The following is a 122,253-nucleotide window of genomic DNA, read 5'->3' on the forward strand; positions in this document are numbered from 1 at the left end:
TTTTTTATGCCAGTACCTGTGCTGTGTTTGTTCTTGGTATTAGTAAGGAACCATTGGGACAGGATGGTGTATCCTGTTTGGGGAAAGAACTGCAGCTAGAAGCCCAATCCTTAAAGCCAAAGTGGTGGTATTGCTGAAAGGCCACCTGTGCAAGGCAGGGCATTCCCAGCAATTGTGCAAGGCTGCAAAAAGAGTGGAAGTGTGAGCAATACACAAGTGAAGAGAGGCAAAACCAGTTTATATAATATTTTTAACTTACTATTATTAAAACATTTTGCACATAGAAATAATCTTTCTTCTCCCATAATAATTAGACTTGGATGGATAACAATTCTTGGATTAGGCTAAGATTTCAATTATGCTAATAGATTTTTGCCTTTAAACATACATAGGTTTCCTCTTTGCCCCTACAAGATTTTCATTGTAGGGGCAGTGACATTAGTTTCTGAAGGATAAGCCACAGAGTTCCAGGGCAGTAAGACCAGTCAGGACACCAGGAAAAAAAAGGCCTTAATTTCTATATGGTTATAATTGTTTTTTAGAGCAGTTTGGAAACCACTTAAAAGTGGGAATTATCCATTTGGTAGTGGAATCGTAGGAATGTGACAGAGATAATTAATACACTGTTCATTGTATGATGACAAAATATATAGAGTAATTTCATATGATAGGATCTTGACTTTCACTGCTAGCTCTGCTGTACAGTAGCTGTATGATGCAGAATTCACAGGGAATGAAACAAGTATCACTGCCAAGAAGCAAGGAGCTTTGCCTAGGGCATTAGAATTTTTGGTGGCTGCTGAAATGTACTTTTCAACTCTGAATGTCTGGCCAGGAGCTAAACCAGCCCTGTAGGTGCTCTGTGTGTTCAGAGACTTTCAGCCTCCACACAGGACTATAGGGCTGGCTCAGTCAGCTCGTGATTATTTCTCAGGTAGCGTATTCTGCTTCCACACTGAGAGTTTTCGTGCCAATTGCTTCAGCACAGCCCATCTTTTTTTCTTTGCACATTAAGCAGAATCCTAAATCATGCTGAGATGGTAGATAAATGAGAATAATTCTAATTATCTCTGGGGTTTCAAAGTGGAAAATTAAATTGCAGTGGTAAATATTTGACTTCATCACTTGCCTCTGGACCCTTTCACCCACTCTGTTTTAAAGATTAACCTATGCTTCATATTTTCACTTCTCTCATTTAATGATGTTCTCAGTATCTTTAACTCAAAGAAAACCTTTGGCAAGCATAAATGGATCTCTCTGCTGGCTTAATTAGTTCAGCATATTAGCCAACAATTAATTCTAACTCCATCATTATTATTTTAAAGAATCTTCCTTCTTGGATGTCACTGAAATGGACTGGAAACAAATGACTGTTCCATTACAGTGTCTCTCAACTGAATAATAACATAAATAGCCTTCCTCTTTCACTCAAGGATCTGAAAATATTTTCCAAATGTTGATGCAGAAAACTTAAAATCCCTCACTGATGAGGGGATTACTGTTATCTTCAGATAAAGAAACTGAGGCATAGTGAGGGTAATTACTAGGATTATTTTGTTAGATTCATGTCATCCAGAAAATGGATATATTCTTTGGACAACAAAAAATTATTGTGAATTGTAGCTGTAGTGGAATTTAAAAACCAGTCACATACAATTGGATAAATCTGTGTGAAATTACTAATTTCCACATCATAAAATTAATTTAACCAGAAATAATTTCAAGTTACTATATATTTGTAGGCATGAGAAATCCTGTGAATGTCTTGAATATAGAACATTTTTCAAGGCAGCAATATAACTTAAAAATACATTGAAACAGTATTTGAAAACTGAAATATTCTAAAATCCATTCAGACCTTTCACTGTTAAGCTCCCTGTTCAAATTCAATTTGAGCTCCAGCATGTTCTTGATAATACAATTTTTAATTACAGGACCAGAAACTGGTTTTTTTCCTCAGCATTTTTCCTTCCTTCCGTTCACATAACAGAAAATACTCAAATAATTAAAAAACCCCAAACACCTGGTTTTACTATTCTTTACTTTCTCATAGGTCTTTCTAGTCCCTCACCCAAGGGAATGCACTGAAGATAAAATGTCATTCTTTTCAGAATCTTTCAATTTCTCCCCACAGTGTGCTCTCCCTCTAGCTCTCTTTTTCTCTCTCTCTCTCTCTCTCTCTCTTTCTCCTTGCCCCATCCCATGATTTATCAGATAGGGAAGCACTGTTCATTCCTTCCACAGATGTACAACGGAGAAATACTTCACTTAAAATTTGAAAAGAATTGGTACCCATGCCAGGGGTTCAAAGCTGTCAATAGCTGTCAATAGTAGCTCTTTGGCATTGGTGTATGGGGCAGATCATAGAGAAGAACTTCCCACAGCAGGAAGGTCCTCCCTTACAAAGTGAAATCCTCCTTCCTCCTCTTCCTTTTTAATTTTGGAGACAGGGACACAGACAAGTATTCTATGCAAATCTAATTCAGCGTGGTGCTGACACAAATCAATTCTGGTTTCACATATTGAACTCTCCATTCTGGTTTCACTTATTTAGTCTCCATTTACTGGTAAGGACAAAAACCCCACCCAACTACTGCAATACATAACCAAGAAATAACTTGCTTTGCAATTGCTTTTATACTTTTTTTCTGTGTGATTACTGGAGACATTCAGATATGAACTTCCCTCCATACAAGCAGATTTTAACTAAAGAGTTTAATTGTATGCTAAAAGAAAAAATGTTTTCTCCAATGTTTCCTCTGAAACCTGCATTGAATACTTTATCTTGTATTTATGAGAATAAAATCTGCTGCTGTGGATACAGTGAGGTCAATATTTTAATGTTATTTCACTGTGCTGTGTTAAAGGATAATATTTTTCTTTAAAACAAAAATCTTAGAAAATATGTATTATAGGAAAGTAAGTATAGTAATGTATTTTAAATGAATAGGTAAAGGCTTTTATTTAATATTTCTGTTTCAAGTACAGGAAATATAACAAGGTCCAGACAGGCAGCACTGAAAAAAACACCTTGTCTGTAATGGAACTTCACTTCCATTTTCACCTGATGCCTATAGCATGTTTTACAAATATTAATTAAGGTGCATAAAAGTCCTACGACAATCCTCAAGGTGACCCCAAACAAAAAAAGATAGGTTTTTAGTTTGTACAAAGCACAACAAAAGACAGAATACCTTGTTTGTTTGTTTTTTAAAAGCTGCAATTTCCTACTTGTTCCTTGTAAAAGAAAAACGAGTGATGTCAATTTTTATCTTCCTGCTTTTTGAACAACTGCAGAATAATAAATTCTTTTAATGAAAGAATAATGCTAAGAAGTTTCTCCTCCAAACTGGCTGTTAGGCAGTCAAATTAAATAATCATACTAACTCAGTTTTAAAATTGTCTTGCAAAAATAACTGCCCTATCAATTAATTTTTCCCTTCTTTTCATCATTGTATCATTATCCTTCTAATTTTCCTACTACCTACAGCATTCCAGAAAAGTGTACACAAAATAAAAAACAGCACAACTTTTAAACAGCTACACATAACACAAATACATCCAGTCTTCTTTCTTTTATAGGAGCAAAGCGAAATAGGAAAGAACTTTATTCCCTTTCTTCTTGCACTCATCACATTTAGGATACACATTATTCAGAATCTTACCCCTCTCTCCCTCTTCCTCCCTAAAAGAAACTCAACCAGTTAACATTTTTCTGAAAAGCACAAGCCAAGGTAAATCTGCAATTTCCAAATAGCTCAAAAAAGTTTATTGTTTTATCACTAGGCTACAGTACAGGGAAGTGAGTGAAAGGGACTGGCATTTTTCACAGGAAATGAGCCTAGGAATGGTTACATTAATGCTGAATTTTCCTGGAAATACAAAACCATAACTACTCATGGGACAAGTCTCATAGGATTCCTGCCCAAACGTCCTGGGGTTTTTTGCTGTTTGTTGCAAACAAATCATTCCAAGTAACAAAGGAATGCCTGGCTTTGAGATGTGAGCAAAACCAAAGGGCCATGACCCCTCTCTGGTCTGCTAATTCTTGTTCGTGTCAAACTTCTAAACTTGTTCGTGTCAACTTCTCCATCTCAGTCACTGGGGCATTTCAGATGCTCCGCCCATTGAGATGGAGAATATGCTTGAGCATATTGGCTCAGGTGGTTGTTGTTAGGACTCATTTGTATTTCTTGAGTACTTTAAAATAATATTTACAGCAAGATTCAGAAAGGTTCCCTTAGCTTTTTAGAATTATATAAAAAATATTCAATATTGTACCATTTTATTCTTTGTACTGCCTTTTGGCGGGGGGGAGTTGTTTATTTGTTGGGGGGGTTTGTTTGTTTTTTTTTAAAATGCTTTGAAATTATGAAGACATCTGAGTGATCACTTGCACCCTCAACAACCTGAAATGCTAGTTTCCAAACAGATGAATAAGAGAACAAACTCATTGATCATTTTAGCCCCTCCAAAAATTCTCAACTTAAGAAAAAATACTAACTTTTGATAACTGCAAAAAACAATTTAAAAATTGCTGATAAGAATACAACTTCAAGGGAAAAAGGAATATCTATTATCAGGAACTAGAAGACTACAAACCTATTCAGCTTTTCTAAACAATAAGAAATTATTGAATAGCTAGAGAATCCTCTTATAAAGAAACTACTTTAAAAATATTAAATTCCTAAAAAAATATTTTCATGTTAAAAACTACTAATGCCTAAATAATTGGAAATAACCTAAAAGTGAAAATTATAAAACATAACAGGAGCCAAATCCTGGTGTAATTAATGAAGTTGTTATATTAACACTAGAACTTAAGTCTAAGTCTGTAGCATTCAGATAGTAACTGATGAAGTTATTGCAAAACAGCATTTAGCGAAGCAGAGAAATCATCCAATTGAAAAGACTTCCATCGCGTATTATACATCCATTGGCAAGATCAAACATATCTTTCAAACTTGTTATTGATTGCAAAGTAACATCAAATGGGATCTGAAAAAAAAAATAAATACTAAATTAATAACTTTATTAAGCTTAGAGGTACCAAGGTACCAGAAAGCACATATATACCAATATATATATATATACACACACATGTATATACCAATATACATACACATCTATACCAATAGTTTCATATAAAGTCAGATTTCTGAAATTCAACCAATGAGTAAGTTAGAAATATTTATTGCCTGGGTATAAATTTGTGGTTAATGACATTTCTTGCAGGAAACTAGTAAAACAGGATTCAAGGGAGGAAACTTTTATGAACAGTCTTGCTCACAAAGTTTATCATGACCATCTGTAGGTAAAATGAAGAGCAGCAAGTATGGTTAGTAATTTGGAAGGCTTTTCCTAAGATGAGCAAATGAAGGAATTGAGCTAACAGCAAAAGGTGAAATAGAGGGCAATCATAAACTGGTTTGAGTGTCCATTGAACACGGAGAACTATTTAACTGATTTAGGTATCAACAAAAAACAATTGAAGACAGAGATGACTTGAATAAGTTACATAGGGAGGTTAATTTTTAATGAAATTATTTTATTTATAAATTTACTTCCAATGTTTAAGACTGGAGCTTCCAAACACTATATCTCTCTCAAGGACATAGCTACTCATTAAACAGCATTAAAAACAAGTAGGCTGATAATTTTTTATTCTTAAAACATGAAGAGCCGAATCATTTTAAATGAATAATTCAATGAAAACGCACTTGTTCCATTTGTAAATATAATTCAGGGCTGAATCAAAAGCACTGTAAGACACAGAGAGAGAAAAAACAATCAAAGAAGAGAAAGTGGCAACACGACAGAAGAGTGACAGCTCATACAATGAGAAAACAAAGACTACAAATTAGAACTGACTTTGCCCAATTAATTCACCAGAAGATGAGCAACAGAAAAGTGTTTGGTGGGGGAAAATGGTGAAAAACTACATATAAGAAATGTATCTGCTGCCTTCTCCTCCATTCCAAAACAAAGGGAATGTACTATTCTGTGGTGTACATAGTCCCTCCCAGAGCTTTCTGTCTCTGGGTGAGACAGGGTAATGCACACATACAGCTTATATGAAAGTTTGGAAACGCTACTGTGAAACATGCTATACATTGGGAAGTGCTAAGCACCCTACAAGTTCTGTTGGCTTCAGAGAAGAACAAAGATACTCAGCATCTTGAAGGATTAGGCTTCAGCTGCTCAACCAAAACTACCATATCTCAAAGCATCTTAGTTTGAAGTTTCTATCTGAAACTTCATGATGAAAAGTACTGTGATGTTCCACCTGGTTGTGGAATTTAGAGAGAATAAAAGCAGTGCAGTAAACATCATATTTTTAATAGAAGAACACCACTAAATCTGCTCCCTCGCTTCCATCGCAGATCCACAAATAGAAGCAGGCAAAGTGAAAGGAATTCACAAGAATTTAAACAGTTCCAGAAATTTTCCATGATTCTGTGGAAGTTTGTCTGTATCTTTCCCTAGGAATCTATCAAATATTGCTACCATGGAAGATACTTCAGTGGGACTCTGAGAAGTACAGCTTTGCAGAAGGGATGTGGGTGTATTCTGATGCATTGATTAAGCCAGATTGTGTGATATGAAGGCCTGGGAGTCATTTGAGAGAGAACTTCAGGATGGATAACGAGGGGTGGCAGGAATGGTGCAATGTGTACCAAAGGGCAGTGTGCACTCTCAGGTACTGGGCTGCAGGATGCACAGGACAGATTCTCTCTGCTATAACAGGCACTAGCCCAATGTTCTCAGATAAAAGTCACATTCTGTTCTGGTAGGAAGAGCTCTCTGACTGGAAGGGTACAGTGGATGCCTTTTCCATTATCATTCCATTGTGAACAATTACTGGCAAGATGTTTGAGGATCAGTTGAGGGAGTGATAATTGGAGTGGACTCCAGAATCTCCTGTGGAGTCCCTTGAGCCCTGGGAGCTGTGGTCCTTCCCTGATGTCCCCAAGGTGGCTGAGAACACTGAACAGCACTACTCCCCACCCTGGGCCAGTTCCCACAGTCTCCTCTGGGATACTGACTGCACTGGGCAACAACAGCACGAATAAGATGCTTTGTCCCATCAGCAGGGACAAAAAAATTGCATGCTATCTCTCAAAACATGTCATGGGCAAGACAGAGAAAGCTAAAGAAAATGGAATAATCAAACCTGAATAACTGCAAAAATGCAAGAATGGAAAGAAATTGCATTTGGTGATTCCATCATGGAAATTCACTGGAGTCTGTGTAAACAACAACCAGAGAGTGGTGAATAATCTGTTTAACCACTGTGAGCAAAAATCCCCTTTTAATACATTTTTGCGTGTATGAAAAGTTGATTCTAATGAACAGTGAAGATATTCACAGTTTGTAATCATGCACATTTGTATTTTATTTTTAAAGATGATAAAATAAAACCAAAACAAAATAAGGAAAAAAATGGGAAGATGCTTAGTGGTATAATCCTTGTTTCAGTTTAATTGAACAATTGTTTTATTTTAGAAAACAGATTTTTACTCTAAATGAGAACAACATACCTCAGTTAATGGAGGGGACAGGGCTGGATCAACAGAAAGCAGTGCTTTGACTTCAGATAAACACCTTTTAGCAATTTCCTAATGGTATAAAACAAGAAGAAATTTGTACTATCTGTGTACTACAAACATATGCTGTACTATCAGTCTCCTCTGATAAGCTAACAGATGGCTCAGCCTTACAAAATTTTTCAGAATATTCAAGTTTTAGGTTATTCTAATTGAATTCACAGCAAAGTAAACCTTAGCTGATGAATATAAATTTTCTGCAACACAAACAGTAGTGTTTCCTGTACAAACACAATGCCCAAATCTTGCCGTTTCTACTGAGGCAAAATTGCTCCTGGTTCAGGTTTTAAATCCAGTGACTGAGCATACTTTTGCTATGTGTTTACTGAAGATATGATAAACAAACACCCTGACAGATGATATTTATACATGTATAATGCATGGCATGTTAATCTTATTAGTATTCTAAACATTTTTTACCAATTACTGACATATATTAATGAAATTTTGAGCAAACACCTTCAGGTAATCAGAAACACCCACTAAAGGACAGCTCTGTCTACCCTCCTGAGCACAGTGATTGGCCAAAATACCATTTGTTCTCCAAGCTGGTCAAAATACAGCCTCGTAATAATGGCACAGTGCACAATTGTCACTGTTTCACAGCATCCATCAGGCAAAATGACAGCCTCTACATCATTAATCATTTCACATAATAGATATAAAGAGAATCCTGTCACATGATAAATGTCTCCCACTTTGAAAATAAACGTCTATTTTGCCTTGGCATTTATCAAGCAGCACTTATGCTGTGGCAACATTCTATTCCAATGACATTATCTCAAACAGAGCACATGGAAAATTCTGAAATTACCTTTTGTGTGTGTGTATGTGGGGAGAGTATTGCTTGTGGACCATATTCAGCCTTGCTAATAAAAAGAAAAGAGGATGGCACAGAGAAAATGAAAATAAACTCCATGCCAATTTTAGTCATCTCTCAATAACATTATTGAAGGTTCTTATTTCAGAAACCACCACTGCCCATTTTACATTGACAATGTGTAACTGATGTTTAAAAAGCACTTTTGGGTTGATCACCATGCTAATTTAGCACATTGCCAAGGATTTTCATATGTAGATTACTATAAATTAGGTATAAGTTTCCAAATAGTTTCCAAAAAGTACCTGAAGAGGTAGCCTTTATTTTCAAGTAAAAGGTTGAAAATACCTGGGTTTTTTTCTAAAGCGACAAGTAATATATAAGAAAAAGTTAAATATTAAATAAAGAGTGAAAGTATTTCAACTTTTCTTTAAAGAGGCATGGGAAGCTTAATGCCTGCCTTTATGTCTTCCTTCCAAGTTGCCCATCATTTATTTCCCCAAAACAGGCATCTTAAATCATATAAGAGCCAAGCTGCTCTCACTTACTTCTATTTTACCATCGAGATGCACTTTTGCATCACTTTTCTTTGGTTTAGATGGAGGAATTACTTTCAAAGTTTCATTTTGCTCAGGTAAACTTGTACGTCCTGCAGTTGAAAAGCTCTTAGCAGCTTGCATCGATAATTCAATTTGCTCCTTCAGATCAGACAATTTCTCCCTTAAAGAAATAATTCTAAAAGAAGACAAAGTTTTTCATTATGACTGCTATAAAACAACAATATTTGTTGTTTCCAGGTTATAATTAGGCTGATCTAGCTTTTATTACATAATGATTAGGTTCTACATTTTCTTTCATTGTAAGACTGATCTCATAATTTTACAAAAATAAGTTTTCCATTTAATGAAGTGGAGATATAGAATGCATTACCTTTTTACATTAAAAACAGAAGTATAATTTAGGAATGTCTCTGCAAGAAATGGCTTTTTCATCCAACCAGGGTGGCAGAGGCTGCCCATTCTTTCTTCCCTTCCACCCACTAAGCAGTCCCAAAAATTTTAAGACTAGATGAATGACAAGAAAGAAAGAACGAAAAATGCCATAGGATGTGAAATTAAGGGCAGAGTCCAGTGCTACAACTGAGAAAAATTCTTGTTTCTTAGAGTTGTAATATGGTATGGAGAAAGTTGTTGATTCAATGAGAGAATGGCAATAACTGCCGGGAGTGGTTTTTAGATCTGCTACATTGCTATGCCAGTGTAATATAATTAGCATATGTTACTTGGTTCTTTAAGAATCAAAACTAAAATGCTAATGAATGCATTGAAAAAGCAGCTGTTTGGATGAGTTTAACACATGTATGATATCTTACAGTTTTTACAGTGAAAAATATTTGAAAAGCAAAAATGAATGCTTGTAAAGATTTACAGCTCTTTGATATTTTGTACTTTATTTTCTCTCATCCTAAATGGCTGACTGATCTTTAATACAGCATGAAATAACTGGACAGAGTCAGTGATTATTTACCTAGCCAATGGAATCCAAAAGTGGCCTGAAAACATAGACACTGAACTGATGTCACTAATCCTGATAGGACTTGTATTATAAGCATAAAGCAACAAAACCTGTAAGAGAGAAGGGATTGGTAAACTGTAATGCAAGTAGACCTGAGCTATTTCAGTGATACAAGAGTACAATAAATATCAAATACAGTGTACTGATTAAGCCTTAGATAATTGACCTTCAAAAAAGAGAGGAGTATGACTTCATATGAATTTGTACTACACTCAGTTTTTATAGGTTTTAGATTAATTTAATTAATTTAATTTGATATTATTACTCTGGGTTTGAAAATTAGGTGTACCACATGATGTCAGTATCAAAATCCAGCATTGTCCTGATCCTGGTCAATCATATGCATGGCTGTCATCATGCTAGGTTTAAATCCATGAAGTGTGCATAACTCACCAATCTAAAAAAGCCATACCATTATAAGAAAATTAAGCAGAATGTTCTCATCTTTCACTGCAAGTATTTACTAGTGTAATTGAAAATATGCTTCCTAATGGTAGCTGAATATTTTGACTGTAAGGAAAATGTCAAAAATATGGCATTCATACATTATTTGGTTTTAAGAGTTGTCTCTCATCTTCTACTGATCTGTATGGTCATGCTAAAGTAATCTGCAAAACCACATTAAAAGGTACATTATTTACATTAACTCCCGGGGTTTCTATCCGTTTCCTAATAAAGATAAACGGGTCTAATAGAAATTTAGAAACAGATCTGCTATGCCAGAAAGTTTAAGATGATGGATTTTTATTGCTGTAGCAGAAATTTTACCTACACGTTGTTCCCTTGTGTAAAGATAAAACAAGTTCCATGTCATAGTTTCTCACAGTCCTGCAACCCTCTCATCTCTTTCATCTTTAGTCTGATCTTTTAGGAAAATGAGGCTTACAAAAACCCATTTTCCTTGTATATGTGGATCTTTGCTTTTCCAAGAGTCTCCCACCAAACTATTATTCGAATGTATCTACCCAAATTTAGAGTGGAGGTCTTAAAGACATCAGGGATTTACAACAGGCATGAATACAGCATAGCCTGGAAGCTCTATATGGGGAAAAAAGTTGGTTTTTTGGCCTGCCAACAAAAAACTGTCAGGGAATTCTGTTTTTTTAAAGAGCAGGTTTGCAGCAGAGTAAATAAATTCTTCCTATCACCATAATTCTGTTAAAAAGCTGGAAATCATAACACAAATATTCATTGGAAATTAGACTTAGTTTGCTCCACTACCTAAGGAACTGCTTTGCTCTAGTTATACCTTAGTTTTCATGTCATTTGATTCCTTTGCCATAGGAGGAATGTACCACTGAATGTTGATTTCCCTATCTGGAGCAACTGTTGCCCTACTCTCTGTCTTCTCATATTCTGGAATGGCAGAAACCGTAGAAGCTGGTCTCGCCTGTGAAACTAATGATATAGTTTCAGAAATATCAATAGACATCTGAAAAACAAAATAAATGTTAATTTTTTAGTAAATAATAATATTTAATAATATTTAAATTACATCATTTAAATAAATTAAAGTTTAAACTATATTTTCTGTATTTTTCTGAAACAGGAAAAATCTGTTATAATCTAGTGTCTACTGGAATTGGTATGACTTTCATTTCAGCATAAATATATGTTTATTTAGGTAAATAGGTAGTTTTTAAAGGTGTCCTTTTTACTAAGTTAAGACTTTTCAATGCTTATGTAATGACACCTTTCTAAAGCTAATACAAAGGATCTGTGGGCTGACTTAGAGATACCCACGATCATAATGATTGCTGCCTTTGACTTAAAATCATTATGGCATTATGAGTTTGGCTCAAATCTATTCTTTGGCACACTGATAATACAACATTTAGTGATGAAAAAGTAATTTGCCAAGTATAAATATTGATAATTAAAACAGGATTCTCAATGTTAGAATAATGCTTTATTTATGTTTACCTATCTGTTTTCTCAGCTTTGCAACTAACAAAGGGTGACACCTGCTGAAATTTCAACCATTTAATTTGTGAGGATTTGTTGTATTTTATAACATACAGATGGAACATTAGCAGGGCATTCATCAAATAGCTACTGTTGGCTGTCATTCACCAGGGAATTAATGCAGGAACACTGTCAGCCATCATTCATGTATGAATAAAACCTTTTCTTAAAATTGTGAAATATTTGATTTAAAGGCTGAACACACCATCTCTATTTTTTAAAGTATTACACAGATCTGCAAAGAACACTGGCCAAACAGTTGCTTTTTCAGGGAACATGGAGGCTATTTGAAATAGGCCTAATGTCTCCATCATTGGTTCCAAAATGTGGACACTGAAAACAGCTTCCTGGGAAGTTAGTCCTTCTCAAATTTTGAATGTTCATTGCTGAAAAAATGGAGAATTTAACTTATTTTCTCTACAAAAAAGTCAGCGTATGACAACTACAGGGCAGTAAATCCAAGTGAGCAAAAGATGGATTTTTTCACAACGATCTGATTTATGCCATTAAGCCAGTTACCATCCCACATGAAGCTTTAGTAGAAGTGAAGGTAACAATGAACCCAGGGGTGTGGAAGTCATAAATCTGAGCACATGGATTTGCCTTCAGCGGCCATAACCCATGGGAAGCCGTGAGCTGTGCATGGAGGACCCACTCACTACAGCCCTCTTCTAATTCAGTAATGAATCACTGTCCTGCTAGCATGGACTGTGAAAAAAATTAGGAGAAAACATATATATGGACATGAGAAGAACTTAATTTATTCTGTGCCCCTGAACTCAAGCTCTTAAAATTCCAGTTTATGCTATATATTTCTTTTTAAAATGTTTGTTATGGGTTTGGTTTTTTTCACTGAACTGAATCCTTTGGGTTTCTGTTCATATTGAATATTTTTGAAGAAGAACGTTACAACTGCTGTTGTCAAACTGGTCAGTTGCTGAATAACATATGAAAATATTTGTCTATTCAACTTTCTCAAAAGCCTGAAAACAAACTGTCTTTGTCAAGTATTTCCAGACCTACTTACTATCATGGAGCAGAACAAAAAAAAAAAAAAAAAAGGCATGAAAAATGTAACAGGGCCCAGAATTTTAAATATAGACCTAATGTAATTTGGATTCTTTGGTCAGCAGACCAGAAAAAGCCTTCAAGGGTCAAAAATAGGTTACAGAGGTAGATATAAGTCAAACAACTTCGTACATAAAACTCATTCTTTCAAAAAGTATGTCTATTTCTACTGTTAAAACTCAAAGTAATAAATTACAGTTACATTTTTAAATAACATCTATAACCTTCTGGATAGTTAAAGCTTCTAAAAATGTTGTGATAAAAATCAATGAATCTTAGAATTAAAAAAAGTAAGAGCTTTGTGCTTGTTAGCTGTCTACAACAGTGAAGTTAACACATGATTATGCAGCTTGCACCCGTCATGAACATGACAGTGAGCTCTGAAGCTTATTATTCTAGAATACTGTAATACTAATTATGTCAAAAAAAGAGCAGACAGAGTAAAATAATTTTTGATATATGATGGCTGTTATAAATGTCACATACTGTATATTTACAATTTATTCAGTGGCACAGTCAGGTCTTTGTTGGGAAATGAGTAATGATATGCTGTCCAACACTGCAGAAAGTTCACCAACTCTAGACAAGCTACCCTCACAGAAGTATTTTTATTCATTTTCATAACATACCGACTTCTCCCTCCTTAAGGCTCCCCTGTCTCCATTTAATACTGAATATAATAACTAAAAATAAGCCACAAAGACCAATCTTTCATTTTAAATTTTAGTATTAGGATAATTATTAATATAAGACATGTGATTGAGAAACTTTGAAGACAATTATATTTACAGTGGGTTTTAAAACACAATTTCATTCAATGTTCAAAACATGTGCCATGGTCAATGTAGAATCCAGAATTCTAATTCAAGATTTATCTGAGTAATGTATTCTGAGCTGCCTACATTTGAAAGCTCAAATAGGCTGCTCACGAGCCAGCGATAAAAAAAGGTTTATTTTCCAGCCACCTAATAATCAGTGAAAAAATTGGCATACAAGACCTTAAAAAGCTTTTTATAAAATATAATGTACATATTTTTTGAACGTCATGTTTTTATTATAGACTAAATTAACAATATAGAGACTGGTACATACATATTACAAAATTAACATCAAGATATTTTTGGCATGAAAGATGAAGATCTGCAAGGTTTAAAATCTCAGTCCTTAGTGAGTAACAGCCAACTTTATTAACTAATAAAAACACCTTTTTAAATATTATTCTGCTTAATCTTCTAGGGTTTAAATACACTGGCTATGGGATGAAGATTATTTTTGCAGAAATGAATAATTATTTTAACTACATAATTCACTGCGTTCACAGGATTTTGGTTTTGTGCTGATCCTGTGCATATAATTTCATTCTTCTGTAGTGCTCCCAGAAAAATTACCATTGGAATTACCAAGAATCTGAATGAAATACCAGTATAATATTTTTGAAACATTAGAAAGAATATAAGTACCTCTGAAGAATCACTTGAATTACTGAGTGGTATTTCTACATCATGTAGTTCTGCTGGAAAATTCTCAGGACAACACACTGAATATTCCAACAAATACTTTTCAAGGAAGTAATGCATTTTTGCTATGCGTAGAACAATTCCTGTGTCAGAAATCAAACCAAGGTGTCCATCTCTTCCAGAAAGTGATCCAGTTCCTGGGTATGAGCAGTTTTTAAAAGAGATGTTTAAAATTACATCATTATTTGCCATTAAAATGTCAAGTTACTACATATACACTATATTCATAAATTTTGGAAGCATCATAAAATATGTAAATAGATTATCATATAAATGCATTTCCAACAATTATACTGATTGCCCTTAAATACTACTAGCTTATGCTATTTTCACCAGTGATCAGACAGTGAAACAAACTCTCTCCAGACATTATAAAGTAGCATCAAATGGGAGGTATAATTTTGAGGTGTAGGTACCTAAATTCAAAGTGTAAGTGCCAGTATGTTCACTAGATGTCTAAGCACCCACTAGAATAAACACTTATTTATTCAACACAGCCAAAATCAGCTTTGAGAGTTCTTAAGACCCCAGTTTACACAGCTAGGGGCTGATCAGCTGAGTTTCCCCCTAGGCTCCCCAACAACAGGTAACTGTAGGTAACTAGAGCTGAGATTTACATGCACCTTTTGACACTTAATTGTAGATACATTCCTTCCAGTTCAGTGCTGAGCCAGAATACTTTCATTTGATGCTGCAGGTAGAAAACCCAGCCCTCTCTGGAATTGTTATTTTCAGAGTTGCTAGGTTTCTCTCTAAATAACACCTACACATACAATATAGTTTTGTTCTCACCTGTTGGGTCATCAATTGTATATCCATAAGATGGCCATCACATGTAGAGGCACAGTATTAAGGCCTTGCAATGAATGGATTCTTACTCTATTTGAAAGGTCCTATCCATTACCATGTTCTATTTGCAGTGAAATAACCCAAGCTTGCAAATCACATCTGGGGTTTCAGTCAAAACACATTTAATAGGGCATAGCCTTCTCATTTACCCTACACTCAGGTCTCCAAAACAGAACTTCAAATTGAACCGATTTATTTATTATGTGACTTAAGACTGATTTTTCTAAAACTAAAAATAAACATAGATTATGAATTTTTTAGAAATGCTTCAGATGTAGTAATAACAATTAAGTTTTGAGGGAGGCCTTCCTTGTATTGTGGAGGCTCATGAATAACTATGAAGAAAGGTTGTAATATCTTCACGTGCAGCATGTGTAAACTGACATAAATCTGGATTTCCATGAAGACTTTTTGCATTTATATAATTTAAAGGAACTAAAAATTAGGCTACTTCAGATTACAGCCTTTAACTCTGACACTGTTTGCCCTCAAGAACAGTCTCTCATCTATAGCAGTTATCTGGAAGGAAATAAAAATGCCTACCAGATAGGTTTGTGTTATACATTCTCTTCAAAAGATTGAGGTAGCGAATCATGAGAATCCATGTTATCGTATCTTTCTTCTGGCTAGCCTTGGTTACAGGACTTTCTGTTCCTTCACTTCCACTCTGATAGTCTTCTGTGATTTCTTTGTTTTCAGCAGAAGATACTTCGGGAGTTTCAGAGACAACATTGTATCCATCTGCAATCCCATAAGAGTTCCAGAACACACATCAAGTGGTTAGAATTCAAAAGCTACTTCTGCATTGTGTTGGAACTAACTAATCTGTAACTAAAAGTATAACTTGTGAAACTGCTTATATTTTTCATACAAGAAAAATTATTTTTACTCTTTTTTTAATATGAGCTGAAATAGTAAATAGCCTTAAAATTAGTTGAAAATTGCTTCTCAGATCAAAGGCAGGAACCTTACTAATCCTTGCAAGGAATTCAAAAGGAGTAGAGAGCAAGGTGCATTCTCTCTCTCTGAATTTGAATATGAAACCATTATTCCTACACATTGTTCAATAGAAGATATTTACTAAATGGAAATAACACAAGGAGTCACCAATCATAACTGCAGCACCTGAACTTCCCAGTTTTGTTGACCCTAACTCAGAATAGATAAGCACTCTGAAGTATTGATTGTTAGTTTTAATCCTAAATCCATTTTAGATATTAAGCACATTTTCACTGAAATATACTCTTAACTGTGAAATAAAACAAAAGATAATATTTTCTTTTGCACTGCCTAAAAGTTGTACTTATGCAGAAAGAGGAACAAATTATCAGTACAGATATCACTGCATCACTGTTTACATTCAATACTGGTTTTCACTGTATTAGTACATGGCTCTTTCAAAAGCACAATTCTTGAGCTCTGTTTCTCACTCCAAATCGAGCAAACATTGTTACAGTGATTCCTAACAGTAAACTTTCAGACAATAATCACGAGCGCTCCTACAAAATTTGAATGTCTCCATTATTCCTGACATTTCACTGTCAATGCCAAAATGACCATATTTTCCTATGGATGAAAACTTAAATATGTTTTTACCAAGAGTTTTACAGAAAATATTTAGTGTTCTATGCTGAGAATTTACAATTCAATTTATTTGTTTGTATTTTTGCCTACTATTGCTTTTCTACTTTTTCTATTCTTCTTTGTATTGGCTAGCAGAACTATCAGGAGAAACACATGTTGCATTTGCTAAAAGAAAAAAAAAATTATCTGTAATTATAAGCAAATGGAGCTAGTACAAAACAATCAGATGGAAAGTCTTAGCACACAACATTTGTTTTCATAAACTAATCAAAACACATATGTTTAAACACTGTACAGTATACAGACATGGCTCAGCTTTCCAGCACCTATCAAAAAGAGCAATTCAGTCTTTGTCATTCACTTGGCAAAATTGAAATTAAGTCACTGAACCAAAATCACTATCAATGGTTTCCTGTTTAAAAATAAACATGAATAATTTGTCTTAGTGTTTATATAACATCTAGCACTCATTATCTCAGAATTCCTAGTTTCACTGCTCAGGGGTTTTTTTAGATCAAAAACTTCCATTTCATCAACTCCTTTAGCTGAAAAATAAAAGCAGACTTTAGAAATAAACCAAAGTTCTACCAAGCTATTGGAAGCATATCTAAATAATAATCCATAGGATTGGAAAGACAGTGAAAGTTTTCTACTGACTTTGACTTTTAGAAGACATGGGCAGAAAACTTTGCAAGAGTTTGTGTTTGTCAGTTTTGGTGGGTTTTGTTGTTTGTGGTTTTGTTTTTATTTCGTTGGTTGGGTTGAGGTTTTTGGGGAATGACGCAGGGAGAGAAGCTATTCAAGACCAACATCTCCTTGCAAAATCAAGAGTAAAACTGAAACTCTCCAAGGGAATGCTAATATACCTAGAGAGAAACATCAGTTATATGTCAATGTTTGGGAAAAAAAAAAAAACAAACAGTGATGACTGATAAGAAGGCCAATATCTACTTTATATGTCTAAGGAAGTCCTGTAACAAAGGACCATCCAAAATTATGGCAGTATGTGCACTCTGTCTGTCTGAACCACAGTATGCAAAAAATGAATTTTTCCTAATATACTGAACACATGCACAGGCTGCTATTTAAAGGCTCATGAAGACTCTACTTAATATTATGTATTGCTATGCATGATGAGACTTTTGCTTTTACTTTGCAAAGGTGATATATAATTTTTCATAAATTAAAACAAGATATTAAATGTATTACTAGATTACATGGCTTATATAGCTTAATATTTATTTAATTTTCTGATATTACAAGGTATAAAGGAATACCAGATATGAAATCTCTGTAGGAAGAAAAAAGATCCATAGTAGCAAATTCTGGGATTTTTTGTTGTACTTCATCCTTCATATTCTCGTCTTTAACACTCTTCGTTCCAATTAACAGCTGAGAAGCAAGCATAGCTTCACTGACCTAAAAATAACATTTATTTTATTCAGGACTCATTCACTACAAAATTTATGTAGATTTTAATATCTTAGAGTAGCAAGATGAGAACAAAAATTAATTATTCAACATACTATATTTTTAAAAGTTAAAAAAATATTCTTTCTGACATAAGGTACACATTATATCAAAATTAATCATTACTGCTGAAAGCTTAATTACTACATACTGATTTCAAACCAGATATCCTCATCTGGATGCCATTGGTGTTTGTCCACATGTCAAATACATGTGCACACATATCAAGTCATGTGCCATTTTATTTGCACTGAGCCAAAGTTAAGGTAAGCAGAGTCATATCTGCCCAAGAGAGATTAAATGCATTATTCAGTGGCCATTTTAATTTTATTAAACAAGACCTATGCCAGAAATTTCAGGAAACCTTAACACTCTTGTTTGCATTGCCTTATTTGCTCATGTAAGTAGAATGAGATGAAATGTAAAAAAAAAAAAAAAAAAAAAAAAAAAAAATATTACCTCTTCAGAATACTGCACCAACCTGTGAAGCTGCTCTTATTGCAATCCAGGCTTGTGCTTTGTATGCTTCTGATTTCATAGCGTCCTCAGAACCCCGATCTTCAGAATAGGTCTAAAAATTATATGCCAATTCATAATCAGGATTCTAAATATATTACAGTAAAATATATTCTAAACACAGAAGACAGTCCTCCAACTTATAAAGTAATTGTTTTATTTCCAAGTTGTAAAAATTGGCATTGAATGTAAATCCATGCATTAAATGCTAAAAACAACAGCAAAAAAATCTAGAGCATACTTATTGGTTGCTTCTGGGAAAAGTTTTCTCAGAGCAGCTAATACTATTGTCACTACTGTATACAGTGTTGCTATCATATTCCCCTTTTTTGAATCTTAATTACCTCTTTTCTCTAATGCTACACATTTTGCTTTCCATCTATGGCTCATAGGAACTTTCATGTTATGAAAGACACTTGTATTTCTCATGCTGTCATTCATATTTGTATAGAAAAATTGAAATTTTATATAGTTATAGCATAGGTTTGAATGTTAAGTACATTTTCCAAGGTGCAAATTAATTTGTACATAATGGAAAATGAAAACACTGTCGGTTCAGTGTCTTCCTATTTTATATAGAAAACTATTTTATATATTATTCAACACAATAAATGTGAGAGATAACATCAAACAAGATCAAATTCTATTATATGGTTTCTTTGTGTGATTTTTCTAGGAGGACTTTTAGTTTCAGTATGATATATAAGTCGCTGCGAATAATAATATGGCAAGGTGCACAAAACATATTTCCCGTTTTGAAGAGGCCCCTGTCCAAAAGACAGAAAACATACACTGTATTTGGAAGTCACCGAATTCTCTGTGTCTGATTCATCCAAATTAGTTTCAGCAAAACGGAAATAGGATAGTGCTATTTCAAGGTACGACCGTCTTACTAACCTGTAAGAAACAGCACACAGAATAATCAGCTTAACTATCAAAGTAAGCATTACAGTGATAAAATCTGTCTCCTGCATAAGACTAGCTAGATACCTCACCAAATAAAGCATTCATCCATCTACTTTAAGTGCAACTTGTTTCAGAAATTTAGGAATTCAGAAGTCCATGGGTACCTGTTTTAAAGTGAGTCTAAAACATCTCTATGGTGTGCTTAACAAATAACACCTTCATTTAACAGTACATCAAATATAGTTTTTATTATTTGAAACAAATATTCCATAAATAAATTGCAAATGTTTAGTAAGAAAACCCTAATTCTGCAAAGGAAGTGATCTTCCCGTACTGTTTGCTTTCCTTGCTCAAGTTAAGGCATTTATCCATTGCCCTGCTTTCCCTGAAACATACGTAGCTGAATTTGGATACCAATCAAATTGGGTGCTCAGTCAAACTCTCCAAAGGATCAGCAAAAGTACTCACAGTGACCAAACCAGACTTTTGTTTCCTAACTGAGCTCAGATACTAACCTTCTTAGTTTTGAGTTCTGTACAGGAATGTTTCACATCTTCAGACAGTGCTCAGCTATCCCCACCCTCCTCCTATGTCTCCTTATCTTTTCAGTGATTTTTACAGTAGTATTGTAAACTAAGCAAAAATCATAGAATCATAGAATGTTTTTGGTTGGAAGGGGCCTTTAAAGGTCGTCTAGTCCCACTCCCTGCAAGGAGCAGGGACACTTCAACCACCTCAGGTTGCTCAGTGCATCCTTCAACCTTATCTTGAATGCTTTCCGGTACAGGGCATTTATCACCTCTCTGGGCAACCTATTCCAGTAAATCACCATTGTAAAAAAATTTCTTCCCAATATCTAGTCTTAATCTACCCTCTTTTAGTTTAAAACCATTACCCATTGTCCTATCACTACAAGCACTATTAGAGACTTTACTTCCACACTATAAGCCCCCTTAAGTACTGAAAGGCTGCCAAAATGTCTCCCTGGAACCCTTTCTTCCTCAGGCTGAAAATTCCAATTCTCTCAGTGTTTTCTCACAGGAGAGGTTTTCCAGCCTCTCATAATTTTTGTGCGACTCCACTGGACCCACTCCAACAGGTTCAAGTCTCTCCTGTGCCGAAAACTCCAGAACTAGGTGCAGTACTCCAGGAGGGATCTCATCATGTCAGAGCAGAGGGGCAGAATTATTCCCTTCAACCTGCTGAAAATCACTATACCTGGAGAATTTCTCCAACATTCCTATTCCCTATAGGTTTATAGTCTTCTTATGCAGATTCCTCCTGGCTCTGCAGATTTATTCAGATCTCACTTATGAATTAACTTCCCCAAGCACAGCAACAAACTCCTATTCACATAGCTGCTATTCTGGACAGACACATATTGCACAGAGTTGGTTGTTTATATAGTACAATAAATTCTAGCTTTAGTACAATTTGTGTAAAGCAAAATACAAAAGTCAGAGTGCTGCACAGTTAAAGACTGAGCAAACTAGCTGAAAAGATGGCAAATTCTACACTTGGTTGGCAACGATTTAGTCAAATTTCTAGTCTTGCTAACAAAAAAAGGATGTGAGACATCAAGAAACAACTTTAATTAAATAATACCACGGATATCACAGGGTTTGTATAAATGTCAGCAGGATGTTAAGTTCTCTAAAACAAGAAAGCCATGGTCCATTGATGTCACTGTACATTCTTTTAGAAAGATGGTAGCAAATTAAATGAGAGTAGCAAATTAAACTTGCAAAACTTCACCACAGTCTATTTCTGCACCATCTTCCATCATGCTGGCTGCTTGTTGAGGTTTATTACTATGCTACTACTTCTACATTCAGAGTTCTGGTTCATTAACTTAAGTAACAGAATACCCAAACAAGCAAGGTAAATTGCTGCCTTTACACTGTCTCTAACTAGATGTGGCACATTATTCATTTAGACTGGTCAAGAAACAAAAAAACTAAAGTCCAATGCGTCAGAGCTGCTTGACAGAATTTATTGGCTGTCTTGGCTCAGCTCTTCAGGCATCTTCTACGCTGATAACTAATGCCAAAGTCACTGTCCTGATATCTGTTACAAACACATTTCCTACGCTCCTCCTGCCTCTGCTCTTCTGACTATTTCTGGCTGGTAACCTTTTCAAGCTGGATTTCTGTTATCTGGAAGGGGGCAGACCACAGCTCATCCTCTGAAATATGAATAAACCTCCTGTTTAATTGATAGCTCTGTTCTCAGTGTTGACAGATAGGGCACAAATTTGGAAATAGAACAGAAAGCTGTAATTTTTGTGAAGTGTTTAAAAATGCTTTTAAATGTTCTTATCATTTGTTTCAAATAAGAGAATAAATATCCACTAGCTCTTCTCTATTGAAATGAAACTCTCTAAAACATAAAAGATACTCCATAATAGAAGTCCCAGACCAAATCTCAAAAGAATGTTTTAAAATTATATTCATGTATGATTTAAATCCTTTTCAAAGTTATATAGCTAGATTCTTACTCATATTTTTGGTCATGTTGCTGGCTGAGCTTAATAGCTTCAAACAGGGTTTCAACAGCTTGAGTTAACTTACTGCCTGTTTCTCTTGTTTGGCGTTTTACCTTACCTTAGAAAGAAATACAGAAAGTAGATTTTAATGATATTAGTAATTTTTCTTCTGTAAGACCCACCCAATCTTTTTTTACCTCCAGAGAAGTTAAACAACACAATAAATTATCTATTCTCCTTCGGTTAAGCAAGATCTTTTCCAGTATATTTAAAAGGTAATGCACAATGCTTGTATAACAATTCACAGAGTAGCTGAAATAACCAAACTTGGGAATCATAATGACCCTGAACATTTCCTGATCCCAACTAGCAGAGCATTGTGCATGAGGAGTTAATGAGCAGGCAGAGGCCTGTTCTGTGCTGTGCTGCACACACGGTGCCCCTCAGGTCCGTGTTGTGCTGGGCACATCCCACAGGATAAACACAGCCAGCTTGCTGTAACAGAAGAGTCAGTTGGCAGCATCTTCTCAGCACCTCTCTGTAAAAGTGAAGCAAGAGGTTCTTATGTGAACGTACTTTTTGTTTGACAGTAGAAATAATGAATAGCATTGTTTTCTCTCAAGAACAGCTAAAAGACGAAAATGAGTCAACTTTTTCACAGACAGGATTCGCATGCTGTGCTACACTCTGATTGGAAGCACGTTCAACACTGCACAACTTGGAATTCTCAGCCTCTGCAGTAATAGGAGATTATTTATTTACACTGTCACATTTTCCTTTTGTTAACTCCCAAAAATGCATTTTAAGAGATACATTACAAAGTCTTCAATGTTTTTCTGACTGGGATTCTCACAAACCAGCACATAATGCAAAATATAATGTTCTTAATCTTGCTGGCCACATTCTTGGATGCCTGCTAACATGCAGATGAAAGTAGCTCTAATCCAGTTTTGAAGTTAATTGTAGAATAATGCATCCTGAACTCCTGTGGTGTGGTACTAAACACAGGAGAGAGATCTGCATCTAGAGACATTAAGAAATGTCCAAATTTATTCTATTTTTATAGTAAAATGTCTCCATTTTAAGAGACATCATGCGTAACACCTCCTAGAATGGCACTTGGGATGTACAAACAGGGGTTTATTTACCCATCTGAAAAAGAAGTTCAACTTCCAAATCTGTTTTTTTTGCTGCAGCTGCTCTGCAAAGATTCAATGCTGATTCTAAATGGCTGAGAGCATGTAGCCATTGCAAGGGAAGTCTTGCAGCTGTGGAAGCTACTTTTTCAGCTAATTTGTATCCTAAAAAAAAAAAAAAAGAAACAGCTCTTTGTAAATTATTTAGTAGACAACCAATTTATGCAAAATTAAGCTAATTGCTGAGAAGAAATGCTGCTACATATTTACTGTTACAATCCAATTCTCAAAAATTCAAGTGACTGATGGATATAAATACAAAGCTATAAAGTGTTTCAGTATTGTATGATGCCACTGAGGTTTACCTAGGCCACTCAAAAGAAGCCCAAGCTACATCAACCAACCCATTCATAAAATATGAGTGAAAATTTACCAAAATTTAAAAATAATAATGAGTTGTGTTTTGCTTACCAATTTTCATTTTGACTAGGGCTAGCAAGTTAATATGTGGCAGGTAGATATTCTTCAAGGGTAGGACCAGGCAAGTCAATGTACTGTCTTCTCCTTGCCGTTCAATGAGTTCACCACAATCAAAAATCTATGAGAAGAGCATGCTCAGTAAAATCAAGTTACAGACAGCAAATTAAACAGCAGTTTAAGTAAGTCAGGTATTGCAAAACTGAAGTGTCTTGAAAAGAGCACTAGAAAAGGATTCAATATTCCTGAATTCCTTCACTTTAGTGTGTACTTGTCTTGCAGAAGAGTCTTGTGATGCAAGCAAAAAATTTTAATGAACTCTTAATTGAATTTAGTAATTCTAGGCTTTGGTTTTTAAAAGAGAACTCCCTAAAATAATTCTTTTAGAAATAGATCTCACAAGTAACCAAAGCCCTGGAAAGAAACTGTCATTTCTACACAGAAATCTGACATCCAGCAACAGCCGGAAAAGAAAGAGAAATTAGCATGTAGGGAGCCAGTCAAACCTTTCATTCATGGAGATAAGACAATGCGGAGACATTGTAAAGTGTCAAGTCACTTGAAGGTTAGCAAGTCTCACAGTTGGAAGTTTGAGTCTGAAGTGATTCATATGATTCTTTATTACTTGGTTAAATAAATATTTCGGTGGATTAAACTTGCATTTTAGAAAATAGGAGGAAAAAGAGTTTGATCTAAAAACTTTCCTCTATAAACTCTACCAAGTTCAGATAAAAATGCCTATTTTTGGATCCCAAATAGGTAAATGGTTTAGTGGTCTCACAAAGTTCATGTCTTTAAATTTATTTTTTTAATTACATGTTTAAATTTTTACATGGAAATTATTTCTTCATACCAATTGTAACAATCCGTCGGCCTAAAATATCATGCTACATTAAACAGATTGTCCTGATTCAAATTATTCTAAGACACAAAGCTAAGTTCTTGGATGCTTAAGACTTAGGAATTTAATGAGATCTACATTCTCCCTGAGGTGTTGAGTATGAACATGTCCTTCATTGCAAATGGGAAAAGTGAGTGTTCTGCATCTCTTTAAAAGTCAAACTACCTATTTATTTTTTCACATTTGGATGTGTATTTTGCAACTATTCAATATTTTTAAATTCTGTGAAAACACCAGACTTCACATGTGAACATGCTTGATGAGTATGGATAAAGAATTTGGTAAGATGAACGACTTCTTTACACTATTCTAATGTATTTAAAACTGAAGTGATCAGTTACTAGGAGCAGCCCTTCTTAATAACTGATAAAATAACTTCCAGGATAAATAATTAGGGCTGTTGGAGGGATTTGGAAATGCACCGACATGTACTCACTGCTTTAATGGTAAGTTTATGTGCCAAAACAAGCAAGTTAAATGGTTCCACTGGAGAAGAGCAATGTTCTGAGTCCTCTACTAATTGCAGTGGCAGTATGTCTGCCAGCAGAAGCATGCTTTTCACAAAAGTCAAAGAAGCTGGCAGGGAAATACATGCATCCTCTTGGAGTAAACCGATGACATTCTGTTTGGACACAGACAACATAAATCAGAGCAGTTACTATATTCCTGTCTATTTATGAGGACAAAGCACACAAAGAGAAAAAAAATCTATTTTAGAGGCGCTATTTCAAACTTATTTAATGCTGCCATCAGCTGTTCTGACTACACAAAAAATTCATCAAAGAAAAGCAAACAGTTTTTCTTTTGTGTTCAAACCTGCAAAAGAAGTTTAATGCCTGCCACAGGACGTTTTTCTTGCAGGTCAAGAATAGCAGCTTGCACCATCAGTTCAGCCTGAGTCTCAGTATCACCAAAGGCTTCTGCCTCTAATATTGCTTCTTTTATCACACTTCTGCGCTCAGCCACATCATTTCCTAAAAGAAGAGAACATATGAATAGTAAAAACAAATAGAAAATACTTTATTGTGTGTTCTACCATTCTTAAGTATTTCCACACTAAAAAGATACAGAAAATATGACATTATGAATTCCACATTGCACGTGTACCATTTCATCAATTTTGTGTCAAATTTACTTTAAAAAAAAAGAAAAATCACTTAGTTTCTAAACAGCACTAGAAGTAAGTTCATTCAAATGCATGCTTTTTATGCAAGCCACCAAAATAAATATTAAGGTATTTGAGATTTGTTCTACTTATCCAAAAATCTGATTTTAGTTAAAATTGCAAAATAGTAACAGCCTGCAGAGAAATTATCCAGAACTGATTAAGTAAGAATTTGGCAAGAGACTTAAACTGATTTTGGTACTTAAGTGAGCATCAGAATTGTTCATAGAACCAAGGAATGAAAAACATTTTCTTCATAACCAAACTTCAAAAAATGTATTTTGCAATATCTCTCTTAAGGCCTTAAAAAAATAACTTGGAACATTTTTAGGAGCTATGTAGGGATGTTTCTTGTATTGGAGATATAGAAAGCAAAAAATATTTTGATACTTTTGAAACCAGAAGTACTCAGCAACAGCAATTTTTGAAACAACCAGACTTTCTTAATTACACTAGAACATTTGAAACTTTTAGGTACAGTTATCAAAAGATAGTGACTATTAAATGAAAATTAATATAATACTTTCTGTTTTCATATTTTAGGAGAGAATGTGCTCATAAGTATATTTTGCTTTTTGGATTGGATGAATTTAACAGAAATAATTGTTCAGTGATAATACAGCCCCAGACTTAATATTAGTATTTTTTAACTATGAATAAGAATTGTGACTGTATAGGCTCATTGGCCCATTATAATCCCAAAATCTAAAGTAAGAAAGTGTAGTACCTTTCTTTTCACCAATACCATGTATCTGTGCCATGAGTGCAGTCACCAACATTGCTCGACACCTCAGCCACAAATGTACATTCACGTGTCCTTGTGCTGTTACACGGGCAGGGAGTGAAACACCTTCTGTGGTGGAGTCCTATTAAGACCCAAAAGCAAGAAAAATGTTCCTTTCTGAGTAACATACTTTACTACAAATAAGGCAACAGGCCTTGTGAAATTATTACAGATATCTTACAAATGATAGCAACATTCTAAACAGAAATTTATTTGAAGGCTAGATATATATTTTTGATAACAGGAGGCCATTTATTATTTAGATTTTAATATATATAAAATAATTTTTAGCACTGAATAGTAAAACACTTTTTATGCGATACTCCATAAATATATCTATATACTATATTTTTTATGAAGAATAATTCTAAGAGTTTGGATTTTTTTCCACTGAAACAGGAACATTACACAAATTTCTGAGGCACATAAAAGTCTAATTTTAGAGGAGGATCAGTATCAGTTTCTGGTATCACAATAATGACTAGAAACACATTTTTGGTTTTTGATTTCTAGTTTTTTTTATTTCTAGTGTTTAGAAACACAAAAATATTAGTGTAATTTAGTACTACAAGTGTTTGTGAGAATACTCAGCTCAACTCCTTGTTCTATCTTCATATATTCTAAAAACTCTTTCTATTGCTAAAATTCTACACTCCATGTTCTACTATTTTTTTCAGCAAGCAATCACTGGACAATGCATCACCTGCATTTTACTTATACAAAAAATCATCGTGACTGATTTGCATTGATGCGAATGAGGAAAAAAATATCTATAGCTCAGTTACTGGCTACAGGACCATCCCAAAAAAAGAAAGGAGCAAGTGCAGGGAGACAGGAGCCTCTGATATGCAACACAAACAGTGCTGCTTGTCCATGTGAGTCAATTTGACTCACTGTGCACTCAAGAGTGACTGTGTGGTGTGAGACCAACAGGCTTTCCAAAGCAGAGGTCAGAATCCTTGTGCTGGACAACAGAAGTCAGCTGAAATCTTGCTCCATGTCCAAGATTGCTCCACAGCAATGATGTAAAATGATGTAAAATGGTCCATCTGGCTCTTTCCAAGAGAATTCAGTTTCCAATCAGAAAATCTAAAGTACCTATACTGAATAATACAAGATTTTCAACTGATAGCTGTTTTTTTCACTTCCTTTTTGGTTGAGGGGTTTTAAACAAAAGATTTTCAGCGCTGCCATTTGAGAGTAATAGAAATAAAAACTGTAATTCCTAACCTCATATAAATTATAATGCTGAGTACAGACATTGAGCACACCTTAAGCGAGCAGGTATCCAAAGCATGTCAAAGATAATTTTTTCTCCAGGTGACTGATATGTTCTAACACTTTGAAAATCGCTCAACACTTAATACAAAAAAAGATTAGTATACAAAGAAAGCTAATTTAAAACAAATATCCACACATACCAAATGCTCCCTTTCATCCTTTTCCTCTTGAAAATGTGCCACATCCACACAAAAAACTTTGGCATCTTGGAGAAGTCGAATTGCAGAAAAAGCCAAAGCAACACTGTGGTATAGAGCAATATTATTTAAAAATACTAATTATATTTGCCACTTTATGATTTTATTAAAATAGATACTTCATATTTTACTATGCCAGAGCTGTAAATGACCTGCTACCAATTTTTGCTTCAGTAAAACATGATTACATTCAGACTATTTTCTGAATTTGAAGGCACTGCATTATGAAAGTGACAAAAGAGAAATAAGAGAGCAAGTCTCGCCAATAGTAGACATAACCTGAAAATATTTCACTGTTAGGGTGGTCAGCATTGGAATAGGTTGCCCAGGTACATGGTGGAGCCACCATGCCTGGAGGAGTTTAAGAGACTTCTGGATCTGAGTGATACACAATTTAGTGTTTCAGGGGTCACAATGGTGATGCTGGGTTGATGGCTGGACTTGATGAGCTCAATGATTCCATTATTTTTTTCAATAGCACGTAAGCTCAAATATATCATATTCTGTTGGAGTAATCAAAACAGAACTCCATTATAATTTCCAGTTACACACAGAATCATTAAATCATTTTGGCTGGCAAAGACCTCTAAGATTGTCAAGTCCAATTTTTAGATCTAGTCAAATCAGTAGATCAAGACCAACCATAGCATATCTATCTTCAGGAATAAGTTCTTAGAAATTAGAAGATGTAGAAGTACTGAAAATCACAAGATATATTAGGAGAGTTCTATATCATCCACAACGAGGCTTAATACCTTTCTCCTTAAAACTTTTCCAGGCTATGCATTATTCCTCCTGTTAAATCCACATGGTCAAATACTCACTGGATCTTAGTAAACAGCACCAAGGTGATGAGGAAAACCTCATCAGTAAGAAATCACATGACATTGTATCTACTGTACTCCCTGCCCCATATCCTAAATTCTTTTCTGGAGTTCACTCTGAACAGCACCTTTGGAAGATACAGACACCATTAGGACTGGTGCAGCATTTAACCCTATATGTCAAAAAATGATGGGATTAGATCACAAAATATTGTAAGGTTTCTTAAAATATGAGCTACTGGGTTTTTTTCTTTTTTTTGCTGTCTTTATAAGCACTCAGATACTCTCAGATAATGTTCCGCTTTCATTACATGTACAAAAATGTATATCTTCAGCAGCAGACTTTGTGAATACAATTATTTCGTGATATGGAGACATCTGCAAAGCCATCATAGACAGAAGACCTTTTTCATACTAGAAATTGTTGTCCAGAGAACACACTACTCAAAATATTCTGAGAATTGCCAAAATCAATGTCTCTTTGTATTGGTTTCTCCCAATTGCACATTTTCCTCTATGTCTGTAAATCTTTACTTTCCTACATCTTCTCTAAAACATTTTTGAGTTTGGTTTTGGGGGTTGTTTGTTTGGAATCTTTTTATAAATCTCCACGTGCTCTGCCCACAGAAACATTTTTCTAATAATTCTAAGTCACCAGAGAGTCTTCCTAGCTCACTACTTAAAATATTTTTTCAGCAGATTAATTGCTTAAAATGTATAACCAAAGTTCCTATCTATGATAGCTTTTTTTACATAGCCTCTCCTTACATAAAGACTGGCTGTTATGAAGCATATAAAAAATAGAAAAGAATTATTAACACCTTTTTACACTGCCAGAACAATGCAAAGATCTTTTAATGCAAGAGAGATTCAAGGTCTGTGTGAATTTACGGCTTTTGAGATGTTCTAGACTAATGGTTGCAAAGGCAAAGATCTGCGCCAAGAATTCTGAACAAGAGCTATACTTCTAAATTACACACATTAATCTGCCAACATATGTATAACCACAGGATGGATAACCTCCTGTTAAGATAAGAGAGCAGTTAAAGTCTTCCTGTCATTTCTGATTCTGTCCTCCTTGCTGTTTTTGTGATACAGACCTGGATGGATTACACCAATTCAGCACAAATAGACCTCAAAGTAAGAATGAGAACCAAAGCCATTAATATCTTGGTTTTACATTTCAGAATTCAATCCTCATGAATCTCCTTCATCATCCCTTTACCTTAGTTTTATTCCACAAAACGAAAACAGAATAAATCAATATTGAATTTGACGATGCGTTCTCTCTAACAACAGAAAAGGTGAAACAGAATTTGCTTATAAAAGTAATCAGAAAAATTGATAACACAATGATGTACCCCAGTTTCTTTTTTTAAGAGTTCTCCCCTAAACCAAGGAATCAAAGTTAAAATTACAGTAAAATCTGACTTTTCTTAAAACATTGCTTGAGATGCTATGGTTCACATCTTAAATATCTTGGAGAAGGTATAACAGCTATGAGTATATAGGCTATTAACAAATACTAACCTAAATTCCTCAGCACCACTGCCTTAACTGCTCTTGTCAACATTTAGCAATATTGAAAATGAGGCTAGTTTTACCTACATGTTTACGCATAAATTTTCTTGGTAAAATATAGACCACAAGCCCAAAGACTGATATATGCCTTAAGTCACAATTAATTCACTTAAGCAGAGAAGTACACATTTGGGTAATTAAAAAGTTCACATTTATAGGACAGACACCATGTAAGTAGTCTCCTTCAGATCAATGGGATTAGTCCTATGCATAAAGTTATTCTGAAGCATACATTTTTTTGCAAGACAGAAGCTTGTAATGCAGAAGCTTCCCTTGATGAAATTTTTGTGACCCTCTTCTGCTGTCAACAAGAGTGATGTATCTATATATTTCCCTTGACAAAATACACATCCTTTTATCAGCTGAATCAGAAAGTGACAAGATGATCAAAATAGGAAAGTACAGCTGACTATAACAATTTCACCACTAGGTCATTTCGCCAAAGGAGAAAAAAAAGATGAATTTCTGTAATATCATGCAAAGTTTGATTTCTAGGCTGGCAGGCAGGAAACATTCAGCTGTCTGAAGAAATGTTTCATTTATATCTGAGGCAGACATATCACAGCTTCCATGGCAGTGCAATAAAACTGCAAAATAGGTTAAAAAACACCAAACTCTAACTTTATTTTTTCATGGCTTTTTTTCCCCTGATACTGACCACTATCAATATATAAGACCCACTAAACAAAAACCCATCAAAAATTTGAGAGTCACAAAAAGTGATCTCTACAATGCTAGACATCCATTGAAATCTTTGATAGTCTAAAAAAGTTTCTTCAATCTGAGACAAGTTATAAACCAACACAGAAACAAGTCTCTAGGATAAAAACTGCATGCCAAAATGAAGGGTCCTGCATTGAAATGTCTTGCATATACTGGAACCAGTTCAGCTGGGTGAGAATGTCTGAGAGATGACTCTACCAATGCAGGTTTTACCAAACCTGGTATCAAGCTAAGATTACACACATGATACTTCAGATGCTCCTTGATTACCAGTATAGAGACTTTATAAAATTCAGGACACTCAAAAGTATGATGAGGTGACTGTCAGCGACTGGTGGATTTCTCCTTGACAATTTATAGTAAATTAATCTCATTCAAAATCCACTGAAATGGATTAATGTTTCATGTTGAGAAATGTCCACAAATAACCTACAAGTTCTTCCTTTGCATCTTCCCTAATGACATTATTGCTAAATTATTATAGTCCTAATATCTGAATTTTTGGAAACTGCTTTCTTTCAAAATAACATACACAAAACTCAGGGGAAAGGCCACACTGCAGACTATTACTGTTTTCAGTACAGTAGGCTATACAGCACTGTGAAGCTCCTGTCCTGGTTAATTATTTTTACTGCTGTACCATTACAATGCAAAAGCAATTGTGCTATCTAAAAGGCATTGAATTTGAGAGTGTTCAGCTGAGAGAAGGAAGGTGGCTTGTTTTGTCACAGAATAAACAATTTTTTTTAATTGGGTAAAAAATCCCATTGAGACTGATTTATCTATTGGCCTGATGAGCCACCTACCACTTCACTTCAATCTCCACCACTATTTCAACAGTAAAGAAAGGGTTATGGTTTTTTCGTTTTTTCATTTTTTCTTTTTTTTTTTTTATGCTTACTCTGCTATAAGATTTATTGTAGCAATTCTGGTGTTTACTTAGATTAGACCTAACAAATGTTACAAATACTGATTACACTGTACCAAATCTCAATCTAGTCTGGCACATGCTACACCTGAGTATGCTCCACCTTTAGTTAGCAATTTGTGCACTCAAAGATTTTTCCCTCCAATAAAATATTAGATAAAAAGTACTTCACACTCATAACATTATCATGCATTGTTAAACTGACATCCTTCTTACACAAATTAATGTAGAATCACAGGTATGCTAAACAGACAAATCCTCCTAGGTAAAAGACCAAAACAATGTTTGGAATTTAACATCTACAAAGAGTTAATGTACTTCATACTCTATGTCAAAGAGTTAATGTATTTCATACTGTACATCCAATATATTCCAAGAACATTAAAGTTGTAACTTCATTAAATTCTCCAAAAGAAATCAGAATCTCAAAAAAAAAAAAATCACAGAATTTGGGAATTTTAATTTGGAGAAAATACTGGGCAGTCAGGCAGATATATACAGATACATAGAGATAATTCGCCGTGGAGATAATATAACAGTACTTTAGACTCTATGACTAACAACATAATACTGCTGAAATCTACTCTGTTAATGTTTACTTCAATGCTTTTTAACCACTGTAATTTAAAAAATAAAAAATATTTTAAAAATAAAATTTTGATGTTTTAATTTGAAACCAATAAGTACATCAAGAAGAAATTTTCCTTTAGGACAGAAACACGGTATTCTAGAACAAAGTAGAATTCAGTACTTTAATTAGTGCTCCGTTGTACAATTTAAAATCATAAGAATTCACATGATCTAACACATCCAGACTTTACTCAAAACCATGAAGATTACAACTTTTTCTTTGTTTTTATACAACATTTTATCACACAAGCATCTCACAGAGAAATTGTAACTGATTTCTCTGGGCTGACTGAATTTCTGGCCTCATAATTGATCATCTCTTAAAAAAGAAAATAAAGCAGTAATAAATAAACTAAATGCTGGTGTATCTTACATTTGAAAATATACTAATGGAGTTGTTACAGATGACTACCAAGATTTACAATATTGATGTAGTAATAAAGAAATTATTTTTTTAACCACTGGTGGTGAAGGCTGTGCAAGATAAGGTTGTTCACAGTATTATTTACCTGAGAGGTGCTTGATGCCTTTGATGAGAAATAGAAGCAAGCTCAAGTTTGGCCTCAATGAGAGCCTCTAAATCTTCCACAGAATACCGAGATATGTTCCTACCATATTTTTCCTGTATGTCCTGTACAAGACGGCCTAGAGTTTCTTCAGCTTCTATCAATAAAATCCCCTAGAGAAGAACACAGCATTTTATGATTTCAAAAAGTAAAGAAACTAAAATTTTCTTTAGAAATATCTTTTTCTGTGTACCCTGCTATCCCTGCATCCTGAAATAAATCAACTTAAGAACAATATGCCTTTTCTATAAATGGGGGAGGGGTGGGTAATTCTGCTTTTGTCAGGTTTTCAGAATCACTGTGTTTAAATCAGCAACATCTTAACTGTGCCTGTACTACAGCCATGCATGCTTGACTCCATATTTTAAGGCTTAGCAATGCAATTCACTAATATCTAATAGCTATACTTGATGATTTTATACTGTACTTCTCACTACGCTTAGTAATTTAAATAATAAATACAATATTAAAAACATTAAAGATGTCAAAAGAAGTATTACATTCTTTATTAGCTATATTTTGACATTTTTGTGTGCAGTATGTATCCTGAAAGTTCAACTACAATTAACAGTCTTTCTGATCAAAAAATCTGTAGGAAGCTATGAAAAACACACCTAAAAAGAAGTTCATTTTAAATTAAGTCTCAATTGTGAAGCTTTCAGCAGAACTAAAAACTAATTTAAAGGTTTGTATCATCCAATACATTACTTTGATAAAAATTCAGAGCTTGACTTAAAAAAAAAATCACAAAAAAAAGCAAACCATAAAAACTCCTCCAAAAGAATAGAGAAATAAGAAAATAAAAGAAATATATTATGCCTCTTAATTGAGCATTACTCAATTCCAATGAACATTTCTATTTTAGTTATTTTCGAGTTGTCATTTTCAAATTATAATAAAACCTTTAAGTTTCTAGTGTTTGACCTATACCAACTGCCATACAAAATCATCCTCCCTTCTCCAGACACACTTTTGGTATTTGTTTCTCTGCAAAAAGGGCCAAAAGTGGATACTTCCAAAGTGAAAGGCCCCTCCGAATGAAGAATATGTCAGCCCTTTATTTTGGTCTCTTTGTGATGTGAAACTGGCAAGCATAAAGCTTACAATTAAACAAAACAAAATCCAACTTAAAAAAACCTCTTCGAACAAAAAAGCTAATAAGCTGTGATATGTTTTCTTCAAAATGAAGTACCAGAAAGAGCTACATGAAAAATTTGAAATATTTCACATAAAAGAATGGTAGAGAATGGTTTTTTATTAGTATAGCATATTGCCCCATCAAAGAGTCTCTGATGTTCTACAGATGGAACCCTCTGAAAGGAGATTATTTTACCTTGAAATCCCATTGTCTTTACCCTTTATGCTGAAATAGTCCTACTGAGATCTGATTGTGGAAATATTTCCCATCATTTGAAAAATGATGCACCAAAAATGAAAAATAATTACACCAAATTGTCAACACTTCATGTACAGCTAGTAAGGCTGCAGTCAAATTAGAAACAGAAATTTACAGTCTCCTTTTTTATTACCATTCTCTCATCATAATTTCTGTTACAGTGAAGGCATTAACAAGGCTTTTTGGATCAATCTGCATTTTCTTAATCTTTTTCTCCTAAAAATCAAAATTACCTTCAGCATGGCCATATTTAATTTATCTTTACAGCGAACAAGACGCATCACTCTGTCTCTTTGTTCCTGTTGTCTTGAATCCTGATCAGCATCAACTGCCAAATACATTGCAGATAAAATTTCAGAGTACAGATGCAGAACCAAAGCATTTTCAGTAATTTGAAGAACATAGTACTTTTCTCTTTACTTACAACTGGGACTTTCAACATCAAAATAAGTAATAATGGAACAAATTAATAATAATAGTAGTAGAAGAATAATAAAAGAACCTTAACAAGTCTTAACAAGCTTATTTCAATAACTACTGAATTTTTTCAGCAACATTTAAAATTAATATTGTTCATAATATGACATATTAACTCATATGCAGTTAAAAGTGAAAGAAAGAAGCTTGAAACAATATAAATGAACTTTTCCACCATTCTTATAATTACCTTTTACATTTGATGCTGTAGTTTTGCTTGCCTCTGGCAAGTTGTCGTTGTCAACAAAATATAAATATTTTTCAACTTTTTCAGGTATATTATTTATTGTGGCAGAAAGACAAATGATGAGATGCATTTTGGCTAAGGTTAATTTATTCATCATTTGTGGGTTGCACAGTGGCGCCACTGTTAAAGACAGACTGCAATTAAATGTATCTTCCAGTACCTACAAAAAGGTTAACAACTGGGATTATCTGAAATGACACATTTTACATTTTTCTTAAGACATATTCTATTTCTATTAATAATGACACAAATCAACAATTAACATGAATAATATTAGTAATATTCTCATTTATTATGAATGAGTTAGAGTTTTTTCCCAAACTTCACCCCTCAGTAGCACTTGCTACAGCCTCAGAGATTGGTTTTACAGCACAAGGTGCATCTATGAAGTTATAGCTATTATCACTGCAAGTTCTAGTTTTCTGCATTGTAGGTGAGTTGAAAAATCTCAACTCAAAGTCTGCTGTTAAAAAAGGAAAAAAATTATTGTATCACATCATTCTAGCATATTTCATAGACTCTTTTTGTTATTCATTTTAGCATTCTTGTTTTATCATGAGTTTAATAGTCTCACTTTAGATTAATAAATGTAGAAGTTGAAAGTCTACACAGATTTGCAAGATCATGAGTCCAGTAACAGCACCACATATACTGCGAAGTGTTCAAATCAAAAGATAATGCACAACTTCAAAATAAATCAGAAACTAGTGAGATCAAAAGCTGTCAAGATACACTTCTCATTTCCATTCTGTAATAGCAACTGTTGTAGGAGACACACAAGCTTACCGTAAACAAGAGAGAGAAGTGGAGGGAAAAAGGTAGGGATTGTAATTTACCAATTTGCTTTAATGGTATAACTTTTTCACATTCTGCTAACATTTACCCCTACCAGCTCAATGGATCCATAAGAAGGTTAATAAAAGGAAATTATTAAGACTGAAAAACACAAAAGAAGTTAGTGATAACTCGGTGATTTTAAATAAAATCAGAAAATTACTGTTTAGACACTGGTTTATAAAGTCACCATTTTAAATTTTTTTCTCCTAGAAATGGACTTCAACCCCCATCTGAGTTCAGTCTATGAAGCCAACTCTGATGGAGAGAATTTATAACATTAAAAGCCTGACACTCTCAATGTTTAGCAGGATAAGCACCTGACCATATCGCAACAAAGCCTGAATACTTCCATTATTGTGTTTTGCACAGAAAAGCCACAGATTTGTACACACTAGATCTCCTATCTGAAAAACGGTGAAAATAGTAGCTGCCCTTCCCTTGAGAGGTCAGTCATAAAATTGAAAATTTAGGAAATAGTAACCTATTGAGAAGAACATGTCTTCTATTTAGAGGATTTTTTAATAATAACAAGGATATTTTCTCTTTAGACAGAGAAGTAAATATTTTTGTATAGCATAAAATATTTACCTCTTTCAGGTTTTTTTACCTGCAAATTTGTATCAGTCATGAGAGATTTTGAGGTATCAAATTTCTGTGAGGCCTGTAAAATGGAAAAAGCAAAAGTAATGTGCTACAATATGAGTATAAAACCAATGAGTTAATAAAGGTGGGAAGAGAGAAATTTCCCTTCAAATCAGCTCACTAAACTCAATTTGCTCTGCTTCACTGTCTGTAACTCAGGGTAAAGGAAGCAAACATTAAGTTTGTCCAATGCTTGACAACACTTCTGAAAAAAAATTTCCTACTGTTCATGCTGAATTTCACCTGGTGGTCTGTCCAGAAGTCTTTTGTCACATCACCTACCCAAAAGCACCACTCAGATAAGGAAGACCTTGATTACATTCATCCAGGATTTAATCATTAGCTTATTTTGGCAAGGAAAGACTGATTATAGAAGAGGCTTACCCAACAACCTGATCTGCCTGCACAGGTAAGCTCACAGCAAGACAAGAGTCCAGGTCAATTGTTAACAGCTTCCAACCCTTGTAGCACATTAGTGACCAGATAAAGGGAAAATCAATTTGAGAGGGGTGAAGTGAGTTCAAGGCTCATGGCAAAAATAGCCATTATGGCCCAGCATCTCCTGAGGCTGCCCTCACCCTCTCCAGGGCACAAGAACCCATGTCAGCTTTATCCACACTTTCCATGCCTGCATATGAAATCACACATTGTTTTTTTCTACAGTAATATCTGCAGTACTCAGTGTATAAAACACATATTTCAAAATTGATTTTTGCTCCTGCTGTTTAGTGAGAGATTTTAATGTCATTCAAAGCCTACTATTTGATTCATCTATTGAAAGAAATTTAGGATTTCAAGGAACATGCAGATATGGAGTATGTGCAGTTTCATGAAGAAAAATGGATTGTTACAGCTCAATGTCATACTTTTCTGGTGTTTACCTGCACTTGTTCAGTACATCTGTACCCTGCTGGTATTTTCCATGGAATTCTCTCTCCCGAAATAAGCAAAGACAGCTCATGAAAGGCCCCCGTAAAAAATCCTATATCTGTAAGTACTTTAATCTATGAAAAAATGACAAAGCCTCTGATTTGAATGTTATTCATTATTCTTTTTTCTCAAAATAAAATCTGTTTAAAGGTAATTTTCAAATAGATTTGGCTACCAGAATAGTACATTGATGGAGAATGATCTTCAATGGAAAGAAATCTTTTACATATTATAGTGAATAATTTCAAAGATGTGTCTTTAACCTTTAAAAGCAAATTCTTTAAAAACTTCATCTTGAATAAGGGAAAGAACTTGCTTCATCTGGTAAGAGTTTTGACTGCCTGTCCAAGCTCAGCCCCTTAAAAAATCTCTTTCATAGTTTTTACTCATCTTAATCTTGTAGTACTCAGCTACTCTACCTAGCCCATATCAACATTTCCTGAAAATATCTAAAACCAATAGCACTTTGACTCTTAATACTCTTAAAAACTCTTGATAGTTAGATGTTTTTAAAAAAACAAACCCAGAACTCCCAAATTATTTACACAACAACAAAAGGTGAACACTAGTGAAAAGACAAAAATCTGTTCCTAGATTTCATGGAACCTTGTTCTACCATGATAGTAAGAACACATCCAGAAGTGAATATTTGGGGAAAAAAACAGTCATTCATGTTTTGCACTTAAGAAAACATTTCAAAGAAAAGTGGAACAAGATAAAAAATAACAAGTGACAAGTCTGGACCAAAGAAAGAAAAGCTCCTCTTCATTAAAAAGAGAGTAGAAAGAATTTATGGAAGCACTCAACAGCCTATGCAGGAAATTAACAGTAAAACTTTTTAAATAGCTCTGCATGCTACTAAAATAGAGAATATAAATAATAATTGCATTTAGACAGTACCCCTACCAACTGCTAAGAAACACTAAGCAACAGCTGAACTTTAAAGCATTATTTTCATAGTAAAAATATATGAATATTAAATTGACTACATTAAACAAAGAATTGAAAAGTTTACTTGAAATACAATGTGCTTTGAGAAAGTGATTACCTTGAGGATTCTTCCTTCAATACATTTAGCTGGGTCCTTACAAATCTCAGATACAATATACTGGTATAATGTAAACAGAGGTAAAATCTGTAACAAAACAGTAGATTATGCAGCTATAAACATCATACAGGGTACAACCATGGAAATACACATTGCAATTACATATCAAAAGTATATGGTTAATATAAGATTACTGCTTTGACCATTACATGCCATCAATACTTCTCTTATGCTTTCTGAAAGATTAACGTGTTAAAAAGTTCTTCAGGTGACTAAAGCTAACCCCTTGTATGTGATTCACAATGTAGGAAGTGAAGTTTGTCCAAATTATTCTCTCTGTTCAAGGTGGGGTATTTCACATCATTACTGAGTAAACCTACCAGAAATAGGTTGATACAAGGGATTTCTAAAACTATCTGCATTTTGACGTCATATTTTTTCAATGCAATTAACAGAAGAATAGAATTCTGTGAGCTTTTTAAAATAAACACAATGAAGTCGTGCAACTAAGTGAAATTATACCAGCTGTAAAATAAAGTGGATGGTGATGAGACTTATTGATAAATTTATTTACATTCATTTTAAATTTAGGTTTTTTTGTAGGGACAACTAACAAAAAACATTTTAAAACTGAGCTCTATTAAAGTATAGAGACACTGTATATCCTTCCAGGATCTGAAGGGGGCCTACAGGGAAGCTGGAGAGGGACTCTTCATCTGGAACTGTAGTAATATGACAAGAAGTAATGGGTACAAAGTGAAAGAAGGGCAACTTAGGTAAGATATTAGGAGGAAGTTCTCTACTGCAAGGGTGGTGAGACACTGGGGCAGGTTACCTGTGAACTTGTGGATGCCCCAACCATGCAAGTGTTCAAGGCCAGGCTGGATGAGGTGTTGAGCAACCTGGTCTAGTGGGAGGTAATCCTGCTCTCAGCATGGGAGGTTGCAACTATATGGCCTTTAAATGACCCTTCCAAACCTAAACATTCTATGGTTCTATGATCTATTGGTATACAATATTTCAAAAAAAGCAGATTCTTTCCTAACAGATGTATGTGTTTATTGAAAATGAAAGAACTTCCAAAATTTAATTACTGTTCAGCTTTTACATTTTTCTTCACTTTAAAATGTCCCCAGGCTTAGCAAATGCTAACAGCATAGTTAGATTTTTGTCAAATTCAGTTAAAGTTTTCATAATGTAGCTTCATACTTCTGAATTTGGATTACAAATGCTTGAGGCAAATGTTTTAATTGTACCCATACAGTTTCCTATTGATAATTGAAGTAGTTCAACAAAATTAGTCTTTGAAGTTTTATTTTTAATAAAACTTGAATCTTGAAGTATTTTGATTTAAGTGACAAATCAACTTAGCGCCCACCATCCAAAACATTCCCACACAATAAGCATTCAGGGGAAATGAAGCTCTCATTCAGCTAAAACTGCAATTGCTTTGAGCATGATCCATGAACTGGATCTATATTCTGCTGGCAAAAGTGCAGAAAGAATCAAAGATGTGCATGGCCATGCGAAGCAAGCAGTCAAGTTAAGAGCTTCTGTCTCCAGGTAATTGTCTGCTCCTGGATTTTACTGGACCTCCCACAGCCAGGACAGTTACACAAAGCTAAATAACAAAGTGAACTCCAGTAATGCAGAATGGGAAAAAGCAACAATGGCAGTTAGCCTGAAGTTTCAAAAGAAATCAATCCAAAAACTGACTTGCTGACAAAAAAAAGTGTAACACCTTTCTGCCTCCTCCTGTCTAACTCCTCTTCCATCCCTACCTCCTAACCTTTGTTCCTCCTTGCTGCCAGCCCTGCAATCTTTTCGCTTCCTGGCACTGGCTCTGCCACTTGCAGGACCTTGTCATAAGTGGATTCAACTCATCAAAGCTGGAAAAATCTATCTACTTTTTCAGATGGAGAGTTTTCTGTCATGTTTGATCTACAGAGGCATAAAATAATCACCTGACAGGAAATTCTGTTGGCGCATACAGGACCAAATTACAAAAGAGAGAGTATTGCACCTTTTTCAGTAGTAGTAATCAATTCAATCTATTTATTCTAATGTACAGCACCGCATCTTTGAACGAAGCTGGATTAAAGTGGAAATGGTCAGACATTAAATGGAAGAAATAGGATTATGACCAGCATAAGAGGGAAGTTATGAAAACAATAAAAATACAGAGGAATAAGAGAACATGGAAAGGAGAAACTAAAAGGGACTTTTATCTACTGGAAGTTGAAGTACTGAAAGCATTCTGGACATACTGCATCTAAAGTATTTTTCTGTAGAGTGTATTTTAAGTAGCATACAATAGAAAATTTTCTCTAAAATGCCTAAGCTAAACAAACCATGTGTTGCCATCTTCCAGAATAAAAAATTTTGCTGTGTTTTCTAAAACCTGTATGCAGCAAGCTATACCTTGTTCAAGTGCCACAGAACCTAGCCGTAGGGGTATTTTGCTAATGAGGTTATCTCATAAATGCACCCACACAAGAAAGTAAGACTAGGCGTCTTAAAATCATTTCCAGACCATAAAAACAATACTTACTATTAAATTTTGCTTCACAGAATGTAGTTCAAGCATTATGAAATTCAGACTTGCAACTACAGTAGAGATATCAGCTCTGTAGCGATCAGAGAAAAGGTCAATACCAGGAATAAGAATATTTGTTTCATATTGTGCAAAGTCACAGTCAGATGTTGGATGGGGAAGAGAAGCTCTAAACAAGGTCTGAAAGTAATAACAATGAATTAATGAATTATTTGTGAAAAGGTGAGCAGGTATTAGTGAGACACCATAAACTTCAACTCATAAATGACTTCATAAATACAACTCCATCAATGCCTTAATTATTCAGCTATTTCCAGTCACAATATTGAATACATTCCTAGAGAAAATGTTTTATGTGTGAAGTTGATGGAGAAATATAAACTAGCTGGAAATAGTCTAAGGACACTATGCCTCCCATTGTTTATGGGAGAGCTGCTGACTTTAGGGCCGGTTTAAAGCTAGTTCCACCTTTAACTAGGTCAGACAGTGCAGTTTATCAGTTAGTGCAGCTTAAATCATTTAACTTGAAGCTAATAAGAAATTTAATAATTTCTGGGAGAGCTGCTCACTATAACAATAGTTCAAAGCTTGTTTCACTCTAGCTCCACCTTTAACTAGGTCAGCTAGCACAGCCTAAATCATATAACTAAAACGAATATGAAATTCAAGGAAATAATTTAAATGTTCTCTCTTAAAAAGCAAAGAATGCTAACATTGTATCTGATGTTGGATATTCCTTCCCAATTGTGTTTATCTTGGTATAATTAACAATTATATCCTAGAGAAATTTGCATTTACACTCAGATCAGAGATATTAACAAGCCTAAAGCCTACACCAGAGGTGGAATTTAAACAAGGTTATAAAAGCTTTCCAATTCAAGGAACAAATTACGTCTTGAGTTCTTGCAGTGCTGTGACAGTAATTGATTATATTTTTCAAGACAATCACCCTGCAAGCTGCTTCTATCCCAATTAATATCAGACCTACTTCAGTCAAGTCACAATTATTTCTACTGTTACACAACTGGAACAAATGCTTGCTACCATTTCTGTCGAAAGGAGGAACCACCATTGTTCTGCTTTGTAATTGTTCAGCAATTATAGTGCTAGAAGCAAGTAAAATTCTCCTTTACCTTTGTTTCTTCTACTTGTTCTCCCTTTGGTGAACCTAATAAGTTTTCCAATGTGGCCTAGGACAGGTCTCACAGTCACAATCATGACACAAGATATCAGACAGTGACATTGCTTGGTTTTGGAAGAAACCAGATAGCTCCCTGAAGCTGCACTGGGATGAATAATCACCAATCCCGGTAGAGTATAACTGGCAGAATACCTGCAGGTCTTTTTCCTGTGCTACTTTTGAAACTGACATCTTAACTTCCATTTAAAAGCAAACTGAAACATTGTTTTTTTTTTCTCTGTAGGTCCTTTTTCTGAAAGTCTGCAAACTTAATTTTAATGATCTTATATTATTTGTGAGTGAAACAGGATCATTTTTAATGTCCTCTGGTTTTAGAGCAAACTTGTAGAGTTCAGATTTTAGTATTACAAACTAATATTTTTCAGTGCTAAAAATATTCAAAAATTGCTTTTTTCTCAAGAGTCTGTGCTCTTGGTTGAAAATTTAAGACAATCTGTGAAGACTCTACAGATATAAAAGACAGCATTCTGCTGTTGTTGATGCCATCCAGCTCCTCCTGAGCAAAATACTTCAAGAGAAGAAAAATATATTTGACTATCAAATGTTTTAGTCATCTTCCCTTTTCAGTATTTTTTCTCTGGGACACTCCAGCCTCCTATTGAAGTGATAATTTTTAGGCTATAATATAGAAATAATGTTAAAAAACAACGAATAAAACCATTGTATCTAATATGCATAAATTGTCAGCTACCTGCGATCTCCATTTTTCCTTTACAATCAAAACCAAAAGAGAATTATTTTAACATAATTAAATGACAGAGGGTCATTTTAGAAGCAATTTGTTAACTTCATGAATATGAACTGAAATTGCATTCTTACCTTAAAAAGTATTGCAGAAAAATAGCAGTATTTTGTTCTTAATCCTATCTTTGATGTTGTTATATACCTAAAGCACAACAAATAATAAGAAATATTAATGTAGCCATCAATATAAATTATTAAAATCCTTGGGTTTTTAGTCTAATGTGATAATAATACTAACACAATTTAGATGTTTTTCCTACTGAAAACAACTGTCTGTTTTTAAATAGGTGCTCAGCCACACCGTGTAAAGAAGCTTTTGACCAAAGACATACCTAGACAAAGGGAGTTGTCTCGACTATCTTCAAACTTACAGGAGAAACACAGGCAGGCTAAGTGCAAACTCCATCTCATACAAAACTAAAACTATAAAGCAGATTAGGCAACTCACACTTTAAAGTGTATTTCTTTCTAAAAAGGAAGCCTAAGATAACCAACATGTGGAGTTTAACATGGCAGATGTCTAGCTAAATGTAATGATTCCCACACAGTACTTCACCAGAGCCTTAAACCATCCTGGTAGCAGGGTAGTCCTATGATTAACAATCTTAGAAATCTTTACTTCAATATTAGAATCCTTTCATCTCCATTTTATAGCCTATGACTAAGTTGTTGTAGAAAGAGCAACTCAAGAGAAAGATGTTTAACAGCCCAAGTCAGGTCTAAACACAAAAGAACCACCTGAGGGAGAAGCCAGGAGGACAGCTCCCTCCAAATCCTGCCAGGATTTGGAATGGACATATTAGCAGCAAAGGGATAGTATCCAGTGCAGCAAATAGGTGCCACAAACACCTGTAAAGGCTGCTGGGCATTTGGTCTCACCTAAGACTGAACCACAGCTCTGAATTAAAAGAGATGTCCTTTGTAATCAAGTTAAATTCACTCCTTTTCTTTTGGGTGCTAATTCTAAGCGTGGCAATGCCACTTCATTCCGAAATACCCATGCTACTACTTGCAAAGCTACCTTGGCTTATATTTTACAGTGCTATTAATACAACCTGCTGCACAGGTAAGGCAATTTACTCAAAGATGAAACTATGCCCTTTCATGGTTATAGCATTTCTAAGGTCATTTAATGCTGCCTTGGGTATTTCTAGATTTATATTTTGTACAATACATTGAAGAACAGCTCAGAATTACATTCACAGTGTTTTACCAGCAGTGAAGTAGTACTGGATGGAAATATTTATTGATGGTAGATTTTTATACAATAAATAAAATTTCATTTACTTCTAATTCACCAGAAAACTAGTACTTTAGGCAGTAAATCTGACATTAATATTTAATATGTGCACTAACTTGAAAAATGTGATATTTTGATTGAAAATCAATATGACTGAAAATCCTTGTACTTATGACTTTTTGTCATTTTGTTTTCTTTTAATGATCTCTCCATATAACATACAGCTGCATTTATGATCAAAGACAAGCACTCTAGAAAAGGGAAAAAACAATTTTCTCCAAAGAAGCAAATTTCTCCCTGAAAGGAAAAATTACTCTGCTTTTGATGAGTCCTTTTTACAACAACTCATTATTGGTTTTTAATTAATTTGAAGTTGCCTCATCTTGGATGAGCAATTTGTTTAAAATAGGATAGAAATACATATATGGGTATGATACTTACTGAGCTATCTTAGCCACTAGGACTGCTGCATGTAAACATCCCCAAGCTCCAGCCTGAGAAAGAAATTTCTCACTCATATCAGTTGATCTTCCAACTGCAAAGCAGTCTGTAGCATCTTTTGGAAAATATAACTCTTGCCAGGTGTTAAGAGCATCAGCAATGTTGAGTGTTTCATCAAGGGATTGACACCAGTATTTAAAAGCAGCTCTGTAACATCAAAAATACCATCATATTGCTGACATTTTCCCAAGTGGAAGATAAGATCTGCTTCATTTTTTCTTTATTGCCTGAGATTTAACTAATTCTGATTGGGTCAAAAACTGAAACACATTTTCTATAACATTTTCTATAATGATATCTCTATAACCCAAAAGAGATATCATTCCTGGTCAAGAGACTTATTTGGACTCAAATTAAATCATCAAGCCATAGACATTACTTCTTTAAAATAAAAAATGTATCATTAATTTGCTCAACGGCAATTAGGTAGCTAAGAAAAATAAACAATGTATAGGAAAAAGCCCTCTCAAAATACAGCTAATAGTAAGTTAGATGAAAGAACTAATGGACAGCACAAGAACTTATGAGACAGTTGAGACGTATAGGACTGACAAATAAAAAAAAATGAAACTGTGCTCTTTTTTAATCCAGTAACTATGTACCTTTTATTTCCAGCATAAAAGTGAAGATTTCCAAGTTCATGTAGAGCCTGTACCTTGAGGTCTCTCTGGCTGCTCATTTCAAGGATTCCTGTAATTTATTTTTCATCAATTATAAAAAAAAAAAAACATCATATCATTAAAAAGGTTACTGAACCTTGCACAAATTTGGCATGAGTAGACAAGAATTCACATGTAATTCAATGCATGAATATTATATGAACCTGCTTACATAGTCTTTTGTATTTTTGTTTTGTCAGGCCTCTCAAATTTCTTCCTGTTCACAAGATAAACTGGAAAGCAGGTCACTGGCCCTGCTAAACAACTCTGCCTGCGTACAGCACAGAAACACACTCACAGACACATTTTTGGAACCTTTGCTGCAAATAAAACCACTTAGAGCTACTACACTTGACCTGTTTAGCCATACAGCAAAATCAGGAGCTGTGACTGTATGAGTAAAGCCATACCAGAATGTAAGATGGAAACCAAGTAACTAAGTCACATATCGAAATACACAGAATCTAAAGTCTGTTTGCTAGGAAAAAAAAAACTGTCATGGAATTAAAATGAATCTCCTAAACATTATATCAAATTCTGAATTGGGGATTAATCAGCATAACACCACTGAAGTAATGCTTATTCATAAAATGAGATAACCATAACAATTATGAACCAACTAGCGGCTTGTTTAGGATCTAATGCAGATTTCCTCAATTAAGAGGAAGAAGGTTGTACTTTCCTAGAAACCAGCCTTGGGACAGTTACAGCTGTCTGACAGAGGAAAAATACCAATGGAATAAACATACATAAACATAGACAGGCAGAATGTTGTTACTTTTTATCTGCAAGCAGAAATTTATGAAAAAAAATTACCTATTGTTTTTTCATAGGAAGATGTAATTACTGAAAGGTGCGACTTTGGTATTGGTCTACCCTCAACCATACTGGAGAAATTATATTTTTCTTGAGAAAGGTCACACGGTGTCGGTAGAAATATCACTTCATCTACCACGCTAAATTTCAGCTTCCTGCTTGAAGAGATATGACTGCTGATTGCTCTTCCAGTATTTTCTAGATAGCAAAAGTGATTTATACGATCAATTTATTTATATGATAATATCAGTTGTTTATATGATCAGTTTGCTGTATTTCTAGCACCCCAAATATTTCCAAAACATGTTAATCAAACTAATATAAAATTTCTGTGTACCCCATCTCCATTTAGTTTCCTATGCTCTAATTCTGTGTGTCTCCTAATTAAACTTATTGGACATAATTCATTGGTCAGTGTAACCAAAGGGTATGTGCTCTGTTAATGAAAATAAACTTGGGAAGATCTACCAGTCAGTCCTCTGACAGAGGTATAGCTGCAGACAGACAGGTGACACAGCTGCATGGAAAAAAAAAGTATCATTCAACTATTAGACAAATCATGGGAAATAAGGCTTAGAGCTTGCACTTATAGAACTTCAAATTTAACTTCATATTCTATATTTTTTCTAATTGTCAGTACCTAAAACTTGAGTTTAGAAAAATCTGTTCCTTTCAATGTTTGCTATTTTAATTGCATATACACTTTATTAAGGGCAAAACACTTCAATGAAGCACTCACCTTGTGTGTGTGCAAGAAATAATGAAAGTAGTTTCCTGCTGTGTCTCAGTGCTCTGCTTTGATATTTAGATTTTTCTAGAGTTTCTTTAAAACATTTCAGTGTGTCATTCACATCAAGAGGCACAGAAACTAGGGCTTTTGCTTGATTGTGATCTAAAGCTAATTAATAATTACGGAGAAAAAAATTGTAATATGTAAATAAATAATGTTAGTAAATCAGCCTGTAAAACATATTTGAACATTTTCATAATGTCAAAACTAAAGTATATTAAAATATTCCCCTTTTTTTCCTGTTGCTTTATGAATTAAAGCAAATTACTAACCACCAGGAACATTTTTTCTGTTAATAACAGTGCTATTCACACTAACTTAGGAGTATATTGCTGGATATCCAAAAATAACAAAACAAAGCTGGACCAAGACCCCCATGCTGCCTAACAGGCTGTAGGTTATCTGGCACCTCCTTTTCTCTGCTTTCAGACATAGTCTGAATATATTCTGAAAGATCTTGACAACATTACAATACACCCAAAATATCAAGAACACTAATTTGAAGACAAAGCTCAGTTTATAATAAAATACAAATTGTAGGAGAAGTGGAAGACTATGATAAAGAATGGAAACAGAATTTATAAAAACAATTCAGTATGAAACAAAGATAAAACTCTGGGAGAAAAGAGAACACACAATACTAAATTGTGCTCTGACCTGTAGAATTCGTTGGAGGATTGAAAAAGCGTCCAGGAAAAACCCCTTCACTGGCAGAACGAGGAGCAACAGGCAGCTGTAATTTGTACCCTATGTAGTTTCTGCATCTCATCTAAAAAGCAGGATTTGTTTCATAAGAACTGAATAGTATTAAGAAAAACTGACATTTAGTTCTTACAGTTAAATATCTATATATACAGTCACATGACAAAACAAAAGAGGACTAATTAAGAAAGACACCAGTGGCCCATAACTAGTACTTTTGTCAGTAAGAGGTGAAACATTCACACCTAAATATTGCATGTAAGTGTTTCGAAGTTGCTGCACTAAAATTTGTCTCATAAAACTTGTCTCTTGTCTCTTACTTGGTATTTGCCATAATCATTAGCAACTCCTTGATGTTGTGCAAATATTCCACCTTTTTTTCTCCAGATGAAAGCATGCTTGCACAGAACCTGTCACTAAGCATGGTAAAGGACATGTTGCCCGGGAAACACAATGGAATGCTAAATACAGAGGTACAAAATAGCTCTAAGCAAGTAACAACAGCAGCCTAACTCTGGCAAAGAAGCAAACTTCCAGACTTCTATAAAGGACTAATCCGCAAAAGACTTTTTATTTTGCTAATGTAGTTACACCACTTCAGAAGCAGAAGGACCAACAGAACTAGTTCTAGAATTTTCTGAATGGCATTTATTTATGAAATGTAACCATAAACTCCAAATTTCTTACCTGAAATCCTTATTACTATTAGCTAACACTAGTCTTTAATCTGCAAACTGTCTTTCTAAACTATGATTACTTTTCCACAGCTCAGTTACCAGCACTATGAGGGTACCACTATGCTGTGGTGCCCTTCTACAGACAAAGGACCATGTCTGAATGGCTGGGCCAGAGAGAACCAGCAGGAAACAGAGAACACAGAGCTCCTGAGCTGCCCTTGCGAGCCACGGGCGCCTTCAGAGTCCCTGCAGACCCCGGGCATTGCTGTGCTGTGGCAAGGCCATGGCTCCTGAACCCCAAGTCCATGTTCATGGTCAGAAAAAACCTCTTTGGTACTCCAAATCCCACTTCCCCCTCCGCTCCTTCAAGTCCTCTTTTACTTTAGTGATAGAAATATCCTAAAAATATCCACAGTGAGACTGACTTCAGCAAAATTCTTAGAAATAAACTTTATATTAAAAAAAATGTGAAACTAATTTCTAATAACTAACTCAATGAAAAATTTCCAACTGGCACTGTTAAGCGAATAGAATAGATAGAGCCACAGCTTTTAATGAGAGGAACTTGCTGAGCTGCTTCGGGGTTTTTTTGTGCTAATCAAGTTTTTTAAAGTTTTTAATCGGCATTGTCGGAGTTTGTTTTAACTCAATTATATTAACTTTTGGAGCAGTGTTCCAATGCAGAAGCAAAGCAATATCCCAATAAATATTTTAAGGTTAAAAGAGTGGCATCAAGAAATAACATGAAATTAGATTTAGGCTTATAATACGGAATGGGCATGTCGCGCATGGAAAAAATGTCCTCTGGGTCACCTGCTGCTCTTGGAATCATGTCATACAAGCCTTGTCATGCACTTCCATCAATTATGTTCATTAATTTGTTATAATTGACTATTTGGGAACATATCAGAAAGCATATTAAGCTAATCAGTGAAAGTGCTTCTCCACATTTAGCTCACATTAGAGTCAGCGTCCCAAAAAGAAATCTGTGTTTCACCTTTTGTGCATCATCAGACAGATATTTTGTGAAATGAGATTCATGGCTGTCTGAGCCACTGAACTGCTGTATCCTCTCCAGCAGCTGCCTCTGAGCATACACCAGGAGTGGACTCACTTGTTCTGTGAACCTCTCACTGGAAAAAAAACCAAAGTGTAGTAAATAAGCAATATAATGGTATAATAAACTATATAATATTAACTTATTAAGGTTTTTTTAGAGCTAGTATAACTTACTGTGTAAATATGTTAAATCGTACAGCTATGTGCACCAGTGCTTCCCACTTCTTCATGTGATACAACAATTCTATTGTTTTAAGAACCAGATTGCATATCCATCTCAGATCAACCACATTCACATCATCCATGGGAGGCTGGGGGTGAAGAGCAGAACCACCATTCTCATCCGCAATGCCTCCTAAACAACTGGGAATGCAAAACTCTCCTTCGGGATCCACAATCTACAGCCAAGAAACATTATTACACCTGTTATTTTCAAATGTGCTTTTAGGACAAATCAATTACAGAGATCAGAAACTACTGTCATCAAAAAAACTTGTTACAGAGAGTAACTTGAAGATACCAGAATGTAATGCAAGAAAGCGAAAACTCTCTCTAGTGAAAATCTGATAATCAAGAGTTGTCTGAATAGAATAATTTTTACCTTAAGAGACCTGCTTGCTTGTAGGTCAATTATCATATCAATGATCATGTCTGATGCAAAATAAAATGGCAACCAGATGGTGTTGCAAAGAAGATCCCAGGTGATGGAAAATGCACCCATATGGGAATGAGACTGGTTAGCAATCACTTGAAATTCTTGAGTATAGCTCCAAAGATCTCGACAAGCATTTTGAAGCAATGTCCAGTGGCCGCCACGGTGAGCAAGAACCTGTGTATACCATTCAAAATATAACTATACCTTGGAAAGGCAGAAATTAAAAGCTTCATTCTTTTATTGAAAAAACTTAGGCATAAATAATCTTTCAGAATTACAGTCTAGGCATTACAAAACCTTAATTTTTACCTTTTCACAGAAGGACTAATTTATAAGTGAATTTAATTGTAGGTTTTGGTGTGAGAATAAGAAATAAAAATTAATTCACACCACCTATAGGTGTGCTTTTACTTGGGTTTAGAAGGTTTTATGGGAAGAGCAGTTAGTCTGCATTTCCCTTCAACCACTGGTTCTCCTGTTTCTAGTGTGAGATTCACTTAGACCTGTAAAGAGAAAGTTAAATCTGCAAGTATTTGCAGAAAAATTTAACAAACATGAGAAGGAAAGTTACAAAGGTGGATTGAAAAATAGAACAATTACATAAATTACTGAATGTCTGATAGAATATATATTATGATAGGTGATATGGCTGATATTTCATACATTGTACTTGGATATTTTTCAGAAGATGAGAAAACATTACTTTTAAACAATGAATTTTCTTTTGATTTCCTGAGGTCTTTTCATTTAAAAAGTAGTAAGTATTGCAAGACATGCTTAATGCATTAATTACTAATACTTAGTAATTAATACTACTTAGTAATATATAGTTTAATAAGAAACCAACCACATCTTACCACTGCTCTTTTCAAATGCAAGAAGATGCTTGTAAAATGCTTCAGTAAAAGGGCATTTGATGGAACCTGGTCCTGTTTGTTGGTCTTTGTTCGACTTCGAGGAGTTTGACTCTGTTTATTTCTGGTTTTAGAAGATTTACCTGTGGCTGAAAACAAAAAGCTCCCTGTTAAAATTGAGTTGAAGTTCTCACAAAAAAAAAAAAAAAAAAAAAATCAGCTAGGATTTTCCTGTAGCAGCTAAATACGTACATGTTAGGAAATGCCAATGTTAAGATTATCATGTCTGTAAGGTTATGATATTTAAAATACAAGATGCTTTTTCTTAGGAATGAAAGCGAGCCTGAGCAAAATACTAGTGTGTACCAAATAGCTTTCAGTCTCAAATTCAAACTACAATCCTCATTTAAGTTCTAGGAAGAAATCACCACGAAAAGAAATCTCTTGGCAAGCTTGCAAGAATCTTTCTTAAACAGAGTCCTCTTAAAGTAGATACTAGGAAGAAAGGAGGATTTCTGATAAATTCTGTGGTAAGTGTAGAATTTCTTCATTATTTAATTCACTATCAAATATCCCCCAAGGGGAAAGGCAAAGGTTCATGGTAGTGGAATATGGTAATATCTGAACTAGAGGTTTAGGCAGAAGCTAATTCCTATATAATACTTGAACTCTATGACAAACCGCACATTTCACATTATTCTTTTAAGCACAACTGCTGCAAATGCTAGGAGATAGTAAAGAGGACTTTTACCAGGTTTCAGCCAATTTCAGTGTGTCTCAGTCACTGGTAAGCATCAAGGCAAAGGTGTTTCTGTAAAAGTAGTCTGCTACAAAGAGAACCAGTGAGACAGAGAAATTCAAGTGCTAGTTTTTGTCACAGCTCCTTGGAGAAGGCAAAGAGGACAGCTGATTTTACCTAAGGAAGCCCTACATGGAAATAGAGGAGAAATTCGATGTTTACTGCCACGGCAAGAATGCGTCCCTGAAGAGATATTGAAAAGACCAGGCCTGTGATTACTTGTTGAACTTCTGGAGCCTATGAAGACTTTGTGCTGACTTGTACACTACCACTGACATCTGAGGAAATCAAAGTCCTGCATTTCACAATTACCCACAGATAGGAGCCCTTTGGCTCCTGTTGGAACCTCATGGATTAAAAATAGCTATAATAATAATAACTGTTAAATGTGAAAGACAGAGAAGTGAAATAAAAGTGGTAGAAAATAAATTGTTCCTGAGGTAGCTTCTGACAGAGGGAAACACTGGGGAGAAAGCAGTAGAGAAGGAAGATTAAATTCTACTTATAATTTGAAAGATAATAATAAGCTCCAGTCTATAACTTTAAAACTACTTACAGAATGACCCACGGAAATTTTGACCTGCTAGGAAATGTAAAGGAAACTACCAATCAATTACAAACCTCAGAAACTGAAAGAAATTATCAATGCATTCAGAATCATTCGGAATATTATCAATTTAATATGTGTAGGTAGTCTGGTATCTGCAAACCTAAAGCTAGTATCATTATTCTTTTTTAAACTTACAAACTTACTAATAAATTACAGGATAAAGAATAAATATATTACATTTTATCAATTAGTTATTAATAGATTTAAAAATGCTCAGAATTATTAGATATGCCACATGACTTACTATGACTTCTGTTATACTAGGTATGCCAAAAAACATGGATGACAATAGGAGGAAACCTAGAAATGTCTTCTATGTCTTGGCATGACTGACTGTTTTTCCAAAGGTGATGTGGACAACTAATGATGGAGGTCAAGAGAGCCAGAAATCAAGAGAAACAAAAAGTTAAGTTGAAACTGATTTCAGCTGTGCACCAATAAAAATTCTTACAGGTTTGGGTTTCAGTGTCTTCTGACTTTTCAGGGAGAGAAGGAGTTGGTTTTCCTGTGTTATCATCTGCAGCTTCCCTTGCCAATACAGTGCCAGAATTGTTTAATGAGAATATCTCAGGATCCAAAATACTGTAACTGCAAAATGGGAGAAAGAGAAGAAAACACAAAAAAAACCTTCACATATGATATCAAAAAGAATTTTTATGTACATACACAAAATTCAGTGTCTCAGAAGTGATTACTTTCCAGCAGCTTCAGGAATAAGAAATAATGAATGATAGCCAAATTATAAGGAACCAAAAAATAACTTAGTATAGTATATTTCAAAGCTTTCATCTCACCAATGAAGTTAGCAACCAAAACTGTGCCTGATGTCTATAGGATGGAAAGCAAAACTTTTTACATAGTAACAAGTAATTTGTATTTGAAAGCTGAACTGTTCATATGAATATATTGTAATTCAGATCTGTCTGCAGTAACAGCAATAACACAATAATCTCTATTAATAGCAATCACTGATAGTGCAGTAAGAAGTACCTGTCCAGATGCTGTGAACCACTAGTTCCCATATTATATTGCATTTCCAGGTTCTTTTTAAATAGATGGTAGTGTGCAAGGGCCAGATAGATATTCATCTGAGACTTCCAGGGCATCTCTTCAAGACACATTTGACAAAAGCGACTTCGGATTACGTATTTAGTCAGCAGCATCACTAAGGTTTCATGAGCCAATTTCTTCAACTTATCCATGGCTTTGCTAAACCAAAACATATGAAGTAGCAAGAAATTAAACTGTTTTCTTGAAGCTCTAGAAAAAAAGTCCTGGTAAAGATACACAGATACTCTGTTGCATCTCTCCAGATTAATATGCATAAGCATATGACATATTTCTAAATAAAAGACTTTTGCTTTAGTCAAGAAAAGCAACTGTGCTTTCCCTCTTTACTTGCACTTAACACACAGTAAATCCCATTTTATATTTTACCAGCTTCTATAAGATAATTGTCTTAGTACTTTAATGAGTTTAGATCATTTTGAAGTTATTTGTCCCTGAATTGTACAGATTATTGTAGGAAATATGATGTGCTTCAAAGTCAATTCAGGAGGGCCTTCTATTATACTATAAATCTAGATTTTGGTTTTTTTTTATTGCTTTGCTTTGGTAGTTAAGCACATCCAGTATGAAGAGAACATAGCATTTCAAATCTGGATGCCTGCCTTTAATTTCCAGACAAAGTGTTTTAAGGTTTCCCTGAGAGATGAAAAAATTCTGTATTACTTGACAAACATACAATGCTATATTCAAACCAAATCTCATTTTTTAAAAATTAACTGTAAACTGATACCTTTATTAATCTAAATGATTTTTCCGCCTGTTTTTCACCTTTAAAATGTGGGCAGAATAGTATACCACATACAATTTTGATTATATTATGCAGCATTACTGTTACGTTAGACACAAAAGAGTAGCTGATAAAAACCCAAGAGAGGTTAAACATCCTTTCTTCTGCTGAAAGCCATGAAAATCATTTTAAATAAGGTAGGGTTTCTTCTGTCAAGGAGGAATAATAACATTTTTAGATGGTTTAGGTGAATATTTAGAAGATGATATGGAAACATTTTTTAGGTTATTTAAAACACTTCCAGAATCAGTTATATGATTGCTTATGTGCAAATATTTATAGTTTCCTATTTGCTAATTACCATAAGTGACGAAGGACCAAATTATGAGTACTACACATTCTTTTAGGTCAGAAGGTAATGTTATTGGCAAGTTAACCAAATATAAACAAATACTATGCCAAAAGAAGATGTGAATTACTTTTTTTTAATCAAAAAACAGTTCTGGGGAAGCTACAAGACAGATAGTCCAAAAAGACTAGCACAAGGTCCACAAAAATAATTCTGAATCTACTACTACTATTTTTATTTATTTAATAATAAATATTTTTATTAGCTTTGTAACAGATAAACTCCTCAATACAGTTTGAAAAGCCTTATAATACTCGGATTATCACAGCTTTTCCACCTTGATGAATCAACATGCTCAAGCTAACACAACTGAAATACAATCTTTGATTATTAATACAGAAACTTGAAATCATTAAGAGCTATTAAACAGAAATGCAACAGATTTTGTTTCATTGAGTGGAAACAAATTTTATACTAAACTACATCAGAAAAATGAAAGGACTGTGCAGAAACTAGTCTCTTTGCTATAATACAAAAACTAAAATACACACTTAATTGTAATCTAAATTTCAGTCAAAATATTTTTTGTGTATATATAAGCCTGAAAACTGTGTTCATTTACTTTTGTGCTTCTGAAGATTTCATTGTATCTGGATTTTTCATTAAAAACTCTCTGAGAGGTCCTTTCTGAGGCACAGCTTGTTTTGTTGGTTTCTTTGAAGGTGATGCCTTTGCTTTCCCTGAAGGTGAGGTATTTTTTCCCTTTAAAAAAAAAAGTCTTGCGTCAAAATCTTAAATATACTTCAAATAATTATTTATACCTACATTATCAATCACCTGAGGTATACAGCATTTGGCTTACATAGGAACAGAACATTAAAAAAGATTCTGGAAATGGTTGTCAAAATAAAACTGCAAAAGAAGTACTTAAAAATTCTAGAAAATGTCACCATTTTTCTGGAAAGTACATGTCAAAGGCCTGATACAAAGAAGCCAGCCAGGTCCCTGAAGATTTTCTTTCATATACCAGTCTTTTCATCACAGAAATAAAGACAATTCTTTTCCTAATAACAGTAAAGCTTTGCAATGCAAAAATGAAGACAGAAAAACCCTCTTCCTAATCTATCTCAGATGCTAGCAGTATTTCAACATTACTAGAGGATTATGAGGGAGAAAGCTCTTCCTGCAAAATAATACAAATCCATTAAGATTATCAGTATCTTCCAGTAAAAGTAAAAAATTATTTTAAATTAATTCTGAACAATAAGAAATTAGTGCAATTAGAACATCTGCACAAGGAGTTAACCATGAACAATTACTCACAAAAAAAATCTAAGTACATATTGTACAAAAAGGCCTGAGCTGATCTCCTTTTCTGAATGTGATGGTACCCAAGACACTTTCTGTTACCACCATGTTCTTTTAAAGGGAGTCGGGTAAGGCAAGTTATTCTGATTTCAGAATTCCTTATTTTGACTTATCTGAAATTCTCACAAGTGTTGGTCTTTCAGATGAATCCCATGTCAACATTTCTTCCTGGTTTTAGAAGTGCAGAGGTCAGCTGAGGACTAGAGCTTGTATCCCAAATTTTAGGAACTGTGTATATCTCTAGATGAGATTTTTATGAGACAATTTTTGAAAATTTGTTTTGTTCTCATGGTATTGCTACCCAGTAAAAACATATAACTCCTTAAAAATAAAACTCACCTTCTGAACTTCTGCAGCACTTGTGCTTTCTCCCAGAGTGAGAGACTTTGCTTGTGCTGAAATTCCATCAGTACCAAGGAAGCTCTCATTCCTCCTGATGAAAAATATTTTTAAAATCATCATCATAATAATCATCATGTTAAGTTCCTTTCATAGTAAAATATTATCTTTGGGAACATATAGAGCACATCAGGCAATTCCTATTTCATTGGCAGTTTTAAATTCAAAAGACTTTCTTTCCTTCATCCTCTTAAGAAAATAGGAAGTGTTAATTTTCAAGGTTTATTACAGAAATCCGAATTTGTGAGTAACAACTATATTACCTTCCTAATGTCTAGGGAAATAAAAAATTTTCTTTATTACCCAAATTATACTACAGAATTTTGCAAATAATTTCTTCACATCCTACTGTTTTGGTCTCTTGTAACCACAATTCCTTTTCCCTAAAATATAGATCTCATTTTCACTGATTACTTGCCTTCCATATTTTAGAAATACTGATGTGTTTTTTTAAAAATGGGATCTTCTCAGGTAAGTGTCTACAATTTGGCTCCATTTATCTTTTCCCCACAGAATTTTTTTGACGCTATAGCAGGCCCTGATCAGTTTGCTTTTGATTTAATCCATCATAGCTTCCCAAGCTATGCCACCACCCCATAATAACAGCTGTGTAATCCACGTTCATGGAACTTCTGCAGACTAGGAGTCATGGAAACTACTCCTGATGGGTCTTCTAATGGGTACAACTTGGAGTTTCTTTTGTAAATGCGACTCTCATGAGCCTAAGCAGTAGTTTTTCACTACTACTGTAACAGAGATCTACCTTTTCAAGTTATTTTCCACACTCTCTGCCCACTCCAGAACACTCTGAAACTTCTCTTCATTCATGACTTTGTGCAAAAGCTGAACGAAGAACTCAAGGAAACGTGTGTTGCCTTTGAATTTAAGCACTGCAATAAAGTAACAATAACACAGGTGTTTATGCTGTAACAGAATTCTGAAGTCAGCTAGGATTCCAGCAACCTATGCCTCCAAGCACTTATTTATGTCATGTTGCGTACTCATAGTGACACTAAAACCACGGATACTCAATGGCAGTTGCTAAACGCTTCTTGTGACTTGAATCATAAGCTCATTCTATTTAATACACTCCTAGAATTACAAACATTATAGAGACAGCGATTTCTGTGAATTCCCCTTCCAGTGAAATAATTTAATGTGGAAATAGGGTACCTCAATTTTGAAAGAACATTTCATACAAAGAGAATATTTGAAAAATTTGGCACATTTTTTAAATTTACTTGTTTCTAAGGTTATTAGAAAACATACACGATTCAATTTAAAATATTAATATTTTATATACTTGGCATGAACACCCCAAATAATTGGTTGCATTCTATTCTCTATGTGTTTATAGTGAGAACATTTATAAGCTATGTTTCACTTGATTTTGTATATTTGAGAACCAAATGAAGGTAACATTCCCAAGAGCTTATTCCAAGCAAGAATGAGATTGCTTTACTGGCAACTTTCTGAAGTAAAGGAGCCCTCACAGTTAATATAAACAGCAACTACCCTACCTTCTCGATAAGCACGGTCTGATGGCCAACATGAAATTACAGGGTAGAGTAACAACATAGATTCCTTTCCTGTAAGCTGTGCTCCAGGACCTGCATCAATAACCAAATGAAATCCATTATGAAAAGCAGTAAGAATATACAATAAAAACTCCACTTATAACTGACAAAAAAAATCCTTCTCTAGCACAGAGTTTGCTTTTAAATATCTTACTGTCAGGAGAGAGGATGTCTGGAGTTCATCAGAAGCCTAACAAAGAGCCATGAAAATCATATGTGGAGAAGAATGTGCAGAAAGGACAGGACAAAAATATATTTAAGGCTATACAGCAAGAACTGATCCCATGATACTGCTCTGCATATGGATAATGTAAGTAGGTGGTAGTAGTAGTAGTAATGTATATTCTTTTTTCTTAAGCTAAATATTTACAAAAATAGATGTATAGAAATTCAGTTATATTCTATAAATAATATACTTTATATAGAGTACACAGATATGGACAGTATACAGAATATATAGGACAATAACTTGGATTCAAGCTTCTGGCAGTTAAACACAACAGCTGATTAAACATTACCAGCTAACAATGGTACACCAAAGCACCAAAACAATGTTACACATACTGCTTGTTATTTTTCCTTAATAAAGAAAAATAATCTACAAATTTTGTGCTTAGACAAGTCCTGTGGTTGAAAAACATCAATGCAGCAAATCCCTGAAAAAAGCAAGATTAAAAAATGCACTCTGGAACCAGCTATAATAGTGGATCAATAGCTACAACCTCCAGTGAGAGCAGTCAGTTTAGGTCTGTTGAATGTAAATAATGTCCAACTAAGTAGGACAGCCAGCAGGAAAAGCAGACTCTTAAAATAGGACACACTTTCTTAGTACTCTCTGCCATTTGACAAGTTCAAAAATATGTTGCTCCAAATAAGCCTTTTCACAAAGATAAATATGTCCCAAAATTTTTTTTATGGGAAAATATTTGAAATCTCAGAATTTAAATTGTACTCTGTGTGAAATATTTTGGTTTTCTTTTCTTTTGAAAGAAGCAGATTCAGCTCTTTTCCATTTTTCTTGTAGACTATCATTAATGGAATGCTAAGTGTTGATCCAATTATAAGGATTTCCTATTACAAGGCTTTTTCCAAAATGCTTTTAACAGCATGCCCTACAGGTGTGCACATTGCCCTGCACCATTAATACATATTTGTAAGGACAGCTGTAAGCTTTGCATGGCCACACCAAAAGGCTTTTTCTCAGTTTTTATCCTGAAACTATTGACAAATAGGCTATTTCAACAACAGAGCAGACTTTAGTGATCAATTATTTGCCAGCTACTGAAAATGTGGGTTTTTTCTAACTGATCAATCCATTAATTTAACTTTCTATTAATTAATCCATATGATTTTCAATTAATTTACAGAATTCTTTCCTTATGTGACTTCTTCTGCAGGAATGCAAGCATCAATGTGAGCAAAAATGAAGGATTATTGCACAGATTAATGGAATTTTTCCATCACTCCTTATCCTATTTTTCACAATAATACTTTCTCTTCTGAATAAATGCATGCACAGAGGTGATGGATGATAACTAGAACACGAGGGGTGTGGTCTTGCAGCAAAGGCCTGCTGCATACTGGGCTATACTAGAAACAGCACGGCCAGCAGGTCAGGGGACATGACTATTCCCCTCTATTCAGCACTAGAATAGATGTGAGACCACATCGAGGTTACTGTGCCTGGGTTTGGGCACTGTAGTACAAGACACCAACATAGTCAAGTTGAGACAAGGACAGACAAGATGACAATGAGCTATAGAGCATGAAGAGGCTGAGGGAACTGGGAACTGGGTTTCTTCAGTCTTAGGAAGAGAAGGCTAAGAGGAATCTACACTTACCTAACAGGAGAAATACAGAATGTGGAGACAGACTCTCCTCACTGACAGCACAACAGGCAATTGAAACAAATTGGAAATCAGAAAATTCCAAAGACATCTAAAGAAAATCTCTCTAACCATAAGAGTGGTTAACTATCAGAACGAGTTGCCCATAAAAGTTATGAAATCTCTTTCTTCAGAAAGATTCAAAACTTGACTGGATAAGCCTCAGAGCAAGCTGATGTAATTGTACCTGTTTTGAGAAGGGGGTTAGAATAAATACCTTCCAACCTATACTACTCTACCATTCTATCCAGGTACCAATCAGTGCTGTCTCTGAGATTAAGTTCTAACCAAACTTTCTTTATAATCCTTACTTATTAATTCATCTAACTTTGGCAGGAATATTAGCCAGAAAATTATTGTGCTTGATCCAGAATCCAAGATACTTTAAAATATGTTTATTCATTCCTGACTTAAAAGGTAGTTAAATACTAGCATGCATGCAATTCCCTCACAAAAACAACAATTTCTGTTAACTTGCTTCATGGAGAGTTTTCTCCACTAAAATTTCCTGCATTGGTCATTACTACTAACATTGGTGGGGTATTCAGACAAGCTATAAATGGACAGTGGTCTTTGCCACTGCATTTTCTGCTTTAAAAAGATAAAGCAAGCCTAAACAACATGGAATCCAATTTAAACAGGTTGGAAGAACATAAATATTTGCAGAATTGTTCACAAAGAAATATTCCTTTTAAAGAAGAAATGAGTGTTCCAGTGGAAATTACAAAAAAATATGAATACACACATCATCACCAGGTGATCATTACCAAGATCATTATTGCTTTGGTTGAGTCATCATGGAAGATATAAGAAATAAAAGTACTTCTTCAGTAAATGTAGTTTTTTCCAACAAGCAATAGAAAACTCCATAGACAAAGGTAAGATGTGTTTCAACAGTACACCCACCTGGTTCTGTCAGTTTGAGTAGACTTGATTCAAGAGAATTTAGATTTTCTGCTGCTTTTGCCATTGCAGCTAAATGGGATGCCCTTGAGGAACGTCTCTGAAATATTGAATACTTTGTTATGAAAGCTTAGCTTTAACTTAACTAAAACCAGCTTGTCAATAGTGGAATCTAGCTTAGACCACAAGTCTTCTAAATCTATATCTTATAATTTCATCAATATTGTATTATTTTTCTTTTCTGATAAAATAGAAATTATGTTCGTGACTTTTTTGGCACAGCATATTTTGTCAAGCATGGGGACTCCCAATCTCTGGAGGCATTCAAGACTGGGCTGGATGGGGCACTGAGCAAACCAGTCTAGTAGAAGGTGTCCCTGCCCAAGGCTGGGGGGTGGAGCTGGATCATCTTTGAGGTCCCTTCCAATATAAACTATTCTATGATTCTAGAACAAAAAAATTAGTAAATCTAGTCTTCAAAATAATAAAATACAGAATTTAAAGAAAAATTAAAAACTAGAGCAACTACTTTTACTGCTTTGCCAGTGCGTGCTTCTTCAGTTTTCACGTCTGCTGACTGGCCAGGTGAAACTCCTGGTGAGATCAACAATTTTTTCCCATAGTTAATGATACTTGCTGAAAGTTCATACTCTTTCCATGAATGTAGTACCTATAAAAGAATAATCTGTTACACAAGTTTTTGTTTACATGATATGTAATATTTCATTCCTGTCTACTTATAATTGTCAAAATGCATGAATATTATAAATATAAATTTATTACTCAATATGCAAGTTTCTTTTAATAAAAAAACCCAGGACTGTAGACATGTAAAATAATTGGAATTGCAGATGTTATCTATGCATTCTATTCTGCTTAACCTATCCCTCAGAGAATAGAAAGATTTACCCAGAAGTATCTATTGCTGTGATTGACACCCTCCCTGTTCTCAGGCAGTACTGCTATCAAAGAACATAAAGGATAACTAAATGATCCTCATTTGCCTCTCTGGTATCAAGCACACATTTTAAAATCCCAACTGTATTGAAAGGACTGGTGAAATTTATTTTTAAATTGCAAAATTTATAAATTAACAGTGTAGCAAATGTTTTTCAATGGCTTTATCTTCTTTAGATAGAGCTCAAAAGGCCCAAGTGCTTCTACTACTGCAAGCTACCTTCACACTAGGATCTTTGCCTTTGTGATCTTAAGTAAGTGTACAGATTACCTTAGGATAAACACAGTACATGACCTGACTCTAAGTCAAAAGAAAAACATATACCCTGCCTTAATGAGAAGCATTTTCAATTCACTCATTCTCTTTGCTATTCTGTATGCTATCCTGTTGAAATGCTATCTCTAAGGGAAAAAAACCCAGCAATATAAGTGGTAATCAATTAGCTGAGGAATCCAACAAACAAACATCTAATCAAGGTTTCAAGGCTCCTTATAGGCTTTATTGTGTCTGACAGCATTCACCTGGGGCCTGTGCCTGTGGGGCCAGCTGAGAGGAGCTCCCTCTCAGCTCAAGTCTAAGCTTACAGTCCCTGCTGGCTCCTATACGGCAGTAATGTTGGTCTCCAGCCTGGTGCAAGTCATGCCTGGGTGTGACAATACATCCACTAGACTGGGCACCTGGCTCATGGACCAACTTCTGAGCTTGACCTCAGACTGCTCCCATCATGATGGATCAGCCTGCTGGGCTCTATCTGACCCTAGCCACCTCACCAGGCCTTATCCTCACCTCTGGACTGACTTCCCAGCTTCAAATCTGACCTGCCTCATCACCACAAATAATCTGGATGCCTGGCTGAACCTCTATACCAGGTGCTGCTCTGCCAGCCATGGCATTGCCCTTGGCTCCTGGCCTCAAGCCGTGCTGGCCTTGCAGAGCATTTTTTGGGTTATTTGGTACAGATCCGTTCTTGTGAGGTTAGCATGGAGATTCAGCTCCTATAAAGACCAAGCTGAGCAATCACCAGCATGGGGCAATCTCTCAAATCCTTAGCCACAGCTCAGCTTCAGTATGGGCTCTTAGCTGAGGTGCATCTAAAGCTAGAGGAAAGCTGACTTTTTCAGTATCACACATTTATAATAGTGAGTAATTAACTGCAGCATGTCCCTATACATGAGGGAAAAAAATCCATACCATGTTTCTCCTTATCTCACTAAACAGATTGAGAATCTGAATCATGTCATCTACAGATTATATATATTACAGTTGAAAGTCAAGGTGTTTTTACTTTTGTCAGCATGCATGACTAAACAGTATAAAGTCTCTTGTATCTAATTAGCAACTAAAACAGATATATTAATCAGATTAAAACTACAAATACGACTTTTGGAATAAATACTTTTAAACATATATTATATGTATGTCTTACTGAAAATAGTACTAGCTTAAATATAAAATTACACATAATCATATAAAATGTAGATCTAATGACATGGACTAATAGTTTTGACTGTTTTCTGAATAAATACTAAAAAGGCAAAATGTCATTGTAATAAAAATGTACTGATTCAAAGATACTAATAAATGTTTGCATGCCTTTACTATTTAAGATTGCTGGTTCTGTAAGGTATCATTCTGAAGGCCAGCTTACTAAATCTCTTTTTTTTTCCCCAAAAGACAAGAGCTATATCTCAAATTAAGCTGTAAGCACAAAAATTCACACTGTACCTTTGCTGTATGATATGAAGCACAAGCTATCATATGCAGAATACTCTCATAACATTCTTCCTGTCTCCTTTGCAAAGTAGAACTTGGAATTTCTTGGAGGACAGCCAAGCATTTAATGAGAATCTGTAAATACAAGGGTTAAAACAAAAATTGGAGTCTAGAGCATACTTTCAAGCTTGTACCTCTGTACAGCCCACTATATTTCATGGTGAACTATAAAAATACTTTGAAATCTAATGCATAGGATAAAACATTAGTTGTACAAATGCCAATAATTAAATTTCTATTTAATTGAACAGTGTCAAGATTTCAACCAGTCTTTTGGAATAAATTACATGTTCACATAAAATCCCAGATATTAATATACAGATACATGATGGATATTTTTACTGATCTCACTAACATGGAATCCAAGAATGTTTAATTCAGCGAGATAACATAATCCTACTGGAGGACTGTTTGAAAATATATTGAAATGGCAAGGATTTCAAATGAAAAAAAATACTTCCAGTATATTGCAAAAATAAAATACTTCTTTCCCCAATTTTGTCCATCAGAAATGAAAAGAACTTGTGGCTATTTTTTGTGGAAATAATTTTTGTGGCTATAAGTTGTGGAAATTATTTCCAGTGGCTAGCTGTACCTTTAGCAGGACAACAGCGTCTTAAGCAAGAAGCTATCCCTGTATTCAAATAGATGATTTTTTTTTTTTCCTAATCACTCCTGAAAACTTAACAGGGCCCTAAGTGTCCCAGCAGTCCTTCCTTGAGCATCCTCACTTGAGACCTCCCCTCATACCCTCTTTCAAGCTCAGGCACAAGCCTTCAGTCCCTGCTTGAGCTGTGGTACTGCTCCATTGGTCTTCAGTTCCTTCTCCTGCATGGACCTTGGACCTGTGCTGCAGCCTTGTCTCCAGCCTCTGGCTTCAATTCCTGCACCTCCTGACTTTTCCTCCTGGATGGACCCTGGGCCAGCCCAATAACCTCACATTCCCTGGACTGTCTTGGATCCTCTTACCAGCACCCTTCTCTGTCTGCCATGTTCAGATGCTGCTGGTCTGGGCTTCACCTGCAGTGCAGTCACCTCATCCTTTCTCACAGAGCCAATATACTCTTATTGCTGCTACCTAAAAAGGCTACCTAATTACAGGAAAAAGATTTGCATGTTTCTACTGTATGCTTGCTGAATCTAAAAACCACATCTGCTGCTTCATAAAATGTATTCTGTTTCTAAAGAGAAGGTGCCTGCTTCTGGAAAGGAACTCATGCCTGAAAACTAAAGACTGCATTGTCAAAACACTGAATAGCTTTCTTTTCTTTAAGAAGAAAACAAAACTGTATATGAAGCAAACATTCTGAATTAAAAAAAAAAAAAAAAGAAAAAACAACAAACCAACCAACAACCAAACAAAAGAAACCACAGGCAAATGCTGCTTTTCTTTCCTCAAAATTGCCGTCTGCAAATAACATTCAAGTAGAAATTACATTGTAATTTCTGCTACAGTTTAAAATACCAACAATCACCCTATAGAAACAATTGATACTCTGCAGTTACTTCACCATATCTGAGAGCAGAATGTGTGCAGCTTACATGGAACTTAGATGCATTGGGGACAAATAAAATTCTAAAAGGCTTTTCTTTCATCAGCTATTAAGAAGTCACAGCCTAGATATTTAGCTCTCCAACTGTACTGCCTATTATAAGTTTAATTTGAATCACTATAACTGCAGGACCTGACAGCTGCTTTGTCCTAAAATGCTCTCACCTGAACTACTGGCACTGAAAAAATCTTGTGGTAAATAAGTGGGGCGAGGAGACCATAACATTGTACAACAGACTGCAGTGCATAACTTGGATCGTTCAACCAGTTGCTAACTTCAATTGCCACAGTCATTCTTTCACATTCTGCTAATCTAGCTACCTGTAAAAGAAAAACACATTTTGATTTAAATATTCATTCTGTTGTTAAACCATTTGAGAGTGGAAGAAGACAGATGTTACTGCAGTTTAAAAAGCAGGATAAGCAGCAAGTAAGATGAAAGTTTAAGAAGGAATATAAATTCACACCTGTTAGAAGTATATTAAAAAACACATTATTCCTGACACTAAAGGAAACGATTGCTCTTGATCTAATTGTGCCCTCTGAGTTTGCCCATATAATTTATAAATTGAGGCTGATTAATGACCTCAAACTATGTGCAGTGGAAATTTCACATGCTAGCCTCTCAGAATCGGTGCAGGAAGGATAAATCCTTCCCTTCCCTTCAAGTTATCTGTTGCAGTCCTTGCAAGTGAGAGTTTATCTTGTAAAGTCACAGAGTAATCAACTGCTCACATTTTTTACAAGTACTTCAGCAAAGAAATAAATAGAATAGGAATGCAATAAAACAGGAGGCAAATTTGACTATCCAAATAAAAAAGAAAGGGTGTTTTTTGTCATTAACATGCCATTATACTATAAAAAACCACTGAAATAAAATATTACTATATTAAAACCATGAAACCCTGTTAGAAGTCACATCTTAATTTAAAAACGTGTATTACATAGCATAAATGTAGAAAATTTAAAAAATTCAAGGTAGATCTTTAGGGGACAAAAATAACTTTTACTATACTTCTTTCTTATATTATAGTCTACGACCACTGAAGTCAAGAAAAATCCTTCCTCAGTAGGAATCACTGCGCTTTGGTTATGCAATAACTCGTTCAGAAACCATCATTCCAGCAGGATGTAAATAACCAACAGCTTCTGAAATACTTCAGAAAAAAAGGCCATGTAACCCACAGAACATGGATTCTGTAAACAGGATTAGTTGATTGCCACATCTATTTTACAATGATGAAATTAAGCTGATGAAAAAGTAAAATCAAATCCAGTATATTATTTTAAACCACACCTACTTGCTCCTTATAGAATATCTCATTGGAACAGATGGAATCACAGAAGAGTGCTCCTTCCATGACATTAATGTCAGAAACAGCAAATATATTCCTCAAAAAGAGGTGCAAGGCAATAGGAGAAGTCTGAGATACAGCTTCAAAATGTAACCTACAAAATACAAAAGCAAAAGAACAGTAAAAGCATGTTAATTATGATCCAGATCTTGCATGCCTGACACTGTATTATAATAAAATGAAGCCTTTAATTTTAAAATTATGGACAAAATAGATTACACTATAACTTCTTCTAGAAATAAGACCTACATATAAAACTGAAAAATTTGCTTAAAATTTCTAAATTAAAAGCTAAATAAATAAAAATATTACTTCTTTTGAAATTGCTATCCACTTTCTACTAATCTAAAACAACTTTTCCTTATTTGCATAATCTAATCCAGTGAAACTAATTTTGAACTGTCTGAAAGCTTCATATGGTACAGCTTATTTGTTTTCACTGTTGCCTTTTACACATTGCTCTTCTGTATTCTGACAATGACACACACACGGTTGTGAAGTCCATTGCTAAGTATTATTAACAGACTCCTTTTCAACACTTATGTCTTGTATTACAAGTCTCAAAAGAATCTCTTCTCTTTTGCCTGCTTTTCTCTCAAGATATTTTATGGGGGTTTTTTTCCCCTTTCCTGGGGACAGAGGAGCATTTGAACTTGCTGTATTTTTTAAATATTTTTGTTACAGGTAAAAGCCTATGATTTTGAAGTAAAAGAAATAAATTCCTTCTTCTCCTCGATTGTGTTTCCTGAAAGAGACTGAAACTCGAGAAGTAAGATCAAATAGACACATTCACTCACTTGACATTACCAAGATACCACTACCAGGGCTTCTAGCTGGAAAAACAGGTTTCCTTTCCTTCTGGCTCCCTCTGCTGTCCCTTTAGCGAGTCCAATTTCTTACCTACTGCTCAGTAAATCTGAAACTGCCTGATACCGCAGCCGTGAGAATCTTCCATGTTAATTTAAAAAAAAAATAAAATAAAGGGGGAGTGGGGGTTTTGGCCAGAAAATAAAAATTCCCAGAACTGCTTTGCACAGTTGTGCTTAAAACGTTCTGTCTTCACCTGATTTATCTGAAAATAGACTTATTACAATGTTATCTCTAGAGCTGGATGTGTTAAAAAATTACTTATGAAAAAATAGACAAAAAAAAATGCAAACAGCAGCACAATGACTATTCCTGCTTTGTTGCCTGGCCAGGGATAGATTAAAAAAACCCACACAGTCATGAAATAGAATATATACTGATTTTCTGGCAGCATGAATGCAGCCCATAGACTGTAAATCCCAAGTGCTGCTATGGTTATGGCATGCAACATCAAGACCCTTGGTGCATTTGTATGCCTGGTATCACACATGTGGTGGCACTTGAAGGGCAGACACTGAAGTTGATTATTTGTATTCAGCTATATTGGATGTTAGTTCATTATCAAATCATAAATAGCTGACTTACATATAAAACTATTTTTCTTATAATATTTCACATCTATTACTGCATAAAAAATATCTTTTATCTGGGAATAAATTCAGTTTTGATGTATTTCTGAATCTGGATCTATTGAATTTCAGTAAATGTAACCACAAAATTTCTAGCTGGGTGATGAAAAACTTCTATAATTATGGTTAAACATTTGAATTTTTTTATAAAATAATTCATTTTAAATATCTCTAAAGACTTTTAGCATATGCAAAGATTATTGACACACTATGTAGCTATCCCAAAACAGAATTAGCAACAATCTACCTGTTTGGGTTGGTGTTCTTGGCAAATTGTTCACAATTTGTGAGATCTATTGCTCTCTTAATTGGAAAGTCAAGCACCCAGCGCATATGATACATTTTGCATATGAAAATGCATCACACAGAACTAGTACCCACTTTGGAAATGTTTCACAATTATCTTAAGAAAACAGCCATTACAAAGAATTAGGTGTGTAAATGTTAGCAGTGCCTTAAATAACAAAAATCCTCTGCTAATTATAAACCCTTTTTCCAGAACATTTTTCACATCACAAGCCTGAACAAAATTCCACAACTTGAAACTCTTCTAAATAAAATGTGCACATCTATAATAAAAGAAATATAAATAATTAATCATTATTTTAATTTTGTTTTACCAATTACCTTTTTGCAGAAATAGTGAAATTACTACTTGTAGAAATTACAGCTGCATTGGGAGGCTGCGGAGAAGTATCTGAAACAAAGTAATCCCACATTGGTGAAAATGCTGCTCTGGCTAATCTGAAGTTGCCCATCTGATAGGCTACCTACAAAAAAAAACAACAAACAGTGAGTTGATGTGCTCATGGAATAACCAAGCCAGACAAAATTACAGGATCAATAAGGTTTAAAAACTCCCCACAACATTGTAAATTGTAAATTTACAATTTCTCTAAGAATATCCCAACACAGTTGAATAAAACACATGCAGTAATAATTGGATTTTACTATTATTAGTGTGGTTCAGATTCAGCATCAGAGAAAGCAGAGGGGTTCTTTGACTGCTGACCAATGCTCTAACAGTCCTGTGTGGAGAACTTTACAGGTATTGTGCTGCAGTTCTTGAAGGCATATAAATTCATTTAGGTTCACTTTTCTTTTGCTAATACTGCAGAATGCCCTTCTGCTCTGAATAACAGGATGTAAACTAAGCCAAATAAACAGGCATAAATTCACATAGATACATGTTACACTGGAATATTTTGGGAAAGCTTTTAACTGTTCCCCATGATCTATCTATAGGGCTAGAAAATTTCACTTTTCTCTGTGTCACAATCTGTTTTAAATATCCTTTTGTAAGAACACAAAATTGTAATTATCTGCCAACCTTCATGGTCTTTCACAAGATACTACAAAACTAATTTCAATATGAAAATGGTTGGCTTTGATATCTGCTAAGTTCAATAACATTTTTATTTCATAATGACTAACAAGATGATTTCTAGTACTTAGTCTCAACCACAAAAAATGAAAAAACCCCAAATTATTAAAAAAAAAAAAAAGAAAAAAGTTAAATACAGACTGTAAAAGAGAGATGGTTTTACAGAGATAGAAAGGACTATCTGAGTCCTTTCCACTTAACCTGACATTTTTAATAATTTTGAATTAAGAATGAACTTACTTAGCTATACCATTTTTATGTTAAAATTGTGATTTGTGCTTATCAAGCTTTCATCAAGAAGGTCTCAAGCTGGTACCAGATGCAGTTTTAGAACAACCACTGAAAACAAATAATTACAACAAAATGAAAGTAGGTGTCCATTATCGTATTCTAACCCTACCTGAGTTAGATATGCTCGAACAGTAATAGCAGAAAGTGGTGGGTAGGCAAGGATTGGCTTAGTCATTTGCCCAATGGCATCTCCGATAAGTTTTCCATCTGAAGAATATGCTGCCACAGCAAATATGTATTTCTCATTGGCATCTAACCCTTGGACTTCAAAGAGAATTTTCCCATCCGCCAGTATCTACCAATAAAAATATTTTTCTAGTTAGACTCACTGTACATACCAAAAACAAATCTCAAATTCTAAATGTTAATTATTAAACAAACTATTTAATGGTCCTGGATACAACCAAAGTACAATCCAGATTAATAGCAGGTAATGTACTAGATTCTTGTATTAAATTCTTGAAAACAATGAGAAAACAACTCAATGATAAGTGAAAAAAAGGATCAGTTTTCTCTGGAATGCTGATGTGTACACAGAGCACATAACCTAAGACAACAGTTAAGTACCAGGACCTGATGTTTTTCTAAGATACTTGTGTCCATTTGAACATTCACATAGTGATTGTCCATGCTTGCAGTCACTGAGCTGAAACACTCTGTCCCTGAGCTGTGATAAAGACCATACTGTTCTCCTTCATATATGTCACCTTCTTGTATCAGACAGAGGTAGAGATACCTCTGGCTCTTTTCAGCACCACTAACAGCACTTTGGAACCTGTGAAGCAAACAACATACTTTCAAGATCTCCATTTTTCCTTCAAGTAATTGTATACCTGCACTTTAACATCATGGCTCACTCCAAAGAGGATTTTCCACCTCCCTCTCTGTGACCAAGGTGACTTACACAAGGAAGATTTAAAGACTTCAAGGGTCTTGAAACAAGAAACAAGTGCCAGAGATGGAATGATAATATGAGAATTGACATCATCATAACACAGTATCAACACAATGCTCTTTTTCAAACAGTCTGTCCTACATAAGGACACCTCTAAACAACAGAAATCCCTTCAGGACGCTGGGGCTGAATCCTGAACGAGCAAACCAGAAATAAGTGAACAACAGTCTGCAATATCCCTTTATGATAAGTTGATAGATCATTCTATCCTCAGGAACTCTAAACTTTTTTATTGAAGTCAGAAGATAGAGACTTTGTCTGCAGATCAGCATTTTGCAAAAGCATATCCTAAAGCAAACAGAAGTTCCATTGCAGAGGTGTATGGTTAACCTTAGGTCTGTGTTACCCCAGTGCCTGTCAGAGCTAAGATGGTCAGTGGCTTGGATGGACTGCAGCAAATTCACAGAAAAAACAGCTGGCAGCGGGGTGAAAGTCACCTGTCAAACACTTAATTCACCTGATAGGGGATGGAATATTGAAACTAACTTGCTAAACATCACAGGAAGCTTGGTTTTGTGGATTTCATGACAGAGTATCAGGAATAACATCAAAGCCTCTACTGCTAGCACCTACACACACCTACTCTTCTGATGCACTTTCCTTTAAGGAGAGGAGCCAGGGGAACTAAGGGCACAGATTCCCTCTCCATCACCAAACACAAGTCTATCAGTGCTAGTATGGAGCTTGCTTACAAAGCCAGGAAAGCCTGAAACATCAGGCACAAGATGTTGATATCATTCTTCTGTCACAAAGCACAGGGCAATTCTTCTGCCCTGCAAAGAAAAGAACTCTTAATAAAGATTTCCAGATACAAAAATGATCACTGAGGTGATCAATGAGGTGTTAGACTACAGAAGCTGAAGAGGACATGTTGAAGCTTTCTTGCTCCTTTCTTTAATTACAAAATGCACAGTATTTGGATGGTTCATTGTTGTCATAAATGAGGACAATGCAATAGCAGGGATGAGTGAATGAAAACCAGAACTTTCTCAGTCTGTGCAGAAACACCACAATGTAATACAATGGAAAAAAAACCTACCTAAAAATACAAAACCAAATCAATCAACAAAGAAAGAAAAAAATCCAAAAAAGTAAAGGTCAAATTGTAATGAACAAATAATGTAGAAGTACCAAGACAGTCAACATGATCAGTCATAAGTAATTAAAGATGTGTGGGATGATTCACCACACCACATGCTCACAGAATGAAAGGGAAAGAGCATGAACCTAGAAATAGACTGTGTCTGAATGTGAAGCTTATTGAAAAAATCATATTACCATGCTGCCAGCATTAAGTAAGGCAATGTCTTGTTTAGAAGAAATAGCTGATAGAAGTTACACAATTAAGAAGAATGAATTTTTATCTGTTTAGAATTTCTTTTTTTGAGTTCCTGGAAAGAGTAGTGTCTGGAGCACACTCTAAAAATACTTCATATACTTCCTTTTACTTTTACATTTCTTAGATATCACCCAAATAAATAGTTAAAATAAGGTACAGATTTGCTTAAATCTTGAAGCTTTTGAGTAATTTATTTTCTTATTCAAAAAAGATTCCTGGAAGTTTTTTGGTGTAAAGATAGAAGAGTTTGTCAAAGGCTTAACCAGTTATATGACTTTTAAAAATGTGTCAGATAGAAAGATTTAGGGAGTTGGATTTTTTAACAGGAAGAGAGAATTAACTAAACAAGTTTTACCTCTGTCTTACCTGTTCTCCTGAATTCTGAAGTTTATTACTATTTAACCTTACTTTCATATTACTTCCTCCTGCTACACAGCCCAAAATACAGTACCATGAAACCTTTGAAGAAAATGAGAACAAAATTAATTGATGTACAGTATTATTTCCAATTTTTACCTAATGTAGAATGTACAAATTTTGTGAAAACTGTCTCTGCAAAAAAAACTTGGCTTAGTTATAAAAAAGTATAGTCTAACTGCACTTAAAATATCAATTAATTTATTTAGCTGGAAAACTAGATATACTACTAGTGGCAATAAAAACAGATGATTCTCCAGTATCCTAACCCTACCTTGAGTTACCCTCTTCCTCAAAGCTATCCCAAAGCACAGACTCTACAGGTCACAGATTTAAAGTCACCTAGATCCATTATTCATCCTTGATCCATTATTATCTCTGCAATGGTATTCTTCTGAAGTTGGCAATGGGTTCCAATTTAGCAAACTACTTGAGGACAGATCCTTAAAATCAGGCAAAAGAGATGCAGGTATGACATCCCTTCCTTCTGTTGTGTCAGTTGCAGAGCTCAGCTTCCCGTCAGCAACCCTGCTGAGGCTGCACTTGACCTCACTGCCAGTCATCAATGAAGGTACTGAAGAGCATCCATCCCAAGAGTGAGCTCTGAGGGACCTCACTCAGCACCATCCTCTGCCTGGACATGGAGCCATGGACTACAACTCTGCCTGTGTCCATCCAGCCAATTCCTTATCCACTGAATGATTATTCACCCATCAAATCCATGTCTCTTCTGTCTGGAGATCAGCCATGTCATGTGGGACTGTACCAAAGGCCTGACAGAAGTCTAAATGATGACATTTGTTGGTGTTTCCCTATTGACTGCTTTTTCACAAGGTGTTATTGAAATGGAAGAGACTATTTTCAGCAAATGAGCCTTAAGATCTGAAAATCTCACAGGTATTTTGACTCCTAGTACAGGAACTATGTATGTCGAATTAAATCTGAGGCACACATTTATCCTAAGAAACTAATTAAATATTAAGCTTTCAGTTAATAACTTCTACATTAAAAAAAAAAGACCTTTCCTGTCTGCTCAACAACTCTGTGTTAGCTTTAGCAAAAAAATGTCTTCTAGACTATCGTGGCTCAAATTATAAGAATAATAATCACACTTCGCCATCTAGTGGCCCAAGATGCTGCATTCACCCTCCTGTATCAAACAAAATTACTTTGGAACACATACTAAAACAAATGAACTACCAAACTTTTAAGTTTGGGTTTTTTAAAATTTTATTTTAGATTCAGTAAGGACAGAAACGGTAAACTTTTCCCGATTCAAACTGTTTGAAATTTACTGATTAAACTGCAATAAAACTGCAGGTTATGAAAAAACTGTTCACAGAAATATTCTTACCACTATTAGTAAGATTTGAACTTCTACTGGGCATATACACATGATTATTTTGAAGAAGCTTGCAAAATCACTATGAAAATTTCTCATTCAAGAAAACTGCAGCTAGTAAATTCTTCAAACTTCAGCCTGTTTGAATCCCTTCTGGACAAGGGAAGAAGAGAGAATAAGGTGATTTAGAGTAGTCAGAAGGGATTTAGTAAGGGCAAATCAGGGCTGACCACCATGACTGGCCTCTGTGATAAAATTACTTGATTAGCAAAGGAAGGGAGAGAAGTAGATGCCATTTGCTTTTCAAACTAGTGCATGGTAGGAGAAGGAAAAACAAAAGATCTAACTTGAAGCAAGGGAGACTCCAACTGTACATAAGAAAAAGTTTTCTATGGACATGTTGCCCTTTTGGAACACACTTTCCAGAGAAGCTGTCTCCATTCTTGGAAGTTTTGAGAACTGACGGCATAAAGCTCTGAGCAAAGTGTTTTAGTCTCACAGCCAACCTCCTTTGAGCAGAAGGCTGAACAAGAGACCTCTCCTAATATCACCTATTATCTACATAGACCTGTGACATAAAAACATGTTCAACTGAAAGTGGATTATTTCCAGCTGAACTGAGTCATTTCAACACTTCATTAACAGAGATTTTTGCATCACATGATGCAACAGTCTTGTGTCTCTTCAGAGGGTAACTAGGAGTATGTCAACCCCTAAGCAAGAAAATTTGCTTTTGATAAGTGGAATAAGTAAGTATTAGACAACAGAAGCACCAAGGGACATAATGCATGAGATTAAGAAAGTGTCATGCAAATGTGAAGATCAAAACAGTGAGTCACAGAGGAAAACTGACTCACAGAGGGAAAAAAAAAAAGGGATACTTAATTAAGTCAGAATAACATAATCCTCTCAGGAACAAAGAAAAATGTGTTGGTATAGCACTGTTGAAACAACTTTTTCTCTTGTGTATGATTTAGCTATTTCTTATGCAGTCATCATGAAAAACATTACCTGAATATCTGAATCAAATGGGGCTGGTTTAAATGTCATGGAGCAATGTGATCTGGAAAGTAACAGAGGAGGAGGAGGAGTCCTGCTTTTTTTCTTGCTGCTCATAGCTTCTTTGAGACTGCGATACAATGCACTTTGTTCAGCTTCAACTTGCTCAATTAAAGTTAGTGCTTCCTAAGATTGAAATGAAAACCAATGGAAAACTATTAAAATATAACAGACATAATTATATTAAAAACATATTAAAAAATATAAATTTTATACATTGTTTTCAAATTGTCATAGAAAATTTCACTGCTATGTAGAAAACTTGCAATAGCTTTTCCTATTATCCTACATCCTAAATGAGGATGAATGGTACTTTGTGTAAGCTTATATACACAGATTAATTTCATAATTAGAGAATGCTATGAAAGAAGCATATCCAATTTTGGAAGAACCTACAGGAAATAAGTTAGTGATCACATATAATGTTGATAAACAATTATTGCCAGCCAGTGGTTAACTCTAACAAGAAACAAAAAAGATATCAACTCCTATTTAGGAGAGAACTGGAAACCTAATCTGTGGAATTTCTAGAGGAGCTGTAGAAGCAGTTGGACTGAATTTTTTGTACTTCAGAAACAGAGGGAAAAAATAAAGTCTACAAATAAAGAAAAAGGAACGTGGGTCCATAAAAGGTAGGGCTAAACCATTTTTCCCTTGGTTAACTGTAGACAGCTGAAAGCTGACTGACAGTCAGGTGTCAAAGATGTGGGAACATTCTGAATACAGTGATTATGAGGCCATTTGATTGGAGATCAAGGCTACATTTTATTCTTACTTGACTGAATAGCAAATTGTTAGGTTTGTTCACCTTGATGTCACTGCCAGTTCAAGAGAAACTTGGCAATCTAATATTAAGAACTTAGTATTTTGCATCTTTACTTGTGGCAGCTGTTCAGTGCATATCAAAGCCAAAAAGGCCAACTCACGGAGATGAACAAGAATTACATTTTGTGTAGAGACAAGAAATGACATATTCCTACAACTAGAAATTTTATTTGACACCTTTTAGTACCCTTCGCTGGACCAAGGACTTAGGCTGAGCTGAGTCTGAAAGATGAAATGAAAAAAAAATTCCAAGGTATTGGTAATTCAGTGACAATCCTATAATCTTGCACCTTGACAGTTCCTTGTTTCTGTCCTCATACATTTAGAAAACTACACCAAATGGGGTCAGATCACAGACTAAGCGTGGAATCTCATGTCCAAAATTTCTGAAAATATTTCAGGTTTATGGTGAAATGAGCGAAACAGGGAGCTCAGATTTAATAGAGCCTTTTGCACAGCTAATAATTTTCACAGCTCTACCACTCCACCTCATTCTCTCATCCTTTAGATTAGGGTTGCATCCACCCTAGTGAGACACTACAGGAAAGATATAAGATAAAGAACAAGATACAGAGTAACTCTTCCCATCACACAGGATTCACACAACCATTCAGCTTTTGCAATCAGCAGTTTGAACCTTCATTGCTTCCTTAAAAGCTATACTTCTCCATGGTAAGCAGCCCTGTGACACATTTTTTAATTAAAAGTATCGTGGACTCATTCTAGTCTGAAGATATATTTCTGATTAGTGCAAGGGTGAAAATGCTCCCAGCTTGAATAAAGATGGTGTTGTGACTGAGAGTGGTACTGCATGACCTGTACTTCAGTAATTGTAGAACTTGGAAGATAACAAATGTGGCAGTGTTGCAAGATGAGCAAGAATAATCTTGCGGTTGAGGAAGCCAAATGTCACCATAAAAACCTCAAATGCTTGACCTGTGATCAAAGACATTTGATCCCTGACTCTGTCACAGACTTGCACCATGATATTAACTTAATCACATAAATTCAATACTCCAACTGGCCAATGAGAACTACCAGTGTATCCAATTCTGTAAAAACCTGGATGTCCAACTAGATATATATAGGACAGGAAAAAAGAATTAAACAGCTGTGAAAGAAATAATTAAAATGCCAAGCAGCTCATTAAGCAGTTTGATACAATTGAGTAAACACATATGACTCAGAAGCTTCCATATCTACTCAGTTGTTTACTGCATGAGAAATGGTTATTTGTAGGCTTCTCAAAATAAAATAAACTGCTTCCTATTTTGCTACATAACAAAAACAGATTTGTAGCATATTGTGCTGATTACAGGAGAAAAGACCAGATGATGCAATTCTATCTAAAAGTCTACAATACAAAAAAAGCAAAAGCATGAAAATAAAAGTATGGATTTGCTGCTTGTTATGTGTTCACCATCCACCTCAAGCAGAAAATTATTGAACATATAATTAAATATTTCATCATAAAACAAATATCAGAAGAGATCATGCTAAGTTTGTCCTGACAAAATGAATTCTGATATTTTCTGCCAATTGTGTGCAGATATATTATATTTTTTTATCTACATCTTTCTTGGTGAAAAGTGCACAGAAGCAAAAGGTAGTGAAGGTCAGTGTAAGAGCTTGGTAAATGTTTGTTTGGGATAACCAGATACTTCTTGGGAAATGCCTGTAAGCCTTCACTGGTGATTTCAGTTACAATTTGCATACCATATCACAACATCTGACATAAATTTTCATAAATAACACATATTTTAAAAATATATGAGAGATATTTTTAATGTATGCATTTTCTGATCCAGTTTTTGCATTCTTCTGATGTAATAAATACATGTATAACTTATCATGCTTCCAAATTTGTGGCACTAAAAAGAAAAACAACTTCTAGTAACCTTGTTTAAAATACTCTTTCATATAGTGAAAATTGCAGGTTCTGATATCCATTTTACAGATATTCTTTTACAGGCTATAAAGAAATTTCAATGGTAATTTTCATGGACAGATGCTGGCACAAATGTCAACAGAAATACTCTCATTGATTTCAAGAGAGTGAAATGAACGCAGGAAGACTCTGCTTTTAGCTCCAATAGATTCCAAAACCCCAATATCTAAACTGTTTTTTTAGAAAGAATAAAATGAAGACCATGCCATCATCACCAGCTAAAGTATTCCAAGACTTGGGGATCTGGGAAAAAAAAACAATGTCCAAGGATACAGTATGGAAAGCTGAATGACATTTTGGCAACGTCTAGGTTTGTAACTGCAAAGTCCAGGAGATACAGTACAGAAGAAGAGATCTTATCTACTCTGGGGTTTCCTGGAATTTGCATGTATGCACAAAATTTGGGGATGTGCTCTTTTCTTGTTTTAAGGTCACTTTATTCTTTGAAACTCCTCAGGAAAAAGACTGACAATAGAAGTTAAAAACACACTATGACTCTCAAGTTCCTTCCATTTTTCTTGTTTTTATAAGAAGTAGTATTATGTGTCTTACTTACACAGAACATTAAAAACTGTGCGAATGGTAAAGAAGTTCTATCATAACATTTTTCTTATTACCTCCAGTAGCTGTCTTTGGGAAGTAGTACTTAAGTCTTTGGGGAACTTCTGAGCAGCCTTTTGCATCAAAAAGATTGCTCTGGATAGCTTATTCCTTTTAACTTTTTTCATTATAAGTTCCTCTAGAAAACAGATATTTTAAGACATTTATAAAACTGTGGCAGTAATTTATTGTAGTTCTAAAATCTTAAGTAATGTCTTACCTGATAAATATTGGAAATCTTCAATATTCTTCTCCTGAGATTTACTAGACTTAGGACTTCTGTGAACAACTTGAGCACCTGTGTGGGAAGGAAACACTGAGTTATTTTGATAGTGCTATTGCAAAAAATTGAGGGAGATGTTAATATGGAGACTTATAGCAATGCTCTGCTCCATCTCACATTCTTTTTTTTGGTTCAAGTAGAATTTCTTGTACAGATCATACCACTAAAAATATTCCACCCTCCTGCCTAACATCTTTAGCAGTTATATTAACACCACAGAAAGAGAGAGGTTTTGTTTGATCACAGGGAGCAGGGCACAGTGTAGCTCTTCAGTTTCAAACTAATACTAGTTTTTAATTTAAAAAAAACAAAACAACACTAAGAATGAAAGAACAAACAGTTTTTTTCAGAAGCCATTTGGCAAGAGTGGAGTATCTGCTGACATACAGAGACAACTTCACAGGAGTAGAAGTTCAAATTACAAAGAGAATTGAATAAAATATTCAAGTCATTCTCTAGAGAGAAAATTAGCATGACAGAAAAAAAATTTGCAGAACATTTTTCTTTATGGGCATTGTAAAAGTTAATATTATAACTAAAATACAACAACCTACTGTCTAGGAACACAATCTATTAGTTGCAGCAAAGTTTAACTCCCATTGGTTGAGTAGAAGTTGCAGACTAGTATAATGTAAATCTAAATTCTGCAAATTTAATACATTATTTCTGTCTATATGTGGTGTACAAACTGCCCAGCATCAGCTTCTCACCAGAAAGCAGGAACTCCTTTATTTTTTAGTACTACAGAATATATTAGCAAAAAGTATTCTAATCAAGTTATTAATATTATTTATTTTACTGAAGCCTACCTTGTGTAATTTTAAGAAGTTTCACAGCTACTCGATGTTGGGCCTGAATGAGCTCCAAGTGTAAATCTGCCACAAAACCATTATCTGTTCCTGTTTTATCATCACCACATCCCAAAACAGAATTCAAATTCTGATCATTTGAGTCCACCTAATAAATAGGAAGTAGCAATTAAACAATTACAAACTTCCACTACTTAGCTTACTACATTTTTCCTCATACTGATACTATTTCAATAAACTAACAAACATTGAAATTTGTCATATTTGTGTAATATGCAGTCAATCAAGAAAGCATGGAAAGGAGAGTGACTAGAGAGAGAGCACGGACAATGGACAAAGAGAACCAGACAAAATCTGAGAATCAGTAGCAAACTGGATCAATAATAAAGACAAAACTGTAAAAACTTGAGGAGGAATAGAATTAAAGTGAATAGTGCAGAAGGCAATCTCCCCCCTGAGGAGCTGCAGCTGTACTAATCCCCAAAGGTTAGGAACAGGCCTGCCTTTAATAGGCCACAGCTGTGTCCAGTAATGATGAGTGCTACAAAGGGGTGGGTTAGCTGGATGAGGAGAGAGTTGGAGCTTGTTGTCTCTATTGAGAAGTCAGTACTGTAAGGAGGTGCCCATGAGAAATCACTGAGAAGGTATGGGCCTTTTCCAATAAGATGACAACAAAAGCTGTCTTTTACTGTGTTACTAATGCAGAGAACAAATACCATATTGATATTGAATGAAAATATTTAGAAAATATGCACTCATATCAAGAACAAAAATTGATTTTAATAATAACTAGTTGCAAGCAATAAATATGAAAAAACATTCTGTTCTTATTAAGCAACCAATTTATTATCATTATTTCAAACGGAAATGTTAAAGGAAGCCTGAAGGAGTTCATAGTTTATTATTGAAAGAGAAAAGTGTCCTTTTAACTTGTGTTGGCTTTGGCTTAGGCGAGTTAAGTTGTCTTTATAGTAGCTGGTATGGAGCAGTGGTTTGGATTTGTGCTGGAAATAGTGTTGACAGCATCAGGGATGTCTTCATTGCTGATGAGCAGTACTTGCACAGCACCAAGGCTGTGACAGCACTGCTTCTCACACCACCCCACCAGAGAGGAGGCTGAGGAGGCACAACCAGTGGGCAGGTGATCCCACTGACCAAAGGGATGTTCCAGCCCCTACAGCACCATGGGCAGTACATGAACCTCAGGGAAGGAGGATGGGGCAGCAGTTCGAGTGATAGCATTTGTCTTCCCAGGCACCCAAGCTACAGGTGATGGGGACTGGCTGAACTCCTGCCTGCCTGTGGGAAGGGGTGAATTGATTCCTTGTTTTGCTTTCTCCATTAAACTGGCCTTATCTCAGCCCATGAGTTTTATGGCTTTTACTTTTTCCCCAGGACACTGTGAGGGGCTCAATTGCCAGCTGGGGTTAAACCACAACACTAATACACAGATGTATTTTTTCTATTCTCTTCTTACATGGGCCAGGAAGATGAGGTACATTTGGTAGTGCTAATATTTCTAAGTATGAAGAAAATATGAGGTCTGTGCCATCAAAATACAATATGTTACTGATAGATTTTGTGCAGTGTAGCTTTCTGTGAACTTTACCTTTGTACAGCAGCTGTCAAATACTGACTTTCCATCTGGTAAAATGGTCATTAACCGAGATGTGTTCATGTCATTAATTGCTTTTTCAAGAACTTCATAAGCAATCTGTAATTGTTCTGTAGGTGTTTTCTGAAATGAAAACCCATATAAACACATTTCCTTAGATAACATTAAAAGTTATAATATAGATGACAAAAGTAATGTGTTTTTCTTTTCAGCTGTTGAAGTTTGAAACTGTCAGACAATCTTTACACAGGTACTCTCTCCCCATACCTTCATATACTAATATTAATATTTTAAATTTCAAGTGGGACTGATTTACCTTCAGCTCAAAAACAAAAATTATGCAGAATTAGCTTATAGCGGCATGAAACTGAACTTAACAAATTAAATTGAAATAATAGCATTTGCAGTTTTTCAATAGTCCACTCAACACTACTAAGAAAACAGTTTTTTCAAGAAACACCACCTTCAAGTAGACTGTCACTGAACTAAACCCTGTCCATGTGTGTAAGTATTAAGACGTATGACTGACAACACTCCTGAATCTTCAGACTAACACAAATCTTTTTTCTTAATATGCTTTAGTGAGTCATTTGATTGGAAAATTCTGCGAAGTGCTGAACAAAGCAAGGACACTCAGGATGTTTCATCTATTCCACATGGTCCTTACAAAAAGAAGGAAGCAAAAACACAGCCCAAAATATTTTCCTAAATTAGGTAATGACTAACATTTCTACTATCTTAATAAAATCTGCCATTAAACCATTTAAGGCTGGTACTACAGACTGGAATAAAAAAGCTATGTAGTGGAAATCACTATGCTCGTGCTGTAAAAAAACTTTCAAATACAATCCCTTCCAAAAAAAAAAAAAAGACTGATAAAAAAGACTCAGGGAAAATTTTCTGATTTCATTTAATTTGAAAAAATATCTTTGCTTTTTTTTTCCTCTGCAGTACTAGGATTGCATTAAATATTTCATCTTTATAAAACTAAATAGAAAATCATATGAGAAGCTTCAAGCAGAAGTATTTTTATTCTATTCAAAATCAATGTATCAATGAAGATAAACTGGACATTACCAACAGTATTTCAGGCGTATCACAGGTCTCATCTTGTGAAAGAGAAGTACTTCCTCCTTTTTTATAGGAAGAAAAGCAGAAGTGAAAATCAAATAAATCCAGAAAATTTTAGTACCATTTGATCAGCTCTACTTCTAATTTCAGAGTCTGGCAATAATTCTGTTCTTCAGCGCTTGAATATGAGAGGTAATAATATTGTTTCTTGAGGAGCTTTCCAGGGCTTAGACACACAGCAATGTATGTACAGTTACACTAATACAGGATATTATTAGCTAATAATGTTGTATTTTAAAGGCACCATATATTTCATAGCCACATCATATCCAAGCTAATGAAACTAGGATTCATTCTGTAGTTCCTCCTATTTTTGTAGCATTCATATCAATTCTCAATTTCGAAATCAATTCAAACCTTAGTATTATCTAATTCACAGTTAATTTCACTTATAGAATGTTTTTTAAGAATACTAGGTCATATTATTATGATAAATACTATTTCATTTTAATATTTCTTGAAGCAATATTATCAGCTTTTAAAAGTTTGCTTTGATTGTTTAAAGTACTTTCACTTATGAAGAAGGCATCCAAACCTATGTTTCCCTCTTCAAAATAAGAGGAAACAATTTTTTGGTTCTTGATTAAACCCTCTAATTTCATTTCTTTGCTGAAATAATTTTTGTGTGTGTTTTCAGAGGAACAACCTTCTAGTCACTCCTTGTGCCACTTTTGTGCTTGTTTTTGCTTGTTCACTGTCTCTTCCTCATAAGAAAAGAAAATTTGTATTCATTCAGTGAATAATTTCTTTCCTACACAAGCATGTGCTTGACTGTCGGCCTGTTTTGACCAATGGCTCCTATCTATTCAGCTTTTTTTCCTCCAAAAAGACATACTTAAACTGAATGAAAAAGAAGGGATGCTACAATGAGGTTCTCATTTCGTCTTCATGAGAACCTTATAATTTTCATAACACCACTAAAACCAATACTTTATCTTAATAACAAATAGTAGTTTCCCAAGATTTTATTTCCCAAAGTGTAAAGTTATTATACTTTCGTTGTTTCTAGATATGGTCTAATAAGATCCTTAACATTTACTCTCTAGTCACTGTAAGGCATTTATGAGAGTTATGATTCATATTCCAAAATACACAACAGAGAGCTTTTAAAGTATGTCTAAACATTCATATTTTACAGCATTAGTCAGGTTTTGGAAGGAAATTTGCTTAATGTGATTGTGATAGCATATCCCAATAGTATCAGCCAAATCCAACTTCAAAAACAATTAAATTACTATATAAAAATCAAGAATATGTAGAGAAGAAAACCCAACTGATGATCCAATAAATGCAAAAGCTTCAGTATGACCTCAATATTTTCCTCATTTGTTTGGCCTGCAACTAATCAACAGCATTTGAAGGCTCCAAATGAGCCCCAGCACATACTGCCCTTTGCCTTGCCGGTATTCAGAGAAAACAGCAGCTACTCTGAAGGGGCAAAGAGACATGTAAATGACCCGTGAGGAGAGAGATGTAATTCAAAACAGGATTATTTCAGTAGAACTGGAAATGTAAGGAAAGAAATCAAGCATCCTTGGAAAAACAGGTTTCATTAGCTCCAATAATGGGTGAAATTGTGCTAAAAACACTGTTCTTCTACTCTCAACAATCTCTTTACAATATTTTAATATGTATGTTAGTCAGTTTTCAGTTCAGAAAAGTTCCAATCTTTAAAGTCATTCTTGAAAGAAAACTCGTTTTTTCTTGAAAACTTTACCTTGTTTGTCTTTAGATTCACTTGTAGAATCAGCTACATTTTCCAGTATTGCAGCTAGACATAAAGTTATCTCTGCAAACATTACGTTAGTGTCTGCTATGTTGCTCTTCTCAATTATTCCATTCATTATCCAGAGTATATGAACCCACTAAAAATGAGGAAATGGGGGGAAAAAAAGAATCAAGACAGAGATAAATCAAATTTTTGGATGACCTTTATATATTACAGAGGTAGACAGGGTTTTGCACTCAAAATTGTCTAAAAATATTCACAAGCATGCAGACAACTCCTTTTCTGGATCTGGCTTCTTTTTTTTTAATGTCACTAGACTAAGATGCTGCATTTATACTGCTCCATAGCCCCTGTTCCTTCAGGCTTTTTTATTTTAGAACATTATTATTCCTGCCATTCCTTTTGGAAAGTTTTATGAATGTTCTACAGCCATAACTTATATACCTTGCTCTAGTGCAGTAAGCCTTCCAGAAGATTTGATTACATGCCTCTCATTTATCTCCATATCTTCCCACTTAATCTCAGAATAAAAGAGACCCAGACTCTACTGTTGCACATGCAGAGGAAAATAACCTTCTGGAGAGCCTCCAAACAATTTCACAATATAGGGTCACAAAATTATCTCCTCCAGAAACTGCTTTGTTAGCACCAACTGGCAGCCCAGAAAGCCCATTTCACCAGGAGCCTCTCACCCACAGGACAAATTCATTGTAAGGCTGTGACTCTATCCCATGGGCTGAATACTATTCTACTATTGACTTCCATCTCCCTTGTCTTAGGTTGTAAGGTTTTTGCCTTTTTGTTTAAATGATCTAGGCAACTTTCTTGAAATACATTGATATTTTCTGCCACAGCAGCTCAAACTCTTCTTCTTACATCCTGCCCAAATGTTTTCACAAATTTAGCTTCTTACCATTGTGGCCCACTGGCAGACAGCAGGTTACTGCAAGAAGACTAGGAGAATATTTTGGTACTGGCATATGTGAGCACAGTGTGTTCAAAGTGTATATGTAATTCATATTTTTAAGAAGATTTATCTGCACTTTACCATAAGAAAAGGTACTTAGACTGGATGCCAGTATTTCACTGCCTTGACTATAGCAGACTGCATTCACATTAAGAGAAATACATTACAATGAAGGAGTACTTGGTAAGCTTGGTGTTTGTGCATATATTCTAAGCAGTAACTTCCACTCTTTTGGATTTGCTGAAGTTCTGTTTTACACTTCTGCCACAAACACATTACTACATCAACAAGTATTTCTTTGCCAGGATGAACATTCTGGAAAGAAAAAACAATATAATTGTGGCGATGGGTAGGCATATAAATACACAAATAACACAGTACATAAACAGTCTCAGCGTTTTTCAGCAGTAAATAAAATATATCACTTTCTTATAAGAGATGACAACATTTTGAAAGCTTTAAAAAGAATTTCTGGTAGATCACCCAAGCTTTTTTTTCTCACAACAATGTAAAGTAGGTTTAGAGGTTTGGGGAGGTTTTTTTTGTTTTCTTTTTTTTTATTGACAAGTTTCTTAAAAGTAACACAGACAAGGAAATCAGTGAGATGAAGATTACATGAGAGAGCAAATTAACTGTAATGCTGAAATCAATAGATTCTGGAGAAACTTCATTTTTATTAAATATTTAAATACTTGTGGAAGAAAATCTAAATTAATAGTTTCATTTTGCTTGACAGAGTACTTCCATGGACTATTGGTGCATTTGAGATGATAAAGCAGTGAAAAACAACTAGAAAAAAATTTGGACTGAAATATCTAACGAGTGAGAGACATGTTAAACCCTATCTGCATCTTACAAAGAGAATAACTAACAAATTCATAACTCTAGTCAGTTAACCTCCTAATTAACACATTTTAAAAGGCAATAGAGCCCATCTATGTTAAACACATTCTGAACAGTAAGGATCAGTACACATCTTTATCACCAGTTACAGCAGAGTTGAACTAGTATTTCAGGTGCAGTAAAACCTGATATATCCTCACTACTTATATTCCCATATATGTTTGAGCATCAGATTTATAGGATATGGAAACTGGGAGGAGAAAAAATGGAAAAAATATAAATCAAAATTATTTTTGCTACTGGTTGGGTGGCAGCAAGCTGCTAGATTGCCTCAGCCAGGTATCATGTAAATTCACCGCCAGTGAATGCTCTGTTAATCAGGGGTGAATTTGTTTTTCTCCTCTGGACAGATCAAGAAGATTTGCAGGAAAGGGCAGACGAACCAGTAGAATTTAAATCCAGGTGACTACCTCCATACAGAGGTCACATTAAAAACTGACAAATCATGCTATCTAAAGGTATCTGTGGGGTACCTCACAGGCAAGATACTTTCAGTAAATATACTACACCAAAGCTAAACATGTGTGTGCTCCAGTTACATTCAAATTGTGGCAATATTCAAATTATATCTAAAATAAACTTTGCAGTTAAGATATTTGCTATGTTATCAGAACATTTTTTTTCTAAGGAAAAATTGTAATTAGCCTTTTGGATCACAAACTATTTTAATGCAAGTGCTAGTAGGGGTGACATTGCACTATTTCTTCCCTTCTCAGTAGAAGATTAAGGGGAAATCTCAGTTTGAGCAAGTAAAAGTGGTTACTCAGTGAATAAATAATCAGATACATAATGGGATTATTTCTACAGTGGAGACTTCAGCACAGAGTCCCACTCTCATTGGTTAGTTATTCTCTTGTTGCTGCTGCTTGTTTAAGTTTTTTGCAGTGAGAATTTACCTTAAATTGAAGACAGTGCTGTTAAAAAGGCATTATCATTCCTTAGGGTAGCTGCCCCCATTTCTATAAATATTGCAGAAGTGTTTTTCCACAGCTGAGCATATTTGCCCACCTAAATCTAACATAAGTAAATAAATTTGATCTCTGCTTGATCAGCTGAAACATGGAATGAGCCCTATGGTCTTCTAAATAGATTTAATATCTAATAATCTATTTTAAAGTAACTAATTACAAAGCATTTTTTTAAAATGAAACTTTTTTTAAAATAACAAAATTATCACATTCATAAGTACATTTTTTTATTTTTTATATTCAAGAATTTTGTTAGTCATGCAACTGATTACTTTGATCTTCAGTTATAGGGATTCATCACAGATTAAGTGATGCACTGAGAAGAAATGTCTCAAATCCTGTTATTACCTGCTCAAATGTGGAGACGTAGGAAAACGTTGTTTTTGCCAAAATCATAAGATCACGAAAAGGGTCTCCAGGCTTTAAGGATTCCTCTACATTCAGCATTTATAAAAAAAGGTGGGGAAAGGAAAGGCAAGACATTATATCTAATTTAAAACCTAAGTTTGAAAATATCTGAGTCAACTGATTTACTAATATAAGCCAGCAGATAACATGGTCTAAGAAACATTAAATTCAGAGGGGGACAGATAATTCCAAATTTATTCACTTCTATGAAAAGTGAGCATTTCCATTTCTAGGAAACAGAAAGTTTTCAAGACATATTCAGGTTTTTGATTGTCATAGAATTAAACTGCAATTGCTCTAACAAGCTTTTCTTGCTTCTATGTAAAGAAATTTTACATAAATTAGGTATAAGACCAGAAAAAAAATGCTTAAAGAGCTGTTTCACTTTTCCCCTGAAACCTTGTCTGAAAACATTCAATCATTTTGCATCTTTGCTTATAACTTGGCGCATGCTTAACACACATCATGCATTTCCCACTAAGGGAAATAGTATAAAGTCATATTTTGACAAATGAAAACTGGAAAAAATAGGTGGCATTTTCTCAATTACTACTTTTTCTCATGGACTACTGCATGAACCATATTACATAGCTTTATAAATAATTTACAAAACCTCCTGCTGCAAAAATATTTGAAATTCAAACACAACTATAACTGAACAACACTCACTTCTAATTGTCTTTGTCTTTTCAGAACCCCGACGTGTGCTGCCTTCTTTGATCTTACCACCCTCACTAATAGAAAAACTACGTTCAAATCTTCCTGGGAGTACTACAGGTTGCATGAGTGCAAGAAGTTTGAGTTCTAGTTCAGCTTTTTTCCATGTTGGGTCATCTTGAGCCTAATTGAGATGAAAAAAACATAGAAATTGGTCTTTAAAATATGTATTTTGAATATTCCTTACCCTCATAGGAAAAGACTAAATAAATAACATTTCAATCACATTCAGATTACCTGAAGAAAATGATCAACAAATTCAAAAGCAGAATAAAACACGTTCCACTCTTCATAGCTGAAAGCTAATTTTACAAATTTCACAGCAGCATCTCCAGACACCCTTTCTTCTCCTGCAGTGATGACAAAAATATTTTCTCTGTTTTATGTATATGTATTCAGAAGTTTATTGAAATTTAATTTCAATTATTTTCATTACTTGGGTATTGATAAATATAAAGATAAACCTTCACACATTTTTGAATAGTCAGCATAATCTTGAAGGATGTTTTAATAACTTCACAAGAAACAATAGCTTTATCTTTTCACAGTAATGTCTATGCTTACAGGCTGCTTTAATGATGGATGTGCAACCACAGAATCATAAAGGTTTGAAAAAACCTCCAAGATCATAAAATCCAAACTTTTAACAAGTTGGATGGCCACCATGGCCACTTAACTATATCACAGTGTCCTGTTATATTCAAAAGAGGCTCTACAATTATTGATATTAACATACCTGCGTAGAGAACACCAAGGATCTAATCCTTGCTGTTGCAGGAAGAGCTTATCACCCTGTAAAGACTCTTATTATCCAAAATTTGGTTTAAAATTTGCATAGAAACACATACAATTTATTTCAAGACAGTCTCATTACTGCATCACGAAACATTCATATACACACAGGGAACCTATTTTCTCACTTTTCAAGTTTATTCAGACTACAGTAAGGCAGAAACTAGACTTCCTTGGAACTATCAGCAAGTGTATTAGCTAATATATTCAGCAGTGTTCTGTAGTCATAACAATATGCCACAGTCACTGTCATGAGTTGGAAGGGAACTACAAGCTTCATCACCAAAATCCAGGTCCTGGCCCTGCACAGAACCGCTCCAAGAGGCTACCATTTTGAAGACTTTATGTATAGAAATGTTACTAACATGAAAGTTAACTCTGCCCACTGAGTATTTATATCACTGGGTTAAAAATTCATTTGAAATTCCAATCTAGCTTACCTGCTAGCATCAACTGCAGAAGACTAGATGATGGATTAATTATACCAAAGTGATTGGTGCCACTGCTCGCTCCACCTTCAACATAGACAACTTACTAAGTCAATTTATAATCTATTAGACTTGTTATGTTCTAATTAGCCAGTAATCATACCAAGAAAAATATCATTCTGTAGTGTACTTAGTCTCTATATTTCCTTTTACTGACAAAATCCCTCTATACCCAGGACTATATTCAGCTCAGAGCCCAGCAAACAAAGGTGTGGAAGGAACCATCAAGTCCAGTGTTTTTCTCAAGTTTTTACACCTAACTTTGAATGGAATTTTTTTAATTACTAGAATACATCAAACACCGTGGTATTTTGATGCTGCCTGGCTGCCTGGCCCCCATCCAGCTGCTCTCAGGCTGTGCAGGAAATGCTCAGCAGTAGTGAAAGCACTGTTTTGTTAACAACACTTTTTTAGCCATAAGTATATGGCACAGTAAAACCTGTAAAGGCTGCTATAAAGTGAACTCCAGTTTACTTAGAAAATAAATGCATAAACTGCTGCAGATTTTTACTAATTATAAGAGACCATGGAGATCAACCCAGATTTTTATTTTCTATTATGTGAAGATAAGAAAGACTACCTACTCTTACAGGTGCTATTGCTATAAATCAAACAAATACTTTCAGGCACATTCTTTTTTTTTTTCAAAATAGAAAAATATCAAAATAAAATGGAGGTCCAGGCTCCTCAACAACTGTTTTTGCTTCTTTAAGCTGTTACCTGAGAGGATTTCTAGGCCTGCAGAAAAAAGCTCAGAAGTGACCTCAGGAATTTGCACTTCATCAGGAACAGGAGGATGAGAGGGCAATAGATTCCTGCTACGATCAGGCAGTGCTTCCAGGATGGCAAGGAACTGAGCTGCAGCACCATCAAACATTGCCACCAGCAGCCGCTCAGTAGTGGTGCGAGGCCATGACACCTAAGTAAGAAAAGGTAATTTAAACCTTATGGTATCTAAACCTACTTGCAATAAAGCAACATTTTTTTGAAAACATTTCTCCATCAGAAAGTAATCACATGTTCAAAACAGAAAAATACATACTGTAAAATGTATTGCTGTTATTAATGTCATGCTTCAAAGGCATAGCAAAGCTCATGCTAAGCAGGTACAGCACTTAGGTAGACTAATCATTTCACAGCAACCAAACACACTGCTGCATGGTATTTTACTTCAAAAATAGTACAATGGAAATTATGAGGGAGCATATTAAGGCTATGTAGTTTAGATCCATGCAGATCTCTCCTGATAATTTTCTAAAGTAATAATTAGTACATTTTCTCTACTTCCAAGCTTGTTCTGAGTTTTATTAATAAATTCTGTTGCTTATGAAATGGAAAATATAAAACTTTCTGCTTGTGTAGAGCACCATGTGTATTTAGAAGAATTATATCATGGTTTCATCACATGACAAGAGTAGAGGAAGAGAAGGAAGATGTCAGACTTACATTTACTGCTTTTCTTGGGTTAAGTTTTGACTCACGTCGAAAGCTGTTTGACTTTTTTCTAGATTCATACACTGCTCTCTTGAAAATCATTACTGACATCTGACACAAAGGAAAAAGTAAGTCATCATCTGTTACATGTTCTGTTCATACAGATCACAACTACTCTACCTTTTCATAATGATTTGCAGGATGATACCTTTAGAGTGGCCTCTCTAAAAATCTTTTCTCTCTCTGTATGTCCCAGAGAAGAACTGATATCTTCTAATTGCTTCAGTTCGTCAATCTTAATCAAACCACGGCGAGCAAATATCTGTCCAAAGAATTTAAAAATATATATATATACTCTGTGTTCATATCCTGTATGTTGATATCTAATTTTAGAATAATATCATTTCTGAATTTATGCAACTGTAAAGAGCTGCAATGAAAGTCAGGTCCTGAACAACTGAAAAGGAAAACAAAACCCTTCCAAAATACCTTTTGTACATACATGGGACCTGGCCAGTGTTTAATGCTAGAAGTTTGTAACTGTGAGTATAGAGAAAGTGCTATTGCATTTGAGTTGATTATGCATTTACATGGGGAAACACATCTCCACTTTGCAGTAAAATTTTGGAATATGGACAGAACTCTAAATACATATGATCTCATAATAAGTAGAAATATTTAAATAAATATTTCCCATTTGATTGCCTCTGAAATGCTCATAAGGTAAATCAGGATACCTCTCCATGAATGCTGGCTTGACAATCAAAATAACACTGAGAAACTGCCGTATATAGGGTGGCTCTCCACGTCAAATAATGCAGAGATAAGAGTGGAATGGATGATTCCATACATATACTGGCCCACAGTAAGTATTCCAGGACCTGTATTGAAGAGATCTAATTTCAAAATGAATGCATTTTCACCCACATAAATATACTTTCCAGTACTAAAGGACAGATACAAAGACTTATCCTCAGCTGGTAGGACAAACTGAAGGGGGGGGAATCACTAAAAATTGTGTTAATTTTTAACATCTTTTATTGACTAGAAAACATTCCCCTGCAATTTATTGGATCTTTTCATCTTAAACTGTGGTCAAGTACTATTTTAGCCTCCAAACTACCTTACCCACTCCAGTTCACTATGGTCTCGCCACCAGACAAAGATTCCCCCCTTCTCTCTGATCTGCTGTTACCTTGAGAATTAGGCCTCCCTTTTCTGGCAGCTCTAGTGACTATTTTTCAGCAGGATCAACAAGCTTATCTGGGATGCAATGGAGTCTGTCTTTTGCAGTGAAAAAACTGTGATTAGATTAATTTATACCCATGGAACTCTTGGCTCCTAACTTGCAGGGCAACACAGTCATTGCAGCAGTCTAATTTTAATCATCAGTCCTTCTCGATTGAATGAACAGTATCTGTATCTTCCTCTTAACATCTTCTTTGGGTCAGCCTTTCCCTGAAGTACATAAAATGTGCACAACCTTTGTCCTAAATTAAGCCAATATACAAATTTTCTTTTAGTCTGAATTTCAAAATTCAGAAATACCCGCAATCAATTCCTCCGTTTCCTGTAGCGGAAACCTGAGTATGCTAAAGGAGGTGCTAAATCACTTCTGTTTTTAATAGATAGATGCTCAAAGACAAAACATCTTTCTTGCTCATTGAAAGATTAATAAAACAACACACAAGAAAATCTTTTGTATTAAGGCTGATTCAAATTCTGCTCAAGTTTTAGGAGAAAAGAGTAAAGCTAAGACAAAAACTACACTGAGAAAAAAGGTGTGGGGAAAAGGCCAGGTTATTTTTATCAAGTATTCACAACTAAAACCCTAGCCACCAGGTGTCAGCACATTTCCACATTTTAAGAAGCAAAAGATCAATTCTTGAACATATACAGATGTCCAAAACAAAGCACTTGGAATCCTGACACAGCCTAACAAATGGCATTTCAATGTCCAGCAGGACATTACGCTGGGCCCCACTGCACAGCTGAGGAAGGAGCAGACTCAGGAAGGCATGAGAGCTTAGAAATCAACCACTTTGAAACACAGACATCTTATTTCCTTGTGACAAAAGTACTACTATTGGCAATGCCAGTGAAATTGAAAAGTCAAGGTACATTGTTATGCAAAACACAGGTGCGTTTTCTAAACTTCTGCAAATTTTAAAACGCTTTCTATTTATTTTGCTGTACCTTAGCAGAATGACCCATCACCATCAAATGTCTGCATATGGTGTAAATATGGATAGTACCTGCAAAAATAAATTCAAATAAACAAACAGGTAAGTTCTATAATTCCACATGAAATTTGTTATGCTAAGCAACTCAATCTTTTTCTTATTATCTGGGTTGTTATTTCCAGAGAAGAACAATTTAGTGATTTTTCATTAAATGAATGAAAAACTAATGATTTTTCTGTACTTATAATTTAGAGAAGATGAAATCATTCAATTCTTCTGCAACATTAGTTTCAAAAATACCTACACAGTGAAGCAGTGTAATCATGAGAGTTCATGAGAATGAAATCTTAAAAATTTACCTAATCCATTTTTTACTCAGTAACTGCTAGAGAGACAAATCTTACTTTCATCTCCAAATGCCAAGCTCTTTAAAACAAAATACTACCTCTCCTCACGGACCTCACCTGACATGACTCTTTTCGTCCATCTGTCCTGGCAGACACCACCAATATTACATTAAGTATGACAAGTGACATGAAGAAAATTGAAAGCAAGTAGAGTTTCCAAGGGCATCAAAATGACTTAGAAATAAAAGCCTGTCAAAAATGTACTTGACTCATGCAACATCATAAAATTTTCAAAAATCAGTCTTAGAAGTATAAAAGATACTGGAGTTCTGGGAGACAAAAAAAAAAAAAAAAGCCTATTCTTCTGTTTGTATGAATGTTCAGAAAGGGACACCTGTGCCAGCAGGAGGCATCACAGTGTCAACTGTCATAGCTAGAAGGGTGTTATTATCTCAATAAGCTCAAATGGAGCAAGTATTAGGAAGATTTCTTTTATCAGTCAAATGTGTATTGAGGCACAAAAATCTATTATCTGAAATTGCAGAAAAATGCTCAGGAACTAGGGAAAATGTGAGTTAGTGTCTCCTTCTAATTAGAGCAGATTATTGGCTAGGATTGGTACAGAGACCTGTGGTACAGAGACCTGTACCACACATAGGCACTGCGATGTAGGAATGGCAGGGGAGTATATTTTAATATTAATTCTTCTCCCATAGAAACATGCAATCAAAACACACACCTCAAAAGTAGGGACTGAGGGCAACAGCAGTTCCAGTAAAACAAAAGGATAAGAATTTTGACCAATCACAGCTCAGAAAAAGCACACTTTTCAAAATGAAATTAAGAACATATTATCTTCACAATTTATACTGCAACAATTGACCATAGTAGGTCAGTTGGTCAGAGCACAGTGTTAACAACGCCAAGGTTGTGAGTTCAATCCCTGTATGGGTCAGTCACTCAAGAGCTGGACTTGATGATCCTCATATAGCCCTTCTAATTCAGAATATGCTGTGATTCTGGGACATTCATACTGGTCTGTTTATTTTTGACTAAATAACATTGCCTTTCAAAGCAAAAGTAGACTGTTGCTGTTCCTGAAATTAAAATCTTTATAAATCATTCTCTGTGCATCTAGTTTGTGGAAGTTCCATTATTTTCTCAATTTTTCTCTAATACAAGCATTTACAAGCAGCAGCCTGAAGTCTTATACACACATCAAAATCCTTAAGTTCCATATGGTATTTTAGAACAGTTTTATTATCAACTCTTCCTTTCAAAGTACTTTCAAAAATACAAAGATGTAATGGCAGACAATAATTTTCTACTCTTAGATCTGCAATCCCCTTTTCAAAAAAAAAAAAAAAAAAAACAAAACCCAATAACAAACAAGCAGAAAAGCCTCCAAACCAAAACCAACAAAAAACCAACCAGAAACCAAAAGAAAAAAGACAAAATGACCCCATCAAAACAGACATTTTATTGATAGAGAAATCTTGAGCATTTTTTGCTAAACAGGATGTACTCCAAAAATGTCCTTACTTTTGATTTTATTTGTACTCTTAAGCACAGTAGTGATGAAAGAGTTGATGCTTTTACAGCAGTCCACCTGAAAATGTACACTGTGGAAATCTTAATTTTAAAATCCCTTAAATTAGAAAAACAAAAAATTACCCAAAAAACCCTACTGTAATTGAAGACTAACTAGAGATTTATTCATGACCCTTCAGTTGACCTTAAAGAGTATAAAGACTATAAAATTTTCCCTTCACAGCTTTGCTTAGCAAAGAAATGTAAATGGAAAGCCTGAGGTACCATTGTAGATAAGCCAACACAAATCCTCCTGAGGTAGAGCCACTTGCATAGTGAGTCGTAATGAGGTCAAGGCATTGAGACAAGTCTGCAGGGACTCTCCATGCCGAAGATTTCTGTCTCTGCTGCAAACCACATGATAAATGCAAACATTTCTTGCTTGCAAAACATGGAACTAAAACACATAGAAATATATACAAAGTTAATTAATATAAGCATATGTCGGTTCACATCAGCAAAGTATAACAAAATTATGAGTAAGAAAAGATTAGGCATAACAGCAAAAAAAAATCAGCATGACATTGAACTGAGCATTAGAATGTGGAGAAAATGCTAAAGCTTCAGGATTGCTGTACCATGAATCTGAGTCAGTTTCCACTGTGTCACAGGATGAAAATGCACCTAGTGCGCTAGGAGTGCTGGAAGGGATGTAGGGAGAATGAGGCATCAAACTGCTATTCAAAGAATCGGGCTTTGACACTGGGCTTCTCTGTAGATGTCTTCCATAAACTAAGGCAAGTTTTAACTTTTCTACACCTCTCCATCTATATCACCACTATTTTATTTCTCACTCTCACTCCAGCATCAGCTGAACAAACAACATGAAAAAATGGGCTAAGTGGGACATGACCAGTCAGTATCTATAATTCTCTCAAAAGCCTTCTAACCTGGTAACATTTGAAATTATATTATTTTTTTGCAGTTGATTCACTGAAGATAATGAATCATTTGACACATTATCATTTTCCACTTCCAACTGTAGGGATAACTGCCAAACTAAATTTCATATCTGAAAATTTAAGGATGTCTCAGTCTGCAAAGGCTAAGTTACAGAACAGGCATTTTAGTACAGAGTTGCCATAACATTTGCCAGAAGGACTGGTTCAAAGTCTAGGCAGACATACAGAAAACAGAGGAGAGTATCTCTGGAACTTCAAAATTATTTACAAAACATTTTTAAAAATGTATTAACATAGTCTTTGATCATATTCTTTCTAGGAAGCTGAACCACACTTTAAAAAGAAAAAAATAATAAAAAGTATCTCTTCTATCATGATATCTGCTTCTAGTTTTTAAGCAAACTGTCTGCTTTCTTCTCTTCACTAAACACCTATTTACACTCTGACTCGAGGATATTAATTTGATTAGCTCAATACACAGGGGCTGCCATCCATTTCTGTTCATTGTTCTTGATCACAGAGTAACTTGTATTAGTTAACTCAAAATACCCACCATGTACAAAAGCAGAGCTTCTCAGCAAAGAACTGCTTAATGTAAAATATAACATATTTTTAGCATTCCTCCTATATCCACTGAAACACTTTCTTCCACGAATAACAAAAGGTATACTGCAAGTCTCCCAACCTTAACAATTAACACAAAAGAATTCCAACACATTCTTAAGGTCACTCAGCTTCCTAGAGCTTAAAGCACTTGGAAAATTATTCAGCATTCTGCCCTTTTTGTTCACAGTGAGCATATAAGCTATAAAAACATAACACTGCTCTTCTAACTGCCATGACCTTTTATTACAAGTAGTATTTTGCACACTCATGGTACAAAATACAGGAGAATGTTTTAATTGTCTTGCATCCTGCCTGGTTCTTAGATCATACAATACAGAAATTTCCAAAATTGCAGGATATTTATCAAATTTTGCCCACATCCTGATTCGGACAGTGGATAACAGCAACTAGTTCAGAGCAAAAACAGCCGTAAGCAGTTACAGAACACCACATTCATTCAGAGAAAACTGCTGTTTTAACACTAAGTTGATGATGGTTGGCTTCTGCCACAAAAGCATTAGCCACTTATATCCTCTTAGAAATCTAGACCAACTCCAGATGTTTGTATCATACGTACAATCATTAAATCTCAATGCAATTTATATTAACTATTAAAGATTAGTTAATGTTAATATATAATTAATATGAAGTACATTTGTGGAAGATAAAATGGGCTTCTTACTTTGAATCTGTGAATGTCTTTGACTAGAAAAATTTTAAAAACCACAACCTACCATAACTGCTGCATTTTTGTCTCTGACACCATTTGGAAAAAAGGCAGATTTAAAGCGCTGCACATCATCCATGACATCATCAAGGTTTACAGAAACGAACTGCTGAAGGTATCTTTCATAACACTGTTGAAGTGCCAGCTTATATTCCTGAAAAAAAAATATATTTTTTGTAGTTTGTGTATTGCATTTCTATTTCTATAGAACATGTGGGGTTTTTATTATCTTTATGAAAAATGTATCAATGTGAAAGAGCAACAGGAAGTAATGCACTACAGTTTCATACAAATATCCAGCATGTAGTGTGAACACTCAACACATGAAAGGTTGAAATACTTAAAAGAATGGCTTGTGCTTTGCAAGTTTTAGTGAGTTTTGTTTATTCTAATCATAAATACGACATATCAGAGAACAATTATAAAGCAGGGTCCTGGGCTAATGTAATAAACTTAAAGAGTTGCTGGAAATGCTACAGTTTTACAACAGTAATGACAATGATACCACACTTCAGGAAAAAAGCATTTCATAATGTAGAACTTTATAAGCAATATGTAGATATAATCACTTTTCTCTTCCTTGTTTCCATGTTACCTAAGCCTTTTTTTTCTTTAAATAAAACAGAAAGAGTAAGATGAATTTTAAAAGATTGAAACAAGTGAAAACTGGAATTTAGACATGGCCAAGAAATTAGCATAATTAGACCAGAAATTGGCACTGGGTCTTTAACAACTGTTAGCAAAGAGGATGTTGAGCTTTATGTCTCATTCCAAACAGAGCTCCCCAGCAGCATGTCGAACCACTCTAAAATCATGCTGACTCTATGGTTCAGCACTGACTCAGATCTGGAAGTGACACTCACTGAATCATCACCACCACTTCCTTGAGCAAGATTACATTTAGGTTTCTCTACCAATTTCACTAAGTCCAGCGTTCACACTAAATAAATTATTGAGGAAAAAGCAACTAACTGGTGGTAAAAATGATCCTTTAATATTTAATCACACAAAATTCTTATTTCCTTGCATACCCTTCTTTTTTCAATATAAATTCCTTCCACCACAGTAACACCTTAAATTTTTAATCATCTGAGGAGTCTAACTCACATGGCCCTACTGTCCAATTTGCTGTGTGAAAGCAGCAGCCATTCATAGAAACTGACTTTCCAGGGACAGCTACAGGCAGTCAGTCACTTGTGTAATCTAATACGTGCATTCGGGCTGTGATAACACTTAGAATCCAAAGCCATGGATCAGAATGCCATTAAGATAGTTACTGACACACAACAAAAAGATAAATTCTCCCTTAACCAGTTTAAAATACGTGTGTATGACCAAAGATAACAGGCAGATACAGGCAGAATGGGAGGCAGGGAAAAAACGAGTCAGTACTGATCACATGATGACTTCTAGACTAAGTAATTTCCAGATCTATGATTTAATGAATTTAGGTGTGTCCTAAAAAACACATAGCAGATGTATTACAGGAAGGAATCTAAAGGCATTAGAAAAATACAGCAGGAGGACAGAAAGCTAAGTGGGTACCTACCCACTGACTATTCATATGCAATAATTATTTTCTAAGGACTACACATCATTAAGTATTATATCATGTGCAGGTTAAAATTTAAAATATTCAACACCATCTTTCAACTAGGAGTCAAGAGGGGTGCTTATGGAATAGGCTTTACCCCACATATCAAAGACCTTGGTTTTACTCCTCATTCATCCTTCCTGTAATGTATTTGAAATTTGCAACATCCATCCCCTGTTGTTTCTATTTATTTCTTTTCAGGGAAAAAAATCGAATGAAAACTAGGTTTTCATTCTAAAATTACATTAAAGAAATGCACCTAAAAGTGTGAGTTCCAAAAATAGTTGAAAGTATTAACTGGCCAGCAAAACAACTCCTTCAACAACATCGGTAACTTCACTCTAGAAAATTTCACATTACACTAGAAGATTGAAGTTCCAAGCAGAAGTCTTTATGCACAAACATAGATTATTTTGAGGCAATCTATGGTTAGGTCATTAAGCACCTTGAATAGAAGGACCAAACTATATTGGAGTGCTGCTTTGGGAAGGCAATGCAGAGTACAGAGAGCAGCATTTCATACTTTTGAAATAACCTTACTGAGTACTCTGTGAGAGCAACAGTTCCCAAGCACTGAAAGCTTCATGTAATGTTTCAAGCAATTCCTAGGGCTCAAAACCTAAGAGAACCTCAGGAATATACAAACATGAAGAAAACATGAACAGGATTATCTAGGCAATGCTACTAACAATGGCTGCTGTTCAAGCTTCCTTAAGAATTTCTTTATGTCTAAACCTACACCATGACCCTGCAGCTTCAATTGTAATGGCTTTGCAGTTATGGACTCTTCTGTATTCCTTCTTCTGCCTCCTAGTGAGTGCTGCTGGAACTCAGCTTCAGCTGTCTGTTTCTTACTCAGGAGCAGGCCACTTTTGTGGAATTCGTCAAAGCACATGCAATGAAGGATATAGAAGACTTCTTAACATCTGCATGATACTCCTGCCTTTGCCGTGGCCTGTGGAAAAGCTCACCAGGGAGCCTCAAATAAACACTCTCCATTAACAGCACAAAGAGCATCTCTCCTTGCTGCATTCCACGAGCAAAGGACGTAAGAATGAAAGAACAGTTTCACTGGATATGTGCCTCAAAAAGATGGCCCCTCAAACCACCTTGATACATTTCCAGTTATGCCCTCTTCTTTTCTATTTATTTTCTTTTATTCCCATTATGTTAAAAAATTAAGTAGAAGATGCAGAACTGGCTTTCTAACTATACATCTCTGAGCTGCTTCTGAGTGTTGTTTAGTAATTACCCTTGAAAGCCCCAGATTTTGTGGCTTGACCTTCTGACACAAATACCACCGATCTTGTAAATGGCTCACCCTTGGACTTTTTCCACAGGAAACACAAAGGACAAATAGTATATAAAAATATATTTGCCTTATTGAGTCATATCAACACTTACCAGCCTGGCATCCCATCTCCAACACTAGTCAGTAACATATGACTCAGTAAAAGCATAAATAGAGGTATCATACAGTGAAACCTCTCAAATACTCTGTCTCAAACAATCTAGCTCATGAATCTCTTTTAGTTCTGATCTACCCTTTTTGAGGAGACCAGAAATACACACGTAATTCAAGATGCAACATCACTGATACATATAGTTGTACAATGTGTAGTTGCACTCTGATTCTTGTTCTCTGTTCCTCTCCTGACAATTCTTTTATTCACGTTTGGTTAACTGAACATTGAGTTGAGTCAGTGGAACTGCTCTGTCATTGTCAATTTGTACTTTAACAGCATTAAAGGTACAGTCAGATAGTGTATGCTACCATGCTGAAACATCAAACAAAAAAAAGGAAAGATTTTGGGGCATTTGAAAAGGCAATGGGTGCATAGAAAATACAGATCTAGAAAATATATTAAAAATCAGGGCAGTTTTACAACAAAAAGCAAGAAATACAAACAACCAACTGTCACTAGAATAATTTTGCAAAAGCTTTTACTACTTTCTAAATAGCTTGCAGTAAAATATGATTAAAAATTAAAGCAGAATAGAAAGATAATGAAACAAAGGCTATGATTTAACCTTTTCTGATTTCATATTACTTACTTTGATCTGAGCAAGGGTATCACCAACTTTCACAAGTCTTTCATTGTAATACCACTCTGGTAGTCGTGGCTTGTATTTGATCCAAATGTCAAACAAAGTATTTGCTCTAAAAAAAAAATAGATATAGGAGAAAAGGTCTCAGATTAAACTGGCAGGAAACCTGTCATAACAAGTAAACAAATCCAGAAAGCTTCAAATTTTGAAAACTCCTTTCTTCCAAATCTATTTGAACTTCTACATATTTCAAAACAAGTAATCATTAAAACCAAATTTAACAGGCAGACAAGGACATTTCTGGGTTTCACTTCTGTTTCATTTTTATCATGCATTTTAAATAGGATGAATTTTTCTCCCAAGTAAATTCTCACTAAAATGTCCTAGTAATAACCCCATTTTTTTTGTGTGTTTTTCAAGCACAGTCGCAAGCAGAAAATCTGTCCCACCTTTCAGCTAGTATTTGAGAAGTTCTCTTGGAAGAAACAATTTGATATCTTAGACTCAATGAATTACGGTTCACAGCAATTATTGGACTGGAAACTACAAATGTTATGAGCAGGAAAAAAAATTCCAAAATAACAATGTATGCTCAGGTAGCTGCAACCTTGCAAACTGGTAGCCATGGAATAAACCATAAAGCTGGAGAATATATAGAGCTGTGGTGTATAGAGCTCATGCTACACAGAGCTACACCATGAGTCATGAAAGAAGAAATGCTCAGGAATTTTCAGCTGTAAGGAGTAGGTTTCAGAGAGAACCAAATGACACACTTTCTAAAACAGAGAGGGTTTTATGGCAATAATTGTGATGCTCTTCTGTTGCCTCCATCTATTATTCTAGCCACAGTTGTCATCAAGAATGTCTTTGTGCAACAAATTGCCTATTTTGCTGAACCAGCAAGCCTCTCACAAAGGTGATTTTAAGTAGTTTCCCTCTGCTACAGAGACACTGACTACATCGTGCCAGTACTTCAGTTCCTACCAGCCAGGGTCTGATGGCCTCGTGCCCTCATGTGTACAACCTTCCCACACTATGCTGCTTTAAGAAAGCTACATTCTAGCTGGAAAACAATAACTGATCAAAGACTGCCAAGAAGCACTGGGATTTTTTCATAAAAGTATCCCCTTAGCAAATCACTACCAGTATTGATGTGTCAGGCAGCTCTTACATTTATTCTCTTTACAAATTAATTGTATAGAAATGTCAGCAGAGTGCCTTGTGATACTACTACAGCCAAATTATGTATAGGTAGCAATTTACGAGGAAAGAAAACACCTGAAGAAATATAAATGAACATATAAAGAAATTAACATCTGAAAAATATCATTCTAGCTGAACTGTCATGCATAAAGCATATGCTTACTGGTGTGAGGTGGTTGGAACTTTTCAACTTCTCTGAAGACTGGGATGGTAGATTAGAACACAAGACACTTTCTTAAACTGTTCTCTGATGTTCAAGCACTTGGAAGGCATTCTCACAGTCTCTTACATAACTCTTCAGCTTATAAGAACACACCCAATTAAAAAAAAAGCACAATAAATAATATTTTTCCACACAGAAAACTGTGAACCACCTTCACATTTCAAGGTGAAACAGATGGCTTTATGAGAAATCTGCCAAAATTATCTTTACAATTAAGAAATGCAACAATCATAATCCTTTTTTTTTTCTAAAAGTATCATCTCAGCACAATTCTCAGTTCTTGAAAGTAGGCAGCAAGGAAATAAGTAGGGCATCCTAGAGTTGTATCCTAAAGGAAAAATGCAGTAACAGCACAAACTAGGCCAAAAGCAACAATCAGAATAAAATGTTCTAAGGCATTTTTAAGGACAAATTTTTTAAGGAAACCATAGCTCAGTGAAATGAAAGATACTTTCCAAATGGATGGGAATGAGTCCCTCCTGGTCCATCTGTAACAATTAACAGCCTGGGTGGCTACTGAATTCTTATACTGAGAAAAATACTCCACACCAGTTAGTATCTGTAAGGAGGCTCCAAAGCAAAGGAATCTGTCAGGCAGCTGAGCAAAGCTCCCTTGGACTATGTAAGGAAGAATTTAGGAAAATTTCAGAGACAGAGATTTGATGGATATTAGGGGGAAAAGAGAAAGAGGGAGAAAAGAAGGAAAAGAGCTATCAAGAATGACCCTGGATGGAGCCCTTGAAAGCTAAGGCTAGTACGTTTCTTTCAGACTGATCAGCTCAAAGTCCCCAGTGGTCATCTTCATTAACATCAATGTTTATGTTAACACATGAGATTCTCAGCTATAATAAACAAGTAATAAATCTGTAAAAAACTAGTTTAGCAAACTACTGACGAACCTGACCAGACTTTCAACTGGAGTGGGAAGGTTAAGGAAAATTGATTCTGCTACAACGCCATGACTAACTACAAGTGAGTTCATGACACAGGAATGTTTCTTTGACACAGACAAAGGAGGAGAGTGAGACACTTCCCAAACAGCTCCTCAGCCTTTCCTTTAAACAGCCTGTAGGACACCAGAGTAACAAGTTAAGTAAGTGAATTCTTAAAAAAAACTCGTGGACTGTTGAAGCTCAGAGATGAAATTTCTTTATTTCCATCCATAGTAGAAAAAATTCCCTAAGGTCAACCCATAATGGTGTGCACAGGATAAGGCCCATGTGACTAAAATCTTTACTGAAAGTATAAAGAATTCTCTGATACTGATCAAAAGCCATCTTATTAAATAAGGGTGGCTAAGCCACACATGAGATAAAATCAATAGTTCAAGGTAAAGCTTTGATGGACCTGCTGCCAAGGGAAATGGAGCAAAACAACTTCTTGTTTAGCTGAGGAAAAATTACTTTTGATTGCTATTTCTGACTGAAAAGATTTTTGATAGCAGGGAAGTCCTCAGTAATTTTTTCCTACATTAGAACATTTAAGTGTCTAAATCATGGCCTTTTTGTTGACCTATAAACACCAAAGTTTGAAAGACTTGGAGGAATGAAGCAGATAATTTTATTTTTCTAAATTGAACATTCTTGCCATGTGGTAGCTGGTTTTCTTACTGCTCAAAAAACAAGAACACTTTGATCTCAATCCATGCCACAAGATAGTTTGAAAAATGGCATAGCAAGAAGTCTTTAGAACATTTAGGAAAGCATCTGTAATAGTCATTACCTTCAGAAATTCTTAGGACCAGCCCGACTACAGCTGGTTCTGCAAGCAGCACATGCTCCAATTTTGCACTATCAAACAATGAAGCAGTAGGGAGAAGAATCCTGAAATTTCACCCTCACAAATAAATAAAGTCTTGACTTTGCTGACTGCCTGAACATATGTAAGTAATAATCAGAATTCCAGTCTTCTACCTCTGTACTGTCCCTATACAAATGAAGAACGCCTGAGGATGCACAGCTAACTGGGAGCTTCATGTGGCTCAATATTGCCCTGGAATTTTGGTAGGGCTCATTACCACCAGAGACTTCTGAGATCAAGGCCTTGATACAGTCAGTTCTCATCTCCATGACAAACACTGCAGATTTCTTCAGATGTGAAGATGCTCTCATGCCAACCAAGGTATGCACGGTCATGGGTCACATCCACAAAATACCAGTCTGAATAAGACAAAACTTACTTAGGTTGGAGAAGCAAAGTAAAAAAAGGCTTGGAGACACTGTTAACAAAAACTGGTAACTTAGCACTATATTGCAAACAGCTGCATGGCCACCTCCCGACCAGAAAATACGAAGAACATATAGAAGAACCACTGTTGGCAATTTTGGTAGTGTCTGAAGCAGCCAAGTAGTGTTACTTCTTCCAAGTGGACCTGGAGAGGATAGCTTTCACTATAATAATACCTATCAGCTAAAGCTGAAATAAAAAGGTCTGAAACTACAAAAAGGCTTCAAAATAGCAAGCCATTGAAATCAGCTGCTGAAACAATATAAAAAACCAACATACTGAGATTCAAAACACTAGAGGCAAAATCCTGGAGACTAATACCTGCATGCTCCACCTAGACCTGGACCCAATCATGAATGTGCCCATAAACAAATTGGGAAGCCAGATAGCTTAGAATAGGAAAGATCTCCAGCTCAGAAAAAGGCCAGGCTGCAGAATCTGAGTACCTTCTGAAAATCTATACACCTACTTCAGAACAGGGTAATTTCTGGGCTATTTCAAGGAAACTACTGAGTGAAATATGCAAGGGTAGAAGCTGCACATAAGTGGTAAGGTAACCACCCTGTAACCTAACTCCTATGCTGTTTTTGAAGGAACTTTTGATTCCCTGGGAAACTTGTGGGGTTTATGTTAAAGACCTGTAAACTTAGAACAGAATAGGATTCAGATAACAACAACAGAAAATCAACTATTTACCTTAAAGTAAATAGTTGAGCTCTTGTATCACAATGCGCCTAAATGCAGCAGGAAGAGCTGCATGAGAAATGCACAGTCTATAAAAGACATATGCATGCACTATGAATCATACACTGATTCCAGTTGCTCTATCTTAACTGCATTACAAAATCTCGACTTATGCATACCCACAGATATGCATGTATGCGAGCAAACAAATATGCAAACAAATATTGCCATATGCTCTGCCTGCATCTATGTGTATAAAAATATACCAACGTCGACAGAGACATATGCACAAAAAGAGCTGTGCGCTGTTATCCTCGCGTAGCCCTGCTTTTGAAGGCACGTACGTGCCCACAAGAGCTCACCCTCGCAAGCAGCCGCACACGCTGGTGGGCTGCCAGTCCCTGCAGCACTGTCAGGGGATTTTCCCACCAGGAAGCTCAGGCAGCTCCGACAGAACCAACAGTGGTGCTGCCAACTTCCACAGCCCCTTGCGCTTCTTCCCTAAAGCACTGACTTGTAGGAAGCACTGAAAACAAAAAACGGCGCTCAGATTTCTAAGGGGTTTTCATTACAATGAAAAATAAATAAATAAATAAATAAATAAAAGGAAACGGATTGCTTTGGCACACCGCTGGGGAAGTTTGTTTGGCGAGTAAACTCCTGGCTATCCCCCAGTGCAGCGGGCGCGGGATGCCCAGCGCAGCCCGTGGCGTGAGGGGGCAGCCGGGCAGGGCCGGGCGTGGCGCCCCGGTCGGTGCTGCCCGGCGGGCCGGGAAGGGCGGGCCGGGAGCGGCGGGGCGGCGGCGCGGAGAGCCCGCGGGGCGGCTGAAGGAACAGGGCGAAGGAGGAGGGGTGCGGCCGAGAAAGGGAGCTGAGGCAGGGCCAGAGGGAGCGGGCGGCGACGCGGGGATCGGGGTGGGGGCGGGGGCGCAGCCCTACCCGTGGCGGTGCAGGTCGTGCGGCGGCGGCTTGGCCTCCCCCGCGCCTCGCAGCCGCCGCAGGGAGCTCAGGACGCGCCGCAGCTCGCCCTCGAAGCTGTCCACCACCGGGTTGCCCCGCGCCACGGGCCCGAAGAAAGAGGCGTGCGGGGCCTGCGGCCCGGCGGGCTGCGCCATGCTCGGCACAGCCCGGCCCGGCACGGCCCGGGCGCGTCGCTGTCTCCGGGCAACGGGCGCGGGCAGCGGCCCCGAGGGGCCGTCCTGGGCAAGGCGGGAGGTGCCGCAGGGGGCGACTTTTCCACAGCCCCTTTCACCAGGGATGGCACTTAGCGTGTTGTGTCGCTGTGCCTGCTGCACGGCTACGCATAAATGTGTGCTCATCCTCTAAATGGTTACGTCTATCCAAATAAACAAATAAACAAACAAACAAACTAGGAAACTACCAGCCCGTATTTATGTTACAGGATGTGCTTATAGCAACCTGTGTGTTTTGAAGTTCTTTACAGACGCTGTGATGAAGAGGTTTGGGAGGGATGTGTAGGAAACTGATTTTGTTGCCATGTTCGTCATCACGATGAGCATAAGGGACAGCTGAAGTGAAACCATGAAAGTGAGAGAAATATGGTAAGTGAGCAGAGTGTCCTGGCAACCAGGGCCTATGGAGGCATTTTCTCGACAGTGAATCAAGGAAAAGGATCAATAGAGATGGGTAAAGCGAAGAAACACTTGAAAAGTGCATTCAGAGATGACAGCAAAATAACTATCCTTCCAGCAGCTGGAGATACACAGCATCAGCAGACTGAATTACTGGAATCAGAAAATACTGCATTAGCGAGGTCAAAGAAATGACATGGGAATCATCTAAATACTATTCATCCTTGGAAAATTGCAAAGATGCAAAATTATGATTAATTTATGACTAAAGTGTCTGACTCATTTTACACATTGATTTATTATTGTTACCTGCTGGGAGTTGTGTGGATCCATTATCCAACAGGTATTGTGAGATTATGGGAAGATCTAGTGACAATGGCTATGCATTTAGGTGGGCACAAATTTAAAGAACAAGAGGGAGTGAGTTCCCCTGTGAAGGAGGTAGAAAATTAAGTCTGCAATGGTAAGACATGGCAAAAAGATTTTGATGCAGAGATTTAGAAATCACTGTGTACAGAGACAAATTTTACAGAACAAATGAAATACGAGAACTTGGCTTGGAGAGCAGCAACCACCACACTTAAAGATTTTGCCTGTGCTTTGCCATGCTAACCAAAGAACTCTCTGTAATGCATACCAGATGACTAATAAAACACTGGCCTCTTGGGAAAAGTGGCCTGTGCCACTGTAAGTATTGCTAGTGGCATTCGTTTCAAGTCCCTATGAAGTTCTGAGCTAGTTTGCCTCACTAGATGGTGCTGCATCCCAAAGGGCTGATATTCACATGCATGGAATGTAGAGAGAGCTGTTCTCAAACCAGCAGTGCCTAGAAGCTTCAAGGGGAACTTGAGAGACTGGAAACAGGACTGCTGAGTAAAACTTTACATAGCTCTAATATTTGGGTAGCAGATGGTGGAGTGAATATAATATTTGCAATCTGGATTAGCTTTTCAGCCATAGAAACAAACTGAGTCACAGAAAATAATAAGGGAAAGGGAGGATAGCCATTCCCCAGAGGGCAAGATTGCAGAGCTGTGTAAAGATAAAGCTGTAACCACTGGGAGGTTAACCAGGGCGTAGTTGGTCAGCCAGCTCATGAAGATTGTTTAGTCTAAAATTCCTGGGTCAGAGTTCAACAGGATCAAAGTATGCATTCCCTGCTAGGTGGAGGTTTAATGTATGGAGGGCAGTTCTGACCCTTTCAGCACCCAGGGTGGACCATAGCAAGGAACTACACTACCACAAACACTATAGTGTCTATATTATTTCAATTTTGGATGCTTACAATATTGATTCCTATTATACTGTTCTGGGGCAGACTGGAGTTTAAACTTCAGATAGTCTCCATGTTACATTTAGTGTGTTGGACACTTAATTGGGTCCAAAAGTCAAAAAGGCTTATAGATAAATGATTAGAACTTTTTAACTCCAGAAGGAGTGTAGATTCTTCAGAAGCATTCAGCACATATAACCTGATCTTTACAGAGAAAAGCTTGAAGTATACAAAACAGTAAGAGGAATGGCTACTGAAGGACGATAGGATAATTTCCTCAAAGGTAGAGCATGCCTGTATGACTTGGAAAGTTTATAGCAAGTTTTTGAATTATATTACATTAGGGCCCCTAAACCCTAAAAATATGTAATCTGTTGATTGGAAAGCTAATGATTTATTCATCATTGGTCAGTGAACATTTAGATAGTAATCTGAACTATGGTAACATTAGGGAGGATAGATTATGGAGCATTGGCAAGGACAGGATCCCAAGAAATGGAACTTAGGTAAATCCCCTGACCCAAATAGAGAGGGTATAGAAGCCTGTGCTTTAATACTACCAGGTCAGATAGAAGGAAGCTGCCTCAGAAATAGAAGCACCCACAAAGAGTTAACTTAGTAAAAACCCATATAGGAAGTGTCTGCTCTCATAGCTATGGGGCCAAGAGTATGCTTGAGCTGTAAAGAAGGAAAACCTTGCTGCTAACTCATCAAGCTGCCTGCTTACTTCTCGTGTGTCAGTTCCACTTGTGTGAACAGCAGTGGTTACTAAGAGCAAACAAAGGGGGGAAACACTGCATTATCACAGCAGAGTTGGGCAGGAAGAGTGTTCAGTGATATCTGGGTACAGGGGCTGAGGTAACGTCTGCTGAACCCTATCTAGTACATCAATCAAAGTTTGTTTCCTATGGATAATTCTAAGATGCACGTTCAGATCCCTTTCTAGGATGCTTGTAGCAAATATACACCTGAATTATGGTGCCTACAGACTTTGCTCTTTGATATTCATAGAAAAGAGGTAGTCATGGATGCTGTGTTACCAGACTTCTGCAGGGTAACTTGACAGTCCCCAGAGGTTTGAAAGAGCTACATTTATGTCATCTCTTCCTTAATGCTTTCAGGAAAAATAGTCTGAGCTGAAATGATTCTGTGCCATCACTTAGTATCTCAGGCTGATAGGCTAATGAAGACATGAGAATTTTAAATAATGCTTAACACACTTATGTATTACATATTCAGAACTGGGATCTGCATTTACTTTACTTGCAATATGCCTGCCTAGTCCTAAGAGCCAGTGGGAATCTGCTTTGGGTAGGGTATTCCCCTTTGAGTAGGAGTGAATTGTTGGATTCAAAAAATAGAAGAGATTCTAGAGAAAGAAGCAAGAGCAGGTACATAGTGATTCTTACGGAGAAATTTACTTTGTAAGTTAGTCAAGCAAAACAAGGTCAAGGAAACACAATGTTTTATATGACAGTACAGCATTTGTTATTCACATGCTATAGGGGAATCAAAGTAATGCCTTTAAGTTACCTGATAAAGCTCCATAAAATGCCATCATGCAGCTAGAAGAAGTGAACTAAGCTGCTGAATGCCAGGAACACTGGCACTTTATAGATATGAGGAAGTTGTCCAATGGCAGGGGGAAAAATAAGAACTTGTGCTGAGCTTACAGAGGCAAAACACATGCTGGAATTAATGTACCTTCCAAATAACTAACTGTACAGGAAGCAGAGTGGTGCAGCAGACCTGCAAGCTTCTTGCTATCACCTTCTGTGGCATTTGTCTATACCTACAGCTAATGAGACACACGAGGATCCTGGACCTTTATGGGCAGCTATGAGAGATTATAGTCAGCATTTCCTTCCCACCTCCTTGCTTCTGGGCTGTTTTTGGTAAAGCTGCTTGTGACTTACTGAAAGTGTCTTTAGACTCAGATGCCTTACTTAAATCTGTGTTTCCATTCAATCAAAATTTGTGGATTCTTACCCTTATCTAAGGGCTACTTACTGCCTTCCCATAGGAAAGTTACCAAGGAGCTGAGAGGTACACTGTCCTTTTTTGACAGCATTTGTATTTTTTTGCTATACCATCAAGAAATATGTCCTGAACTAGGAAGTTACATGCCTGATTGCAAAGGTAGGGAAATGTGAAAAGATGGTGGGAATGGCTTACTTAGGTCACCATACAGATTTTAAAATAAAGCAGCAATTCAAGTCCTTTACTGAGACAGTGACACATATCTGTAAAATATTTCAGTGCTCTTGCTGTCAGAGAGCAGTATACAAAATTTGTCAGACAATGGCAAGCTCTCTGAACTCTGGGACATAGATTAACAATAGCTGAGGCATGTGTGTCTTTTGACAAGCAATTGACGATCTTTTAATATATAATGAAAGCAGATCTGGGACAGTTCTGATGCAAGTGAATGCTAAGAGAAGGGAAATGCTACATTTTTACTTGAAAACGGTTCTTGGCTTCGTCTCTGATCTAGTTCGTCAGTGTTGTACCAGGAAGGGAGAAGAGTGATCAACACAAGAAAGAACTGCAGTGACTGAGAACTATGCCAGTGCCAGGTTCTTACAGAGCTGCATTCAAGCTTGGGGTGACAGTTGTCTCTGTGTTTTCATTGTATTATATGAAAGGCTTCAGTGCCAAACTCTAAAAATGACATGAGAGCTTTCAAGATTACTGTATATTAAAGTGGGTTTTTTCTTTTAAAATCTGAGTGTGAATGCTGACAAAAAGGTTTTCCAAGTTTCCTTTTATCATTAGGAAAATTTTCTTAGGCATATTAGTTAATCTCAGTTGACCTGCAGAAAATTGGAGAAATCTGGGAGAAGTGATCATGTTAGGCATATAAGTTAATCTCAGTTGACCTGCAGAAAATGGGAGAAATCTGGGAGAAGTGATCATGTTCAGCTGGTTTTTCTCCCCGCTGCAAAGAAAGTGTAGGAGTGTGTAATATTTTTGTGAACAATCTGCGAGATTTGACTCACCCACTCAAGTTGTATCATTATGCATTGAGTGGGTTAAGCAGTCTTTGGGGAGGAAAGTACAGTACAGGTTTTATATAGCTGCTTGAGTTTGTAAGAGGACTGAGATCTTCATTATGGACTTAAGTGCCAAAGGTAGCAGTTGGAAATATGAAAGTTCGTGAGCGAGTTTTCTAAAATTGAAATATTGCTTCAAGGAGAGAGCTTGCCTACAGTTCATGTTATTCTCTTAATTTTTATAAAATATACTTCATTCTAGCTTACAAGTAAATTCTACTCAAGTAGACATCATCTGATGATGAGATTATTTTGGAAAGGCTTCTAGGAACCTGCAAATATTTCATCTGAGAATGTACTATTTTCAGTTCAGTAGACAGACTATGGAGGAAAGTTCATGTCACACTAAAAGATCTTGTCTGAAATCTCAGGAAGCCGTAGGGATTCTTCTGAAGACGAAGCTACACCTAAGGCTAGTTTAGAGCAACTGTAAAGATATCTTGCAAAAAAAACCCCTGTAAATCCTTTCCAATAATGAAAAAGTGAATGTATGCACAAGATTTTTAGTGATGTGCATGGAAGCTGCATCTTAGAAACACTCTAAAAATGTGGAACACTTACATGTATGTATAAAAAAGCTAGAGAGAGTCCTTAGCTAAAGACAACATCCAATTTATTGAGCAGAGATGGCTGAGGTAGTTTTTTGCTGTGAAATGCGAAGTAGCAGAGATGGAGTGTGTAAATTATTTCTATTTTAGCTACATTCAGCTTAAGCTGATTGCTAGGTAGGCATCTAGTAGTTAGATTTGATTTTGGAATAAAAGTGGTGGCATGTTTTGTTTAAAATATATTTTCTTCATTTCATAAATATCCTCAGCCAAACATTAAATGAAAGTATAGCCTATTCCAAGAAATAAATTAGTTCTGAAGATCTTCCCAAATTCTCCTGAAGCCAAGTATGACAATGCATTTTTATTCCTATTCTCCTGACGCACATTTGCTGTTTATAATTCTGAGCTGCTGCAAATGCTGTAGATAGAAATGATCCTGGGAAAATTACACTATTGTTTGTATATATAACTCCTGAGTAGCCAAATGCATCCTTATCATGACTCTTTCTCTGTTGTGCATTTGGTCTGGGAGTACTCACAGGATCAAAATAGCCTCTTCTAGGAATAAACTATTGGCAACAAAAGAACACCTAAAATAAGCTGGTGATGCCCTCCAATATTTTTAGATAAATGCATTTCTGTTCAGGCCTTTTCTTTCTGCATTACAGTATGAATTTTGAAACTTTTTGACACCGTTGCTTCCATTTTCCATTCTTACTAGTTTCGCACTTGCTTGCAAGAATATTTCACTCCAAGGTCAAAGTATCTGCTGATTGAGGTTTTTTCAAGCAGCTGACAGAAATTGTTTTGGACAATAGCCTTACCTTGGACTAGGAGATTTAGCAAACTGGAGGTCAGCAGTACAAAATGACACAATGTGGAAGAGTAGTTATTTTTTTTATTAAGCATTGCTTACTCAAGGAAGTAGAAAAAAAAAATCTGTTTTTACACAGTTATTTGGATTTTTCAAATTTTTCAATATTTTAAAAAATATTCTATGTAATTATATTTTCTAGTTATTTTTAATTATATAAACCATTCTGATCTTTTTATATGTACTATTTCTAATAATGATATATATAATTATGTAATTGCAAACTTTTATCTTAATACTTTAGAATTTTAGAAAATTGGGAACAAGTCATTGTTTTGCATATTACATACATGTGAAAAGAAAAATAAAACTGTAATCTTTACCCTTTTCTCACTCAGAATTTCAAATTAATAAAAATGAACAATTGTTTTTTCTCTACATGATAACATCTTAGGAAAATCAGAAATTGCTATTAGCAGTTTACCATGTTTAATTGATGCAATAACAAAATGTGGTTAGATCTTGGCCTCATAAATGTAGATGAAACCTTGGTAGCAAGTTTTGAAAATTTTACTAAAATGCTTTCAGGTGGACATATGGCTCTTCATCTGTTAGATATGGATACATTAAAATAGTTGATTTTTTACTCAGTGGATCCACTTCATATACTCTGGCATATTTATTAAATTCAGAGACAAAACCATGGTATTTACCTTTGTAGAATCAAAGTAAGTGGGTAGATTGTATTCTTCTGTATTGTTAGCAGTAGATTTGCTTCATAAATTATCCTTAAAGAAGAAAATTTTGTTATGCTGACCTATATAATTCCATTATAAGGCTGACAGAATGGTTCCTTGAAGAAGGCAGACAGAACTTCTCTGAAGTAAAGCATTTTACATCCATCTAGGTTAGCACAAAAAATAACATAGATTTTTAATTTTGACATCAGAAACATAATCACTAGGTTTAAAACATGAACAGAAATATTCTATGATAATTTGGAGGTGCATTTACATTGGTAGTTTGGTTGTGATCAAGAGCAGACTTTTGTGGTATCCCCAGTTCTGCACTTGCTATATGTTACAGAATGATCTTGAGCGCATGGGCTGGACTCTCTCTGAATGAATCTAAGCTGAAGTGTGCACTCCACGAGCACATCTGACATTCTCCATCTGATACCAGACATTCAGTCTCCAGCAACGGACTAGTAAAACCCCCAAAATGTGCATTATGTGACTATCTGGTCCCCGTGACTAGTTGTTTCACAGTACAGATCTGCTCTGATTACAATGTTTTTCTTTTAGCCATAGACTACTTTGCTAATTGGGAAAAAAATTTCTTTTGAAGCAGGATGAAAACCAATTATGCAATTTCTGGAGAGTTGTTTTTTAAAATATCTATACTTGAAGACAGCCTAAGACACCACTGCTATCTCCATTTTGCAAACAGAGGAGAGGGAAATGCTTACAAACTTTAAGCCACAAGTTAAACATTTTTTACTTGTTGCAGAACTACATCTTCTGTTTGTCTTCAAGAGGTGAAGATTTTTAGTGTCTCCTCAGTACCATTAACATAGAGGACAAAGCTGCAGCGATACAAATACCTAACAAAACATGCCAGTGCATTGTGTATGGTATTATATCAGTTTCCAGGTTAGAGTTTACAAATAGGGCCTATGCCCTATTTTGTTCATCTCATTATTTCAGTTAAGAAAAAAGGATGACTTCATTAAGCTCTGTTACAAAAAGTGTTCTCCAGCTCTAGAATAACAACATCATTTTCTTTATATCTTTGGTTTATTTCCTTAAAATGATAAAGTTAATGGATCATGTACTTTCCTAGGAGCCTCCATGTTTTCTAGGCTACCCTCCATAGGCTATGTACATGGAAATGCTGTGTCTGTGCAGCTTGGCTGGTAGGCAGCAGATCAGTCACTGACTGTAGGACTCAGTGTGATGACTCTGCTCACATTGTTTCGTTACAATCATTTTCAGAGGCTGAGAGAATAGAGAGCCTGCCCTTAGCATGCAGCAGATATGCATGGTCCCTCCAGAAAACCCATAATAATTTCCTTAAAATGCATACTAAGATGCATGTCTGAGAGTAATGTTTATCCTACTGTAATAGTGTTCCTCCTGTTTGTTCAGCTGTCCCAGCAATACCCACCTAGCCCTTTTCAGCATTTATATGATCTGTAGTTTGTAGGAGTCTGATCATTCAGGGACAGTGAAAATTGGTGTGTTTTCAGAAAGCATAAGAAGAAAAGGAAATAAGTTGAGCAGAGCCATAATGCCAAATTCCCATTTCAGTGAGAGGTCAGATGACTCTGTTGGCTGTTCTGACCTGACACCAGATGCAGCATCTGAGCCAGCTCTAATCAGGCTTAGCCACTTGGCACAGCACTGATCAGTGTGGAAATACCAAAACAATGTAACTACAGCAGAAGGATGTACCAGAACAGTCTGTCTCCAGACTCAGAGTATCTGGGACCACGCTGTGCATTTCTGATCAGGTGCTACTTTGCATAGTGTGGGTGCACATTTAATAGCCAGTATTCACAGCACCACAGGTGCACAGAATGAAGGATCTGGGAATGTACAGGCATGAAGATGACAGGAGAGGAGAGACTATTGTTAATGAGATGCAGAAACTGTGATTTGCCTTGGAAAATTCAAGGGCTGTAAGATGTAGTATTTGGCATACAGGGAGAAGGAAGCATAGTAGATGATTGTACAACTTCTGTTTTAGTTGTACAGGATGGAAAAGAGCATGTGGCTGGTATTCTCTTTTCAAGGCAGAGGAGGAGGGAGCCCAGACAGAATACAGATATTCACAGAAAGCACTGGACCACAAGGCAAAGACAAAAGAAAGGAGTGAAGGGACATAAGAGGAAAGGGAAAGGGTCTGCAGCATCCTAAGTGCCTGTGATGTTTAAGAGTAGAGTCCTCCCAAGGCCAGTCTTCCCTTAGGAGGAAAAAAAATCATGCCTTTAAGGCTGGTGGAAGTAGGTCTCTCAAGTACATCACCAGAGGTTGCTCAGGACAGTGACAGTCTGGAGAGAAGATGAAAAAACATGAAAAATAAAAAATTATACCGTCTTCAGAATCCTTCCTAAAAGAGATACTTTCACTTTTTGTGTTTGTTGTGGTCAGGGGTTTTGGGCCAAGAAAAGGATAAAGTTAGCTGTGGCAACTTTAGTCCCTAGCCTCTGTTTCTCAGACCTAAAGTTGAATAAACTTACCTTTGATAACAGCAACACTGACTAGTATGTAGCTCCAGCTCCATGCCTGATAGTGATGCTGACTGCTTTCAGACATTAAAAGGGAAGTTCCAGGCTCATTTTCTAGAGAAAAAAGTCTTCATTCTCAAGGTAGGTTTTTGTGTTTTGGTGGGGAGGGGGAGCTGGGAAGGGGCTGGTTGATTGGTTTGGGGATTTTTTTTCCTTATTTTGGAAAAGATTTTGCACAGTTTAAAAATAAAAATTAAGACTTCTAAGCAGAAGCAAGTGTGGTGGCTAACCTTACTGCTCCTACAGTTTCCATTATCTGAGCTGTTCTTTGGAGCAGTAACTGAAATAGAAGGCAGAGAGTGGGAGTGCTGAATGGGAAGGTGAAGGGCCCTGGCAGATCTCTGCAGTGCAGGTGGCGCTCCCTCAAGCCTCTGACTTACATTTTCTGAGTCAGAAAATTAAGGGTTGATGGTGGCAATTATGTACGCTGGGTACAACAGAGATCTGAGATAAAGAGATAATGGTCCTGCTTATAATAAGAGAAAGGCAGCAGCGGAGAGCAATAGAAGAAGAAAGCAAGAAGAAAGGAAAAACATTAAGTGGGAGTAGGTCAAGACATATATTTTAGCAATGGTGCTGGAATTTCAGGTCTTTAAACTCCTTCGACAGGTGATACTTCCTCCCTGGGACTCTGTAGCTGTTAATGTGGAAGCGAGACATTAAAAAGGAGAGAGACAGTCTGGCGCTTAGACCCTGAGAAGTTTGCAGACAGGGAGCTGTGGGAACCTTCCTCAAGGAAAAGTGTTTTGCCCTGAGGCTACAAGTGCTGGAACATATTTTCAGGGTTGTTCCTAAGCAAAGGGACCTGGGAGGTTCAAACCAAAGTGATCTTCTCTCCATAAGTGAGCTGTAAGAGGTCCCAGTGTGTTTTGGAAGGCTTGAAGATGTTGCTGTTTGTAAGTGTCATAGGATGACTTTTCAGGTTCACCCTGTTGGAGTCTGGATGATTTGATAACACCTACACTACACTTCTCTTACAGCCCAGGGATGTCTCTGTACTTTATTAACTTTCTCAGTAACACATTTGTCACCCAGCTTTGGCCTGGTAACTGCATTTTGTGTTAATTTTTTTTTAATTCTTTTATCTTACTTATCTATTTTTTTTTTTTAAATTTGCTATCTAATGTGAGGTGATTCCTGCATTTTTGTATCTTAAATTGCTATAGCATTTTGGAAGTAAACAGTTGATATCAGTAGTTAGGCTGAATCTAATCCCCTTTAAAAGGCCAGTTACCCAATGACAGGTCACCTGTGGAGTTAAAGAATATCAACAGTAGCCTGAAGCTATTCAACACTGTAGTATTCAGTGAGTAGATAAATTTGTTACACTTCAATACTAATAGTTCCTCAGGCATCATTGTTATATAAATTTAGTCCTTGTGTTTTTTTCTGTTCTACAAAGTCCTGTAGCACCTCTATTATAATAATTTGGTACATCTCTATCATTTACTTTGACTGTTATTTACAAGTGGTAATACCTCAAAAGTAGACACAGTTAGATTACCGAATTATGCAAACCACAAGAGGTATTTATAGAGAGGAAAAAGAAAATACAAGATAATAGCTAGTTCAACCTTCATTAATACAAAATGTAACAATTATGGTAAGGTTTCCAAGTTCCTTAAATGTCCTCTGTTGCCTAAGGACATTTTTTTTCAAACCTAGAGCTGTGCAGCCCCTGCATTTATTGTGCACAATAACTTTTCAGAGGAAAGGAGATTTTGGCATTTACAGGTGCATATGCATTAGGTAAAACAATCCCCAGTAAGTGGTGAGTAAAGTTCTCCAGATAATTTCTACCTCAGTAAGACCTGCAGAACTTAGAAATGCACTGATTTCTGAATGCCCTTGTAAAAGTCACTGTGATGTCAGAAACATTTTTATTTTATCTCAGCTCAATTTACCCTGTTCAGCACCTCAGGCATCTTTTCTTTAGCAGCTATTTGACATCCACACTATCATTAGTGCACACTATCAGGATGTTCCAATGCAAAGCACTAAAAAGCATCATGGTAAATGATTGTATCACTCCAGAAGACATTATCACTATAATTTTAAAAACTATTCACAGTGCCTGCCACAAGTATGTCTTAACAGAATAAACTGATGCAAAACAAATACCTTAATTTTACTTCTCTAGTTTTTGAGAAACAGGAAATACAAAAGGAAATTAGAACATCCAGCACTCTTGGTAATAATTATCATAGGCATTTGAAAAACAGGCACACAGAAAAGGATATGTGCAGAGTCAGACTGCAGTGACCTCCCACACTGCCAAGTTCTTTAGAATTACTGAAATTATAAACAAAGTAAAAGCTCTTCTTTCCCAAACAGCCGCCTCGATGTCACTTGTTTCCACATTCCGGCTTCTGTCGCTGCAGCCCACACTTTCTCTGTTGCTAAGTGCTTTAGGCTTCTGCAATATGTTCCAGCAGCTCCCTGTTTCTCTCATATCTCCAAATGTGCTATCATCAGAGAGCAGAATGTCTAGGTTTATCTGACATGGCAAGGAAAAAAATATTAAACTGTACAAATTACAGATTCTTAAAGAACACTAAAATTTTCCATATGAAAAAATATCTCCAGAATCTTGCATGTAATTTCATAACATTTTGTTAGAACATGTTTTCAATTCACAGTAGGATATGTGAGGCATGAGGGCACATTATGGCTCCTGGGAGCAGCTGTAACTAAATCTTGACTGTAAGTGACAATAGCAGCACAGAGCACCAGGTACTTGCAGACGTTTACATCAGTGCTGCCACTGAGCTATGCAAATAAAGAAGCTCATAAATAAATGGATATCATAGGAAAAGTGGGGGGGGGAAGACAATACAACAGTTAAGAATTTATATAATTTTGTAATTATAATTTTGTAATTATATTGGTAAATGTAGACTGTTACATCTTTCATCATTCTGGCTAAACACTGCTTTCTTCTACCCTTATAGCAGACACATAGTAGTTTCCACTCAGGAGAGAATGACATTGTCACTGTTATTCACCCAGCTATGTCTGCCTTTTTCTGTTTTGGTGAGTAGGCATCTTACTGAGTGCAGTTTTCAGCCTATGTGCCTTCACCCACCCTGGGGTACAATTCCACAGCTCTCCCTGTATCCTTGGCTACAGTACCAGCATATCTACTAGTGTGATTGCTGGCAGGTTTTGCTTTATGTCTTTCATTCAAGGTAAGATGAGCAACATTAGCTCTTTAATAGTGATTAGAGAGCTGTCTTTAGTGATTAAAGCACTAACATATATATAATTAAGTTGTGTGGGCATCCCCCTTACGAGATAGAAGAAAGATTCTAGGTACATTTTTAGGTTAAATTTGGCATTTCCTAAAGCCAGCTCAAGGTACAGGAAAAAGTAAGCAGTATTTTCAGAAGAAAGTAATTCAGCATATAAGGACTGGATTGGTAGAATGAAATAGTTGATACTAATGCACCTCATTTTTCCATGATATATGTTTTGGGGGTTTATTCTAGATTATATTTAGCCTAGTCACTGAAGCCAAACACCTCCACTATACATGTGTTTCAAAGCTTTCTGAGAAGAAGTGTTAGGTATGTGCTAGAGGACCTTGTGATGATGCAGCTCACACGCTATTTTGGAACCTCTTGTCCCCATTAGCACTAGAGTGCATGTAGTGCAGGTTGGAAGCAGAGCTTCTGTTTTCATTTCCTCCTGAAGGAATGTGGTTTGTATGCACCAAAACCACTTTGAGAACTGAAACACCGCATGGTAAGTGGAGACAATGACAAGATTTTCCTCCAAACCACACTGTTGTATTGTAATGAATTGCTCATGTGGACACAGCCTTCTTGCACAGCTGATGAGAGAGCAATCTGCAGGTTCTGCTGGGGCCCAGGAGAGAAGTTCAGCTGCTTTAGGCTGAATCTCTTCCCTCCACAGAGACCACCTTTCAATACCACTGCAGGCCTTCTTGCTCTTCTATCAGCACTCTGTGTTATTCTTTTCCCCACATTGAAAAGGTCCCTGGCCTGCCCCATTTCCACCCACATGGAAGGTACAAGGAGTGACCTGTGGCTGCAGAAATGATGCAAGCTGTAGAACGAGGACCAAGAGCTGCCTGAGACGTGAACATGGAGATACCATAGCCAAAGAGAAGTGAGAAAATAGTATCTCTAGGGTTAGGTGGGCAAACACAGGTTGGTAGAGAGAGGTGTCAAAGCCCCCATGACTTCCAAAGCTCTGCTGCTTGTTTTTTACACTTCAGCCTCACTAAAACATAACTGGCAGTTCACAGTAGCCTAACATTTCCCTGAAACCAGAAAAAAAAAGACCCCTCCCAGTGTCCCCATTTTGTACTCTGAAATAGCTTGTTTGCTACTGTTGCAAATTTAGATTAACCACACAAATAAAAAATTTCTAAAACCATGTTTCAGCAAGATGCTTTCCCTCTGCCTCCCCAAACAGAGGGTAAGAGAAATTCTTGTTAAATCTGTCTGGTTTCTCTGGGTTCTTGGGCCTCTTTTTTGCCTCCAGACATGTTCTTTTAATAACTGTGTGCTGAGACAAGAGGTATCTTGCCTCTGCCTTCATTCCCTCAGTTAGTCTCTGCCTGAGACCAAAGCTGATAACAACTCTTTTCCTTAATCAAAACCTGGGATGGGATGTTCTGTTGCTTGACATCTTAAAAGGCTTCTTGTGCAGGGCTGGGGTTAGGACATCCTCCACTCTACCTTAGTGTTAAATGGCCTGGTTTATTTTGAATCAGAGAAGAGTAACAGTCAAGGCAGGGAATATGCGGCAAATAACAACTATAAAGCAGTGTAAGAATCAGCTGAAAAGCACACTTCATCCCTTCTCACCCAGACAAATTAATGGCACAGTCCCCACCAACCATGAAAGGACTGACACACAGCCCCTGCATCACTCTACTTCCTGCTTCTTTTCCCCTGAAGCACTGGTTAAACTCAGCAGATTTTACAATGAAGTCATGTGCTCCACTTGCTAATAATCAGCTCAGTGTAAATATCAACACACTGCTGCAGAGAAGCTCAAATGTCATCGTAACCGTTCCCTTGGATCACTTCAGCTTTGTGAGGGACAGAGAGAACAAAGGTGCCAGAGGACAAACAGCAAGCATGGAAGAGCAGAAAGGAGAGAGGTACAATGAGAGGAGAGCTGGTAAAGCTAGAGTCACCTGGAGAGTAGAAAAGTAGTGCCCTACAGAGCAGCTACAGATTCCACACAAGGTGATACCGGCGAAACAATTTTCAAAATTTTTCTATGTAGAAGGACCTGGGACAGAAAAAAAAAAAAAAAAAAAACAAAAAAAAAAAAACAAAAAATCAAACGGGGGCAGTCGTAAACAGTTCGTAAATTCAAAAACAGTTTTGAATTTAGCTAACAAGGGCCAAAAGCAAGAAGTGTTCATGCACTTCATCAACTAGCATCCAATTAAAACAAAACCAAAAAATAAACTCCCAGCTGTAAGGGACAGCCATCTGACATCTTTGCTGACATGCTCCTATGAAGGACAAGGAGTAAGAGGCAGAAATTACCTGTATCTCATGTGTAAGGAGATCAACCTAGGAAACACTGAGATGTGGTATTGCAGTGCTGTGCTTGCTACAACTGCAGAAAGAAAACTCTCACCTTCCCTTATAACAACTAGAAATGGTTCTTTAAGGGCAGTATATGCAGATGCAGTGTATTCCCTGAACTCTATTCTTGGTATGTTACTAAGATACAACTGTTTCTATGGAGAGCTTATTGGTGGGCAAAATAAACTGTTTTGATGAATTATAAAAAAGGTAAATTACTTTTTCAAAACAAAATATTGAATGAAGCTAATGAGATTAAATCACACCAATACAGAATTTCAAGCACACAGTTACCTCTTTTTTTTTCTTTTTTTTTTTTAATTTCTAGTAGACATTTATCCTAAATTCTGTATTGATATAAATTTCTATCTGTCCTGCAAAATACTTAACTAATTCTAAAGCCATGCATGTTTGAGCTACAAAATCTCCAACTGAATTTTTGTTTGTTTTTAAAAGGTAAGTATAATTGTGCAGCAATTTGCTGTGGAGTATAAGTATCTGCATGGCCAGGAATATGCCATGTTGTGAAGTGAAGAGCTTTGAAATGAAGAATGGTAAAGTTAAAGAAGGAAAGAACAAATAAATATGTTATATAAAGCTCACCATTTAATTTTAACATGCTTCTGGGTAACAGCTAGACTCTACCGATGACAACTAATAGGTATGTGGGTGACCGTGGCACATTCCTGCTGCCTTTTTTTTTTGTTTGTTTATAGCTCTAATTATTTTATACTGTGCTGAAATAGAACTTAAAAATGCTGTGCTTGACTTAGAGAATAGGTTAGTTGATCAATCAGCAATTTGGCAAAGCAAGCAGCTACACAAAAAGAAATGGGTGAGAAATTCCACACTTAAATAAATTGGAATTTATGAGTGACCTCTTCTCTTTTTTTATACTTATATCTACAGAAATTGTTAACCTCATTTGAAAATGCACTTTTTTTATTCTACAGGTTACATATCAGT

General features: G+C 35.7%; 1 protein-coding gene across 1 annotated transcript; it reads right to left on the reverse strand.

The window, feature by feature from the left end:
• Positions 1 to 4,075: 4,075 nt before the first annotated feature.
• CFAP54 (cilia and flagella associated protein 54) lies at positions 4,076 to 106,461 on the reverse strand. The gene is made up of 68 exons (XM_058023285.1): positions 106,082 to 106,461; positions 100,813 to 100,918; positions 97,171 to 97,317; positions 95,154 to 95,325; positions 93,005 to 93,063; positions 91,546 to 91,689; positions 91,017 to 91,130; positions 90,821 to 90,919; positions 90,095 to 90,293; positions 88,332 to 88,444; positions 88,047 to 88,218; positions 87,318 to 87,403; positions 85,279 to 85,413; positions 84,120 to 84,267; positions 82,349 to 82,404; positions 81,266 to 81,394; positions 79,657 to 79,804; positions 78,785 to 78,862; positions 78,582 to 78,703; positions 75,144 to 75,317; positions 72,740 to 72,832; positions 70,189 to 70,374; positions 69,032 to 69,174; positions 66,851 to 67,002; positions 65,719 to 65,870; positions 63,954 to 64,076; positions 61,800 to 61,940; positions 61,274 to 61,370; positions 58,425 to 58,514; positions 57,668 to 57,794; positions 56,845 to 56,938; positions 55,760 to 55,899; positions 53,984 to 54,202; positions 53,445 to 53,581; positions 51,588 to 51,733; positions 50,677 to 50,904; positions 50,250 to 50,473; positions 50,014 to 50,149; positions 48,295 to 48,406; positions 47,587 to 47,745; positions 46,848 to 47,045; positions 45,975 to 46,062; positions 45,313 to 45,519; positions 43,707 to 43,773; positions 41,684 to 41,866; positions 39,133 to 39,219; positions 38,036 to 38,158; positions 37,120 to 37,173; positions 35,619 to 35,835; positions 35,185 to 35,279; positions 33,499 to 33,668; positions 28,247 to 28,349; positions 26,769 to 26,907; positions 25,693 to 25,850; positions 25,313 to 25,498; positions 23,970 to 24,096; positions 23,511 to 23,663; positions 22,375 to 22,480; positions 19,763 to 19,868; positions 18,937 to 19,026; positions 18,263 to 18,404; positions 15,945 to 16,142; positions 14,496 to 14,689; positions 11,252 to 11,434; positions 9,955 to 10,052; positions 8,976 to 9,162; positions 7,542 to 7,619; positions 4,076 to 4,998 (listed from the first exon to the last, which is right to left on the reverse strand). Exons 1-68 carry the CDS (start codon positions 106,459 to 106,461, stop codon positions 4,879 to 4,881), a joined length of 9,537 nt encoding a protein of 3,178 aa, XP_057879268.1. The 3' UTR covers positions 4,076 to 4,878.
• Positions 106,462 to 122,253: the final 15,792 nt, after the last annotated feature.

Source organism: Melospiza georgiana, chromosome 4 (assembly GCF_028018845.1).
Source record: "Melospiza georgiana isolate bMelGeo1 chromosome 4, bMelGeo1.pri, whole genome shotgun sequence".
NCBI classification, from domain to species: Eukaryota; Metazoa; Chordata; class Aves; order Passeriformes; family Passerellidae; genus Melospiza; species Melospiza georgiana.

Coding starts and splice junctions, on each gene's coding strand:
- CFAP54 (XM_058023285.1), bottom strand. CDS start 106,461: ATGAGCACACATTTATGCGTAGCCGTGCAGCAGGCACAGCGACACAAC. Junction 91,690..93,004: donor TGATGGGTCATTCTGCTAAG/GTACAGCAAAAT, acceptor TCTTCAATACAG/GTCCTGGAATACTTACTGTG. Junction 82,405..84,119: donor TGAATCTAAAGACAAACAAG/GTAAAGTTTTCA, acceptor CCTATAAAAAAG/GAGGAAGTACTTCTCTTTCA.